The sequence below is a fragment of the Solanum dulcamara genome, chromosome 1 (assembly GCF_947179165.1).
Source record: "Solanum dulcamara chromosome 1, daSolDulc1.2, whole genome shotgun sequence".
NCBI classification, from domain to species: Eukaryota; Viridiplantae; Streptophyta; class Magnoliopsida; order Solanales; family Solanaceae; genus Solanum; species Solanum dulcamara.
In genome coordinates, this window is record NC_077237.1 from 23,109,146 (window position 1) to 23,236,057 (window position 126,912).

The 126,912-nt window shown below is 35.6% G+C and overlaps 1 protein-coding gene and 1 pseudogene across 2 annotated transcripts; both read left to right on the plus strand.

Annotated features, from left to right (window-relative positions):
• Window positions 1-19,060: 19,060 nt before the first annotated feature.
• LOC129903125 (sterol 3-beta-glucosyltransferase UGT80A2-like) lies at window positions 19,061-46,896 on the plus strand. 2 transcript variants are annotated; one of them, XM_055978625.1, is made up of 14 exons: window positions 19,061-19,507; window positions 20,592-20,770; window positions 21,659-21,901; window positions 22,239-22,350; window positions 32,485-32,655; window positions 35,908-35,971; window positions 36,096-36,153; window positions 36,290-36,467; window positions 44,525-44,655; window positions 44,939-45,041; window positions 45,151-45,227; window positions 46,004-46,051; window positions 46,130-46,279; window positions 46,407-46,896. In XM_055978625.1, exons 1-14 carry the CDS (start codon window positions 19,372-19,374, stop codon window positions 46,587-46,589), a joined length of 1,833 nt encoding a protein of 610 aa, XP_055834600.1. In that variant the 5' UTR covers window positions 19,061-19,371; the 3' UTR covers window positions 46,590-46,896. The 2 variants fall into 2 exon arrangements, with proteins under 2 accessions (XP_055834600.1, XP_055834608.1); XM_055978633.1 differs by lacking the exons at window positions 35,908-35,971; window positions 36,096-36,153; window positions 36,290-36,467.
• Window positions 46,897-49,421: 2,525 nt separating this feature from the next.
• On the plus strand, window positions 49,422-51,597 carry LOC129892230 (sterol 3-beta-glucosyltransferase UGT80A2-like; annotated as a pseudogene).
• The last annotated feature ends 75,315 nt before the right edge of the window (window positions 51,598-126,912 follow it).

Consider the following 126,912-nt stretch of genomic DNA (forward strand, 5'->3'; position numbering starts at 1 on the left):
AATTTACGATTCCTTCACATATTCTAAAATAAATCACCATTTATTTCTACCATTTCAACCAAACCCTAGAAACCCAAAACGAGTAGCTTGGCAGGAATTTCTCATGCAATACGCCCTCAATTTCTATCAAGTATCAACCTTTGGTCCATTAGCAATTTTATTATCGGTGTTCTTCGTACACTAACACAGTTTTTCATCCCCACAAAAGTAATAAACCATGGTCAACTTGTCATTTGCAAAAACATGGGTAGTAGCAAAGTAATGCTCTAAGTCCTACAAAACAAATTGAGTTCTTTGGCACCACAAACACCATCAAATGACTTTGGTTCAGGAATTTTGATCTTGGCATATTCTTTGCCTCCCCTAGGCATGCTTGCAATAGCCAGACAAAGTACAGTGACCTCCACTTTGAGATCTTTATTTTCCTATTTCATACCCTCAAATTGTGTACTCACAGATTCACGAGAAGTCAGTAGTTTAGCCAACTGGCCATCAACAGTACTACAATATGCTTGCATCACTACATTAATGCCTTGAATTTGGGTCAGATTATCAATCATGTCTTCCTCGTAATTTGGCATACCCATAATGGCCTTTAACCGCGCAATCCTCTCACGTAGTTCATTAAATATTTCCACCAGACATTTTCAAGTATTGAAACCCTGTGTTTGGATACTAGTTATTATGGGGTCAACCAGTTAGGCCCTATATATGACACGATGATTAGAATCCTAAAAGAATCCAACCAAACTCTTAGCACACATCGCATACAAAGATAAGTAAAGACATCAATCAAATCACAATGTGAAAGATAAGTCTCAAAGTGAAATCTCAAAACAAGGGGAGTACATTCTCATGACCGTCTAAACATGCCTCTACTTCTATTAGATGGGCCTTAGGACAAGGTCCTTTCTCACCAAAATATAAAAAATAAAAGACATGGAAACTTAGAGAAAATCAGAAGGGTTATGTCCTCGAAATATGAGACTCACCAATAAGGAAATAGTAATTCAATAGCAACCCACGAACGGGAGGATGAGCATGAAGATTATCGAGCCCTAAATTGATACCATATAGGTAAAAAGCATATGTTAGTACATGAAATATACTAAGTATGAGATAAATATGCATAATGTAGGCATGGTAGCATGATGAGCATAAAACATGTGATACAAGACCAATAATTATTAAAAAGCATGCGATTTAAAATCATAAGTCATAACATGTGGTTAATGCATCATCTAAAATCTTGATACGGGCTCATAAGAAAATTACATAGTTCATTTATGGGGTATAACCTTTAACCGACATTTAAGACCATAAGAGCTAGAATATGGAATCTGGTGTTACTGCCACACTGAAAAAAGAAATGCTACTTGCCAAGGTAGACTCCGGAAGAACATTATTTGACCTTGATCTAGTTGTAGATCCACTAGCTAGGCTAATTAAGGAAACCTACGGGGAAAAGTGGTGTGGGACTAAAGGTTGCTACTAAAGTTCCTATAGGTTGCTACTTCAGCTGCCTGACTAAATCCCGCCTCAAAGTACTCTCAGCGCTTAGTCAATATCCTAGTGGAATTCATAAATCATAGTCATTAAAAAAATTAGGAAAGGACTTAATCAATACCAATACGCATCATAAAATAGTCATAAGAGTATTTCATTAACATTATGATTCATACAAGTATTAGAAAACCTTTCATCTTTATGAATCTGTGAGCCGGTGAGAAAACATTTCACCTTTACATGAATGTGTGAGAAATCCTTCCACAACCACTTATACTTACTTGAAACATCCTTGACAACATCATTCATTATTTTCATAAATCATTCATGAGTAATTCATCAATTGCATGGTCTAAATTCCATAATTCATACTTGAAAATAGCATAATGCATGGGTCCATCAAAAATCACATGAAAACATGCAATATAACTTGAAACACGCATAATTAAATAATTGTATTTAAATAAATCATAATCAAATTGATCCAATAAAAATTGATCAAAACCCTAGATCATTGAATTAAGATTGATTGAAAAGGAAGAAAACCTTTGGGACTCCATGGATGAAAAGGATCCATGGATGAAAACATACCTTCATAGAAATCCAAATTTAAATCAAAAAGAGGAGACTTGAACATTGGATCCCTAGCCTTGCCTTGAAGATTGATCCTTGCGAAAGTATTTTTAGAGAGAGAATTATTGCATATAGGGTGATTGGAGAGGGAATGAGGGGAATTTGAAGGGTTTGGGTAGTTATAGGTTTATAAATTTGTCAAAATTGGGATTAAACGAGTCAAAAAGAATGAAATTACCCTTATTAAATGACTGGCAGAGACCCCTTTATGAGATTGGTCGAGCTCGCCATTCTAATCGGCCGAACTCATCAATTTGATCAATTACTTATCGATCTTTTGGCTTAACATAATAAACTTTCTAGAGGTATGAGGAAAAAATCTCTGAAATATTTGGGGAGCTTGACTTAGCTCATTGATCCCTTCGATGAGTCACTAACACTGTCATTCTCCTCGCCCAATCCCTTTTTCTCCTACCAACTTTTTTTATTCCATTAGCGAGGATACTCAGCTTGCCAATGACATTTTAGGAGTCCCCCAACTAATTCCTCCTCGCTAATATTCCTACTTTCTGAGCAAAATTTTTAGTAACTTTAGGCAAAGTCTCTCAAATCGCACCCAATTTGGCGAGTCGCCGACCTTGTCTCTTCCTCGCTGAATCTTCTCCATTTTGAGACAACATTTTCTAATACATTAAGTGAACTTCCATACACTTTGGCGATTCGCCAAAGGATTTAGGCAAGTCGTCAAGTAACTCGATGAGCCTTAGTTGGCAGATTTCCTTGAATTTTATCCAAACATAGAAAAATTTCCTCGAGCCTTACATATCTCCTCCTTGGGAATATTCATCCTTGAATGGGACTTAACTAGCATGAAAGGAGTATGAAAAGAGACATAGCAATCCAACATGAATGCAATAACATAGAAAAATGCACAAAACATTGAATATTTAATCTCAAGCTACAACACGACTTAAACCTCATTTTCATGAACATGCATGTATATGAATAACATGGAAGAGATGAAACTTAGGAATTTATGAGACTGAATCATGAATGAACTTAATAGCTCAACTAGGAATGGAAAAAAAAGATAAGGATATCATGATATCATATCGGCTTCAGCTCCCATGTAGCACCCCCCAACCTCTTGGTTCCTCTACAATACCTTAACAAAAGCTACTTCCCTATTCCTCAACCCTCAAACTTGCTGATCTAGCATTTCAACCGAAACCTCCTTATAGGATAAACTCTCCTTCACATCAACGTTGTTCAAAGGAACAATTGAGGTAAGATCACCAACATACTTTTTAATAAACACACTTGGAACACTGGATGCACCAATACCAACTACAAAGTCCAACTCATATGCCACCTTGCCAAACTACCTCAAAATTTGATATGGTCCCTATAAATTGGGGACTAAGCTTCCCCTTCATGCCAAAATGCATCACACCCTTCATGAGTGAAATTTTCAAGTAGACCCTCATTGACCTCAAACTCAAGTTCCCTTCTTCTTACATCCAAATAGGACTTTTATCATCTTTAAACGGTCTTCAATCTTTCTATGGTAAGCCTAACCTTCTCCGTAGCCAAAATAACTTTACCAACATCAAACCAACCAATAGGAGACCTATATATCTTATCATATAAAGCCTCAAACAAAGCCATTTGAATACTTGAATGGTAGTTATTGTTATAGGCTAACTCAATCAATGGAAAATGATCATCTCAATTACCCTTGAAGTCAATGACACCGGCTCTCAACATTTCTTCCAAGGTTTGAATAGTTCGCTTGGCTTGACCATCAGTTTGTGGGTGAAACTTTATGCTTAATTTAACTTGAGTACCAAGAACCATTTGGAACGACCTCTAAAACTGAGATGTGAATTGAGTACCTCAGTCTGAAATGATAGATAACAGAATGCCATGAAGCTTAACTAGCTCATGAACATAAAGTCTAACATAATCCTAGGCTAAATAGAAAGTCTTAATGGGAAGAAAATACGCTGACTTAGTCATTCGGTCAAAAAAAACTCAAATCAAATCATGTTGCATATGAGTACCAAAAAAACTGTAATGAAGTCCATATTCAAGTCTTCCCACTTCCAAGTAGGGATTTCAATGTCTTAAATAAACCTCCCAGTTTTTGATGCTCAACCTTCACTTGTTGACAATTAGGACATTTAGCTACAAACTTTGCAATATCCTTCTTCATGTCATTCCACCAATACACTTCCCTCAAATCTCGATACATCTTTGTGGAACTCGAATGAATAAAATACCGCAAACTATAAGCTTCGTACAATATCACTTCCCTGAAGCCATCAACTTTAGGAACATATAATTGGCCTTGATATCTAAGCACACCAACTCCCCCTTGGGAGAAAGCCTCAATGACATTTTCGGCAACCGCTTTCTTCAACTCAACCAAAATAGGATCATTATCTTTCTTTGCTTTCACATTCGCCACAAGAGACGATTCAGACCATTTTGTACAACAACAACACCATCCTCTGAATCAACCAAGCTAACACCAAAATGAGTTAATCTATGAACATCATGAACCAATTCCTTTTTCTCATCCACAACATGAGCAATACTACTCATAGACAACCTACTAAGAGCATCGACAACCACATTCTCCTTACTTAAATGGTACAACACACTCATATCATAATCCTTTAACAAGTAAAGTCATCTACTTTGTCGAAGGTGTAAATTCTTTTGGTTGAACACGTATTGTAAACTTTTTTGATTGGTGAATACATCAACATGGATATCATAAAGATAGTGTCTCCAAATCATCAAAGCAAACATAATAGCCGCTAACTCCAAATCATGAGTCGGATAATTCTTTTTATGCACCTTAAATTATCTAGAAGCAAAGGTTGTTACCTCACTATTTTGCATCAAAACACAACCAAGACCAACCATTGAAGCATCATAATAAACAACAAACTCATCGGACCCTTCTGGTAAAGTCAATACCAAAGCGAAAGTAAATGTATCCTTCAATTCTTGGAAGCTTTTCTCACATGCCTCAGACCATTGAAATTTCACCTTTTTCTTAGTCAAAGTAGTCAAGGGTGATACAATGAAAGAGAATCCTTCCACAAATTGTCTATAATAATAATCTAAACCCAAGAAATTTTGAATATCGAAAGGAGACAAAGGTATAGACAAATTCTTACCGCTTCAATTTTTCTTAAGATCAACCATAATACCTTCACCGAAAATAATATGACCAAGGAAAGTAAATGAGCTCAACCAAAACTCAAACTTGTTAAAGTTAGCAAACAATTGAAGATCCTTTATAATTTGCAAGATAATCCTCAAATGATCGGTGTGTTCATTCTCACTCTAAGAATAGATCAATATATCATCAATGAACAAAAGAACGAACATGTCTAAACATTGCTTGAACATTTTTTTCATTAAATCCATAAAAGCTGCAAGAGCATTTGTCAGTCCAAAAGACATAAATAAGAATTCATAGTGACCATACCGAGATCTAAAGGTCATTTTTTGAATGTCACATTCTCTTACTCAGAGTTGATGATAACCCGACCGAAGATCAATCTTTGAAAAGTAGCTTGCACCTTGAAGTTGATCAAATAAGTCATCGATCCTTAGAATATGATACTTATTCTCAATTGTGACCTTGTTGAATTGCCAATAGTAACTAACATATGGAGAAAACCATCCTTCTTCCTAACAAAGAGAACTAGAGCACTCCATAGAGAGATACTCGGTCTAATAAAACCCTTATCTAACCAATCTTTCCACTGATCCTTTAACTCCTTACGTTTATCAGAGACATTCAATAAGAAGAAATAGAGATAGGTTGGGTATCGAGAAGAAGATCAATATCGAAATATATCTCCCATTCGGGAGGGATACTTGGGAGATCATTAGGAAATACTTTTGAAAACTCATTAACAACCGAAACTAACTCAAGAGTAGGAGCTTCGAAATTCATATTAGATAGTAAATGTAAACTTTGGAAATTATTTTCCGAGCTTTAAGGCACGAGTTGAATTAAAATTTAAACACGGAATTCTACCCTTCCATTCTAGGACAGACTTATTTGGAAATAGAAATTTAACCATACAGGTTCTACAACATATGGAAGCATAGCATATATGAAGTCAATCCAAACCAAGGATAACATCAAAATTAGTCATATCAAGCTCTACAAGATCACATAAAGTAACATTGTGAAAAACTGAGATCGGACAATTTCTATAGACCCTCTTACAAAAATTGACTCACCAATAGGAGTATAGACCAAGAAAGGCTCTATCAAGATCTCGGAACTAACAATAAATTTCATAGCAAGATAAGGCGTAATAAATGATAAAGTAACATTCGAATCTAACAATTCATAAGCATCAAACTCAAAGATTTTAACATACCCATCAACATATCAAGAGACTCCTCCAAATCCTACCTAGGTCTGAAGGGCATAGATTCGGTTTTGGCATTGACTGCCACTGGAACATGTAGTAGCACCCTACTGAACTGGTTGGCTGATAGCTTGAGTCTGGTACTAGGGTCAACTACCACCTCTATAACCTCTAGAATGGTGAGTATCTTGCCACACCTATAACATACACCTGATCACGCCAAGTATTCCCCTCGATAGTTCTTTCCATACTTCTTCCATGTGGGGATGGCTTGACCACTCAGAGCTCCCTCTTGAACCTTAGGATTAGACACCCTACCCTTGTCAAAATTTTGAGATGGGGTGTTTGAAGAATATTAACTGGAGTAATTTTGGTAAAATTGAGGACGATTTCTATTTTCGTAGCTAGAGTGTGAAAAGTCACCACCATCGGTCCTTGTCCTCTTAGACTCCCTTGCCTTCTCCCTAAGTTTTTTCTCCTCAATGTCCTCGGTATGAGTCATGATCCTTAAGATATCTATTTTCTTAATTATCATGGAGAATTTTCACTCTTTGGACACCAAGTCTGAAACACCCGACACGAACTTGGTCATGTGAGCTCTAGAGTCAGATATCATAAATAGGGGTACTTTGATAATTGTGTAAACTTCAGGGCATACTCCCTCACACTCACATTACCTTGCCTCAAGTTGATGAAATCATGAATTTTAGCCTTTCTTAACTCAAGAGGAAAGAAACGATCAAGAAACACATCTTTGAACTCCCCCCCCCCAAACAATGGGGCTGCTTCTCCAACTCACACACCTTTTCATTGATCAAACCAAATTCTAGCAACTCATTTAAATTGGTAAGAGGCCAACTCTGCCTTCTCCACCGAGCTAAATCTCATAATCTCCATAATCTTGTGAATGCTTTCTATAAATTACTGTGGATCCTAATCCACTTTTGACCCATAAAACTCCGATGGACTCATCCTTATGAAATCAAAAACCCTTGTTACACCGTACCCATATTTGTGTTCATAGGAGCAACTACCTCTTTATTGGCTTGAGCCACTACAGCTTGAGCAAACACTTGGAAAGCGGCTCAAAACTCCATATGTGAAACTTGTTTATTCAAAGGGTCATTTCGAGTTTGTTTGTCCTCCTCGACATTCCTTCTTATGGGAACTCCTTTTAAAAGCATGATTCTATAATCGCAAAGAGAAAGCGTTAGAGGCAAAAGCCATAAAGTTAAATTTTATCGCACGATATAAGAGTGATGAAAAAAGTGAAGTTTCTTAAATGTCTCATAGCCTCTTCTTCATAGATGTGGCGCATTCCACACCCATGAGCAAGACTCTACTCGTGCGACATGTTAGAATCCCTAGGACAGCTTAAACCATATGCTCTGATACCAAATTTTTCATGACCTAAGCTAGTCCTTAGGCATGACATGATGATTAGAATCCTCAAGGACTCCAACTAAGCCTCTTAGCATATATCGCACACATAAGGTAAGTAGAGACATCAATCAAATAACAATGCGGAAGATAAGTCTCAAAGTGGAATCTCAAAACAAGGGGAGTACATTCTCATGACCGTTTAAACATGCCTCTACTTTTATTAGATGGGACTTAGGGTAAGTTCCTATATCACCAAAACATAAAGAATAAAATTCATGGAAACTTAGAGAAAAGAATAAGTGGTGTGTCCTCGAAACATGAGGACTCACCAGCAAAGAAATAGTAACTCAATAGCTAGCCATGAGCAGGAGGATGAGCGTGATGATCGTCGAGCCCTACATTATGATACAATGTAGGTAAAAAGTATGTGTTAGTACATAGAATGTAGTAAGTATGTGAGAAATATGTGTAATGTAGACATCATGCATAAAACATGTGATGTGAGGCCAAAAATATATTTTTTTAGTCATTATTGCCTCATATTTGTTTATTTTATTTATACTTTTTGAGCATAAATTTTATGGATTGTTCTAAATAGTGTATTTTATTTGTTGAATTAAAATTAACACCAATGATTATTGATCATTAATTTTATGTTTAAAGTTGGTTATCATGTAAATTAATCTTGTATTCTTGAATTACTATTGTAATGATTAGCTACCATTGTAATACATCTATTTTCCTTTCTTGAACTCGAAAAAGGAATAGAAGGATAGAATGAGGAATGCAAGGATCGTGTTCATTCCAGGTTAAAACATAGAGTGTTTCGCATCTAGGATAGGGATATACCTACTATACCGCGTTTGGTTACGAAACAAGAAAAACAGCTTAATGCTCCATAATTGATTCATGTCTATCCCCTCTCAATGGTGTAGCTAGACTGTTAATTGTGGTAGGTGATTAAATGTTGGGAGACTATGATCGTATAATTAACCCTATAAATCCGTAATTTGATAGCCTTTTGAAATCTATGAAAGAGATATGAAGCATGAATTCTTAGTATGCGGTAGCCCTAGAATTATCCCAATCATATTATAAGTTAATAGTTTTATTTAATTCTTGTAATTTTTAGGATACAAATATTAATAATATTCTTTTAGCTCGCTTAAGTAAATAATTAAACTTAGAATAATTTAGTAGAATAGATAATTGGCAAGTCTTTGTGGGTTTGACATGTAACTCCTAAAAAGATTCACTTTATTACTTGCACAACACATACATTTATATGTGCTTTTGGGCGCAACAAATTTTTGGCGCCATTGCTGGGGATTTAGAAATTAACTATCTTCTATAATATATTTTCTTTTTATTTATTTAAGTTTTATTTATTTATTCTTTATAATCCAATTAATTTTCTCTTATTGTTTGAATATTTTGGTACTTTTATTGATATAGACGATTGGGATAGGTATTGGTTGGATGATGGATATCCTTGTCTGTAATGTGGAGGACCTCACTTAGATGTTCATTGTCATACTATTCAAAGGAGCGGATTGTGTGCATCTACCCAATCTTTTGAATGGAATATATGTCATATATGTGGAGGTCAGGATGGTCATTGGAATTGTTGTCCTAGCTCTTATCTCCCTCCCCTGAGCCCCTATTATGATTCTTCTGTTATTTTTGATATTGACAAGAGTAATAAAGTGGAGGATGCGGAACAAGAGGCTCGCACTATTGAGTTATTAAAGCAAATAAAGGAGCAACAAGGAAAAACAAGAGAAGCCATGGAAATAACTCATTCCAATCTTACACACATGACAAGCCATCTAACAGAAGGAAGAGTTGAGCTCAGACGAGACATAGATCAATTTAGCTCAGATATTCATAACTTGGAGGCTTACTTGAACGAAAAAGTTGAGGCGTCTGATGCCCAATCACCAATTATCATGGATGATGAACAACTAGTAAAGCAAAAAGAGGAATTTCAACCATTCAACTATACTTTATTCCTTAATGTCGATATTGAGAAATAGTATAGAAGTGAGAATGTTGTAAATAATGTTGCTTTCGAGTTGAGGTACATTGGACCTCATTCGAAACATTTTTCCATTATTCTTGGATGACAACATGAAATTCGAGTCATCTGAACTAGAGGAAGAGTGTCTAGATGAGGAATAAGGCCCCTACATCCTAAAGTTTTTCAGTTTACATAGATAAAATGATATTCCTCACATAACGACCAAAAAGTGCAAGATGCGACACTTTATCTTTGTAACACCGCTCCTGGAGCGAAGCAAAAAAATAAATGCAAAGTTAGGGATACAATTCATACCTTCAAAGTGGAAAGAAAAATGGTGAACATGACTTGAGTCGTGCCGCGACGTTAAATCAGACGCTTGTTGGGAGGCAACCCAAATTGTAGTATAACTTTATTTTATTTTTTAAATTTAATTTTTAGTGTCATTTTTTGTGTTGTTTTTGTGTTTACAGGTTTTGGGAAAGTCTAAGTACCTGAAATTTGGAGCTAAGGAGCATGACAAAGAATAAGTATGGGGTCACACACCCGTCGTGATGAACATTGAATATTCCATACTGCTAGCTACGCCTAAAGGCCTCAAGAAGTTTTCTTAACTCTTATTTTAAATTTTAATTAATGATTTAGGGACATAGCATCTTTTCAAGTGTGGGGTAGGATTCTTCCAATATATTATTTAGTGTGGAGTGTGTTTTAGGTTTGTCTAATATTCGTGGGAATAATTTTTAAATTTGTTTTTATTTTTTTAGTTAAAAGAAATGTGTACCTCACTGAAATAAATTTTTTTTAAAAAAAATCTTTTTCACTTACCCTACTTTTTAAATATAAAAAAATATAAAAAGATTTTAATTCTTTGTTTAATTTTTAGTTTTGTTATTTTTTAGTAGAAGCACACTTATCCCATCGCATGATTTTTCTTTTCGATTCTTTTTTGAGAGGGGTCTCTTTGAACCGATTATCTTTTATAATTTTTAGGAGTAAATTTTCTTTTTCTTTTTCTTTTTTTATTTTTTATTTTTTGGAAAGAAAAAGAAAAAAAACTTTTGACTTGGTTGATACTTGCTATTTAGGCCTAATTTTGAGTAGAACCTTCTTGTGAATGCTTGATTGCCAAAACAAATAGTAGACTATTTGACACCTAGGCTCATTGTTGTGACTTTGTATATAGCTTATTTTGTTGTGTAGTTTGCTATGATTCTGTCTATCTTAGAAGTAGAATTGATCCATATTGATTGAGACTTATGCCGTGTGCGGTGAGAATTTATTTATTCCAGGTTTTGCATCTTAATCAAGAACTTGTCATGCATGTTATTGAAGCAAAAATAAAAGTAATGCTTTGTTTAGAAGATAATAATCGGCTTTGTTTAATTTATTTTGAAAATTTTAGCCTTTTTAGATATTATATCATTATTTAGCACGTTTAAGCATGTAGTCTTTTGTTGGTAACCATATTTTTGTCTTGACTCTTTTTGTTGAATCCTTAATTTTTGCATCTTGATTCCTTGAGCACTATAGCATAGACTTATTATAATTATTAAATTTGAAGAAAAAGGATGATTGAGTGCAAAAGGTAATCAGTGATATCTTCAAAGTGATGAAAAAATCCTCTTTGAAAAAATGTGACATAAAAAAAATAGCTTGAGAAAAAAAAAGTGAAACATTCTTGATGAGATGAAATTACTAGTAAAATAATTGTTGAACGAAGTGTTGAAAATAAAGAGAAGAAAAAATGGGTGATTATGTTTTAAAAAGTGCAAAGTGTTTAGAGAAGTGTAAATCACTATTATATAGTTTTCTTACCCATCACCTAGCTCACATTACAACCCGTTAAAGTTCTATTTGATTCTATTCGAGCATGCTTAATTAGTAGAGATATGCATAATGGGCAAGCATATGGTTCTTTCTGCATACATGTAAATTCTTTTGTGAGTATGAGAGTTGTTCTTTGATGCTAAGTCCTTAATTTATATTCAATCTTTTGAATTGAGTATGTGGACTATTTCTTCTTGTGAGGGCACTTGTTTTACAATAGATAGGTGATTAGTTTTTCATGATAGAGTAGGTGAGCAAACATAATTGGATGAGTTAGAGTCCGTCTTTGAGGTTCGTAGGTTAGAAGTTTGTTGTTTTATTGTATATTTTGCATAGTGATCAGGAAGCGTACTTGTTGTTTTGAACGTTTTATATGGCCAGATTGTTTGTATCTACCAAAGTGGTGGCTTTCCAAACTATAATTGATTGTTTGATGAGCCTTAATGCTTGCTCGAGGAGGAGCAAAAGTCTAAGTGAGGGGTGGTGATGTGAGGCCAAAAATACATATTTTTAGTCATTATTGCCTCATATTTAGTATTTTTATTTGTTCTTTTTGAGCATATATTTTATGGATTGTGCTAAATTGCGTATTTTATTTATAGAACTAAATTGGAGTGAAGATGAAGAAATTTGAAGTTAAAATAAATTAAATATAGAAGATTACATAAGGAAATCAAGCAGAGTTTAATGGAAAAAAAATTAATAAAATATTAATATAATATATATTCAAATTGAAGAATGGAAAAGAATAACGTACCTACTACAAGTCTGCCACGTGACAGTAGTTGAAGCCATCTCCAAAAATTGAAAGTGATGAACAGTGTCAACTTGGGAACCCAATTCATTTGGGAATTGGATTTCCCAATTTAATTTGGATTCAGTTATTTATTATTATTTTTTTTGGGGGGGGGTTCATACACTATAAATATCCATAAAATCAGTTTTTACAATTAATTTTTGAGCTAGGGTTCTTTTCTTCTTGTTTTCATAGACATTAGTAGCTAAAGACCCGTGTTCTAGGGCTGCGACTACGAATGATTGTTGAACATTAATTTTATGGATGAAGTTGATTATCGTGTAAATTACTCTTGTATTCTTGAATTACTATTTTAATGCTTAGCTACCATTAGAATATAATTATTGTCCATTCTTGAACTCAAAAGAGGAATATAAGGATAGAATGAGGAATGCAAGGAAAGTGATTTTTTTGTCAAAAACATAGATTGATTTGAATCTAGGATATGGATATACCTAGAACAGTGCTTGGTTCAAATACAGAGTGATAGAGTAATGCTTTGCAGTTGATTCGTGTCTATCCTTGCTCTAAGATATAGTTAAACTGTCAATTATCGTAAACGGTTAGAGATCGGGAGATCATGACCATATTATAAACCCCGTGAATCAACAGATAATTAAATAAGTTGATGAAAGTGATACTAAACAAGATTATTAGTTAAACCATAATCCTAAATTGATTCATTCATTGATTGTGTAAAAATCTACACTTTCCTTGATTAAATTATTCACTAGTTTTATTTTTATTTTTTTGTTTAATTAATTAAATTCATCTTTAAAAACAATTGCTTGAATAAATAAATAGAATTAATATAATTTGGTAAAATAGTTAAGTGACAAGCCCATGTGGCTTCGATATCCGACTCGTAAGAGTCACTATATTACTTGGTTGACCACGTACACTTGTGTGTGCTATTAGTAGCAATAGGTTTTGGTGCCATTGCTGGAGAGTGTTCATTCTAGGTTAAAACTTAGATTGTTTTGTACCTAGGATAGGGATATACCTAGTATACCACATTTGGTTATGAAATAAGAAGGCTCCATAGTTGGTTCATGTCTATCCCCGCTCATCAATGTAGTTATACTATCAATTGTGGTTGGAGATTAGAGGTTGGGAGACCATGATCATATAATTAACTCTGTAAATCAGTAAACTTATAGCCTTCTAAAATCCATGAATGAGATGTGAAGCATGAATTCTTAGTACGCGGCAGCCCTGGATTTGTCCCAATCATATTGTAAGTTAATATTTTTATTCAATTCTTGCAATTTTTAGTATACAAATATTAATAGTATTCTTTTAGCTCGCTTAAATAAATAATTTGATTTAGTATAATTTAGTACGATAGTTAATCGATAAGTTCCTGTGGGTTAGACATCCGACTCCTAAAAAGAGACACTTTATTACTTGCATGACCGCGTGTACTTGCATGTGTGTTTGGACTCAACATGATGCAATACCAATAATCATTTAAAAGCATGAGATTTAAAATCATAAGTCATATCATGTGGTTAATGCATCATTTAAAATCATCATAATGGCTAAAAACATAGTTCATATATGGGACATAACCTTTAACTGACATTTAAGACCATGCTAGCTATAACTCAAATCCGGTGTTACTCCCACACTAAAAAGAGAGAAGGCTACTTTTCAAAGTAGAATCTGTGAGAACATCATTTAACCTTGAGTTATTTGTGAATTCACTAGTTAGGACAATTAAATCAACCTACAGGGACACGTAGTTTAGGACTAGAGATTGCTACTAGAGTTCCCTTAGGTTGCTACTTGAGCTTCCTGACCGAACCCCACCTCAAATTCCTCTCGGTGCTTAGTCAATATCCCAACAAAATTCATAAATCATAGTCATTAATAACATTAGGAAATGCAATAATCAACAACAATCCACATCATAAAATAATGATAAGAGTAGTTCATTAACATCGTGATTCATACAAGTATGAGAAAACCTTTTATCTTTATGAATTTGTGAGTTGGTGAGAAAACCTTTCACCTTTACATGAATGTGTGAGAAATCCTTTCACAACCACTTATACTTATTTGAAACATCCTTGACAACATCATTCATTACTTTCATAAATCATTCATGAGTAATTCATCAATTCCATGGTCAAAATTTCACACATTTATGCTTGAAAATAGTATAATGCATGGGTCCATAAAAACTCATTTGAAAATATGCAATTTAACTTAAAACATGCATAATTTAATAATTGACATTTAAATAAATCATATTTAAATCGACCGAATGAAAATTGATCAAAACCCTAGGTTCATTGAATTGAGATTGATTGAAAAGGGAGAAAACCTTTGGGACTCCATGAATGGAAATGATCCATGGATGAATTCCCAACATACCTTGATAGAAATCAAGCTTTAAATCTGAAAGAGGAGACTTGAATCTTGGAGCCCTAGCCTTGCCTTGAAGATTGATCCTTGAGAGAGTATTTTTAGAGAGAGAGAATTATTGCGCATAGGGTGATTCGAGAGGGAATGAGGAGAATTTGAAGGGTTTGGGTAGTTATAGGTTTAGAAATAGGTCCAAAACGACATAACTTAGGAATTAAACGAGTCAGAAAGGACGAAACTACCCTCATTAGTTGCTCCCAGTATAATCTAATTGATACGAGTTGCTAACTGTTATGCAAATACAAACACAATATGTAGGCATGCATGAAAATTAGAAAAGTTGACCTTTCAAAAGTCTTCCTATTTTAAATTTTGACAATCATTTTCAAATAATTTTTTATTCAATGTAATTTGTAGATATCTAACAATTAGGGCTGTACAGAGCAAACCGATAAACCGCACCAAATCGACAAATCAAACCAAACCGGAAAAAAAACCCGACTAGTGGTTTGGTTTGACTTGGTTTGGTGTTTGGAAAAAAAACCCGACCATTATAGGGTTGGTTTGGTTTTAACTAAAAAAAAGTCAAACCGAATCCAAACCGACCCGATTATAGATATACTACTCTTAAATTATGTCATGTGACTAGGAGATCACGGGTTCAAGCCTTGAAAACAGCCTCTGGCAGAAATGCAAGGCAAGGCACTGTACAATAGACCCTTGTGGTCAGGCCCTTCCCCGGACCCCGCGCATAGCGGGAGCTTTAGTGCACCGGGGTGCCCTTTTTTTAAATATTTTTTTAAAATTTTTCATAATTGTTTTTTCTTTCTTACATTTAGTTTTGGACTTGAAAAACCCATCTAAATAATATACAAAAAAAGTCCATCTTATAAAGTTATATTATAAAGTTAAAACTTCAAACAGTGTTCTGCCTCCATCTTATATATTGATATTTTGTGCTAGAATTATTTTTAAGAAGCACCGCTCTTTGTTTTTTATTAGATACTATGAAAACCCGAGAAACCCGAAAAAACCCGAAAAACCCAAGAAAAATTAATATCGAAAAACCCGACTTTATTGATTTGATTTGGTTTATAGATTTAATAACCCGACACAAATGATTTGGTTTGGTTTATAAAAAATCCGAACCAAGCCGGTCCATGTACACCCCTACTAGCAATATGTGCCAGCGGTGAAATTCAAAACACGTAATAATAATTATTTTTAACTATGATTTTATTTCGACGTTGCTTTATTTTCAGTCCAAAAAATACCATTTCTTAAGTGATGTAATGTGTAAAATCAAATTCAAACTAATTAGTTCATGCCACATGATCAGTTGATGCGACATTCTAGATAAATTAAAAGCTTATTAAGTATATTAATACTATGTTTTAGTCAATTTAAACCAATTTGATAATTCAAATGAGCCAATCAAATCGAGTTCTTTCATAATAATGTAACTGTTTTTTTACATAATTATATAATACTTTATCAAGGATTGACATTAGAACATTAAATACAAAATATTTCTCAAAAAAAGCGAAAGAGGAGGAGTGAGATAAATTGTTCTTGAAAAAAGAAAAGAATTAATCGGACAAGTGAGCTTATTTGGTATGATTTCAAATTTATCAGATAACTAAATTTTGAATACCAAAATGCATAAAGGAAAAAAAGGAATCGACTACAATTGATATTCCTTGTCCTTTTATTGATAAGATAAAATTAATTTATTTTACACTATTTCTTGTTTGATTAGTGATAAATTTGATTTACATTAATCCTTGTTTGATTAGTGATAAATTTCTTTAGCGGTATTTAATTGAAAATTAATATTATCCTTTTTTGAATTGTAATCAAATCATAAGTCAAACATATATTAAATGTAGATTAAAGCAAGGTAGAATAAAAGCTTTGTGCAATCATACAATCATATAAAGTTTGACCTTAACATTAACGTAATAGTTCAGAACTTCCTCTCTACTCAACTAATCTCATTAATCATACAATTTTTATAATGAAAAAGTGTCAAAAATACTCTCAAACTATTTGAAATAACTCATATTTATCCTCCATTTGTTTTATGTAAAAAATAAACTTCTCGCCTATTTTTTGGACCACAAATGCCCTCCAAACTAACAAATATTCATATAAATTATTTATCGCTGAAATGATGATCCAACATGACAAAAAAGGAGCAAAATTGCCCTTGAACTAACTCAATTTTACTCTCAATTTGCTTTTGGTGTCAAAATACCCTTGTCTTCTAATTTCTTGTGCATTTAATGGAATCATTTTCTTTTGATGGGTTTAATAAAATTATTTCATTAAATGCATCAAAAACTAGAAGATAAGGGTATTTTTTGACCCCAAAGACAAACAAAAGGTAAAATTGAGCTATTTCTATTAGTGCCCTTGTTGAACCTATAATTTTTAAACAAAATTCTAACATAGATATAAAAAAATAATTTATTAAGCCCATTAAAAGAAAATGATTTCATTAAATGCACCAAAAATTCGAAGATAAGGATATTTTTTTTCAATATAAGGGTAAAATTGAGTTATTTATGATAGTTGAGACAATTTTGTCCCTTTTTTAATGCTGGTATCAATTAGGGGTGTAAATGGAAAGGTTCGGTCGGTTATTTTAAAAAAATTATATCGTCTCATTTTTTTGGATATTTTATAATGTAAAATCAAAATTAGATTTTTACCATTCTAAAGATTTTTATCATTCTAATCATATCGGTTTTTCTTCGGTATAGGTACAGTTTAGTTAATTTTAAATTTTTTTTCTTTTAAAGTATCACCTTAAAATATACTATTATTAAAATATTTTTTTCGCAAGTATATTCGAAGCACTTCAATTCTTCACCAAGAAGTCAAGAATGTAAAACATTATTGCCGTATTGTTTGATCTTAAACATTTAATAGGAGTGCTTGCATAGATTTTGCCGTATTGTATGATGGAATATCTATTATATTATATATCTTTTATTTTAAATCTTATAAATTAAAGAGTAAAGACCCAAAGTTGTCCAGTCGTCAAAGGCCTAGGACTTATGTTATATTTATATTTGAAAAAATGTTATAAAATATATTTATATATTAAATTTAACATATTGTTAATATATAAATATATTTACATACATGTAAGGTTATTCGTTTTGGTTCGAAATTTTTTTCAGTTTTTTTATAAATTAAAAAGACTATCTCAATTGTTCGGGACGGTTATACACTTATATAAAAGTCCATGGTTTTATTAAAAAAATGATATAAATTGATTCAGTACGGTTAGGTTCGGTCGGTTTTTCATATTCTTTTGACACCCCTAATGTCAGTAATAAATGACTTATGTGGACATCAGTTAGTTTGGAAGGCATTTGTGGTCCAAAAAATAGACAAAAAGGGTATTTTTGATATAAAAAAATAAACGCAGGGTAAATATGAGCTATTTCGAATAGTTTGAGGATATTTTTGACCTTTTTCATTCACATTCATTTATGACCGACATATATATTCGATCCGTCCTTTTGTCGCACTTAGGTGGGCAAAAGGTAGGGGTGTGCATCAGTCAGTTCGATTTCATGTATTAACGGTTAGATTTTTTTGATTTTAATTTCTGACATGCTAAATCGATAACCAATCCAATAAGATATTTATTTTTGGTTAATTGATATTTGGCTCTTGACAGTTTGATTTCAGTTTAACCAATAAACAAATGCTCATAGAATTATATATATACATGATGTTCATAAAAATGAAAATAATAACAAAAATAGAAGTCCAATACAAATTTCTACATTGATTATTTTCTTTAAGATATAATTATTTGAATTTTTTTTAAAGACTCGTGCAATATAGTGAAGAAATAACATATGTATGTCTTTGTCATCATTAAAACTAAAATTGAGAAGAGATAATATAATACTAGTTTTTGTCCAGAAAAGAGAAGGTATCACAATAAAAAGGGAGTGATGCTAGTTTGTATTGTCTATCTTCAAAAGTAATACTACAATTTAAAAAATAAAATTGATAAAATGTTAAAGTCATTATTATATACTAAGATGTAAAATAATAATTTTAATATAATCTTGTTGAATTATGAATTGGTATTAACAAAAATCATAAAATCGTCGTCCATTCGATAAATCGAGGTAGTGCGTGGGTATTACACAGTACGTGGCGTCACATTTTGAACATCTTGGAAACAACGTGTCTCCCCAAAACCTTCCTCTCTCTCTGTGTGTTGTTTTCTGCATGTACTTCCCCGCCCCTTTTTCCTCTTCCAATTCTTCCTTTCTTGCGTCTTCCCCCACCTAATAACTTTTGTGTACTATTCCCCTACCTACACTTCTCCTACTTTCTTTCCCTCGTTAAGACCCATCTGATTTATCTGCTTTTTTAGATTCTGTTTCTCTTCTTTATACCCATCATCAAGTGGAAAAAAAAACAGAAGTTGTATTTACCTTTCTTTTGGGTTGTCAATGGAGGATTTGTTGGAAAAGAATAATGGGTTGAGTGACTCGGGTGAGGTTCCGGTTGATTTTGAAGTGGAAATACAGGGTGAAAATGGGAATCAAACGCACAAGGAGACTGATGTTAATAGTATCAATGTGGAAGGTATCGTTTTCTGCGCTGCCATATATTTTTTATTATTCTTAAATTTATGCTTTGTCAATTATTAGCAAGTCTTATCTGAGATCACTATTCATGAGAAAGGTTTGATCTTTAGTTACTATACATATGTTGCGGTTTAGCGTTTTCCGCTTGTTTTTTCCCCAAAATATATTGGGGTAGGGGATGGGGAAATGGAGAAATGCGAAAAATGGGAAACAGGAAACTGGGAGGGAATTGGAGGGTGGGATATTGCTGAAAGTTCAGGTAACTAACTAAGCTACTAAGATTCCTCTTCCGCTTGATTAGTTATGTATCTCATTTTCTTTTTCTTACCAAAACATAAGTCTCTCTTTGAATAACACTGGATATGCATTAGTGCTTCCGGTGAATGTAGTCCGGGGGTAAAAGATTGTGAGAAAAATGTTTCAAGTTGCGCTTATTTTTTTGCTCTTCAATGAGGGAGGCTAGGGCTCTTAATTTCATATTTACTTGTGAACACATTAGACTTGGTACTCTGGGATGGCAGATGGAGCAGCTTGAAGAACATATCTAAGAGGGTCTAACCTTTTTTTTTTTATGTACTCTTTAAGTTCTGTTTGTTTCTCTTTTATTCATTACAAACCTAAGATATTTGCCATGAAGAAGTTGAATCTTTGTGCTTCCTAGCTAGATAATTGGGGTTCGGTATGGGGTTGAGCTTTGATTGCTTTGTGGTGTTAAAATAGATATCACACTTGTATGTATAATTCTTTGACACGCTGGGAACTTCCTTCCTTGCATCATCACCTTCTGCCCTTGCTAGCTACTTTGTGTTGAATCAACTTTCCGTTATGATACAATCTAGTATTGGTTATTGGATTTTTCCGATGGCTGATAATGTCTAATGTACAGTTTATAGTTTTAGCTTCTAATCGGCTACTGGGGGAGGGGGGGTATGCTTCTAGTTACTTACTATTTCATAGACTTACACAATTGTTAATTTGTCTCTTCCTAATTCGATTATTTAGCATCACAGTTTATTATTTGATGGCTATTCTTAAGATATTTTGTCACTCATATTGTGTCAATATTAATATTCTACGACCAGGATCTGTTAGCGGGAATTGGGCTGGGCATAGTGCTACAAATGTGGAAAAGCCAGTGGAGAAATTTGAACTCGGTACCAGTCAGCCAGTTAAAGCTGGAAGACACAAACAAAACCAGAATCGAGCTCTAGGTCTGCTAGCAGCAAAGCTTTTTGATGATAAAGTTCCTTTAAGAAAAAAGGCAGGTGTAAAATGACAAAATTGTTTACATGTTCTCTGTTGTATCTGTTTCTGATTTGTCTAGAGATTGGGTGGAGAAGCCTCACATTGTTGAGATTTTCTCAATATTTATTCGGCACATCTTGTTGTTGGATGCTGCATATTTTCCTTTCATCTATTACTAAAGCCTTCTTCATTCTTTCCGTCTGAGGAAACAGAAACCTGTGAAACCAAAAGACTGAGACGATATCAACCATTTTGAAAAAGGCATATTTAGTATCTTGTGTAAGAATATGACATTAAATTACTAGAGGTTTGTACCTTTCTGTAGCAACTAAAGAACTTGCTGCTAAACACTAATTCTTGGCACTTTGGGTTCATAGAAGATGTACAATTGGATCATTGCACCGAAACAGCAAGATCCATATCTGTATTAGCTTGTATAGATGTTTGTTTAAGTTTATGTAGTTTTACTTTTTATTTAAGGTATCTAGGCACTATTCAAGCTCCAAATCTTTTTTGCTCCTGGTTTGGGGTGGCAATTTCCAGTTTTACAGCCTTTCCCATGATACAGACCATACGTAATCATTCCTTATAGTAACCTAGAGTGAATTTGGACAAATATAAATGTAGTGAAATTTAGAGGTCTCTTTCTACCTTATCTGCTCATCTGTTCACAGGGCCTTCACCATTCTCTTTCATTTGAAGGGCAAAAAGACCATAAATGAATTTACTTGGTTTCTATTCATTTACCATCACTTCGGTGAGTTTGAGTTGATTTTATCATGTAACGATAGTAATGGGCTAACAATAGATGATCCTTGTTACCAGACAACCATCTTCTTTCAGTTTTTTTTTAATGAAACTTGTACTTGTTTTTGTAATTTGTGACAAAACCTAAAATTTGCAGCTCAAATTGTTCAATAGGCTTGCAACTGTTCAAGATGATGGTACTGTACAATTTGAAGTTCCGGGGGATATTAAACCCGGAAAACTTGATTTTGGCACCGGAGTTGTTTACAATGGAGCTTCAGATGAAGCAGAAAATGATGTAGCTGATATTCCAGAACTACCTCCATTGCAAATTGCTATGCTCATTGTTGGTACGAGGGGAGATGTGCAACCCTTTGTTGCCATTGGGAAAAAGCTTCAGGTTTACTTACCCTTCCTACTCAACAAGCACAACCATCTATAACTTACTTCTTTTAAAAATAAAAAAAATTCCATCTATAACTTACTAATTTACTACATTTATTGTTAAACGTGTAAGTAATTTTCCTATTTGTTAGAGATAGCTTATATACATCTTTACGATCCATGAATTTCTGGATGATGCATGTCATCCTTCTTTTACAATGTAAGTATGCAATACTGATGTCAATGTTTGTAGGAAAATAGCATCCGTAGCATTTGCTGGATGAATCTTTGATAATTGTTCTAGTTAAATTTGAAGTCAAGTAATAGGCATATAAGTGGAATTTTTTTTGCAGGAAAATGGTCATAGGGTGAGACTAGCAACTCATGCCAATTTTAAAGAGTTTGTTTTGGGTGCTGGATTGGAATTTTATCCTCTAGGCGGAGATCCAAAAGTTCTTGCTGCATGTGAGTAATCACTGTAAACCTTATCCATGGCCTTTTTTTTATTATGTCATATTTCTAATATTCAAGTTTTAGTCAAGCATATTGTGGAAAAAGATGGTTGACTAATTTCATTCATATCTTTTTATGTCATATACATGGCTTTATATACATAAGAGATTGTGGAATAGAATCACCTAAATCCCATGAAATCTAGGATTATATATTATACATAAGAGAGAGAATCATAGATATGATATTCTAGATTACAACAATTATTCTGAGATCTTAGAGAATCAGATTTTGATATGAAGTAAAAAGACATAGATACTTACAAAGAGCCTATGATGTCCACTAATTGGATCTCCTCTTCTATATCCTGTTCTTTAAACCAAAATCCTAGAGTTGTTGTAACTTTCCATTTGATCTTCTGTATTGTACACTACTTTCCTTAAAAAATTCTTTGATTCCTTTCTTTGTGTATAATCCACCAAATACAAGCTGGAATTGTTCTCCACCATCTTTTCTGACTCTTACTGCCTCCCCTTTTGATCCAACAGCTTAGGAGATCATCGGTGTGTTCTGGCATAGTTCAATAATCATTGGCTATGCTAGTAAACAAAGCCCACACCTGTGCAGTTACCTTATCATCGGCTATGCTAGTAAACAAAGCCCACACATGTGCAGTTACCTTACAGTCAGTGTTATCAAAGGCGAAAAGCGCACAAAGCTCTAAGGTCCATTGGGGCTTTAAGCGTAGAGTGCAAATAAAGTGTGGGCTTTAATGAAAAAAGGCACTGAGGGATAAAAAGATACAAATATATATGTTTAGTCTAAGACCAATAATTATAAACATGAATGACCAATATATAACTAAAGAAATTGAAAAAAAAAGTATGATAAAGTGAAATATCAGTTGTTTAGTGTCACTTCTTCAAAAGAGGATCATTGGAAAGGAAGAGTTTGCCTTAGAACCTTGATGACTACACTGAAGCGCACAAAAGCGAGGCGAATCGCTAAACATGTTTTGAGCCTCTCTTCAGGGCTTAAGCGCGCCTTTGACAACACTGCTTACAGTGTAGGAATAAGTGCTTGTTTGTCTCTAGAGCCTTCTTACAGAGGAGGCATCTAGATGCTATGTTGATACCCCTCTTCTGCATTGCATCATGAGTCAGACAGCTTCTCCTAGCAACCAGCTAAGTGAAGCACTTCACCTTGGTAGGGGCTATGCTTTTCCATATTGTGCTCTAAGATCCCTTTGATCTTCCTGCACCTCCTCTAAGTCCCAGTTGTATAGTCTGTTCACAGAAAATATCCCATCTATGTGATGTCTCCATGCTAATAGGTCTGAAATCCCTTAACTCATTTGCTCCTACCTTCTTTGGGACTAAGACTACAAAAGTGACATTAAAGCTCTTCTCAAACCTTTGTTGACTATGGAAATTGTGAAAGGTCTACATCAAATCATCTTGGAAGAAGGCCATTGTATAACCATCTGGCCCAGGTGCTTTATCAACTGCACACAATTTTATTCCTTCCAGAATTTCCTCTTCCTCAAAATCTCTTGTCAACCATGTTGCTCCTCTGTTGTGATTGTTTGAACCTCCAGTTTTCTCTCTCTTTGTACAGAATCTGATAGAACTCCACCACTGCATTTCTAATATCCACAGGATCTGAAGACAATTCTTCATTTATCATCAAGGATTCTATGGTTTTGTTTCTTTTGTGAGCTGTAGCCATTCTATGAAAGAACTTGGTGTTCTTGTCCCCATTCTTCAACTACTAAATTCTGGATCTTTGTCTCCAGTGCATCTCCTCATTTCTAGCCACTTCCTCATACTCCATTGCTAAATGAGCCTTCAATAACTGCTCATCATCTCTTAGTGCTCTAAGAACCTGGATATCTTCAAAACTGCCCATTTGCCCCAATATATGTTCTTTTCTGACCCTCCAGTTACCTCTATTCTCCTTACTCCACTCCTTGAGTTTCTTTTTTAAGAAATTCAGCTTTGAAGCTAAAATAAAATCAGGACTGCCTGTCACATAAAAGGATCCTCACCACTCCTTAACTCTATCTCTGAAACCCTCTACATTTAACCACCAACTCTCAAACTTGAAATAAGATTTTTTTAAAGCCTCATCCCCACAAGTTAGTACTATGGGGTTGTGATCAGAACCTAGAGTAGGCAGAGCACATTGTCTAATTTGAGTGAAAAGTTCATCCCATGGAAAGGATTATAGAGATCTATCAATCCTTGTTGCATTTCTTTGGTTAGCCCCTCTCCATGTGTAAGGGCCCCCAAATAAAGGAGGATCAACCAATTCCAATTCATTGATGTAGCTGGAGATATCAGACATGGTCCCAGACAATCTACCACAATTGGTCTTTTCTGAGGGAGCCTTGTGGTATTGAAATCCCCACACACCGAGAAGAATATCTTCTTGGAAATCCTCTATCCGCCAACACTCCCCCTCAAGCAGGAGAATGTATATCTTCCATTCCTAGCATGCTTATTAGATCTTGAAACACGTTGTTTGGCAGTCCTTTTGTTGAAACATCGGCACCTGATCTTTTGTAGATACAAATGGCGTACAAATGAGTCTACTATCTAATTTCTACTTAATGAAATATCTATCTACCTCAATATGCTTAGTGCGATCATGCTGTACAGGATTATGAGCTATACTTATTACTGATTTATTGTCACAAAATAGTCTCATAGGTCCTTCCCATCTTAGCTTCAAATCATCAAGGTTTATCTTTAACCATAACAACTCACAACCTCCCATGGTCATAGATCTAAACTCGGATTTTGCACTTGATCTGGCTACTACATTTTGTTTTTTACTCCTCCAAGTCACCAGATTTCCTCCTAAGAAAGTGCAATATCCAGAACTTGACCTTCGATCCACGAATGAACCAACATAGTTCGCATCAGTATGGCCTCTAAAACCCTGTCTCCTTCTCTTTTGAATAGTATTCCTTTTCCTGGGCTTCCTTTAAGATATTGTAGAATCCCGTTGACATTTTGAAGATGCATTTCTCTAGGATCATGCATAAACTGGCTAACAACACATAGAGCAACGGCAATGTTTGGCCTTGTATGGGACAAGTAAATCAATTTCCCTACAAGCCTTTGATACAAGCCTTTATCTACCACAGAATCTTCTGGAGCATTTCACAATCTATGATTATATTCAATTGGTGTAGCCACTGGCTTACACCCTAATTTTCCTGTTTTTCCCAAGCAAATCAAACACATATTTTTGTTGGGAATAAAGATTCTTTGTTGAGTGTGCCACTTTGATTCCCAAAAAATACTTTAATTTTCCAAGCTCTTGATGACAAATTCCTTGTGTAAACACCACTTCAAATTTTGTATCTCCTCTGAATCATCACCTACTACTCGGATGTCATCCACACAAACCAATAATGTTGTCACCTTTCCTGTTTTTGAGTGTCGTATGAACAAGGTGTGGTCTCCTTGACTTTGTCAATATCCTAGCTTGATCATACCTTTGTAAATCTTCCAAACCATGCACGAGGTGATTGCTTTAATCCATAGAGTGTCTTCTTCCGTCCACACGCCATTCCCTTCTTACTTCCAAAACCAGGTGGCACCTCCATATAGATCTCCTCATCTAAGTCTCCATGTAAAAAGCATTTTTTATATCAAATTGTTGCAGGTTCCAATTACAAACCGCAACCAATGATAATAAGATTCTCACTGTATTCATTTTTGCCCCTGGGGCAAAAGTCTCCAAATAATCAATTCCATAGGTCTGTGTATAACCCTTTTCTACCAAACGAGCTTTAAATCTTTCTATGGACCATCTGACAGTCTGACTTATATTTCACAGTAAACACCCATCTGCACGAGACCAAATTTTTCCCTTTTTGGTAATTCCACAATTTCCCAAATTTTGTTTTTCTCCAACGCTTCCATTTCTACCTTCATAGCTTTTTCCCATTCTCTGTTTCCTAATGCTTCAGACAAATTTCTGGGGATAGGAATTGTGTGGAGGTTATAGAGAAAAGCTTTATGACTTGGGAATAGATTTTGATGTCACGTAAAGGCTCAAAGGGTGTTGTGTGCAAGTTTTGGTTCCTTTTCTGAGTGCAATGGGAAGGTCAAGGTCATTAGGTTGGTTAGGTTCTTCTTCATGATCAGTTTGGTTTGGTGTTTCTGATGGTTCAACAGGTTCAGGATGGGTATTAGGAGCGGTAAGCTGAGGAGATGATTGCAGCTGAGTAGTTTGATCCATTAGTCTCTTTCTTCTGGAAATAAACCTGCAATGGTAGATTATTTTCTAGAATTCCATCATCTATATCTGGATTAGGAGACTCAGCGGATTCATTTGGATTTAGAGACTCGAGTGACCGAAGAAATGGTGACTCGGGCACTGATTTGGCATGACTAGAAATAGACAAATCGAATAGTGACAAGTCTAGAGGTCCCTCTTCCTTCAATGACCCCATGATCGTAAGAATGATTAAAAAAGGATGCACTCTCATCAAATGTGACATCAGCTAAAACAAAGAATTTCTTTGATAATGGTTGATAACACTTGCAGCGTTTTTGAGTAGGAGAATAGCCTATGAAAACACACTTAAGAGCACGTGGGTTTAATTTGCCTCTATATTGAGAATGAAGATGAACATAGGCAACACTCCTGAAGATTCTAGGAACCAATTTATTGGAAATTTCAAAATTCAAGAAGAAATTCCTAAGAGTATCAAACAGACTTTTAAAGTTCAGAATTCTTGATGCCATTCTGTTACTAAGATATGCAGCAGTTAGGACAACTTCGCCCCAAATACTATTTTGGCACCCTTTTCTGAAACAATAGTGATCTAGTAATGTCAAGTAACATACTGTTTCTTCTCTCTGCTATCCCATTTTGTTGAGGATTATTGGAAGATTCATGAATAATTACCTCTTTTTGGAAGAAAACATAAGAGGTTTGATTGAAGTAGTCCTTGGCATTATCAAATCGGGATCTTTAAATTGGCACATCATATTGGGTTTTGGATTAGTTTAAAAAAGGTAGGAAGAATTTGACTAACATCTGATTTTGCTTTAGCAGATAGATCCACGTTACTCTTTTACAATCATCAATTAATGACAAACAATCTAGTAGCAGAAATATTTGGAACGGAAGAGGGTCCCCAAATATCACTATGAATAAGAGGAAAAGGAGTTTTGACATCTTTTGTGGCTAGTTGGAAAGGAAACATATTTGTGTTTTGCAATTTCACAATCATCATAATGAAAAGACTCAACAATCAAATCTTTGAACAAAAATGGAAACATCATTTTGATTACATAAAAGGAAGGATGACCTAACCGAGGATCATAAAGCCATACTTTCTCTTTATTGGACATAATAAATTCAGACAAGAATGAACTAGATAAGGAATTCTTAGCTGTATCTTCACCATTGTCCAGACAATAAAGACCACCTTTCTCACTAGCACGCCCAATCATCTCCTTCGCGTTCTGCACCTGAAATAAGCAATATGAAGGGAAGAAAGTTACTTGGCATTTGTAATATCTGGTGAGTTTCTGGATAGAAATGAGATTTGCAGATAACTTTGTGAAATGAAGGACATCTTTTAGTATCAAGAATTTTCCCAGTGGTATGTCTCCTTGTCCAGCTACAGTAATAACTGAACCATCGGCTATAGTTATTTTTTTATAGCTAAGGACAAGGGGAATATGACATCAAGAGATGAGAGGATTGGTCATGTGATCAATTGCCTTGGAATCAACCACCCACAATGGAGAAAGTTTGTCTGAGACATTAGTAACAAAAGAACAAGAAATACTTGTGAAGGCCAATGAACACCTGCTGAAGCTGAATGTTGCAAATCTCCAGTTGAAACTTTAGAGTTATTGTCCATTGTTGCAGAAACATTTCCAAAGGCTGGAATATTTGCATCAATACTATTTCCGGACATGGTTTTTGAATGGTTTCAATCTTTCAAGACGGGATGAATAAAATTGGTCAGGAATAAGCCTAAAGCTCTGATATCACGTGGAAAAAAATAGTTGAATAATTTCATTCATATCTTTCTATGTCATATACATGGCTTTATATACACAAGAGATTGTGGAATAGAATAACCTAAATCCCATGAAACCTGGGATCATATATTCTACATAAGGAGAAAGAATCGTAGATATGATATTCTAGATTACAACAATTATTCTCAGATCTTAGAGAATCAGGCTTTGATATGAAGAATATCTTCCCATCTTAGAGGATCAGATCTTGATATGAAGAATATCTTCTTGAAAATCCTCTATCAACCAACAATGCATATCACCGCTAAAAATAGTTTGCAGCTTCTATAACTAGTGCCCTAAAAAGGTTTGTAGTTTAGTCGAGGGGTCGTGATATATACCCATAATTTTTTCTTGCACCTGTTTTTGGGGATCTTCGTCCTCAGAGCTATTTCATATTTGTCTAATTGGTAACATCTTTTCATTCTTTTATGAATATTATAAAGTAAAATGTTCTTGCAGAAAGCTAATTCAGTCCTAGAACTCTTACATTAGTCAAGTTACTTGTTCGTTTAAAAGCTGGGTGCACTGAGTTGGTGCAATGAGCTTCAGCTTTCAGATATGAAGAGTTTAGTGAAGTACTTGCGTTATGGTTTGGAAACATGTAACTTTTTCCTTGTTTTTACCCTGAAAACTGGAGACCCTACACCCCAAAGTAGAAGTCATATTGGAAAAATAAAATGTGGAGCATGAAAAAACTGTAAACTTTCAGCAATAAAAGAATGACTGGACTCAGCAAAGGCTGTTTCATTGTAGAAATAGTTTTAACCCTTCAAACAGTTTTGCCACTGGGCATCTGCAGGTCAACTTCTAATTGCTTTATAGACTTTCTTTCAGGGCTTACAACTCTGCTGTGTAATAGAACAATCTGAAGAACCATATCAACAGAATGAAAATATTCTCAAGAATTAATATTAATTTATTTTATAAGGGGTTGAAAGTAATTCAAAGGGACGTCTAAACCAGTTTTCCTTTTGTGGCTACTACTTCACTGCATATTTTGAAAGAATTGAGCATCAGTACCATGGTCTATTCTGTGCTTCCTAAGTCATCATAGCTTTTTTTGTGATAACCAGGAACACCTGAGGACCAGTGGCACACGGTTCGTAACTCTGTGGATTATGAACCTGCTCTCTACCCTTCTCTACTTAAATCCAGGATTTTGTCTATGACAAAGTTTGAACCCGTGAAGTGCGGCTAATTCACACATCACTTGTCGCTAGACCAGTGCCCTAAGTCATTATAGCTTAACATGCATAAATTTATTTTTTGAATGTAACATGCATAACCTTTTACATACTTTTTAAAATTTGTTAACCTTGTCCATTGGTATTTGGTTTTGGTGGTATGGGGTGGGGGTGGGGGTGGGGGGCACTGAACAAAAAACAGTTTAATTATTATAAAAATTAATAACCTGTATATGTTCTTTTATAATAACAATATTGTCATCAATGTTTTAAAAGGCGGGGGCGTAAGGCGAGACGTTTTATGCAGTACGGGGCGAGGCGTAAGCCCCGAGACACAGGGCGTAAGTCTCATGGATCTATAGGGCGTACCTCTTATGTATATTCAATTTTATAATTTTATTACTTAGAAAATAAGCAAAAGTAAAACTTTTAATGATTTTACAAATAAATTTTAATAAATAACCAATAATATAGAAAAAAATTCATAATTATTATTTGAGAAAGGTATTCATAATTAATAATATAGAAAAAAGTATTATAATTACTATTATGATAATAGCTAAAATAATCTTTAAGATAAAATTATCATTCATCTTCACATTTACTAGTTCTTCTCACCCTCAATTAATATTTGCATTGATTGTTGTTTATATATTTTAAAGAAGAAGAAATATAAAGTGTAAGAGTAATGACAAAAAGTGAATAAAGTGTCTAAGGAATATAGTGCTATGAAAGATCTATCCTATCAATTTCACACATGATTATCTAAAAAATTATTTATAGCAATGTCATTTTCTATACGAGTTAATTTATACATTTTAGAATAAATCACTAAAACCTGAAAAACATGATGACATAAAATATAAATATCATTACACCAATAATAAAATATATGATTTAAAGCCAAAATGGATTAAAAACCAAAAAAAAAAATTAACGCCCGGGGCTTACATTTTTACGCCCAAGACTTACATTTTTATGCCCGAGGCTTACGCCCCAAATTCTAGGACTTACGCCCTATGGATTTACACCTTCAATTTGCACCCCGGAGCGTTTTTGATACTCCCCGCCCCGAGACTCGCCCCGAAAACGTTTTTTAAAACACAAATTGTCATTAATTTTATCGTTATTGTTATTGTTGTTGTTGTTGTTGCTTCATCAACATCATAACTGTTAAGTTTATCACTGTCACTATCATTATTTTGACCCTCCAATTCATGAATATATTTAACTAGAAATGAGGTTTAAGATGTTTGACCTATAAAAGTTGTTTAAAACAATACTCGCTCCATCCCAGTTTATGTGGCGGTGTTTGACTGGGCATAGAATCAAAGGAAGAAAGAGATTTTTTTTTAAAACTTTTGGTCTAAGAGATTTTTTAAAAAAACTTGTGGTCTAAAACAAGTCACAAACATTTGTGTGACTATAATTTATCTCATGAAGGGTAAAACAAGAAGTTTAAAGTTAAAATTATTTCTAAGAAAGGAAGCATGACAATTTATTGAGGAAAAACTAAAGAAGAAGTATGACACATAAATGGGGACAGAGGGAGTATTATTAGTGAAATGGTTGTCATACATTTCAGAATGTCTCAAAATGTAAAGAGACTTTTCTTGCAATGATGACTATCTCACGGTATGCTGTAGTAAAGTCAGAATTCTAAGAAAGAGGACGTTGTTTTCTACGCTTGATTGGTAGTAAAGAAGGGGGGAGTGGGGATGTTCACTGTTCAGCCTCACGGTTGAAAATTTCAGGATGAAGATGGATGGTGCTAACATGTGTAAATGTTGGTGAAGGTAAGGCGTGTGGATCACTTACTGTTATAATGCTGGGCGGACATGCTGAATCAGTTTGGAAACAATGGGCAATCTGAATTACAGTAAAGGATGTGATGTGATGTTCAGTTGGACCTCCCACCTTGTAGAGCATGGGATGTTAGCTTGTTGGGCTGTTATGTGTGTGCTTTTGAGAGGAATAGAAGATCCTTGTCAAGGGGGGTCACATGATTTCGTAAATATAAAATTTATTTCTAGTTAATTTTTGGTGCACCCATGAGGTTCCTGCTAGCATAATTGCATAAATAACATGACTGATGTATTTGTAGAAAACTATATATTGGCGTGAGCTCTCTACTACTTTGGATAGAACTTGTATCTCTAGGCTTAAATCCCACAACAAATAATTAGCACTTTATCAAAAAAGGAGAGTCTCTGCCAGGTACTATGCTTTCTGTTTTCAGCACGAAGTAAAGCATGCTAGAGAGTTCCCTTGGAAGTTGTTTGCACTCAAGAATAACAAGATTTTCTTTGCGATGTCTTGTAGTGTGTACAGTTAGTGGCTTAAGGGGAAGAGTAAAGCTTATCCAGAGCATTTTTCGTATTGCTTTTTATGTGTGTCACGGAGAAACCAAGGAGCACACTTGTTAATAGCCTTTTCAGATGGCTGTTGATCTTTGGAATATGGTTTCCTGTTCATATGAGGAACGTTCTGGTAAATTATACAAGTGATTAGAGATGCAAAAGCTTGGAAATGGGATCCTAATTATTTGGGGCAATTGGATGCAGAAAACAAGAAACCATTTGATGCACCAAGCTTCTGTCCCAGTAGTTGTAGATATATGCCATTTGTCTCTGCTCAGTCTTAACTCGCCTTTCTTCCCGTGTCTTGTATTGAAATAGAGAAATGTTTTTCTTAGAATTACTCAATTTCACTTATTATGTTGGGTGCTGATAACAAAAGTATCATTGTTGGACTATATTGTACTTCACAACCTCGCTATATATTGATAGTCGAAAATTGTTGATGCTATCCTCTCTCTTTGTTACTTTTGGTTAAGAGTTGCTCCCAATCAAATTTACTAAATACAATCAACAAACTTGATCGCTGCATATATGTTTTTGCAGACATGGTAAAGAATAAAGGGTTTTTGCCATCTGGACCTTCTGAAATATTTATTCAACGAAATCAAATTAAAGATATTGTATTCTCCTTACTACCTGCATGTGTAGATCCCGATCCAGAGTCAAATGTTCCATTCAAAGTAAACGCCATTATTGCCAATCCTCCTGCGTATGGTAAGACTATCAGCTTGATAAATTTTAATATGAACTATTCATGCTTTGATAAGGTTGCTTGGGTTGTAAATTTTACCTTCACATTGTTGCTAATAAAAAGTGTACATCGTCATTCCCTATCTTTGTGTATGTCAAAAGGATTGGTTCTTCAACTTTTGAACAACTGATGCTGTCAAAAAATATACTCCATCCATTTATACAATGGGTTTTGTTTAAAGCAAGCACAAACACAGAACACAGTTTATGAGATTCAAAGTTTCAGATAAACTGATTCCTCTTCTTCAGGTAATGGATCCAGCAACTATTGGATTTTATCTACATTTTACTTCTCCATATAGCAAAAACTTTGAAACAAGGAAAATAGTCCTGATGGCACCGCCATTAGAGAGTTTTCACATCGTCTGTTCTTACTTTGAACTTGTCACAATCCAAGCTAGGCCCTAGACGTGATACGGCGATTAGGATCCCGAAAGACCCCAACCAAGCCTCTTAGCATATCATACATGAGCATACATAAGGGAATAAGAAGCAAGAAGCTAAAACATGAATGAAAAATGAATGCGGAAAATAAGTCTGAACATGAAAATCTCGATATAAGAGAAATCAAACTAAATAAACGGGACAACATTGATATAAAAATCTAACATACCTCTACTACTATAGATGGGGCTTAGGACAAGTTTCTACCTCACCAAGACATAAAGAAAAGAAATATAGTCTGAACATGAATGAAAGTCATGACGGGCTTGCCCTCGAAACATGAAGACTCACCAAAAGCAAGGTGGAATAACCAAAAGCAAAGTGGAATAACCGTCAACTAGCCACATGCAGGAGGATGAACGTCGGGCCCTATATTATGATACAATGTAGGCAAAAGTATGTGTTAATATATGGAATGTACTAAGTATGTGAGAACATGCGTGGGCATGAATAATGGACATAATCAATATGAACATGTGATGCATGACCAAATATCTTGAAAACATGAAATAAAGCTTGAAAACACTTGAAAACATTTAATAATGTCGATGCATCATAAAACTTCATTGAAGGACTTATAAGAAGATCATACACATATGTGGGATATTTACCTTAATCGACATTTAAGACCATGTGAGCTATAACATGGAATCCGATGTAACTCCCACACCGAGAAGAGAGGCTACTTGCCAAGATAGACTCCGTATAAACATGAACATGAGCTATATGTGGATCCACTAGCTAGGCCATTAAGGCACCTATGGTGGCACGTAGTTTGGAACTAAGGGTTGCTACTAGGGTTTCCTTGTGGATCCCCACCACAAAGTTTTCTCGGTGCTAAGTTAATCCCAACGGAATACATAAATAATAGTTATTAGGAAAGGCAAAAATCAACCAATCCACATCATAAAATACATCATAAGAATAACTCCTTGAGAACCATGATCATAACATCAACATATAGACACTTACCTTTCGAAGCATCTAAAATATGATTTCTTTCCTATTGTGAGAAAACCTTTCACAATTCATGGTTTCTTACTTGAAAACATACTTGAATCATAATTCGTTACTTTCATAAGTCATACATAATACTTCATAAAATCCATGATCATAAACTCATAGTTTAAACTTGAAATTTATAGCATAATGCACGGGTCCTTGAAAAACTCATTGAAAACATGCAATTTAGATTGAATCATGCATGAATAGATCATTAGGATTGAAATAAAGCATAATCGAATTGACCCAATGTAAATTCATCAAAGTAGGATTTATGAGAATTTCATAAAAGAGATAATTGAGAAACCTTTGGGAATCCATGGATGGAATAAGATCCATGGATGAATTCTCACATACCTTGATTAATCAAAGCCTTAGATGCAATTGGAATTGAGAGGCTTGAACTTGAAGATCCTTGGAACATTTAACTTGGAGAAGAAACTAGCCTTGGGAGAGAGTTCTAGTGAGAGGATTTTTGTGTAGAGAGTAGTTGAGGGAATGATGGATTAAGAAGGGTTTTGGGTAGTGAATAGACTAGTAATTAATCCCTAAAAAGGTCCAAATATAGAATTAAAATAATGGGGAAAAACCCAAACGTCCATAGTTAAAAACTGATGGAGGAAACTTGATGGGCCACTTATACGGTCCGTGTAAACTTATACGGACCGTATAATGGTCCTTAGAAACGAAGAGAAACAAGGTTTGGGCGAAGGGACTTTGATGGAGGGGTTGTACGGGTCGTCGTCCCTCTTCACGACCCATGAAGCGGCTCGTGACCCTGAAGGACTTACTGGGTTCTAAAGAGTGACTTCTATGGGCGTTTCTACGCCCTGTCACAAATCCTACAGGTGGTAGACCCTATCATGGACTTCAACTAGTATTTCACCTTCCATGTCCCTTTCACGGGACCCCAGTACGGGCTGTGGTTCCTTTCACGGTCCATATGATGGTCCGTATAACACTTACTCCAAGATCCCTTTACCAGACCACTTCCATGACCCCTTCCCACGGGCCTTGATGCTTCCTACGGCTCGTGAAGGGCATCGTGGAAGTCCAAAAGCTTCAACTTTTCTGAACATTTCCTTTTACCCAACTTTCTAACTTCCGGGGTCTTACAGATAAGAACTCCTGCAGTCAAGGTAGTGCCACACTAATTTTTCTGCATATTCTGCTGAAGTTTGGATTTTGGCACTATATCCTGATCTTGGTAGTATTGATTGAGACTGTGAAGACATTTCCACTCTTCGTTGTTATCTTATTCCGTGCCAGTGGTTGGTTCGTGACAAGTACTATCCTAACCTTATTACCTACGAATGTGTCTTTACATATTCTTGGAATGTCAATTTGCACTAGTCATGTAGGAAGTGATGGTTTCTTTTTGGTCAAAGTTTGGGTTTGGATAGCATTGCTCATACTTAAAGCCAGTCAGTCCATTACTGCATGGAAAAAATCAACAACTTAATATTTATACCTTCTGTCCTTGCTGATGTTTTATTTTAATGAGACATTAGTTTCACATTTGACATTCAATCTGTATACTTGGTTGTTACGCCGTTGACTCTTGTCACATGTGCTTCCTGCCAGTATTGCTGGCATCTGGAAGAAATTCTGCTTATTTAAATCATCTTGTTTTATTTAGTTGGAGAAGATTTTGATTCAAGAGTACAATAATATCTGCTGAATTTTGTCACGATTGATGATATGTTGGACCAAGTAAAATTTCCCACGTATTTGTGTGATTTAACTATTCCGTTGCTTTGACTCGTTTAGGACATATGCATGTAGCAGAGGCCCTGAAAGTACCATTGCATATATTTTTCACAATGCCATGGACGTAAGTGGTCTCTTTGAAAAATAGATTTTTTCCTCAAGTTTCTTTTCTTTCTATCTGGGTAGGATTATGGAGTTTCTTGCAACATGCAACCTTTCTAAAATTCCCTGTTGTCTTTCCTTGGCAGGCCTACTAGTGAGTTTCCACATCCTCTCTCTCGTGTCAAGCAGTCAGTTGCTAATAGAGTGAGTGTTTGATGACATTCATTTTCTTTAGCATTTCAAAGTTACCAGTTTCGGAAAAAAAAAATCTTTAGCATTTCGACTTCACTTGATGTTTCTTTTGTATCATCTGTATTTATTTTCTGAATGCCTTGTGCAGCTATCATATCAAGTCGTTGATGGACTAATCTGGCTTGGGATTCGGGATGTGATAAATGACTTCAGGAAGAAAAAGTTGAAGTTAAGGCCAATAACTTATTTGAGTAACTCCAACAGTTTCCATCCAGATGTGCCATATGGGTATATATGGAGTCCACACTTAGTTCCTAAACCCAAAGGTCTCTTTACAAATATCTTGTTATAGACTCTACCTTGTGAGTTGCATGCTCGAGATGCATAGTGAATTTGCGATGGCTCATTTACGTAGTTTAAGTCGTTGATAATAAATTGTAGATTTCTTTGCCCAACCTGTTTACCTTTTTAAGTACTTCACATTTATTTGGTCACGAGAACACCCATTGCTTCATAAGTTGATAGTTGAAATTTAATTGAATAGTAGATCTGTTCTCGTTCTCTTTAATATCCCCTCAGATGGTCAGTTTGGACCTAATAATGGGTAGGTTTGGGTTGCATTCAGAAATAGCTTTTGCATTCAATTGAAGCTGTTTCTTGGGATGACCATGTAATAACTGTTCCGGGTTTGAACAAGCTTCTTTCTCTTTCCTTCCCAGGATATTGAAATGGTGGAGGTTTGGCTAGACACAACATTAAATAAGATTTTAGACAAAAATAATAAAAAGATTTCGAAGTCAGAAGGGGATGTTACTTCCCAAAAGTAGAAACAAGGGACTCTTTAGTGGGTATAACTCCACATACTCCAGTTTTGTCCTAATTAAGTTATATTCAGTTTTACGTTCTGTGTAATTTGTTGGGACATTTAATCTTGTCTCTTATACGTTCATTGGTTAGGTTCATTTGGATGTTTGTAGGATTTCTCTCCTGTTTTTCATTGGAGGAATGTAATTTTTCTCTTTTCTGTAGAAAACCAGTAGGTCTTCATCTGGATAAATGAAATCTGTTGCTTCATTAGTTTAGTTTATCATCTTGGTAAGGTACTCCCAGTGTTGGGACCTACACAAGTATTCTCACATATAGTATACTTGTGAGGAAGTACAGGACTGTTTTGATGTGATTACAAGCCGTTGTTAATAGTCCATAGATGAATGTTGTGTCTTTCTTGGTTCATGTATAAAGAACAGAACTTGCCGCCATAATTGATTGTTGAGATAGGAGTTGAAGTTGTGTGGAAGTTCACTGGTGACTATTTGTACTGTTATATTATCTGAGAAGCATGCTTGAAGAAGTTTTGGGGGCTTCATCAAGAATTAGTTTACAAGGGAGTACAGGCAGAATACTGCACACTATGCTTTTTAACTAGAACCTGCCAAGAAACCCTTACCTCTTCTTTGAAGTTATATTTCACGCTTAGGAAGGATCTGTGAAGAAACCCTTGATAGTATTGTCCTCTTCTGTACTAGTAAGAGAGCACTCTCTCCTTCTGTTGGGACTACTGTTACTTTTCCTTTTCCCTTTCTAGCTCTACCTGCCTCTATTCTCCCCACCCCTCTGTCTCAGATTCGGACGTAAAAACTGTACAGCTGATATCGTCCTTGATTTCATTTCCCAAGATAGTCTCACAGTAGTTGTTAGTAACTATTACCAACTTTGAATTTCTTGTACCAGAGAGGAATAGCATAGTGGATAAGGACTATCGACTTCCAACTAAGGTTTAGGGTTTGAGCGACAGAGAGAAGAAGTGATACAGGACTGCTGTTGGGTTCCTGGGTAAGGAGGTTTTATCAGGCGGTGGGGCGGAGAGATTGAAGCTGAGCTCTAAGTTAAACTAAGTTATGGATTAAAGCACAACTGAACCTTGGTACACCATAATTACAACTGTGCCTTCCAAGGATGCAATCCTTCTACACCTTTCTCAGAAAAAAAGATACAAACTTTCTGCCATTCAATACAGACAAAAGAAGAGCTCAGACCACAGTAATGGATAGATTTCTATGCACATAACACTAAATCTTTATAAGGTGAAGAAAATAAATATCTTGGTTTGATCCAAATTTAGACATGGAAGAAGCAATAAAGGAGAAATTGGAATTATGAGCAAGGATTTCAAGTGGACAAACTGCCTAATAGCAAGATTGGTGTAATGATAATAATCACTCAAATTCTTTGCTGATGTAAGCGAAGACTGAGAAAGAGGATAATGTTGCTGAAATAGTTGTATCTTCTTTCTCATCTAATTGCGTCTTTTCTGTTGATGCAGTTTTTATTCACTTTCTAGTATTCTTCCAAACTAAGGTGCGCTTTTTTCAGTTGATGCACAACTGAAGGAATTTGATCAAGTGGTTTAATCTATGCAAAGTAGATCCAGCTCCTTCTCCTAGAGATGAAGATGCGGCATAATAACATGAACCGAACTTGTCTGCTTTTTCTTGATCTAGTGCTTGAGTAAGAACCCTACCAGGGCTTGACATGTCGCGAATCCTCTTGAAAGAGAGGGGTCTTTTTCAATTGAAATGGAAGTTGGAGATTTTCTCTGTTTTCCTACTCTTTAGTCTGTCTTTTATTTTGTTGTACATGTCTTTAGTAGAACTCAGAGATTTGATGTTGTAGGCTTGCAATTTTCCTGTTTTCTCTCTCCTAAATTTGAAATGCTCCCAGACATACTTCCTAGGTGTATCCTCTGAGGGTCCATCCGGGCCTTTGGACAACCATCTCCGGTGGTGTTCGACCATCGGAGACAACCTTCTTTTTCTTTCTTTTCTTCTGCTATACTTTTTCTTCACTCATGGCGAATCATATTTACTTCAGATTGGGGAAAATCTTATGAAATAATAAAGACGAAGTCCTCTGATGTAACTTGGTTTGAATGGGTGGAAAGCTCTAAGCTTTACATGAGAAGGATGACTTTAAGCAAGGTAGCTCTGTTATGGCTCAACAGAAGGCTACGTGGGACATCAGAAATAAGGGGGAAAAGTTTGAAGACTTGGAAATGCAGAAATATTTCCCTCTTTTTATACTTTTTTCTGAAGTTCAATAAATACGGTAGATTCATCTCAATAATTGCAGTAAATGGAGTGACCAGATCTGTCATCATTTTGCCTGAAAACAGCTGTAATGAGGGATGGAGGGGGCTCACAGCAAAAATTGAAGGCTTCATTTACAAGGAAGCAGTTATACAGATCACATTAAATGCTAATACACTGAAGGGGAAGGGAGCTATAAAGAAGCTTTACACAGAAACAAATGATCACGAAAGGAACATGAGACAGTGGGGGGAAACTTCCTCAGACTCCAAGGGTGGAAATGAGCTGCTCAGCAAGGGTCTGGTGGGAAGTTTCCCTGATTGCAACGAGATCCCTATTCATAACGACATTAAAAGATGTGCTCGACAAGCATGGAAACGGGTACACAATCTCCAGGTGTTCGATTTGAATGGAATTTAATTTCTTTTTGAATTTCAGTCACGAGAGATTGCTGAACACGTCATGAGAGGAGAGTGGATGAGACGGGGCAGAAGATTGAAGCTTGAATGGTGGCGACCAACTTCAGGGGCATATCCAACTCATGTTAAATTCAACTGGTTCTGGATACAAGTCTTATTGTTCGGGATTGATCAAAGGAGAAGGCTGGAACAAAATTAAAAAAGGGAGGGGAAACAGGAGAATCTCAAAGCAGTAGTCCCAAAGTAGGTAAGGGACATATCTCTTGCCATGAAATTCAAGGAAGGGGAGCCAAGAGCAAGAGGGAGAATCATATCAGTGGGTATATCATGAAGATAAAAAAATTATCATGGAATGTAAGGGGTTTAAATGGGGAGAGAAAAAGAACTTTATTGAGAAATTTGATGCTTCAGTGGGTGGGGGGCAACATTTATGTGTTGGTGGAAACAAAAATAGCAAGGAATGAGGTTAATTACTATCAACAACTCTATGAGAAATTCATATGGATGCTTTTGGAAGGGAGTGGAGGGATTGTGGTTTTTTTCCCCAATCTGGAGGAGGGAAATTGGTAGATAGTGGTGATCAAATGGTCACTTGTAGATTTTAAGAAATTAATCAAGAACTAACATGGCATCTCAGTGCAGTTTATGCTGAATGTGATAGAGTGGAGAGGAGAGAACTTTGGCGGGAACTGGCAGCCATGAGAAGCTTATTTGAAGGACCATGGGTCATATGTGGTGATTTCCAACATTATCCAGAGGAGAAAACCAATTGTCATAGAATCACAGGTGCCTTGTCTGATTTCTCAGACTGGATCAATGACATGGAACTTATAGACCCACCTACGTTTGGAGGGCATTACACTTGGACAAACAGTGACGATCATGACAGTGCTTCTAGAATAGATAGATATTTGTACTCTTCTCAATGGGAGGAACTCTTATCTACAAATCAAACAATCCGTGCTGCCAAAATTTATGATCGGATCACAATCCTGCCATGCTAACAACCCTATCATGCTAACATTTGGAGATATGGTATTCAAGAAGTCATATTTCAAGTGCAAGCATGGTGGGACTCTTTTAATTCACTGGGAGCCCTGCTCATATTTTGATTTCAAAACTGAAACTCATAAAAGGGAAGTTGAAAGAGTGGGCAAAGGAGCACATAAATAATTGGAGACAAAGGAGACGTTATTTTGAACCAAATAGCTAAAATGGAGAGCACCATGGACTGGAGAGCACTCACAGATGATGAACTTCAGAAGACTCACCTAGCCATGGAGTTTGAAGAGGTGGTCAAGAATGAGGAGATAGCTTGGAGACAGAGATCAAGAGTTCAATGGCTAAAGAGTGGAGATAAGAACACAAAATATTTTCACAGAATGGCCACAATCCACAAAAGATTTAACAAATTTGAAGAAGAGGGGGTCAACATTTCTATTCCAGATAGCATAAAAGTGTCCATACAAAACGGTTATCTGAACTTGTATAGAGAGTCAGAGAGCTGGAGACTTGGCCTCAATCTGCAAAATTTCACAAGTATTAGCATAGAGGAGAAGGAATGGCTAGCGAGGCAGTTTGAGGAGGAAGAAATATTGCAGGGCATCAAGCTCTGTGTCGTGATAAAGCACCAGGACCTGATGGGTTCCCAATTAGTTTTTACAAATATTTCTAGAGTGTTCTAAAGAAGATATTATGAGTACTATGAACTACTTCCATGAATTCCAAGTTATTGAAAAACGCATCAATGCCACTTATGTCGCCTTAATCCACCAGAAAAACGGAGTTGCATCATTGAGGGATTTTAGACCCATAAGTCTCATCAGTGGAGTTTACAAGATCATAACTAAAGTTTTAGCTGAAAGATTGAAGCTGGTGGTGAGCAAGTTGGTGAATAAGCATCAGGTGGCTTTCATTAAGTGGAGTTTACAAGATCATAACTAAAGTTTTAGCTGAAAGATTGAAGCTGGTGGTGAGCAAGTTGGTGAATAAGCATCAGGTGGCTTTCATTAAGGGGAGACAAATCATGGATGTTGCCTTAATTGCCCGTGAATGTGTGGACACCAAACTTAGAGGTGATGAAGCAGGCATAATGTGCAAACTTGATCTGGAAAAGGCGTATGATTATGTAAATTGGGGCTTTCTACATGGCGTTCTAAGACAGATGGGGTTTGGAGATTGATGGATAAAATGGATAGATTTTTGCATTAAAACTGTTAGGTTTTCCATTTGGTGAATGGAGAACCTCTGGGGTTGTTCCCTTTTGAAAGGGGTGGGTCTGAGACAGGGTGATGACCCACTTTCCCCCTAACTATTCATACTGGTCATGGAAGGATTGAACGACATGTTGAGGGTGGCTACTCAAAATAGATGGATAAGGGGTTTTTAAGTCGGTAACAGAGAAGGTGTGAGCATGGAGATTTGTCAGCTACTATATGCAGATAACACTGATATTCTGTGAAGCAAAATATGAGCAGATCGGGTATATCAGGTGATCTTTCTGATTTTGGAGGCGGTCTCAGGTCTGAAGGTCAATGTGAGAAGAGTATTTTATTTCCCATCAAAGAAGTAGCACAGATGCAAAACTTGGCTAACATTCTAGGATGCAAAATAGAGCAATTACCAACCACTTATTTGGGCATGCCTTTGGGCAGCAAACATAAGGTTTTGATGAGATGGGATGGGAATCATGGGATTATCCAGAGATCAGAGAAGAATATAGTCATATGGAAATCCCAATATTTGTCACTTGATGGAAGACACACATTGATTAGTGCAGTGTTGGACTCTCTCCCAACTTATGTCATGTCATTGTTCCCCTTACCAGCAAAGGTTCGGAAGAAATTGGATAAGCTCAGGAGAGAGTTCCTATGGTTTGGAAACAAGGATGGGCAGGGGTACTATCTAGTAAATTGGAAAACTGTCCAGCTCCCAGGTGGATTTGGAGTTAGAAATATGAAAATCCACAATGAATGCTTTTTGATGAAATGGTTTTGGAGATATGGGGAGGAAGACCAAGCTTTATGGAGAGAAGTCATACAATGCAAGTATGGCCAAGACAATCAATAGTGTACTAATGAGGTTACCACACCTTATGGAGTCTCAGCTTGGTGAACAATAAGTACCCTCTAGAACAAACTAGCAGAGAAAATTTAGAAAAGGAATGGAGCAAAAATTCATTCTGGAAAGATGCATGGAATGGACAGGAGACCTTAATGCAGTCTTTCCCTGATCTATTCTCTTTCTCCAGCAACCCTGACATCACTATTGCTGACAGCTGCTCAAATGGGTGGGACATCTCATTTAGGAGACATTTGAATGATTGGGAGATGGATAGAGTGGTACAACTATTGCAGGTGATCAGTGATTTCAAAGGGCCCTCTACTAGATCTGACACTATCATATGGAAGCACACTGAAGATGGAAGATTCACATTAACAAAATATATAAGAAGGAACTGGGATTTTATCAAGGCTTCAGAGTAGCTAGATGGAAGCAGTGTTGTCAAAGGCGCGCTTAAGCCCTGAAGCGAGGCTCAAAACATGTTTAGCGCTTCGCCTCGCTTTTGTGCGCTTCAGTGTGGTCATCAAGGTTCTAAGGCAAACTCTTCCTTTCCAATGAGCTTCTTTTGAAGAAGTGACACTAAACAATTGATATTTCACTTTATCATACTTTTTTTTTCAATTTCTTTGGTTATATATTTGTCATTCATGTTTATAATTATTGGTCTTGGACTAAACATATATATTTGTATCTTTTTATCCCTCAGTGCCTTTCTTCATTAAAGCCCACACTTTATTTGCGCTCTGCGCTTAAAGCCCCAATGGACCTTAGAGCTTTTTTGCGCTTTTCGCCTTTGATAACACTGAATGGAGGCAGATCAGTTGAAGCCAAGCACCAACCAAAGTCTATTCTTTTGTATGGCTAGTAGCTAAGAGAGCATGCTTAACACAGGAGGCACTGAAGAAGAAGGGGATACAATTAGTGTCCAGATATTTTCTGCAATGAGACAGATGAAACCAATAGCCATTTATTCTTGCACTGCAGAGTTACAACCTAGCTTTGGGCTTTGTTCCTGAGGCTCACAAACACCACTTGGACAATGCCAGAACACATTGCTGACCTAACCTTAACCTGCTAAGTTGCTGGATTAGGAGAGGGGGGAGCAAGAGCCAAAAGAAATGGTGGAGAATGATCCCAGCATGCATATGGTGGTCAATATGGAAGGAAGGGAATGGAAGATGCTTTGAGAACAAATCAAACTCCATACAGAGTAAAAGAGAAATGTATTGTATCATTGTATTTTTGGTGTAAAAATGAATGTATAGAGGAAGTAGAACAATTAGTTGATCTGTTAGGCTCCCTTTAATTAGCCTTACTCTTTTCCTTTCTGTTAGCAGTTTTTTGGAGGTCTCCAGCATATCCTTAATGCTTAATGCTGAGGAATACAACATTACCAAAAAAATAAAATGTCTAGGTAGATGTATGTGGTTGTACTTAGCTTAAATATAAGCAAAGTACTCAATTTCCAATCCTTTTTTATCACCAAAGTAACCAACGTTTTAGATTTCTAAAACTGTTATTTATTCCTTCTTTGGAAAATTAATCCGGGAGAAACCAAGTCAGTGCATCTCTGAGTGTAACATGCTGCTATTCCTTCTGATAAAGATGGAATGGATCACAAGGGTTACTGTATATTCTGCAAGTAAATATCGTTAGAAGATACAGCTTCTTGCTTTCTCCATTTGCTTCTGAACATGATTATTGAATTGTCACTAAAGACTTGTACATGTATCATGTTGTTGCCTTTCTTATTACTGAGGGAATTGGTAGCAGACACGCTGTCTAACACTTTTATTTCTACTGGGTGATTTGCAGATTGGGGCCCGAAAATTGACGTCGTGGGATTTTGCTTCCTAGACCTTGCTTCCAATTATGAACCCCCAGAATCACTCGTTAAATGGCTTGAAGATGGTGAAAAGCCTATCTATATTGGCTTTGGAAGTCTTGTAAGTTGACCGCCAATAATTTCCTTTGCTGCTATGAGTCTAAGCTACATGGGATTCAAGATCAACTGAAATATTATACTCATTTATGTTGGTTTTTACGTGTCATCCTTACCTTTTAAGTCTTGTAAGTGTTGCAATCATCGCCACTGATTTCGTTCTTTCTATTCATGAGTCTACCCACATGGGATTCAGAGTCAACTGAAATGTTATGCTAATTTATGTGGACTTTTGAAGTATTGTGCTTAACTTTTAGTGTCAAATTTCTCAAGATTGTTTTTCACAGCCTGTTCAAGAACCTGCAAAAATGACCGAGATAATTGTTGAAGCTCTAGAAATGACTGGACAAAGAGGTATCATCAACAAAGGCTGGGGTGGCCTTGGGAGCTGTAAGTACTTAAATTTTTTATTTGTCACATCATGTGTACAACCTACAGCAGTTCACAAGGGTTATGATTGATTGTATTAAGCTGATAAGACTAAATCGTCTTCTCCCAGTGAAGGAACCCAAGGATTTTGTGTACCTGCTGGATAATTGCCCTCATGATTGGCTATTCTTGCAATGTGCTGCTGTGGTACGACTTCTATTCCTCAGTATATTGGGCTGTCTTCATCAAAATTTGCATATGTGCTTCCATTCCCCTATCTTTTCATCTTAAACTGTTTAAGGACTGAATATTGGATTGATGATTAATGATGTGGTTATGAAATAAATTTTATAAGTTGATGAATTATGATTCTGTGCATCTTTTGTGGTCTTTTTATCACATCTATCACAACCATACTTTAATTAAGAAACTCCTTGGGTGATCCACTAGTTTATTGATCCAGTTTAATTCTTGGATTAGTTCCTAATTGCCGTCTACCCTATTATTTAAAGCTTATCCTTCTTTTCCCATGGCTGCAAAAGGTAATTCTCCGTATTATTTTGGGTTATGGAATCTTAATCTACCCTTGACGGGAAAATTGAATACGAGTTTGAATGTTATTGAACAACATCATAGATACTTTTTTTTTCTGATAACATTTCTTTTAAGCTGAGTCTATCGGAACCTCTTTATCCCACAAAGGTCGGGGTAAGGTTTGTAAATATCCTACCCTCCCCAAACCCCCCTTGTGGAATCACATGGGGTATGTTGCTGTTATTGTTGTTGTTGTTGTTATTGTATATAGTGCGTGATCTGTTTTGGGACAAATTCTGTATATCATGTGCAAGTCACATGTGCATCAACTTTAACTTCCTCTACACTTTATAAAGTAGTAGGTCAATAACATATTATATAAAGTTGTTCAGCCTTTTGATCATCAAACATCCGCTGATATGTGGAGATACTGTTGTTCATTCTTCCAGGTGCATCATGGAGGTGCTGGAACCACTGCTGCTGGACTGAAAACTGCAGTAATATTTGTTTTCGAACATCATGATATTCCTGTATATTGTCTTATTCTGAATGATAACATTTTGGATGTTTTTCAGTGCCCAACAACCGTGATACCTTTCTTTGGGGATCAACCTTTTTGGGGTGAACGTGTGCATGCTAGGGGAGTAGGTCCTGCTCCCATCCCTGTCGATGAGTTCTCCCTTGAAAAGCTGGTCGCTGCCATCCGGTTCATGCTAGATCCAAAGGTTGCTAGTTTCTTCCTAGTGTTTTATTTGTTGTGTTTCTGGAGGGACGTCCATTATTATGTGTCTTTCCATTGTTATGATACATGCTGTTATTTGATAGTGATATACTTTTGTGGTGTACGTGCAGGTAAAAGAACGTGCTGTAGAACTAGCAAAATCAATGGAACATGAGGATGGAGTGTCTGGAGCAGTAAAAGCATTCCACAAACACTTCCCTCGAGAATCACTTGAGCCTAAGCCTGAGGTCTCGCCTCGTCCTCACCATTTCTTTTCCCTAAGACGCTGTTTTGGACACTCCAAATTTTCTTAATTCAAAGTCTACTTCTGTATGATCAATGTTGTAGGAATAGAAAAGCTCGTTGGATTTGTAACCTTAGTATCAAAATGAATCCATAAAATTAGAATTCGGGACCATATTTTATTTCTAATTATCAGGTTTGGTTTTTGTTTTGGAATGGAGTGAGGAGTTATAGGGTGGTGGTTAAAGAAAAAAAAAGAAATTCTTGTATCAAAGGGAGTTATGGAAATGTTGGCTTTCATCTCTCTCTGGGTTTTACAGTCATGACAATGTAAAGCCTCATGAATCAGCGTACGACTTGTTTTTATCAGAGTTCTCATGCTTTATTTCTCCGGGAAATAAAAAATGATGGAGAAAATCATACAAAGAGCAACTTGAATTATTAGCAAAATATTATTATATATTAACATCAATGCAATTTTTATAAATTGAGAAAGAAAAAGAGCATGACAATCAATACGAGAATTTTCAATTTTGACAAACTTTCTGAATAGTTAGATGGTGAGGGTTTAATATCCCATCTGGCTAATCTTTGGCCGAATCTTATAGATATACAATAAAGTAGTGGAATAATTATTTGAGTGACTACTTTTTAATGAATAATTATTGACTTTAGCTATATTTTTTATTTACTATCATCTATCGCAATATTATGATAATTTGCTATTTAGCAAAAGTGAATTATGTACGCAAAATGAATGTCTTATAAGTGTTTTAAAATATTTTAAAATATGTGATATTTTTTTAATAAAAAAACATAAGTGTATTAAAGTGTGATAAATGTATTGTCCACTAATAAAATTTGTATTATATGTATTTTATAAATTGTTCTCTATAATATATATTAAAATTGTATTATAAATATATTGTAAGTGTGGTAAAAAAAATGTTATTGCTATAAATTGTAAATATTTTTTTAATATAACATATCTATATAAGTTTTTCTAAACTAATTTGTTAACAAAAAATATAGTCAAGTTTTCATTTACATAAAAAGAAAGAACAGAAATTTTCAAAAATAGCAAAGACTTGAAACACAATTATGTTTCTTAGCTACAATTTGCCTAATTACGTTTCTAGCTATAATTTTAATTATTTTGCCCAATTTTCATTTGTAGATTTTGCTACATTATACAAATTGAGTTTTTTTCCGTTTGTATAACTCACTACATTATTCAAAGGAAAAACTACAAAAAATAGACCCAATTGTAAAATTATTTACCCAAAATAGACCCAACCCAAACTATTTATCCTTAATGGACTCATAACCCAAACTATTTATCCTCTTATCCCACTTTCTCATTTCTTGTTTCGCGCATGACGTCAACATCACTGCTATGAATTAATTTTCTGTGATACTCCATCGGTATATTGATACCATATCGGTATCATATAAGACTGAGCTTAAATTTTAGTGATACTCCGTCGATATATCGATACCCTATCAGTATCATATAAGATTCGGCTCTTTTTTAAGAAATAAAAATAAAACAATTAAGAGAAAATTATTTAAGTCACAATCTTATTTATTAAACTCTAAATTAGTAGAAAATATATTCTTTGTGATATTCCATCGGTATATTGATACCATATCGGTATTATATAGGACTGAGCTTAATCCTCTGTGATACTCTGTTGGTATATTGATACTCTATCAGTATCATATAGGGTGGGCTGGCGTCAGTCCGCTAAATTTAAAATAAATTTATGTCATTTTAAAATAAAAAGGGGGTGTAGAAGTAATGGGGCGTTTAAGGTTAATATTTTCCCTTTTTTTTGGGGGGGGGGGGTATAAGTGTTCCTTTCCCTTATACAAATTGGATTTTCAAAGAGATTGTATATACAAATACAAATTTGCTTTAGAGATTTATATAACAGCCCCTTAATTCGCTTTGTATATAAATACAAATCTTTAGGGATTTGTATATGAATCCCCACAAATTTGAAAATGAGCCCCAAAATATACAAATACAAAAAAAATTTACAAATTTGCTTTAGAAATTTGTATATGAAGCCTGCAATTTACTTCCAGATTTGTATATGATCCCACAGATTTGTATAATAACAAATTTTATCAAATTGTAGCCGTGATTCATAATTATGTGAAACTATAGTTATATTAAATAATATACTAATAATGTTTGCCATTTTCATGTAATTTAACTTTCAAAAAAAGCAAAGATTTGAAATATAATTAGGTTCCGTAGCTACAGTTTGTTTAATTACGTTTCATAGCTATAATTCCAGTTACTATGCCAATTTTCGTTTGTATATATCGCTGCATTATACAAATTAAACTTTTAAAGAGATTGTATATACAAATACAACTTTGCTTTAGAGATTTGTAGATGATCCCCTAAATTCGCTTTGAATACAAATACAAACCATTAGAAATTTGTATATGAACCCCACAGATTTCTGTATGAGCCCCGAAATATACAAATACAAAAGATAATACAAATTCACTTTAGAAATTTGTATATGAGCCCAAAATTCGCTTTCAGATTTGTATAAGAGCCCCCAAATTTGTAATAGTAAATTTCATTAAACTGTAGCCACGATTCATAATTATTTGAAACTATAGATATATTAAATAATATATTAATAATATTTGCTATTATATCCTATCCTCATCAGACCTCACTTGTGGAATTACGTGGGATGTTGGGGTATGTTGTTGTTACTTCTTGTTGTTGTTATTGTATATAGTGCATGATCTGTATTGGGACAAATTCTGTATATCATGTGCATCAACTTTAACCTTCTCTACACTTGATAAAGTAGTAGGTCAATAACATATTATATAAAGTTGTCCAGCCTTTTGATCATCAAACATCCGCTGATATGTGGAGATATTGTTGTTCATTCTTCCAGGTGCATCATGGTGGTGCTAGAACCACTGCTGCTGGACTGAAAACTGCAGTAATATTTGTTTTCGGACATCATGATATTCCTGTATATTGATCTTCTTCTGAATGATAACATTTTGGATGTTTTTCAGTGCCCAACAACCGTGATACCTTTCTTTGGGATCAACCTTTTTGGTGTGAACGTGTGCATGCTAGGGGAGCAGATCCTGCTCCCATCCCTGTCGACGAATTCTCCCTTGAAAAGCTGGTCTCTGCCATCCGGTTCATGCTAGATCCAAAGGTAGCTAGTTTCTGCCTAGTGTTTTATTTGTTGTGTTTCTGGAGGGACGTCCGTTATTATGATACATGCTGTTGTTTGATACTGATATACTTTTGTTGTGGTGCAGGTAATAACGTTCAAGTATACCTCTCGAAAGAAATATAGACGATCGTTAGCAATAGAATTGTGTTCACCATGACATATAACTTAATAGAAAAATTATATTCATGATATCGTTCAATGTATTGCAAGCAGAATCTAGCGAGTTAGATAACATCTAATTCACCTCTCAGTCCTTCTTAGACGTATTTTATTCATTTCCTCCCGGTCTCAGAATGTATGCTTTACTAACCCTCACCCTAGATCTCAGAGTGCTATCTCCTCCCAGTCTCAAGTAACTTAAACGAAGTTTTGTTCCTGTGAATTTCTATCGTGATAATCTTTTTCTAATCATTACCTCCCTCCCTGATAAGCAATAAATACGGGCAGGTTCTCAATGCGTGCACTCATCAAGAAAGACTTTTAGACAAAGAAAATCACAATACATGCGAAAACAAATCCCGAAAATCAATCCTACATTTGCCTACTTTGTTATGTCATCATGGTTCCCACAACCCTAGTTGTGGGATTAGACTTGCATAACTATGAGAAATAGATCATTAAAAGATGAAGAAATCATGTGAATAAGGCTTACAAATATGAACAAATTGAATTTGCAATTTAAGAATAAAACCTTGATTCAAATCACCAAAACAAGAACCAAAAGAGACAAGATGTTGTGTTCTTGGCCCAAATCTGTTCAGATGTGTGTTTGATGAAGGAAATCTCTCAAAAATAATGTTCTAAGTCGTGCAATGTAACCTCAAAATAATAGGAAAAACGTACCCTAAAAATATAACAAAACGTGTTATTTATAGAAGTCTAAAATCAATCCTACTTGGACTAGGAAATTCCAAATCAGTAGGCTCCGAAAGACTACTGGATGGTACCCACCATGGCCAGTGGTGAGCACCACAGCTCATGGTGAGGCGTCGTGGTGGTTTCCTTGGATTTTGATGGTTGGCCATCCCACTATGGCACCCACCATGGCCAGTGGTGAGCAACACGACATATGGTGAGGCCCTTGGTGATTGCCTTGGCCATTTTGTTTCTTGCCTTGGCTCCTGGGGGCTGGACGACCCCCATAACGAGGCGTGGTTTGCACCACGGCCCTTGAAGGGGCTCGTGGTGTGTTTCCTTCTCCTGGATGAGGTCCTTCACGGACAGGGGTGTGCACCACGACCCTTGAAGGATCTCGTGGTGTGTTTCCTTCTCCTGGATGAGGTCCTTCACGGACAGTGGTGTGCACCACGGCCCTTGAAGGATCTCGTGGTGTGTTTCCTTCTCCTGGATGAGGTCCTTCACGGACAGTGGTGTGCACCACGGCCCTTGAAGGGTCTCGTGGTGTGCACCCATGGTCCAAAACTTGTTGTTACACTTCCATACGTCCAATGTAATACCTTTCATACCATGGCATGGTTCATTCCTAACTTCCTCATTCCAGCTTCACCCCAAAAACTTCGAAGAAAATCAGTCCACTAGCCATCAACTCATGCACACCTCATTTTCCTAAAATTTAATCAAAACACACATCAAACTAACAAAATGCGCTTGAGTACTAGAAACAACTCTATGTTTTGAGCATCGTAAGTGTCGTAGTTTGGCGACACATCAGCAGGTAAAAGAACATGCTGTAGAACTAGCAAAATCAATGGAACATGAGGATGGAGTGTCTGGAGCTGTGAAAGCATTCCGCAAACATTTCCCTCGAGAATCACTTGAGCCTAAGCCTGAGGTCTCGCCTCATCCTCACCATTTCTTTTCCCTAAGACGTTGTTTTGGACACTCCTAATTTTCTTAATTCAAACTCTACTTCTGTATGATCAATGTTGTTGTAGGAATAGAAAAGCTCGTTGGATTTGTAACCTTGGTATCAAAATGAATCCATAAAATTAGAATTCGGGACCATGTCCCCGAGTTTGATTGTATTTCTAATTATGAGGTTGTTATAGAGTGGTGAGAAATAAAAAGAAGATTCTTGTATCAAAGGGAGTTATATATGGAAATGTTAGTTTTCATCTCTCTGTGGGTTTTACATTCATGACAATGTAAAGCTTGATGAAGCAGCGTACAACTTATTTTATCAGAGTTCTAGTGCTTATTTTCCCGAAAATAAAAAATGATGGAGAAAGTCATATAAACAGCAACTTTCTTAGTAGCAAAATATTATTATATTAATATAAATGTAGTTTGTATAAATTGAGAAAGAAAAAGAGCATGACAATCAATAGGAGAATTTAGTAGTACAATTTTGACAAACTTTCTGAATAGTTAGATTGTGGGGGCTTAATTTTAATCTTCAGTCGAAAATATAAAATAAATGAGTGAAAAAATTGTTTGGGTGAATAAGTTTTGATAAATAATTATTAATTTTAGCAATATTTTTTATATATTATCATTTATACTACCAATATTATGATAATTTAATATGTATTAAAATTGAATTATTCATGCAATATAAATGTATTATAAGTGTTTTAAAATATATGATGCTTTGTTTGGTAAAAAAATTGACACAATGTATTATAAGTGTATTTAAGTGTGATAAATGTATTATCCACTAATAAAACTTGTATTATTTATTTTTTATAAATTGTTATCTGTAATATGTATTAAACTGTATTATAAGTGTCTAGAGAAAAAAAATGTTATTGTTACAAATATTTTCTTAATATAGCATATTTATGTAATTTTTCCTAAACTAGTTTGTTTTAAAAAAATATAGCCAAGTTTTCATTTACATAAAAAATAGCTCAAAGTTAGAGATATTATAAAGCCCTAAAAATAGCCCAATTCACTGATTCAAAATGAAAAAAATCTGATTCTCTCTCTATTGCCGAGCAAACAACAACATTCTCTCAAATTTCACCTAGAATAGCTCAATTTCATCGGAAAAACATCAATTTTGTTGGTGCTGCATTGTCAGTTCTTCAATTTCGTTAGTGATTCAGTCAATTCCTATTTTGATATCATCAATTTCTCTATTAATTCTTCGATTTTTTTGATTGTTTCACCATTTTTGATTCAACACACCGGTGAATGGAAGAATTAACAATAAACACGTTAAATATGTTGTTGATGCTGTTGTTGTCAATTCCGATTGTGATTTTGAAGATCTAATTACTGTTGTTTCTACACAAATTATCATCGATTCCGAGGTATACTTCATGGAGACAAAATATGTTCTTACTTATCAGATTTCAACTATATTGATACACAGTAACATGAGTGATAGTGTTTATATGGAATTGAAATGGAAAAGTTTAGATATATCTGCATATCTACTTTGTGTCACACTGAAAGAATTTTTATGAAGAACTTCAACAACTTGGCTGTAGTTGCTAGTCTTTCTATAGAAAATAGATGTAGAATACAAAAAAGTATACAATGCTGATACAATTAAAATACTTGAGGTTGGTACCATGAGTTGTGATGAAATAATGAAAGAAATGTTAAATCATATTATTGATAATTGCTTTTACCTAGAAGTTGAGAAATGGCTGAGCATACGACGATGATTGTAAAAGTTTTGAAGAACTACGCAAATCAGTTTCGATTTAGGGTCAAAAGATCAAGTTCAACAAGGTGATGTAACTTGTTTGTATACTTTTTTATGTATTGATTTTATATTTTTATTTGATTATTTGTATTTTTATTAGGTATGATGTTCGATATATTGCCGAAAATTGTAACTGGTCGTTCAAATTTTCAAGCTTAAATAAGTCGGATCTATTCAAAGTTCGAAGTTTCAATAAATTTCACTCATGCAATGTGCTCGATTATATATGACACAAAGTCAAGCTAATTCAATCATTATCACACTTTTGGTGATAGAGAAATTTAATGATCCTAAGACTGTCTATACACCTTATGATATCAGAATCGACATTTAAAAAGGATTATTCCATTGAGCTGACTTATATGCAAGCATGGAGGGAAAAAAGAAGACAATGAAACTAATAAGAGAAAACTCTACTGGATCATATTGTATGCTGCCGATGTACTTGTATATGATCGCGCATACAAATCCACGATCAGTAACAAAGCTGCAGAAATCAAAACATAGATGCTTTCTATATTGCTATATACCACTCTATGCATCAATCAAAGGATGAGAATATTACAGACCTATAATGATGGTAGATTGGAGCCTTCCCCAAGGCAACATATAGTGGGACCACACTTATTGCTTCAACACAGGATGCAAATGGTAGGTTCAAGTTTGAATATTAACTGTATACTTAGTGTATAAGAGTGCATATGAAATGTATAATATTTTGTAAAGTAATGTATATGTGTGTATATAGTGAATTTACAGGTTCAAGTATGAATATTAATTGTATATATGTATAAGAGTGTATGGAAACTGTATAGTTTTTGTATAGTCAAGTATATGTGCGTATATGTTGAATTTCCAAATTCTACTTGGTGTATAAGAGTGTATAGGAATTGTATAATGTATATATAGTCAATTATATGTGTGTATATTCTGAATTTTCAGTTCCAAGTTTGAATATTGACTGTCTACTTGGTGTATAAACATGTATAGAAAATGTTTATGTATATGTTGAATTTTGAGATTCTACTTGGTGTATAAGAGTGTATAGGAACTGTATGGTGTTTGTATAAAATATATATGTGTATATGCTGAAATCTCTATTTCTTGATTTCATTGCTTGCAAGTTATATTTTGCCCCTTGCCTACGCCATAGTTAATTCAGAAAATGATGGATCATGGAGTGGTTCTTTCAGCAAATCTGTCACGCCCCGAGAAGGTATCCTAGACGTAACCGTCACTCAGAAACCATTTCTGGCTCCCAAGCGAACCACATAGCCTGATCACACATCCGTTCATTCATTCAATCAGCAGAAGACAAAAAAAATAAAGAGAATATTTGGTGGGCAACTCAAAACATCAATCTAACTCAAAGAATAAAGGCCATGGGCCAACAAATCAACTCTAGTATTTGTCATTAAAAATAGTTTGACAAGAATAATGTAAGGAAAGAAATACTCAATCGACCCTTCACTATCTAGTCTATGAAGCCTCTATCACTACTATCTAATTGGTGCCAATGACATGTTCTTGGCTACCTCAATTCAAAATGAAAAAAAGCTAACTTAATGCAAGAATGATATAAGCGGTGTCCTCCGAATGTAGGGAAGGACTTACCAATACGCTGAGTGTGTATAGATCCTCAATGGTGCTTCTATTGACGATCTCTTAAATCTGTCTCTGCATCATGAAACGATGCAGGTCCAAGTGGACGTCAGTACATGGAATGTACGAGTATGTAATATGGCAGAATGTAACATACCTCAAGGAAGAATAACGTTGGTTCAAATATCTCTGAATCAGAAAGATAAGAGAGACTCAAATAAAGCGTCATAAGTTTAAAGTAAGAATACATTTTTTTGGCAAAGACCAATCACACATCATGCAATCCAATACAATCATACACAATACAGTTCAATCAAATCGTATACCATCCGATTCAATCCAATCGTATATAATCGGTTCAATCCAGTCATATACGATCCGATCCAATCCAATCATATACCTTTCAATCGTACACTATCCAATCACATATCGTATAATCCAATCCATCACACATCACCTAATCCAATCATATAAAATCAACTCAAAATCGACTCAATAATCAACTCAAAGGACTCAACTCAATAACTATGCAAATTAAATTATGCAACGTTTTACAATTCAACTCAAAGGACTCAACTAAATAAATATGTAACAACTCACTCAAGTGTCCTAAGTCTAAACAAGAATATGATTTAGACGGGATCAATCACATACCATTCAACTCACTCTGACTCAGAGAACTATCAAGACCTATTTGAGAGTTTCTCTTAACCGACAACCATCACTTATGAGCCAGTGAAATTACAACAAACCGACGTCGTTTCCGCGTTTGTTCATACTTTACCAAGGTATGAACGAATCAACAAATCATGAATCCAATCCAACCAGGTCCTATAATGTCAGGATAAAACTCTCGGGGAAGCATCCGACTTTAATGGTTCCATCCCCCCTACGTTTGGTGACACAGTTATATGGGTTCGAGTATGGACTATACTCTTGCCTAATTCGGTGCTCAATACTCCTCCCAAGACTCAATGCTCATAAAACTCCATCCAATCAACTCAATCAAATTATATCGACAAGTCTCATTACAACCTTGTCAACTCATCAACTCTATCATGATCAAATCTCTCTCAATCATACCATCCGATCAATCTCAATCACATCTTTCAAAGAAATTTAAATGCACATTTATAGCAACATATAGGCATAACCAATCATTTCATTCGTCCATTTGAGAAATCTTTGAGACTCATCACAACTTCAAGACTTTAAATCGACGCTTTATAAAAGGCAACATTTTTTAAGAAAATAACATCTTTTATCATAATCTACATAATTAAGAAGATCAACCAAACATATTTAACAACTCATCTTCATCAACTCATACTCACATAAAGGCCCATTTTAGGACTCCTTAACTCAACAACATCAACACATATAGAGTCAAACAAAATAGGGGACAAAGCTCATACAAACATAATCACATGGTTAAAGAGATCAATAAGACATATTAACAAGTAAAATGCTCAACTCATTTATAATCAAAATACTCGTGTTCAAAATAGTTAAAAGACTCCTCGACTCAACTCATGCTTAAACACTTTTTAAATCATAGATGAAAATAATCATTTCTTAAACTCAAAAATAGTGTATAAATAGTTTAGGCAAAAGTGCTCACAAATCATTCATTTAAAACTCCTTCTCAAAAGATCCTTTATTTTCAAAAATACTCATAAGACCCCAATCCGCTCCATCACATAACATCCTCATCAATATACCTCTTCATCAATCATTCTACACATATTAAATAAGCATCATTCACATCATCACTCACACCGTCATCAAAACATCATCATCAAATCTTCATCATATATTATCATTTGCATCATCGTCAAACATTATCATCACAACATTGTCAAGTATCCTCATCACATCAATCATCAAACATCTACTCCAAAATCCTTATTTTTGTCCTATGTTAATTTTATAGAAGCAAACGGGGCATTCTTAACTAACCAATTCATTCTTTTCATTCCAATCAATACATATATACACACAACTATCCATCTCAACCTCAAGACATTTATGACAAGAAATCTCATCTTGGGTTCATGTGAATGAAACATGAACCCATACTCTCTACAAAACTCAACTCAAGAATATCGTCAATACCTATAAATCTATATACAAAGATATATTTGTAGTTAATAATATGAAAAATAACTATTTAGTAACTCAATTCATTAAAATCATCAATCAACCATTTGTATCTAAAAACATTCCTTAGTTTAGGGAAAACTTTCAAGAAAACCTTTCTAGAAGGTGCAACTCTTTCACAACTCTTAACCAACACATCTATGGGCATATGGAAGAAATCAATCCATATTTTAGGTTAGCCTTACATACCTTGTTTGAAGACTTTGAAGGAACTTGATGTTAGGTCTTCAATGGAAGGCTTGAATTCTTGAAGCTCTTGAAGGCACCCTTTGTTGGAGATGGATTTGGGGAAGAAGAAGAAGAAGAAGAGAAGGAAAATTTCTAGGGATTTTTAGAGAGAGAGAGAAGCTGAAAATAATGGTACAAAATACTCAAGGATGGTGTATATATAATTTGGAAAAAGTCCAAGTTGCCCCTCTTCCAAAAATCTGGAAATTTGGGCAAAAGTCTTGCTGGCGCTATAGTGGCGCGTCGCGCCACTGCAGCACCAAGCCAAAATAGGCTTAAAACGCTGCACATCTACTAGTGGCGCGTCGCGCCAAGATCCAAACTACTGAGGCTGTTTTCTGGCGCTATAGTGGCGTGGGGCGCCACTGGAGCGCCAAGCCCAAATTTCGCCCAGGCTTGAAATTCCCGCAGTACTAGTCTGTTGTAAAATGGCCATAACTTTTGATTCCGAATTCCAAAAATTTCAATCTTGATGGAGTTGCAAAGAAGATTCGAAGACCTTTAATTTGGTAGGTCATGGGCCACCCAGTTCTTTATATCCTAGGATATATGGTCGTTTGAAGTCGACCCTTGTACTAAATCATCTGAAAACTTAATCGATTGGAGATCTTTGGACTCGACTTGGTGTTAGAGATCCCTTATGACCCCTAAACACAACTAACACACTTCAAATACTTAGGAATTAGTCTTAACTCATGTATAGAATTACAAGTCCTCCGATCCGAGTCTACCCACACGTGAAGAAATGTTTGAGTCTTTGCGAAAAAGATTTCCGGGGTGTCACAAAATCAAGGATACTTATGGGGTTCATGAAGGGATGTGCACAGTGTATGATAGGCATGAAAACATCAATAATGCAACTTCGAGTGTTTATCCAACAATTTCATATTGTATGTGCATCTACCATTTGTGGAACAATATCAAAGAGAATTTCAAGAAGAGTCACGCCAAGATTAAAGAAATATTTTTTGCTATAGCCAATAGTTATACAACTCGACAGTTTGATCATCTAATGACAGAGGTGAATAAGATTTACTCTAGAGTGTTAAGGTACTTGATAAAAAATAAATATGCCAAGTGGTCAAAAATGCAAGCGTGAGTCAAGAGAGACTTGGTTATGACTTCAAATATAGTCGAGTCTGTTAATTCTAGAAATAAGATGCTAGAATGTCAGTGCTCTGTTTATTAGAGTTCATGAAAACATTGATCCAAAAATGAAATTTCTCAAATAAGAAAATCCAACAAACATAACAAAATTTTCCAACAAATACAACATAATCCTATTGAAGAATATGCAAGCATCGATACAAATGAGGGTAAAATAATTTATCATCATAGTTTGTTCACCTACTGTATAATAAATGTATAAGTGTTGTATAGATAGGTAACTGACTATGTTTTTGAAAATATTTAGGTAATTCCTTCAAGTGAGTACTTATACACTATAATTGACAAGGTCAGGCAGTACATTGTGTGCTTGAAAGGAGGTTCGTGTACTTGTAAGAAGTATCAAATTTATGAATTACCATATCCATATGTTTGTGCAGTTTTGAAGAAGAGGTATTTGTATAGAGATAAGTGTTGCTCCTTTTACTACACCAAAGAGTATATGCTAAAAACATATGAATTTCCTCTTGATCTTCTTCCATACGAGAGGACATGGAATATTCCTAAAGAGGTCCTAGAAGAAGTAGTGCTACCACCAAAGGAAAAAAGTTTTAGGAAGGCCAAGTGTAACACTCCCTAAAACGTTGTATGTGGTCTTCCAATTTTCGATTAAAATGATACTGCTTCTGTATTTTGGGATTAACTCTTCATAGGATGGTCAAAAATAGGTGATTCAAGTTGATGAAGAACCCCGACATCACTCTCTACAATTTTGTGAAGACCATAACTTAAGATTCGGAGGCTAAATAGGTTAAATAAATTAATTTTTGCAAGACCTAGTGTTGTGACTAAATAGAGTGTTTGTAGAAGAAAAATCATATCTCACTGTAAGATGATCCAATTTTATTGATTCTTGAATGAAATGAAAGGAGACTTCTAGAGATACAATTCATATGAGACACCAAATCCTAATTAGGAAGATATTTTGTTCAAACATAGCTCTAAAAAAGTGAATTCAGTAAAACAAAAGATTCATCTCACCAACCATAAAGGATCTAGACCCATGACATCACCCATGAAATGACATGCCATCACCCATGACATCTCAATCCTCCGTTAAATTTTTAAGATCATTCTTTATAATTATTTTATTTATTAGTAGGTCCCTCCTTTACACTTTTAAATACCCACCTTATTTCCTCATTTTGTTCATCAAGCTTTCTTAAGCAACTCTTCTCTCTATACGTTTCTTTACTCATTTTCAAATAAATTAATTTAGTAATGTAGAAATACAATTCCGGTGTATCATATACTCCGGTAGTATACAAAATGCTCTGGCGAGGAGAAAAGGCTAGGGTTCAAGAGTGTTCATTGAGTTCTTTGATTCTGAGTTAAACTTCAGATTCTAGGTATCTAAGGCTATTCATAGCATTGGATTGAGTTCGTCCACACACCCAATATTTAAATTCATCGTAATTAAGTTATAGTTGAGTTTCACACTAATTATTGAATTCTAAACAAGTTAATTCTTCTTCTATTGAGTTAGATGCATTGACAAAAAAGAGTGATTTGAATTAATACTATATATGTATTTTATTGAGTTTTGAAAGAGTAAAAGAATTGAATTTAAATAAATTTGATTCTTTGGGTTAAATTAACGTTTTGAGCAAGATGAGATGTAAATGATGTTTTGAAGTGTAGTGATTGATGAAGAGGTAATGATGATGATGATGCGTTGAGATAAGTTTTATGTTTTAAATTAAAGTCCAATAAGACTAGATGATGAGGTTAATATGAGCACATGTTTTGAGAGTAGTATTAAGCACTGAGTTGGGTAAGAGTTTAATTGACTTAAATCCCAGAACTACGTAGCCATCATAGGATAAAGGCTATGTCTCTTGAGTTCCAAAAACAGGACTTTGATGATTGGATCCAAGATGGTGATGTCCTTTATCCTGGTAAGGTATTGGATGGATGTGGTAATGACATCACTTCGTTGTATCATCACTAGCTCATAAATGATGGTTGCCGATTGGAGAAACTCCCAACAGAGTAAGCATTGCTTATTATATTATTAAAAAACTTGCATTGCATATTGATGTTGAGATGATGTTGAGTTCTGAGATGAGTCTTCCGGAGAGGAGTATCTTGATATCTATCCTTACTTTTCTACCATATTACATACTCATACATTTCATATATTGACGTTATTCGACCTGCATCATTTTATGATGCAGATACAGGTGTTAGAGATCCTCAACAGGCGTATCGTTGAAGATCATTACTTTCCAGCTATTTGGTGAGTCCTTCTTGTATTCAGAGAAAATCTTTATCCTTTCATTATTGTTGAGTATTATGTTTCTTTTGAGTTAGACATGGATATGTCATTGGCATCGTCTGATAGCGTTAGAGGCTTCGTAGACAGAGTTTGATTATGTAATTGGAGTTGTTTTCCTTTTTAACTACTTCTCCTAAGGATTATTTCTTTGCTTTGATGTTGATGGTGGAGAGCCCACATAAGTATTCTTGTTTTCACTAAAGTCTTCAACTGATGAACGAAGGAGTACTGAGACCAAGTGGTTCTCTCAGAGACCATAGATGGTTTCTGAGTGCTGATCATGCCTAGGGTACTCTCTCGGGGTGTGACACCAAGAAACTAGAAGGCAAAAGGGAAAAATTTAAAAAAACGGAAAAAAACTTTATGTAGATCCTATGGGCAACAAGAGCACAATAGAAGATTGTGCAAAAATGTTCATTAAATTTGTTTTAATTTATAAATTCTTTTATTCATTAAAAATACTGATACTTTATGACTATACACACACTATATAGTTCGTCTATACTCTATGCAGTTTGATTTGATTTAAGTTTTGAAAAACTCTTGTTAATTAATGTGATTGTTGATTTAGAGTGTGTATAAATAGTTTAATTTCATCTATATTCAGTTTATATTTGATGGTACAAAATATACTCTTGAATAACAATTAATGTTATATATAAATAATGTAGACTAAATGTATAGTTGATGTATATGATATGAATAATTGTTGTATATGAATGTATAGTTCTTATATAAAGATGTATATCTACCATATATGTTGATGAAATCTCTACAACACATTTTGCTACATAAGAGAATGAAAGTCTTTATAGCATATTTATTGTTTTTACAACAGAAATGTTCAAAACAAATAAAGACATGTTAAATTGAATTGTGACTTCACTAATTACATTGAATAGTAAGAAACATTAGAAAACTCTGCATTTTCAGAGATTAACAAACAAGCAAAAATAAGATAACTAATAAAACAATCGTAACTTGACTTTGCAGCAAAGAAAATAAAAATCACCTAATGGTTAGAATTAAATATCATTAACTAATTACATGTTGTATGATTTATCAGTCATTACAATTTTTTAGAAAAACTATATTTTCAACAGCCATTTTTTTTTACTTTTTCTTTCGCTATTTGGCCTTGCCATAATTCTTTTCTTTATTACCCCTTCGATCATAAATTTTGTCATGTATCTTTGAATCATTAATTGTACCACCTTATTTTTTTTTGGCCTTTGCATATTCCCACAATTTAATTATAAATTTTCAACGAATTATTTGAATATAAAAAAAATCTGACTTTAGAAAAGATTTTCTATTACGATACTATGAATGCACCACAGTCCCTATAAATGTCAACAAAAAAAAAAGAAAATAAATCAATTACTTATAAAAAAACAGACAAAAAATAAATGTAGCAGTCCATCAACAAGCTTGATCTCCAAAGGTGCAACTAAGTTATTTCCAAAAAATGCATCACTAAGTCAATTAATTTTTGCTTTTTAAAAAAAATAAATTTTATTATTTCTAGATAAGTAAGTATAAGCTCAGCATATGCTGCTACGACTTCATGAACACATTTATCATTTAGGACTGCATACTTTAAATCATACACATGAATGCACTTGTCAACACCCAACACCCAATGCCAGTGGAACTTCATATGAATTGGTATTAACACATGATCGACTGCCTTCCAAAGAACATTTGCAACTATAACAAAGTCAAGAATGTTCTCAGCTATAATATGATCCCCGTAAGCATACTTTTATCTTTTTTATTTTGAACAAACTTTGTATGCTGATCAATCAAATCATAGTGAAATAGAAAATCAGCTTTGGTGATTTTATGTTAACATTAGGACCCTACTTTTTCTTCTTCCTCAAGTAGTGAAAGATCACATCAAAGTGCTGAAAATAACAAAATACAAATGACATAATTATATATTAGAAAGTATGCACAGGCTATATATAATTATACATTGGCTATATAGTATGATACAATCAAAATTTATATATACCTCAATTATACATGAAATATATAATGATTATATATAAAATATACATCAAAGAAAATGCACATGATTTAACTATACATAAACTGTACACTGGGTACACAATTTGATACACTCAAACCTGACTACCTCATGTCAGTTACATCACACATATAAATGAACGAAAAATAAAAAATTAACACACTAAACCAAAGTGAATTTTAAAAAATATTCAAGGAATGAGGAAAGTGAATCATACTGTGTTGCTTAAGCCTTCACCAGCATTGTACAACTTTGAGAACCATCCCTTTACATTCAAAAGATAAACCCCAAGATCAAGTGAAGTCTGCATGTAAAAACAGTAGAAAGAAATATAAGTATAATGCAGTAACTTAAAAAAAAAGTAGACAACTTTATAAAGACAACTTACTCTTGATTTTCTTTCCATGTTCTAATCCACTCTAAAATAATTTCAACAAATCAGAAGGAATATGTATATCAAAAACACTCTTAAAAGGATTATTTCTATTAAGGATGACACTTTGTGTTCCTGTTGGCAAGGTACTTGAACCTGAATCAAACTCAGTTACAAATGAAGATTACAAAGCTTCCCTGGGAGCTTTACTCTACCAATTTATTTAGGCATTATATTCTCTGCCACTCTTAAATCTTGCTCGACAATTAAATTTTGATCCATAATTTCATTAGAAAAACAACCATTAGGACAGGAAACAATATAAAACTCTAGAAGCACCTACTAAACAAGTAAAATAATACTACTAAACCTTTGAAGTTGGAAAGTTCCAGTAGCAACAACATGAGCCTTAATTTTAAGAGTGACTTGAGCAACAACTTGCTCAATTGTGACGGCTTGTGTATTAACAACTGAAAAGCACAAGACAATGTATAAGGGGTGTCAATAAAACAGAAATAGACACAATATGGTATAACAGAAATACACAAAAAAGCTTGAAATCTAAAAAAGTAACCAGCACAAGCATCTACTCCTTTCTTGGCATCACCACAATTTTCAGTTGGGACAGGAGGAAGGAAGTTCACAGTATCAATCTTATCATCTCTACGACATGCATTGCCATCAAATTCTTCATTTTTCTTCTCCTTCATAATTTTGAACTGTTCTTCAAATAAAGATACCTTAAAATTATTTAGTTCCGTGACTTTACCATTAAGTAACAATAAAAAACATATCATTAAAACTAATATCAAACTAGAGAAAGGTAAATAGATTCTTATAATTTCAGGTTCATTCCTGAGCTCTTTGATCTCAAAATTCAAATCATCATATTTCGGGGGGGGGGGGGGGGGGGAGGAGCTTGCATCATAGGAAGGTCTTCTTTGGTATTTTTTTGTATTGGCAGTCTAAGAGGTTTCGGAAGTAGGGTGCAAAAATCATCATGTACTCCATGAGATTCACGCATATCACCAAAAAAATCTGAAGATAAGACTTTCATTTTTGTTCATAAGTAGAACATATATTTCTTACCTTCCACTAAAAAAGTAAAAAAAATTAATAGAAATGATATGTGGAATAATTAATTATGTAAAAATTAAATAAAGTACCTTATCAATATTTTTTGTTGTAAGATCATTTAGAGAAGACTTGTTGATTACTTTTCAGTTCAGTATTCATGGAAACTTCTTGCCAATTCGAGTAGCGATATTTCTATCCAAATTACACTAGCACTCATAAAATCAAGTGAGAAATGTAAGTGGCGGACTCCCAATCTTGTACATATTTTTTATTTTTCTTATTTTATCCTGCATCGACTTCAAGATAGTCTCAAAACCAGTTTGCCCCAATACTATGTCTCATACATACCACTGTCAATTAGATCAAAGTCGCCTTTATGGATGACAAGTTCATTCTCGTGTGAGAATAAGATAAGGTGAATGAAATGCATCAAAATCATTTTCAATGCATTCTTGTATGATTTTCAAGGCTTTTTCATAAGGTAATGCAACAACTTAGATCTTGTTACCTTCTTACTATTTCCAAAATATATATACAACAACAAATTGGATTTTTCTATGTCCTGCACTCTTTGATTATCATAGCCGGTCATGATTACAAATTCTTTAAGACTAAAGGTCAAGATGGTACCATTGATCTTAACGCACAAATCATTAACATTATCCGAAATAACCTCCCTTAACAACAATGCATGTATTAGTTTATTCTGAATAAAATTCACGCAGTTCAAGAAAACAGCCAAAATAAGTATGTTGGAACACTTTAATCTGCCTTTTATTTAATGCGGTCTTTAATACACTCACGAAATCAGTGTTAGTATGCACACTAACTTTAAGATGTACATGTTTATCCGATTGAATATAAAAATCATCAATATTCTGCATATACAAAAAGGAATCAAATATTTGACATGTTTAGAATTTATGAACATTAAAAGAATATTGCCATAATAAAGCAAAGACGAAAGTGGTAGAAACAACAATAAAAAAAAGAAGTGAAAATATAAGAAGGCAAGCATGTAAGATCAAATGTTCACTAGAAAACTGAATGTCCACTCGATCTAAAGAACTAAAACCACCATTAACAATTATAAACAATGTAAAAATACTAAAACATTGTAAATCAGATTTCACGGAATACTTTTTAGTCACATTCTTCCGTCCTACTTGTATCCTCATACTTCTTTTTTGGGCGATCAAATGCCTCTTTGTCATCCACAGGACTTCACTGCCTTTTACCCTACCTTATTATAGCTTCAACTTCACTTTGATTACAATTTTGCATTAGGACGGTTAGACTATGATTGTGTTACTCGGGTTAAAGATACTGTAATATCTGCGCTTGAACTTATATTCACAACTTGTTCACTAGGTTTAGAGCTCTTTTTCTTTTTGAAACATAGGTTTTCAACAAAAATTATTTGGAGAAACAATAGTTGTACTCGCAGTTGATATAACATCAACTTGTTCACCGACTAGACTTACAATTTTAATCAGGGTCCCATCAGTGTCTTTCCTCTCTTTAATATCCAGAAAAATTAGGATTGCACTAGAAATTAGAATAGCATCAAACACAACCCCAAACGCCATAGACGCCATATTGACCTTTTTTTCTGTACCTAAAATTTTGTCATCAGTGTGAGGAATCATCTTGAGAAGCATAAGCTTTAACAAATAAAAAGTAAAAGATAAACATAAACTATGGGAAGACACACCTAATTCTAACAGATATTAAAGAAAAATAAAAAATGCATAACAAATCTAAAAAAAATTGAATAATAAAGAAACTTCATGAATCAAAATACATAATGAAAAACCCTTAAAATCACTTAAATAAACAAAAATAATAATATATCTATAACATATTTAAAAGAAAAAAAATAAGTGCACAATAAGAAATAGATAAAATCCACCGAAAAAGAATCTAAACATTATACTAAAAATACATAAGTGTAGCATCCTAAAAAACACAAAAAAGCCACACGAAGAACACAAGTATAATCCACCTACAACACATAGCTAGAAAAAAAATAACACAATAACCCTAGACATCACCTAAGAAGATTCAAAATAATGAAAAAATGATAATAATCTATGAACAAGGAGAAAGCTTACCTCAACCGAAGGTGAAGGCAACAAGTTAAAAATGGAAAGATAAGAAAAGGTGAAGAAATTGGAAAAATTTGGACAACCGGTCTTGTCTCTGTTAGATAAGATACATATAATAAATGTGGATTAATTACATAAAATATGGTCATTTTGTCTGAATTGGACAATTTCGAGTAACTGTATAAAGTTGGGCCAAAAAAGTGGTAAGCAAATGCTATGGTCTATCAGTTGGTGTAATTTTCCCTTAATCTTCTCCTCATTTTCCTTCCTCTCTTATATGTAGAATTCATTTTTTTAAAAAGAGAAATGAAAAAAAGTTACTCACACCTGCAGGACGATAAATGTCTATGATCCGTAAGAGAGTTGACGAGTCGTAGCCATGACTCGTAGAAAGGAATCAGAGTAAAAAATCTTAGAGTTTTCTCAGACTTGTAGGGAGACTCAAATTGAGGAGTCGTAGGAGTTTTTACGACTCGTAGAGTCCAATTCGTAGGTTCAAAAATTAGAATTTAATAAAGGGTATTCAGGTCTTTTTCCAAGTTCAGTTCAATGAACCTAGATACTTTTATGGCAACATTCAGAACCTATAACTACCCAACCCAGTAAAATATCCTCCTATTCTAAATCATTCCCTAAATTTCCCTAAGGCAAAATAAATCAATTCTCTCAAGGTTCTCTCACAAACTCAAGCTAGGGTTTCAAGAAAAACCAGGTTCTTCTTGAAATTCTAAGTAAATATACCAAGGTATGTGGGACTTCATCTATGGGCCCTTTCATCCATGAAGTCCCAAGGTTCTTCTCAAACTATCCTTTTGATTTTCAATTCAAAAGCCCTAATTTCAATGATTATGCATTGGGTTCTTTTATTCATGATATATTCCATGATTATTGACTAAATTATGCATTCAATCGATATTATTTTCATGAATTGAGTATGAGTTGATATAAAGTATATGATCATGCGTGTTTTCAATCAAATTTCCATGATTTTTAAGAAAATGGCCTATGTATTCAATTTTCTATCCAATTTCAAGTATAAGCTATGATTACAAGTTTCAATTATGATTAAGATATGAATTTCATGCAAGATATGGAAAGAGGTGACTTAGGATCCTTAATCAGTGACCTAGGAACCTAATGACATGTATTATGCAAGTATGATATTGTGATGTTCAAAGGATTTTACTCACATTGCAAGTATGATATGAAAAAGGAGCTATTCTATGAATTATGAAACTAATGAACAAGTTTATGAATATATGTTAAGTATGATTACTATATTATGTATTCCATGAGAATTGACTTAGTACCGAATGAGGCTTGAGGTGGGGTTTCGACCTACGAGGTCCTTATATAAATTTTCTTGTCTCTTAACTACGTGCCACTGTAGGATTTTCCTTTATGGCCTAGCTAGTGGTTCTACATATAACGTATGTTTATGACCCACCTAGCGGGGTAGAGTCTACCTTAAAGAGTAGATTTCTTTTTCTTCCATTATATGGGGAGACATCTGGAATCTATTGCATAGTCTTATTGTTGGTTACGGTTCCATCCTAGATATGTATTTTTTGTGTACTTTTTCTGATCTCATTCATGACTCTTAATGCTTTGATAAAATCATGTTTTCTCTTGACTATACTTGCCTTCTTTTACATCATGTTCACTATTTGATTATTGCATTTTATGTTTTATATTGCATAGCATGTCCACATACTAACACATACTTTTACCTATATTGTATCATTATTTAGGGGTCGAAGATCACATCCCTTTCACACATGGCTAGTTGAGTTCCTACCCTGCGAAGATTGGTGAGTCCTCATCTATTGAGGGTGAGTTATGAGTTTTTCCCTTTTTAAAGACTTCTATTACATTGATTGAGAGTGATCTAGGGAAATGTCTTAGCCCCCGACCATCCTAAATAGTAGAGGAATTTGTTGGACATTTTATGTAGAGTCTATGTCATCAAATTTTATACCCTTATGATTCATGTTCTTGATATCTTCTTATGATTGTTTCGCTTTAATTATGCCTTATGCATGATTACGATATGTGAAAAGTCTTGGTTGGAGACTTTCAGAGTTTCGATTGTCGTGTTATATCTAGGGACTAGTCGAGGTCATGAAAAACTTGGTATTAGAGCAAAAGGTTTAAGATGTACTAGGGAGTCCAACATACCACATCAAGTTGAGACTTATTCATGGGTGTAAAGAGCGCCACATCTATGAATGGGAGGCTATGAGGTATTTTAAGGAAATCCTCACTTTTTTTATGATCTAAGTCGTACGATAGAGTATACTCTAAGACTTTCTCTCCCTACCAATTGTTATTTGTGATTTTTAGAAAATACCTTGAAGAAGAGCACCTATGCAAAGAGGGGTCAATGTTAATGGAGACCAAGCTCCTCCGATCCCCCAAGCTAATGGTCACCTTCCCGACTAAGTGTTCTAGACCGCTATTATTATGCTTTTCCAAGTTGTTGCCAATCAAGGAGTTGTTTCTCCTCCGAATGCTCCTACTCTAGCTTCTAGGGTGAGGGGCTTTGCAAGGATGAACCCTCTCGAGTTCCATGGTTCAAAAGTTGATGAGGTTCCCCAAGAGTTCATTGATGAGGTTTATAAGATAGTGAGTACTATGGGGCTGACTTCGGAAGAGAAAACAAAGTTGAAGGCCTACCAAATCAAGGGTGTTGCCAAAGTTTGTTTAGACAATGGAAGTTTGAGAGAGTTGATGAGGGTTCTATTGGTTGGGAAGCCTTCAAGCTTACCTTTCTTGATCATTTCTTCCTAATTGAGCTAAGGGAGGCAAAGGTGTTGGAGTTCATAAATCTCAGGAAAGGCAATTGGGTATGATGGATTCTGCCCTCAAATTCACCAACTGATCCAAGTATACTTCTTCATTGGTTGCCGATCCACATGCCTGAATGAGTTAATTCATATCGAGGGTGTCCGACTTGGTTGCAAAAAAATGCTGAACCACCATGCTTGTTAAGGAAGTGGACATATCTTGTCTCATGACTTTCACCAAATAAATTGAAGGAGAAAAACTTAGGGAGATAAGGATGAGAGACTCTAAGAGGGATCAGTATAAAGGTGGGTTCTAAAATGCTAGGACGGGTGGTGGTAGTGGCCGTTTTCAACAAGGCTAAGGTTCGAGAAAGAGGTTTGATAAGGATAGGGTGCCATACCCTAAGGTTCAAAGTGGAGGTGTAAATGTTAGTAGTCCTATATTTTCCAAGTGTGCTAAGTGTGGGAAAAATCATGGATGAAGGTGTTTGATGGGGACAAGTGCTTGCTATGGGTGTGGAAAGATGGGCCACAAGTAATCCAAGTGCCCTTATGTTGCCAACAAAGGTAGAAAAGGTAGTCTTCAAGGTCAAGTTACTCATGGAGGGCAAGTGTAACAAGGTGCCCAAACTCAACAAAAGGTTTGTGAACGTAATAATCGATTCTATGTTCTTAATGATAGAAAGGTTATGGATGAGACTCCAGATATTGTTATGGGTTAGTTATGGGTCTTTGTCTTTGATATTTATGTAGTGCTTGATCCGGGTGCCAAATTGTGTTATGTTACTTCTTACCTTTCTATAAGATTTGATGTGTGCCTCAAAGTTTTGTTAGAGACTTTTTTGGTTTATACTCTCATTAGTGATTCAGTGTTAGCTAAGAGAGTTTATAGAAATTATCTCGTGTAGATTTTACATAAAGTTGTTTCTTGTGATCTTGTTGAACTTGACATGGACGATTTTGACATTATTCTTGGTATGGATTAGTTGCATCCCTCATATACATCTATTGATTGTAGAAACCACGAGGTCAAGTTTCAATTTCTGAATGAGCCGATTCTTAAATGGAAGGGTAATGAATCAGTGATTAAGGGTCGATTCATCTCATGTCTTTAGGCCAGGTAAATGATTTCCAAAGGGTGCATTTATCATATAGTGCAATTTAGGGATATTGATTCCAAAACTCCTACTCTTGAGTCGGTCCCCATCATAAATGAATTTTCTGATATATTTCCCAATGATTTGCTCAGTGTTCCTCCCAAAAGGGAAATTGACTTTAGCATAGATCTTTTTTCCGACACTCAATTTCTTTTCCTCCTTACAGTATGGCTCCAACGGTTCTTAAGGAGTTGAAAAAGCAATTGAAGGATTTGTTGGATAAGAATTTTATAAGGCCTAATATTTTATCATGGTGTGCTCCTGTATTATTTGTTTGGAAGTAGGATAGGTCGCATCAAATGTGTATAGACTACCAACAATTGAATAAGGTCGCCATAAAGAACAAGTATCCAATTCCGAGGATAGATGATTTATTTGACCAATTGCAAGGGGAAAGGTACTTCTCAATGGTTCATCTCTGGTTCGATTATCATCAATTAAGGTTAAGGGAGTGTGATATTCCCAAGGTGGCATTTCAAACAAGGTATGGCTATTTTGAATTCTTAGTCATGTCATTTGGGTTGACTAATACTCGCGATATCTTCATGGATTTGATGAATCATATTTTAAATCATACTTAGATATGTTTGTGTTGGTATTCATTGATGATATTTTTATTTAGTCTCAAAATATGGAAGATCATATGGGTCACTTAAGGATTGTGTTGCAAACATTAAGGGAAAAGCAACTATTTTCCAAGTTTAGTAAGTGTGAATTTTGGCTCGGGGAAGTTTTATTTCTTGGCCATGTGGTGTTCGGTGATGGGATTAAAGTTGATCGAAAGAAAATAGAGATGGTAAAGAGTTGCCTAGACCATTGTCTCCTACGAATATTAGAAGCTTTTTGGGTTTGGCCGGATACTACAAGAGGTTTTTTGATGGGTTTTCTTCTATTGCTTCGTCTTTGACTAGGTTGACCCAAAATAAAGTGAAATTTCAATGGTCAGATGAATGTGAGAAGAGTTTCCAAATATTGAAGGATCGTCTTATGTCGACTCCTATTTTGACTTGCTGAAAGGGTCTGATGGGTTTGTTGTCTATTGTGATGCTTTATGTATTGGATTGGGTTATGTGTTGATAAAACATGGTAAGGTGATAGACTAATACTTCTAGGCAACTCAAAGTGTATGAATGGAACTATCTAACTTATGATCTTGAAGTTGCGGTGGTTGTATTTATATTAAAAATTTGGAGTTATTATCTTTATGAGGTCCATGTTGATGTGTTTATTGGTCATAAAATTTTGCAATATGTGTTTAGACAAAGGGATTTGAACCTTAGTCAAAGGAGGTGACTTGAGCTACTAAAGGACTATGATATGAGTGTGTTGTACCATTCGAGTAAAGCTAATATCGTGTCCGATGCTCTTAGTTAATTTTTCATGGATAGTGTTGACCATGTAGAGGAAGGTAGGAAAAAGTTGGTTAAAGAGGTGCATAGTTTGGCCCATTTAGGTGTCCATTTGGTTGATTCTAAGGATGGGGGTGTTCTTGTACATATTGCTTGGAATCATCTCTTGTGGTGAATGTTAAGGCCAAACAAGACCATGATCCAATTTTGGTCTAATTAAAGAAGTTGGTTGCCAAAAATGCTATAGAGGCTTTCTCCCAAGGGGGAGATTGGATACTTTGTTATCAAGGTCATTTGTGTGTGCCTAATGTGGATGGTCTAAAGGGGTTGATAGTGGTTGAGGACCATAGTTATTGGTATTTGATTCATCCGAGATCTACCAAGATGTATCGTGATTTGAGAGATGTTTATTGGTGGAATGGCATGAAGAATGAAAAAACAGAGTTCGTGGCTAAGTGTCCAAATTGTCAACAAGTGAAAGTTGAGCATAAAAAACTAGGAGGTTTAACTCAAGAAATTAAAATTTCTACTTGAAAGTGGAAACATGTGAATATAGACTTTGTGACAAGATTGCCTCTCACTAGAAGGAAATATGATTCTATTTGGGTGGTTGTGGTCCGAATGACTTAGTTGGCACATTTTCTACTGGTTAAGACTTCTTATAGTGACAAAGATTATGCTAAGTTATATATTCATGACTTAATAAAGCTTCATGGTGTTCCTTTGTCTATTATATCAGGTCGAGGTACTCAATTCACTTCACATTTTTGGAAGTCGTTTCAAAAGGGTCTTGGCATGAAAGTCAAGTTAAGTACCACTTTTCATCCTTAAATTAATGGTCAAGACAAAAGAATGATTCAAATTTTAGAGGAAATGTTGAGGGCATATGTCATTGATTTTAAGGAAGCTGTGATGAGCATTTACCATTGATTGAGTTTTCCTACAATAATAGCTATCACTTTAGTATCCAAATGCCTTCTTTTGAAGCTTTGTGTGGAAGAAGGTGTAGATCCTCAGTGGGGTGGTTTGAAATGGGTGATATGGCATTGATTAGTACCGATTTGGTATTAGATGAGATGGACAAAGTAAGGTTCATAAGAGAAAGATTATGTAACACACTATGTTATCCTAACCTAAACTAGGCTCGATGACGATGAGAAAAAATAAGGAAAAGGACTGACCCTAAGGACTATGGGTGTCCTCCATATATCATAGAGGGTTCTACGAGTCGTAGAGATGACTCGTGGACCCTGACAACACTTAGTAAAATATTGGAATTTGAGAAGCCTTCCTACGATCGACCTTACGAATCATAATGGTTTATACGAGTCATAGAAGTGACTCGCAGAACCCCTTTGATACTTAGTCAAATTTTAGTAAAGGAAGCAATCCCTAAGAGTGTCAATGACGAGTCATCAAAGTCCCTATGAGTTGTAGAAATGACTTGTAGAGAAACTTCAGAGACTCAGAATTTTAGATTTCTAAGAAACCTGCAGGACGAGTCGTGTTTATAACTCATTGATTGGACAATAACTCATAGACCAGAGTCGTAGACCCTTACCCTTTTCCATCCAGTTCCACGATTGAATATGACAATCTATAGAAGTTTCTATGACCTATAGAAATTTCTACGAGTCATAGAAATGACTCGTAGATGCCTATTTTAGTTTTAACAAAGGGTTGATTAGTCTTTTCCCACCCTTCCTAAACAAAAAACGTTGATGTTTTAGTACTATATTAAGTCTCTTATCAGTATCTAGTACGCATAATACTCTTATTAACATTTAGATTGTTTGAGAGCAAGGATTTGAGAAGAGGAGAAAGATTAGGGTTCAAGTACTTCAAGCGAGGTCTTTGAGTTTTTGATTGTTCTTCATTTCAGGTATGTAAGGCTGAACTAAAACATGGATTTTGTTCCTCCATGTGCCCATGATTGTGATAGGTTGATTGTGAATGGATTGAGTCCCCATTGATGTGCTTCTTGAGAATTTCTTTTCAAAAATTTACACGTACTACAGATTATTATTAAGTTCATGCTTTTCTATGAATGAATTCCTTTAACATATGATTTGAACTATTTGTTCCATAAACCCTAAGAACATGTTTATTGATATTGAATTATATATGATTAAGGATTGAATCTAGAGCCTTGAACTTGTGAATGTATGTTTGTGACTGTGATATGAGTATGATGATAGTATTGATGAACTGATACCTTGGTATATTTTCACAATTGAACCCAAGTGAATAGTCTCAACTGATTATTGTCATAAATGATTGTCTAAAATATCCCTTAATCAAATGATTGAAAATGATTGGGTAATTTTTTGGGTGAGAGGATTGATTGATAAAATTGATGAATTAAAAGAGTCTGATAGAGACTTATTGATTTAGGTTGATTTGGATTTGGATTGATTGTCTTATAATCTTTGAGTATTAGGAGGAGTATCGAGCACCGAACTAGGTAAGAGTAAGTAATAACTCGAACCCAATAACTATGTCGCTAAACGTAGGAGATGATTGAGTCATTAAGTTGGATGTTTCCTAAATTATGGTCCTAACATGATAGGACCTGATTGGTTGATTTGTTCTTACCTTGGCAAGATAATGGATGGAAATGAAAACAATGTTGGCTTGTTGTACTATCACTAGCTCATAAGTGGTGGTTGTCCATTAAGAGAAACTTCCACATAGGTCTTGATAGATTGGAGTGGATTAGATTGGATTGTATATGATGGGTCTTTGTCTAAGTCTTATTCTTGGTTATACTTGGGACAATTTTTATTGAGTTATTCCCCTTCCCAATTTGAGGTCTCTAAGTTGACTTGATTATACTTTGATGCATGTTTCATTCTACTATTTTACATACTCGTTCCATGTACTGACGTCCATTTGGGCCTGCATCATTCATGATGCAGAGACAGGTAGTAGAGATCATCAATAGGCGCATCGTTGAGCATATATTCACTTTTAGCTATTTGGTGAGTCCTCCTTGTTTCTAGAGGATACCATATTTATCTTTCTAGCTTTGAGTTTAGTTTTCATCATTTGGTTGAGGTAGCCATGAACCTATTATTTGGACTACTTAGATAGTTTATAGAGTCTTTATAGACTAGATTGTGATGTTGTTGATTTGTATCATATTTGACTAGATTATTTCCTACTAGTTTATTGATTGGATTTTATGGATGGTTGACCTTTGTCCTTGTTATATGAGTAGTTTCTTAGTAAGTGAGTCTTTTGCAAATAGAATATGATTGAATAAAAGTGTGATTGGACTAAGTGATTCGCTTAAGGACCAGTAATGATCTTCGAGTGTCGGCCACGTCTAGGGTACCCTTTCGAGGCTTGAAAAACTTGGTATTAGAGCACATCAAGAGTCCTAGAGAGTCCATGAAGCAGTGTCTAGTAGAGTATTACTTATGGGGGTGTTTTGCACCACACTTATAATCAAGAGGCTATAGGACATTAGCAAATTATTTCACTTCTTTCATACTCTGAATTCATGTTAAAGAGTTTAACTCTATAAGTTCCTTCCTAATTCGTACGTTACACGCTTTTAGATAATACCTCCTAAATGAACAGCTAGCCAGAAGAATGGCACCACTATTGAAGTTCCACAATCTGAGATGCTTGTCATGAGTAAGAACTAGGGGCCGATCTATAAGGTCTACTGAGGCACCCCAAGAGACTACTACTCAGCCAGCTCCTACTTTAGAATTTGAGTTCAGAGGTGCCATCACTATGCTCACCAAACTGATAGCTGTCTATAGGGGTAACCAGAGTTCACCATCCCCCATCTCTAGCCGCTAAGAGCCGTCAGCTTCAGTGAGGATCTGAGACTTCATGAGGATGAATCCACCAGTCTTTATAGGTTCTAAGGTTCAGAAGGATCCCAAAATTTCATTGATGAGGCATGGAAGATATTAAAAGTGACACATGCTACAGAGATTGAGGGGGTTGAGTAGATGTCTTATCATTTTAAGGATGTGGCGAATGTGTGTACAACTAGTGGGAGGAAGGTAGGGGTGAGGATGCTGAGCTTGCTATTTGAGATAAGTTAGAGGAAGCATTCCTTGATCACTTATTTCCCAGAGAATTGAGGAAAGCGAAGGTGGAAGAGTTAATGAATTTAAAGCAAGAGGGCTTAATGGTGAAGAAGTACAACCTCAAATTTATCCCACTGTTTAGACATGCTTTAGAGATGGTCCAAGATATGCGAGCTAAGATAAGGAAGTTTGTCTCCGGATTGGGGAGATATGTGAAGAAGGAGTGCAAAGTATCACTACTGATTTCTGACATGGATATTTCCTAGTTAGTGATCTATGTCCAGCAGGTAGAGGATGATAAGAGAAAAGACAAGGAAGAGAACTTGATCAAGAAGGTGAAATCAACTGAGCATGAAAATGAGCCAAGTTAGAGTAAGGGAAACAAGTCCTTCTTTCAAAAAAGGCCTTCCAACTATGCTCCATTAGCTTCAAGTGCACCTGCATCGGCAAGTTCACATACACCATATAACAGGTATGATCAGTAGGTACAGATTCACCAGAATTCCAGAGCCCAAGGTTCTCAGTTCTAGGCTAGTGTGACTCAAGGTTCAAAGGGAAAACCACATTGTGGCAAGTGTGGTAGGGTTCACTTGGGAGAGTATAGAGAGGGGAAGAATGGTTGTTGTAAATATGTCTAAGTGGGCCATTTTCAGATGGATTGTCCAACATAGGGCAACAGAGCCCAGTCTTCTACCACAGCACTCCAAGTTAGAGGTAATTAGAGGGGCACTACTTCAGGTATGGGCGGAGGTACAAACCGTCTATATACCATAGGTAGTCGCCAAGATTAGGAGAACTCCTCAGATGTTGTGACAAGTATGATTTGATTCTTTACTCTTGATTGTTATGTTTTGATGGATCCGGGTGCAACGTTATCCTTTGTGTCTCCTTATGTGGCTAGTAGATTTGGTAGAATTCTTGAGTGTCTTCTTAAGACTTTCAGTGTATCTACTCCTGTTGGTGAGTTTATCTTAGCTGAGAGGGTCTATAGAGATTTTGATGTGTCTATCTAAAACAAAGATACCATGGCTGACTTAGTTGAGTTGGACATGGTTGATTTTGATGTGATTCTTGGCATGGAGTGGCTATATGCTTTTTATGCCTCTGTTAATTGTAAAACTTGGATTGTTAAGTTCAGTTTCACAAATGAGCCTATATTAGAGTGGAAAAGTAGTCTTGTTGTACCTAAGGGTAAGTTTATCTCCTACCTTAGGGCTAGAAAATTGATCTCCAAAGGGTGTATTTATCACATTGTTAGAATCAAAGACGATAGTGTTGAGTTTCCTACTCCTGAGTCTTTACCGACTATAAATGAGTTTTCTAAAGTATTTCTTAAGGATCTGCCCGCAGTACCCATGATAGAGGGATTGACTTTGGGATTGATGTTCTTTCCGATATGCAACCTATCTCTATTCTGCCATATAGAATGGATTTTGCTAAGTTGAAGGAACTTAAAGAACAACTGAAAGATCTCCTAAATAAAGGATTCATTAGGCTGAGTGTCTCACCTTGGGGCACTCTTGTTCTATTTATGTGAAAGAAAGATGGGCCGTTGAGAATGTGCATTGACTATCATCAACTGAACAAGGTCACTATAAAGAATAAGTATCCCCTTCCCAGGATAGATGACATGTTCGACCAGCTTTAGGGTGCCACTTGTTTCTCAAAGATAGACCTCAGATTAGGCTACCATCAGTTGAGGGTGAGAGAATGTGACATACCAAAAACTGCTTTTCGAACCTGGTATGGTCACTTTGAATTTCTTGTTATGGTGTTTGGTTTGACCAACACTCGTGCAACATTTATGGACTTGATGAACAGAGTTTTCAAATGGTATTTGGACATGGTCGTGATTGTATTTATAGATGATATACAGATCTATTCAAGGAGTGAGGAGGAGTATGCTGATCATCTCAAAATTGTCCTACAAACTCTTAAAAAGAAGGAGCTATATGCTAAATTTTCCAAATGTGAGTTCTGGCTTGTGCTTGTGGCGTTCTTAGGACATATCATTGCTAGAAATGGTATATCAGTTGATTCACAAAAGATTAAGGCGGTTAAGAATTGTCCAAGGCCTACATCCCCAAATGACATAAGAAGTTTCTTGGTTTGGCTAGCTACTACCATAGATTTGTTGAAGGGTTCTCATCCATATCTTCACCATTGACTAAGCTAACTCAGAAAAAAGGCTAAGTTTCAATGGTCAGATGCTTGCGAGAGGAGCATTTAAGAGTTGAAAACAAGATTAACTACTACTCCAGTGTTATATCTACCCGAGGGAACACACAGTTTTGTTATCTACTACGATGCATCTAGTGTTGGATTGGGATGCGTGTTGATGCATATGGTAATAGTGATAACTTATTCTTCCCAACAACTCAATATTCATGAGAAGAACTACCCGATTCATGACATTGAGTTCGCAGTCATGGTGTTCGCTCTCAAGATTTGGCATCACTATCTTTATGGCGTGCATGTTGATGTGTTCACATATCACAAGAGCCTACAATATGTGTTTATTCAGAAAGAGCTAAACCTAAGACAAATGAGATTCCTTGAGTTGATCAAAGACTACGATATGAGCATTCTTTACCACCGAGGTAAAGCTAATGTTCTTGATAATTCTCTTAGCAGGTTATCTATGGGGAGCACTGCCCATGTAGATGAGGGAAAGAAAGAGTTGGCTAAAGAGGTGCATAGGCTCACATGTTTTGGAGTTCAACTTATTGACTCAAGTTATGGTGGTACAATCGTTAAGAATGGGGCTGAATCATCACTAGTTGCAAAGGTGAAGGAAAAGTAAGGTCACGACCCTATTCTCCTACAACTGAAAGATGAGGTTCACAAGTAGAAGGTAATGGATTTTTCCAAAGGGGGAGATGGAGTGTTAATATATTAAGGGAGATTAAGTGTTCCAACCATTGTTACTCTCTCTCTAATGATTTCAGTGAAAGACACTCGCCCATTTGTCTTATAACATCATCGACTTACTTTTCGATCCCTTCAACGCTCCTTGGCGTGGAAGGTCACAAGATAAAAGAAAACTATTCTTCTTAGCAGCCTTTTCAAACTGCCCATAACTCTAGGTACTCCATCCATCTAGGTGCTACGAAGATGTACCATGAGTTGAGAGAGGTATATTGGTGAAGTGGAGTGAAGAGTATTATAGAGGAGTTTGTGTCTAAGTGCCTGAACTGCCAAAAAATTAAAGTTGAGCACCAAAGGCCTTGTGGAGTAGCTCAGAATATTGAAATTCTAGAATGGAAGTGGGAGATTATAAATATGGACTTCATTACAGGTCTACTGCGGTCCCATATACAACATGACTCTATTTGGATGATTGTGGACAAAATGACCAAATAAGCTAATTTCTTGCCAGTTAAAACTACGGACACAGTAGAGGATTATGCCTTACTGTATCTTTGGGAGATTGTTAGACTGCATGAAGTTTTTTGTTCTATTATTTCAGATAGGGGAGCTTAGTTGACATTCATCTTTGGAAGTTATTCTAGAAAGGTTTGGGTTCAAGAGTGAACCACAGTACTGCTTTTCACCCACATATAAACGGCCAGGCAGAACTTACGATTCAAACCTTGGAGGATATATTGAGAGCCTATGCCATCAACTTCAAAGGTAATTGGGATGATTATTTACCTCTTATCGAGTTTGTATACAATAATAGCTTCCATTCGAGTATTCAGATGGCTCCTTATGAAGCCTTGTATGGGAGAAAATATAGATCACCAATTGGTTGGTTTGAGATTGGTGAAGTTGAATTGATTGGGCTAGACTTAGTTCACCTAGCCATGTAGAAGGTGAATATCATCAAGAGAGGTTAAGAACTGCTTAAAGTCGCCACAAATCCTACACTGATGTCAGGAGGAGAGATTTAGAGTTCAAAGTACATGATTGATTATACTAGAAAGTTTCAACCAGGAAGGGGGTGATGAGATTTGGAAAGAAAGGGAAGCTTAGTCCTCTCCACATTGGTCCTTATCAGATTATGAAGAGGGTTGGTAACGTAACTTATGAATTGGAGTTGCCCTAGAGTTAACATCTATTCATCCCGTGTTTCCTATCTCTATGCTTAAGAAGTATTTGGGATATCCTTCACTCCTTATCCCAAATGAGAGAATTAGGGTGAAAGAGATTTTGATTTATGAAGAGATCCTAGTTTATATTCTTGATTGACAAGTTTGCAAATTGAGAACTAAGGAGGTAGCATCTGTCAAATTTCTATGGTGGAATCAGTTTGTTGAAGAGTATACATGGTAAGCAGAAGAGAACATGAAAGATAGATACCCACATCTATTTATGCCTCCTAATAATGATGTTAAGGGTAATATTCCTCTTCTATCTTTGATTTAAAATTTATTCTGAGTTTGAGTATTTGATATGTATTCCTTATTTTGAGTAGTTGATTGTACGAATGTTGGATTGTTGAGTTCTTGATTGTACTCATTCCTTGAGTAAAACCCTTAAATTGGTCTTCACTCGAGAATGAATGATCCCAAGGAGGAGATATTATAATACCCCATATTATCCCAACCTAAACTAGACTTGATGATAATGAGAAAAATTAAGGAAAAAGACCAAATCTAAGGATAACGTGTCTCCCCTATGTATCGTAGAGGGTTCTACGAGTCATAGGAATGACTCGTAGACCCTGACAATACTTCGTAAAATTTTGGAATTTGAGAAGACTTAGTAAAATTTTAGAATTTGAGAAGCCTTCCTACGATCGACCTTACAAATTGTAATGGTTTGTATGAGTCGTAGAAGTGACTCATAGAACCCCTTTGACACTTAGTCAAATTTTAGTAATGGAATTCATCCCTATGAGTTTCAATGATGAGTTGTTTAAGTCCCTATGAGTCATAGAAATGAACCATAGAGAAATTTTTGAGAGTCGGAATTTCAAATTTCTAAGAAACCTACAGGATGAATCGTGTCTACGACTCGTCGATGGGCCTATGATTCATAGAATTCAGTCGTAGACCTCTTTTCCAGCTCAGTTCCACAATTGAAGATGACGACCCATAGAAGCTTTTTGTAGACGACCTATTTTGGTTTTAACGAAGGGTAGATTGGTCTTTTCCCACCCTTCCTAAATAAAAAACTCTGATATTTTAGGACTAAATTAAGTCCCTTATGAGTACATAGTACGCATAATACTCTCATTAACACTTAGATTATTTGAGAGCAAGGATTTGAGATGAGAAAGATTAGGGTTCATGTTCTTCGAGTTCTTGATTGTTTTTCACTCGAGGTATGTAAGGCTGAACTAAAACATGAATTTTATTCATCCATGTGCCCATGATTGTGATAGGTTGATTATGAATGGATTGAGTCCCCATTGATGGACTTCTTGAGAATTTCTTTCTAAAATTTACACGTATTACAGATTATTATTAAGTTCATGCTTTTCTATGAATGAATTCCTTGAACATATGATTTGAACTACTTATTCCATAAACCCTAAGAGCATGTTGATTGATATTGAATTGTATATGATTAAAGATTGAGTCTGTAGTCTTGAACTTGTGAATGTATGCTTGTGATTGTGATATGAGTATGATGATAGTGTTGATGAACAGATACTCTGGTATGTTTTCATAATTGAACCCAAGTGAATGGTCTCAATTGATTGTTGTCATAAATGATTGTCTAAAATATTCCTTAATCAAATAATTAAGAATTATTGGTTAATTGTTTGGGTGACAGGATTGATCGATAGAAAAAGAGTCCGATAGAGACTTATTAATTTGGGTTGATTTCGATTGATTGTCTTATGAGATTTGAGTCTTGGGAGGAGTATCGAGCACTGAATTGGGTAAAATTAAGTAATAACTCAAACCCAATAACTACGTTGCCAAATATATGAGTAGATTGAACCATTAAGTCGGATGTTTCCTAAATTATTGTAGTGGCGTGATAGGACTTGATTGGTTGATTCATTCTTACCTTGAAAGGTAATGGATGAACGTGGCAACAACGTCGGCTTGTTGTACTATTACTAGCTCATAAGTGATGGTTATCGGTTAAGAGAAACTTCCACATAGGTCTTGATAGATTGGAGTGGATTAGATTGGATTATATATGATGGGTCCTTTTCTAAGTCTTATTCTTGGTTAGACTTGGGATAATTTTTATTGAGTTTTTCCCTTCCCAATTTGAGGTCTCTAAGTTGACTTGATTATATTTTGATGCATGTTTCATTCTACTATTTTACATACTCATTCCATGTAGGCCTGCATTATTTCATGATGTAGAGACAGGTATTAGAGATCATCAATAGGTGCATCGTTGAGCATATATTCACTTTTAGCTATTTGGTGAGTCCTCCTTATTTCTAGAGGATACCATATTTATCTTTGTAGGTTTGAGTTTAGTTTTCATCATTTTGTTGAGGTAGCCATGAACCTTTCATTTGCACCACTTAGACAGTTTATAAAGTCTTTATAGACTAGATTGTGATGTTGTTGATTCGTGTAGTAATTGACTAGATTATTTCCTACTAGTTTATTGATTGGATTTGATGGATGGTTGGCCTTTGTCCTTGTTTTATGAGTAGTTTCTTAGTAAGTGAGTCTTCCGCAGATACAATGTGATTGAATAAAAGTGTGATTGGACTAAGTGGTTCACTTGAGGATCAGTAATGGTCTTCGAGTGTCAACCATGTCTAGGGTACTCTCCCGAGGCATGACAGATTGAAGATAGCTCAAAGTCATCAAAATTCATATTCTGACATAAGAAAAAGAGACCTTGAATTTGATGTAAATGATTGGGTCTATTTAAAAGTTTTTTTCCATGAAGGGTGTAATGCATTTTGGTAAGAAAGAGAAATTAAGCCCTAGGTATGTGGGACCTTATAGAATCTTGAAGCATATTAGCAAGGTGGCATATGAGCTAAACTTACCATTTGAATTGTCTATGGTTCATCCAGTGTTCCATGTATCGATGTTGAGAAAATTTGTGGGTGATCCAAATTCTATTATGCCTTTGAAAAATGTGAATGTTGAAGAGAGTCGACTTATAAGGAGGTTCCGATGGAATTTTTAGACCGGCAAGTGAAGAGGTTAAGAAACAAAGAGGTTGCATCCGTCAAGGTGTTATGGAGAAATCAACAAGTAGAGAGTGATACATGGGAAGCGGAAGCAGACATGATGAAGCGTTATCCGTACCTCTTTCCTTTCACTCAAGACTAAGGTACTAAGTTGTTCATGCTCAGATCATCTAAAGTCCTACATATTCAGTTTCACCTATGTCTTTCATATTGCATACATGTTCATGAAGTTGATTTTAAAATCTTATTTTATGTTAAGTTTAAAAATCTCAAGGTTTATATATCTCTATGTGTCTTTGCATTCATGTTGCATTTCTAGTCCTCTCTCCATGTCCTTTCTATGCTAGCATTCGAGTATGAATATTCCCAAGGAGGAGATATTGTAAGAATCCAAAAGTCTTAAAGTTAGAACCAAAGAGAAATTCTCAAAAATTTTGACTGTCCTCAAGTTTACGAGTCACTCTACGACTCACAGGGACGAATTGTAGAGTTAGTCCTTAAGCCTGTCCAGGACCTATCTTTGAAGAGGTCCAATGACTCAATAAAACGAGTTGTAGGAATGATAATGATTCATGATACTGAGTTGTAATGAAACCTCAGAGACTCAGGAAAATATGTAGGTTTTCAGATCTCCATCACGACAAGGGTTTACAACCCATAAGAGAGCTGATGAGTTGTAGACATGACTCCTAGAAAGGAATCAAAAGAAAAAATCTCAGAGTTTTCTCCAACCTGCAAGAAGACTCAAGTTGACGAGTCATAGAAATTTTGACGACTCATAGAGTCCAATTCGTAGGTTCAAAAATTAGAATTTAAAAAAGGGTACAAGGGTCTTTTCCCAAGTTCAGTTCAATAAACCTAGACACTTTTATGGAAACATTAAGAACCTATAACTACCCAACTCTTCAAAATCCCCTCCTATTCTAAATCATTCCCTATATTTCCCCAAGATAGGATAAATCAATTCTCTCAAGGTTCTCTCACAAACTTAAGCTATGGTTTCAAGAACAACAAGGTTCTTCTTCAAATTCTGAGTAAATTCACCAAAGTATGTGGGAATTCTTTCATGGGCCCTTTCACACATGGAGTCCCAAGGTTCTTCTCAAACTATCCTTATGATTTTCAATTCAATATCCCTAACTTCAATGATTATGTATTGGGTTCTTTTATTCATGATACATTCCATGATTATTGATTAAATTATGCATTCAATTGATATTATTTTCATGAATTGAGTATGAGTTGATATAAAGTATATTATCATGCATGATTTCAATCCAATTTCCATATTTTCCAAGCAAATTGTTTATGTATTCAACTTTCTATCCTAATTTCAAGTATAAGTTATGATTACGAGTTTCAATTGTGATCAAGCTATGAATTTCATGCAATATATGGAAAAAGCTGACTTTGGATCCTTAATTAGTGACCTAGGAACCTAATGACATGTATTATCTAACTATGATATTATGATGTTGAAAGGCTTTTACTCACATTTCAATTATGAAACTTACGAACAAGTTTATGCATATATATTATGTATGATTACTATGTTATGTATTTCATAGAATTTGACTTAGCATCGAACGAGGATTGAGGTGGGGGCTTGACTTACGGGGTCTTTATATAAAGTCTCTTGTCTCTTAACTATGTGCCACTGTAGAATTTGCCTTTATGGCCTAGCTAGTGGATCCACATATAGCGTATGTTCATGACCCGCCTAGCGGGGTAGAGTATACCTTGGCTAGTAGATTCCCCTTTCTTCCTTTTTATGTGGAGCCATAGGGATTCCATATTATATCTTGTGTGGTCTTATTGTCGGTTATGGTTCTATTCCACATATGTATATTCTCTTTTATGTATTTTTTCTGATCTCATTCATGAATCTTAATGCTTTGATCAAATCATGCTTTCTCATTACTTTAGTTTCCCTCTTGTACATCATTTTCGCTATTTGATCATTGCATTATATGTTTTATATTGCATGGCATGCCCGCATACTTAGTATTCCCCCTAAAAACGTTGTATATGGTGTTCCAATCTCGATAAAATGATACTGCTTCTGTATTTTGGGCATAATTGTTTATAGGATGGTCTAAATTAGGTGATTTAAATTTTTAAATAACCCTATCATTATTACCTACAACTTTTGTGAATACCATAGCTTAAGATTTGGAGGTTAACTAGGTCAAATAAATTAATCTTTCCAAGACCTAGTGCTGTCACGAAATAGAGTATTTGTAGACAAAAAATTATCTCACTGTAGGATGCTCCAAATCAGTTGATTATTAAATGATATGAAATAAGATTTCTAGAGCTACAATCATATCAAGACATCAAATCCTAATTAGGAATTATCTTGTTCAAACATAGCTTCAAAAAAGGGTATTCCGAAAAAACAAGATTCATCTCACCAACCATAGAAGATCTAGATCCATTTAACATCATCCATGACATCAATAGTCTCCCATTTGACATCACCCATGACATCACAATCCTCCACTAAATTTTTATATTTTTTTATAATTATTTTAATTATTTTTAGGTCCCTCCTTCACACCTATAAAATACCCACCTTATTTCATCATTTTGTTCATCAAGCTTTCTCAAGCAACTTTTCTCTCTATACACTTTTTTACCTATTCTCAAAATATAGTTTTAGTTCCTACTAGTGTAGAAACACTATTTCGGTGATTCATATATTCTGAGTAGTACACAAAATGCTTCGACAAGGAGAAAATGCTAGGATTCAAGAGTGTTCATTAAGTTCTTCGATTTTGAGTAAAGAATCGGATGCCAGGTATATAAGGCTTCAATGAGAGTATTCCTTCCACTCTCATGCCTAAAGTATTTTGATTATATGATAAATTATGTTTAATTACCCGATTCTTTTCAAGCTTTACTGTAAGGTATGTGGTGTTTATCCATGGATTTTTTCCACCCATGTAGTTCATAACTCTTTCAACTAAATCTCATGATAACAAGTAAGATTTTCTTATGTGTAATTCTATTTCTACTTAATAGCATGAATCATGGTTAAACTAATGGTTATTGGTCTATGTTGATGCAAAATGATTTCATATGTATGAATTGGTGGTTTGCAAGTAATTTCTCTATTTATCTCTTTAAAGGTTCTTGAAATTTATGCTGGGTTGTTTAAAGCATGATTTTTAATTAATGGATTTCAAATTATTTATGCATAATTTCATTTACATATATGTTTGAAAGTTGAAGTAGTTTAAACCCACCTAGTTTTACTATATTTTCAATGAAGTTTTACTTGAAAGCTTTGACTCCAAATATATATTTATGACAGTAATGTCTATGATAAAAAAAGAGTCTTATAAAATAAAAGAATGATGAAATGCTATGAATGATGGATTCTTTATGCTATAAGGACATTTCTTGCATATTTGAATCACTAAAGGTTTTAATGAGCTATTCTACCAAATGTGATGTTTTGAATCTTCAAGCTATATGCTATGACTATTTTGAAATATTAAACTATTCTGTGGGATTGACTTAGCAATAAATGGGTCATTGAGATGGGATTCGGTAAGGCAATCCTAGTAGCAACCCCTTGTCTCATTAATTATGTGCCCACATAGAAGCCCTTGTAGGCTTAGACTAATGGATCCACGAAAGCCCTTAAAGTCAAAGTTAAAGAATGAATGTAAAGTTGACGGAGTTCTACCATAGACAAGTAGACTTTTCGGCCAATGTAGGGGGTTATGTTGGATTCCATATAATAGCTCACATGGTCTTAATGTTGGTTATAGTTAACTCCCCACAATGGAACATTTCAAATGCTATTTACATGATTAATCATGCATGTATATATCCACATATGTATGGTTTAAATGCTATATACTTGATTTCTTATGCATGCACTCATTTATGTACTTTACCTTATAAATGTCCTAAATGTTTTACTTTGTAATACATGCCTACATAATTAGTACATTCAAATTACTAACGCATACTCTTTTGCCTACATAATATCACCATGTAGGGACCGATGCTCTTCCTCGTTCTTCTTCACGTGGCTAGTTGAGATTTTATTTGAAAGCTACTTTTGGTGAGTTCCCATGTTCTGGGAACAATACTCCTTTAGGTTTCTAGCTTATGATATGTTTAGATCTTTAGATACTTACTATGACATTTCTTTCTATTATGATTGAGGGTGAGCTAGGGACTTGTCTTATCCCCATTAAATCTAAAAGTTAGAGGTATTGTTGGACATATGTAAGTTGAAGATTTACTATTATAATTTCCACTTGTTTATTTATTGTCATTACCTATGAAAGGCTAAAAGAATGCTAAGAGGCTTATTTGAGGTACTTTAGGATTCCTCATTTGCCATGTCACGTCTAGGCCCTAGGCTTGAGTCGTGACACAAACATGCTAACGTATACTTTTGCCAACATTATATCATTATGTAGGAGCCGAAGAGAACATCCCTTCTAGACGTGGCTAGTTGAGTTGCTATCATATAAAGATTGGTGAGTCCTTATCTATTGAGGATGAGTTATGAGTTTTGTCCTTTTTTAAAGACTTTTGTTACATTGATTGAGGGTGTTCTAGGGACATGTCGTAACCTCTACCCATCCTAAATAGTAGATGCATTTGTTGGACATGTTATGTAGAGTCTATGTCGTCAAATTTTATACCTTATGTATACTTATGATATGTTAAGAGGCTTGGTTGGAGCCCTTTGAGATTTCGATTGCTGTGTCACATCTAGGGTCTAGTCTGGGTCATGTCACCATTCTAGACAGGAAGGTTAATAGTCTTAGTACCAAGGAGATTGCTTTGGTTAATTAAGGTGCAGTTACGACATCAACCTGTTGAAGAGACAACTTTGGAGTTAGAGACTGACATACAAGCCTAGTACCCTTAGCTTTTTGAGATTCCAGGTACTTTTCTTTATCTTATGTTTGAGTAAGAATGTTATTTTTAGTGGTGGATGATGTAATGAACCTGAGGTTGATTTTTGAAAATTATTGAGAAATTACCATTTTACCTCTCTCGTTAGTTTCCTCGAGTGTTAGCTGACTAATTTATGTGGTTGGTTTTCATAAATTCTTAAAAAGGATGTGAATTGTACGATTTTTTGAGTTTTAAAGGTTTAAGTTGCTCAAAAGTGGCTCTCGGTACCTATCAGAGCTATGGGCCTTAAAACAGAATTCCATCTGTTCTATCAGCTCCGGAATGAGTAAATTGGTCTTAAATTGCCTTCGTTTTCGAATTCGGAGTTGTTTTATGAAATTGAGGTCTTAAGTTGGAAAGTTTGGTGTTAAATGAGATAAGTTTGACTTTGGTTAACAATTCTGGTTTGGAGACTCGGATTGGATTTTTGGTGATTTTGTTAGTTTTAATGGGTGATTTTAGGCCTAGAAGCGGCTTTGTTATATTTTTTGGAGATCTCGAGCTCGTTTTGGTCTTTTTAAGGCTCAAAGTTAGTATAGTTATGACTTGTTGAGTTTCGGGTCAAGGAGACCTCGAACTCAAATTTAAATAATTTCATTGAGTTCAAAATGTCAAATTTAATAGGAGTGCATACATAGTTGGTGCATACGGGATTGCAAACGAATTTCGAGGGTCCTATTGGAGACTTTGAGGTTGGGTTTCAGCTATTTTCTAGTGTAGGACACTTAATTCATCGCGAGCACCGCATTCACCGGCAAATTTTCCTCTACGGGATCAGCCTCGGAAAGAAAGTTCTCGGCTCTTATCGCGACCCTTGGTCACGCGATCACAATATTTTAGACTAGTGTTATTTGCGATAGCAAGGGTGGTTTCCTCTATTGAAATGGGTCTTTCTATCCAATACTCTTCTCGATTGTGAGGTGGCATCCACGATCGTGATGATATTCCCCTCTGTACTTCATGATCGCGAAGGTTAGTGGCTCGGGACCGCAAAAGGTTAAATTTTACCTGAATAGTAAAATATTAGGGAATCCCCATTTTTGAGCTCGGTGGAACAATTTTTGAGGAGATTTTTTAAACGTTGGGTAAGTGATTTTCTACCTAACACTTTACTTCTATTTAATGTCTTGGTGATTTTAACTTCCAATTTCTTGATTTTGAACCCCAAATTCCTTGATTTTCCCTAAATTTGAAATGGTGATCTTGAACTCAATTCTTACTCAAATTTTGTAGGGTTTTTCAGTCATGAGCTTCATTTTACATGTAGACCCTGATTCTAAAGTCAATTTCCACTTTTACCACTTTTTCAAAATTAATCAATTTTTGGACCATTTTACCCATATTTTAAATTCTTACAATATGGGTGTCATTGAACTCATTGTAATGTGTATGTTTCATTCTTGATAGTGAGTTTTCATTTGAAAATTTGAATTCGAGGGTTGTTCATCCTATAGGAGTGTTCAAGTGTGGTGTCGACAATTGAGACTGAGATATGTTAATTAGTCAATCTTATGTTATAGACTTTGGGAGGGGGTTATAGTATAGATTAGGACTGCAAAATCATTTGCGATTTTCTTTTGGGGGCTTATCTGTGTTGTGTAGCCCGTATGGGGTCCTTATTTTTTATCTTATATACTTTGAGAATGTGTAATTCATGAATTATCTGTGATAGGGGGTGAGAGAAGACTAATCAGTTTGAAATGCCCGCCTAGGGGTTTGATTGGCAGTTTTGAGCGTAATTGAGTATTGAATTATATCAGAAAGAGGAGGAAACATTTAGTTTAGTAAAATTCCTTTCCATTTCTATCTATTAAGGGTGAACATCATGTTTAGGCTGAGTTTAGAGAACTTGGTATTTACATGTTGAGTAGAATATTACCTTCATACCATATGTATTGTGATGCATTGATCCTTATTCATTCAGCATTGATCTTGAGAAGTTGTGAACCATGAAAATCTTTTTGAGAAAGAAAATGTGGCACCTTTTTTTATCCTTGAGCATGATCTAGGTGGCAAGTTGATGAGATTGTGATTCAGGATATGGACTGTGAGTTCCCCATGGGTCCTTGTCTAGAAGCCTTAGCTCGACAAGTGTATACGATAGATGGTGCGACAACCTTGATTCCACCATACCACTATATCATTGCATCATCATATTGCACTGATATATGTGATATCTGACTTATCTAATTAATTGTGATAATGAAAAGTACTTATGTGTTTACCTTACTCGCGTCGTTCTATAAAAATTTGCGGCACTGATGTCGGACTGAAACTTTTCTGTATGAAGGTTGAAGCGTTTCTTAGTTTATTTCATAAGTTTGATTAATTTCTTATATTTAGTTGGCTAACATATTGAGTATATGCAGATCATACTCATTCCTACTTGTGTATCTCTTTTGATGCAGATCCTAGTTAGGGTATCCCGCGCGGCAGCTGATCTTCTTACTGATATTTCATTATCAGATTAGTGGTGAGACCTTGGAATCCAAATCACCACTATTTCTACATTTCAATTTCTATCTTTATTACTATTCAGAGACTTATATTGTATAATCAGATTCAAATCATGTATTAGATGCTCTTTATGCTTATGACACCATATTTTGGGATAATTCCTTCGTTGTCTTTCTTTCATTTTATTTGTGTCCTAACTTCCCCTTGAAAGTCTCGTATAGTTTTTCTTTTTAGGCTTACACATCGGGTTGGGTTTGGTATGTGTGCCATCCCATCATGACCTCAGGTTTTGGATCGTGATGGGATTTTTCCAATTGAAGTGACAATTCTAAAAAGGCATTACTTTTATTTTTTTATTTCAGAATCACCACTTGGGATTGAGTTATGGTATTTTGAGTCACATATTTTAAATCCCTAATCAAAAGGAAATGAATCTTTATTTTGGTCTACGAAAATAAAAGATTGGGTAAGGAATTATGTTGATAGAGGTGAAGGTATGAGGCACCCCTCGAGTCCTGTAGTTCTAGCACGGTCGCTTTTATCAACTTATACTTATATTAAACTATTTTGGTTATATGGTTACATGCTACAATTTGCTCGTTTTTTTTTAATTATTGAGCTTTTATTGGTCCCAACCTAGATGCATAATTGCATTGTTGGGCTTGACATTTAGGCGTAACTGCCTTCTTTGAATCACACTTAATAATTTCTATTTGCACCTTTTGATTTAAATTTTTTTTAAAAAAATTAAATATTAAAATATTTGACCAACATGCGTCACCGCATCCTTGAATTCCTTTTAAGAGTATAAAAAATGTGTAACTGCATTCTTAATCAAAATAATGTTTTTAAATGTGCTGATACTCGACTAACGTTTAACGAATCCTAATATTTGCCTATAATTATGTTCTCGGGCTGAACATACTCCTTGAAAGACTAAAATAAAAAATTGTAAACTATATTAAAAACAATTTTCCTAAATCCACTAATTGAGCCACTGATCACTTTATTAACAAATAATATATTTATATATATATATATATATATATATATATATATATATATATATATATATCATCCAAGCATATATTCAATTCAACATTTCATGTTCCAATATGTTCAACTAATGAAAATCAAGATAACTTAAAAATAATTCAAACCCAATTCTTAATTGTATTAGTACAGTTAACAGCCAACGCACAAACATGTATTCGGCCTTTAAAGAATCTTTTTATATGGTAATTCTACATAACTTTGAAATAAACACATAATTTGAAAAAATAATTAAATAACTACATGATTAACAAGAGAAAACTTCAAGCATATATATAATGTAGTATTTGAAATTTAACCATAACAAGTAATTTAGTAAGCCCAACATATATATGATTAGAGTGGACTTTTTGTGAAGATTAATTCACTAGAAGAAACGACCATAACCAGGAACCACGAACTCGAAACCGTGAAAAAAAAACTCAAACTCCTTTCCTTGCTGTGTGAGTTTTGTGTGTTTGGTGTTGTGTCAATTGTATTTTTTGGTTTATTGTAAGTTTGTGTTTATGTTGCTCTTTTTCTTTTGCTTATGTGCAGATGAATGAATGTCTTTTCTTCTCCTCTTGTAGATTGTGAGTCTTTTTTTTGTATTGTGAAGGTGTGTGTCTTTATGTAGTGTAGGGGTATAATATGTGAGATGAATGGAGTGTTGTAGGATAATCGTGAGTGAAAATGTGAGGGATAGTGGGTAGATTAATGGGGTTAATGGGGCAGTACAGGTGAGTGGGGTAGTTTAGGTTAATTTTTTAAGTTAAATATAATAAGAATTATAACTAAAAATATTAGCTAACTATTTTGAATTAATAAAATACAAGAAATGTTAGATAGCTAATCTAAAAATATAATTAAGAAAACACTAGCTTATTATTAAACCGAAATTAAAAGAAAATATATTTTTTAAAAAAATCACTTCTTTTGAAAAAAAAATAATAGTAAAATTTGAAAACAAAACTTGCTCTAAAATATTACTGTAGTTTTGTAGTTTTCAAATCTTTTAAACTAAACTTACTAATATAAGATAAAAAATCAAAATGTTTAGTTTAGATTTAAACACTAAAATGATGTAAAACCTAAAGTTTGGTCAAAAATCACGTGTCTACAGTTTGCTCCTCTTTGACTGAAAACACAAAGAGTTTGCTGACAAAGAAGTAGACAACATGACAAGTTAAAATCTTATTTGAAAGGAAAATGATGAGACTTAGTCCTTGTTTTAGATTGCCTACATATCCCGAGCTATAAGGGCATTAGGTCTAGTGTAGTTCAAGGAGATAAAATAATAAGTTGGAAGTCAATGAGGTCCTATCGAGGCTTCAGTTCGCAACTCCTGTTTTTACATGAAAATGAAAGACAAAAACTTAAAAGAAAATACAAGTACAAGATCTTATCTATGTAGCATATCTTGTATCTTGACTTGGGTCTCCATGCCTTCTCAAGTGGTGAGATAATCATTTTCATCTCAAACAAACTTTGAAGGATAACTTGTTCTCCAGAAAGGCCTCTGCTACTCTAGCTTGGGAATTGGCCTTGTTCTTAAGGTGAGCTCCTGCTACTCAAATTGAAATGAACTTCAAAGTTGACAATGCTTTCCAGATAAGATCTTTAGATTAAAATGTGTATTGAACTCATTCGACAATCAGATACCTCAAATCAAGATACCTCAAATCAAAACAAACAAAAGCAATACCACAAATATTTGTTGCCACAATATATTGTAACAAGAAAATTTTGAGTATGAATAAAAGATAGTACTTAGCTTTGAATCGATATTCTGCAGGACTTGAGCTTTGTTTCAATGCCTTCTTAAGATGGCTTATGAACGTTTCAGTTAAAATCCATTCTTCATGAAGATCCACTTAAATTGAATCCCGCTAATTCCATTGTCCAAGAGGATCCTACTAGTCCCATTATGTAAGAGGGTCCTGTTAGTCTCATTATGTAGGAGGGTCCTACTAATTCCATTATGTAGGAGGGTTCTGATAAACTAAATCCCATTATTCAGAAGGGTCCTGCTAGTCCTATTATGTAGGAGGGTCCTGTTAATCCCATTATGTAAGAGGATCTTTGTAACACCCCCCAAAACTTTCCGCTAAGATTCGAACATTTCTTCACGTGTGGGTAGACCCGGACCGGAGGACTTGTAATTCTACACATGAGTTAGGATTAATTCCTAAGTATTTGAAGTGTTTTAGATGTGTTTAGGGGTCATAAGGGATCTCTAACACTAAGTCGAGTCCAAAGAACTCCAATTGATTAAGTTTTCAGACGAGTTAGTTTAAGGGTCAACTTCAAACGACCATATCTCCTTGGATATAAAGAACTGGGTGGCCCACGACCTACCAAATTAAAGGTCTTTGAGTCTTATTTCCAACTCCACCAAGATTGCAATTCTTGGAGTTTGGAGTCAAAAGTTATGGCCATTTTACTACAGACTAGTACTGCAGGAAAATTTCAGGCCTGGGCAAAATTAGGCTTGGCGCTCCAGTAGCGCCCCACGCCACTATAGCGCCAGAAAACAGCCTCAGTAGTTTGGGGCTTGGCGCGACGCTCCACTATTAGGTGTGCAGGTTTTTAAGCCTATTTTGGCTTGGCGCTGCAGTGGCGCGACGCGCCACTATAGCGCCAGCAAGACTTTTGCCCAAATTTCCAGATTTTTGAAAGAGGGGCAACTTGGACTTTTTCCAAATTATATATACATCATCCTTGAGCATTTTGGACCATTATTTTCAGCTTCTCTCTCTCTATAAAAAGCCCTAGATATTTTCCCTCTCTTCTTCTTCTTCTCCAAATCCATCTCCAACAAAGGGTGCCTTCAAGAGTTTCAAGGATTCAAGTCTTCCATTGAAGACCTAACATCAAGTTCCTTCAAAGTCTTCAAACAAGGTATGTAAGGCTAACCTAAAATATGGATTGAGTTCTTCCATATGCCCATAGATGTGTTGAATAGGAGTTGTGAAAGAGTTGAACCTTCTAAGAAGGTTTTCTTAAAAGTTTTCCTAAACTATAGAATGTTTTTAGATACTATTGGTTGATTTATGTTTTTAATGATTTGAGTTACTAAATAGTTATCTTTCATATTATTGATTATAAATGTATCCTTGTATATAGATGTTGACGATATTCTTGAGTTGAGTTTTGTTGAGAGTATGGATTCATGTTTCATTCACATGAACCCAAGATGAGATTTCTTTGGTCATAGTTGTCTTGAGTTGAGGTGGATGGTTTTGTGTATATATGTATTGATTGGATAGTTAAGAATGTCCTTTTGCTTCTATAAAATGAACATAGGACAAAAATAAGGATTTTTGGAGTAGATGTTTGATGATTGATGTGATGATGATACTTGACAATGATGTGATGATAATGTTTGATGATGATATAAATGATAATATATGATGATGATACGATGATGATGTTTTGGTGACGATGTGAGTGATGATGTGAATAGTGCTTATTTAATATATGTAGAATGGTTGACGAAGAGGTATATTGATGAGGATGTTATGTGATGAAGTGGATTGGAGTCTAATGTGATTTTGTGGTATGTGATGTGCATAATTTGAGTTGATTGGAGTCTTAGGAATGTTTTGAAAATAAATAATCTTTTGAGGAGGAGTTTTAAATAAATTATTTGTGAACCTTTTTGCATAAACTATTTATACACTATTTTGAGTCTAAAGAATTATTAGTTTTATCTTTGATTTAGAAAAGAGTTTGAGTATGAGTTGAGTATGAGGAGCCTTTAAATGAGTTGAGTATCTTTGCATTAAAGTATTTATTTTGAGTTTGAGTTGAGGAGTTGAAATTATATTTTAATGTACATAATATTTTCTGCATTCATTGAGTTGAGATTGTATAAATTTTTAAAGAGAAGAGTTTGATGATTTGAGATGAGTCGATTTGAAAGAAGGTCCAATGAGACTAGTCATTATGAGTTAATTGAGTTGAAATGAGAACAGAGTTGATGAGGTGGCAATGTTCTACATGAAACTAGCCGTGAGGGCTTGTTTGAGATGATTGGAGGAATTTTATGAGCATGGAGTCATGGGAGGAGTATCGAGCACCGAATTGGGCAAGAGTATAGTCCATACTCGAACCCAATACCTGTGTTACCAAACTTAGGGGGGATTGAACCATTAAGTTGGATGCTTCCCCGAGAGATTTGATTTGTCCTGACATTATAGGACTTGGTTGGATTGGATCCATGAGGTTCGTCGTTCATGCCCTGGAAAGGTATGAACGGGCGTGGCAACGACGTCGTTTCGTTGTACCTTCACTGGCTCATAAGTGTTGGTTGTCGGTTAAGAGAAACTCCTATTTAGGTCTTGATAGTACTTTGAGTCAGTTGAGTTGAGTGAGTTGCTATATGCTTATGAGTTAGTCCGGTCTACACTATTTCTTGTTAGACTTAGGACACTTGAGTGAGTTGTTACATATTTATTGAGTTGAGTCCTTTGAGTTGAATTGTAAAACGTTGCATAATTTAATTTGCATATTGACTGAGTTAAGTCCTTTGAGCTGTTGAGTTGAATGTTGAGTAGATTGTATACGGTCGGATTGGAGTAGATGAATTGTGATTAGAATGAATGTAATGGTATGTGACTAGATTGGATTTGATTATTGAGTTAATTGTTGAGTTGAGTGTATATAATCGGATTGCACATGATTGAAAGGGATCGAATTGTAAATGAGTTGATTGAACGGTATTGTGTATGATTGGATTGGACTGTATGGTATATGATTGATCTTTGTCTAAAAATGTATTATTACTTTAGACTTATGACGCCTTGTTAAGTCTCTCTTATCTTTTCAATTTGAGATATTTGGACCGCTGCTATTCTTCCTTGAGGTGTGTTTCATTCTGCCATTTTACATATCAGTACATTCCACGTACTGACGCCATTTGGCCTGCATCGTTTCATGATGCAGAGACAGGTTTGAGAGATCGTCAATAGGAGCATCATTGGGGATCTATTCGCACTCAGCGTGTTGGTGAGTCCTCCCCTACATTCGGAGGACACCGTCTATGTATTCTTGCATCGAGTTAGCCCTTTTCATTTTGATTTGAGGTAGCCATGAATATGTCATTGGCACCAATTAGATAGTAGTGATAGAGGCTTCATAGACTAGATAGTGATGAGTCAATCGAGTTATTCTTGTCAAACTATTTATAATGACAAATATTAGAGTCAAATTTGTTGGCCCATGGCCTTTATTCTTTGAGTTAGACTGAGGTTTGAGTTGCCCACTGAATATTCTCTTTATTCTTTTGTCTTCCGCTGATCGAATGAATGAACGGATGTGTGATCAGGCTATGTGGTTCGCTTGGGAGCCAGAAATGGTTTCTGAGTGCCGGTTACGTCTAGGGTACCCTCCCGGGGCGTGACAATCTTATTAAACTAAATCTCATTATTTAGAAGGGTCCAGCTAGTCCCATAATGTAGGAGGGTCCTGCTAATCCCATTATTTAGGAGGGTCCTGGTAGTCCCATTTTGTAGGAAGGTCCTGTTATACTAAATCCATTACGTAGGAGGGTCCTACTAAACTAAATCACATTATTCAGAAGGATCCTTCAAGTCCCACTATGTAGAAGGGTCCTGCTAATCCCATTATGTAGGAGGTTCTTGCTAAACTAAATCACATTATTCAGAAGGATCCTACTTATCTCATTATGTAGGAGAGTTCTATTAATCCCATAATGTAGGAGGGTCCTGCTAAACTAAATTTCATTATTCAGAAGGGTCCTACTAGTCCCATTAGGTAGGAGGGTCCTACTAATCCCATTATGTTGGAGGGTCCTGCTAGTCCTATTATGTAGGAGAATGTTTCTAAACTAAATCTCTTTATTCATGAGGGTCCTGGTAATCCCATTATGTAGGAGGGTCATGCTAGTCCCGTTATAAAGGAGAGTTCTGCTAATCAAATTATGCCGGAGGATCCTGTTAAACTAAATATCATTATGTAGGAGGGTCCTGCTAATTCCATTATAAAGGAGGGTCCTGCTAATTCTATTGTGTAGGAGGGTCCTGTTAATCCCATTATGAAGGAGGGTCCTGCTAAGCTAAATCTCATTATTCAGGAGGGTTCTATTAGTCACATTATGTAGGATGGTCCTGCTAGTTCCATTTTTCAAAAGGGTCCTGCTAATCCTATTATGTAGGAGGGTTCTGCTAAACTAAATTTCATATACCAACAACATGAACAAAATTTTGCCCAATTTGTACTAGAAAAATTTTGTGAGTTTATAACATGAATGACTGTTGGTTTTTTTAAAAGATGAAGAAGTAAAAAGGGTTAAAATGACTCTCTTTAGATTGAAATTTCTTTGAATAATTTTACTAAGCATAGGAGGGCTTTAAATAGCCAGCTTAAAATAAAAATCTGCATAATTTGAAATTAAAAATACCAAAATTTAAAACTCAAACTATCTAAACTTAAGAAACTTATTAAATTAAAAATTACTATAGTAACTAAAGTAAAATTTAACACTCCTCCATTACTTTAGTTACTGCAATTTAAAAAAGTTGCTCCTCCTGGATTTCTATTTCTGCTCCTTGTTCTTGAAGATTATTTTTAATCTTGCACACTTTTGTAACATGGCCTTCTTGTTTGCGATTTCCACATATTGCATCAGGTCTCCACCAAAACAATTTTCCTAATGTGTTTTTTAGCAGTATTTGCAGAGAGGATACTTGCATTTTTCTTTTCTATTTTGCGCATAAAGAACACCCTCAAATACATTGTCTTGTCTGACTACTCTTCTTTGCTCTTGTGTTGGAAGAGAACTTATTAGTTCTTGAAAAGAGATGGTAGAGAGATCTTTAGACTCTTTCATAGATGAAATTTTAGACTTGAATCTCTCTGAAATTGTCACAAGAATTTTTTCTACTATTCTGTCATCTTTGAAATCCTCTCCAAGTAACCTAATTTTATTAACAATCAAAGAAATCTTATCAGAATACTTAACAATAGTTTCATCCTCTTGCATCCTAAGAGATTCAAAATCTCTTTTCAAATTCAAAATTTGCATTTGTCTAACCCGGTCACTTCCTTAGTATTCTTTTTTTAGTTTTTCCTAATCTTCTTTTGCTGTCTCACAAGATATGATTTTAGAAAAACTTGAATCTGTAATTGAATTTTGAATTACAATTTTGCTTTTGAATTTTTTGAGTTTTTCATCCAAGTTAGATTTAATCTGAGCAAGAGTAGGATTTGAAAGGAGAGGTTGTAAAGGTATACCTTCCATCACAACTTCCCACAGATCATTACTGACCAAATTTGATAATTTTTGCCAGTGAAAATTAGGCATTCAGGGAGAGACTACTACTTGTCATTTTAAGGTTAAAAATAGCATGTGCATTGAAAAAGCACGGGTTGATAATATCTCTGATGGGTTAAAAGTGGGTAGTCCTTACAAGTTAAAAGGTAGCTCTTACAGGTTAAAAAGGTAGCCCTAATGGTTAAAAATGATATGGTAGTTCTTTGAAAGAACTCACAGATTTCGTAAGATCAATAAAGTTGTAATGACCTTCCAGGTGATTTTCCTAATATTTCTTCCATTTTATCATTTAGAGCATTCCTATAGTAACCCCAGGTCATTTATGACCTGTTGGCGTTGTAGCTCGATCGCCTTGTTGTCAGTTTGGATTTTAGACCCGTTTTTCTATTTTGAAGCTTTTATAACTTGAAAGTTAAATTCGGCCATAACTTCAGGAAAATGACCTCAAAATGTAATTCTGACGATTCCATCAGCTCTGAAATTGCAAAATTAGGCTAGTATCATAATTGAGTTGATTACCGAGGCAATCAGTATGAGTTTAGGGTTGTTTGGCGCTTTTTCCTTTGAAATTTGGCACATGGTTGACATTGGTCAATATTTCTAAAAATGTGCTTGGATGAAAGTTCTGACAGTGCGGTTAGCTCCAAAATATCAAGTTTGATCTAGAATACCCCTTCGTTCATTTATTGAGGCTTCTAGTCTAATATAGAGGCCCGTTGTGGAATTAAGCTCAAAATGATACTTGGATGTGGGACCCATTTTCAGTCGTAATGACCTTGTATGAAAATTTTGACTGCGCCATTGAGTCCAAAATGTATAATTTAGTGGGATGGAATATCTTGTTTGCACGACGGGATTCTGAATAAATTTCGAGCACTCTGTTGGAGTTTTTGAACTTAGTGAAATCAGCTTTTGCAGTAGATGCTGGTGTAGGCCACCTTGGCCTCTCCGTTCGCAAGGATCTAGTCCCTTTCCCATTGCGATCGCGAAGAGGAGTTGCCATGTTGACCATTTTTTGGTCATCACGATTGCGAGGTCAAACCTCTGCGATCGCGAGGGAATTTTTCCTTGTAGGTTGCGATCATCACTCACTCTTCCGTGATCATGATTTGACAACTCTATCTAGTCTTTATTTAAAAGGCCAAACTCGATCTGATTGGACTTAGAAGTTCAATTGCTCATATCTCTCTCAATATAAGCTCAAAATTTGTGATTTAAGGGTCTAAGTTCAAGAGAATTTCAAGGGGGATGTATTGGTGAGCTCAAAAACCTATTTAGGAGTTTTGTGTGAGGAAAATTGTTAATTTATTTTATTCATTTAGTTATTTTCGAGATGTAATTATGTTGAAATTTGGAGGATTGTATCTTGACATTTTTGCTCCATTTTTAGTGATTTTTGAGGCTAAGTTGTGGGGGTTTTCACAAGGATCTTCGTGGTGTAATTTTTTTTGAATGGGAGAGCTTCATTTTTGAGAAATCTCTGATTTTAGATGCTGCCCTATTCATTTTTTAAAACTTGAAATATGAGAATTTTGTTGCATGATCGTCTTGTGTTGTTTCCCTACCCCAGATTGTGTTGTAATTTGATCCTTGACCTTGGGTGCTGTTTTGGACTAGTTTTTAGGGTCAATTCAGGAATTTTAAATGCAGGTCCCACATTTTCCATTTTAGACTCCGAAATTAGTCTGCATCTAAAAAATATAAAATTAGTGCCTCAACGACCGTAATGACTGTGTGGAGGCACTACTTATACAGGGTCCATTGTGGGATATATACAAATCACCATATCCTTTACATTATGAGTCAAAGGGACCTTAATTCTAGATAGCGGCACTAGATTGACCTTTTAGCAGATTATGACATTTCTATTCTCTACCATCTGGGCAAGGTGAATGTAGTAGATGATGCCTTGAGCTAGAAGACGAAGAGTATGGATAGTTTAGCTTACTTGCCTGCTGTAGAGATACCTCTAGCCTTGGACATCCAGTCTTTGGCTAATAGGAAGGTTATGTTGGACATCTTAGATTCTGGACAGATTTTGGCCTTTGTGGGAGCTCTATCATCTCTATTGCATCAAATTTGTGGCTGACAGTTTGAGAATGACGTATTGGTAGAGCTACGAGAGTTTATATTGCGAGGAAATAGTGGCCAGGATTCTATAGATTCAGATAGGGTACTACAATTTGATGGTCTCCTTTGTGTTTCCAGAGTTGGAGACTTTAGTTAGTTAATCCTTCGCGACGCCCACGATTCCAGGTAATCTATTCATTTGGGCATCGCAAATATGTATCGAGATTTGAGGCAGCATTGGTGGTATGGAATAAAGAGAGATATATTCAAGTATGTGTCCCATTATTTGAGTTTCCAATAGGTTAAGGCCAAGCATCAACAAACTGGTGGGGTGTTCCAGAGATTACCCATTCCCGAGTGGAAATAGGAGCGTATAATCAGGACTTTGTGATGGGATTTCCTCGAACACCCAAAGGTAATAATGGTATTTGGGTCATCATTGATCGATTCACCAAGTCATTGTACTTTCTATCGGTACGGTCTACGTTCAGTGCAGAGCGTCTTACTCAGGTGTATATTCAGAAGGTGGTCCACTTTCACGGGGTACCGGTGTCTATTATATAACGGGTCTCAATTTACTTACATTTTTTGGAGAGTCTTTCAAAGAGAGTTGGGCACCCGTGTTGATCTGATCATGACATTTCATCCACGGACCATTGGCCAGTCAGAGTGTATTATTCAAGTTTTGGAGGATATGTTGCGGGCTTGTGTATTAGAGTTTGAGGGTTATTAGGAGCAGTACTTGCCTTTAGTGAAGTTTATGTATAACAATAACTACCACTCTAGTATTCAGATAGCCCCGTTCGAGGCCTTATATGGTAAGCGTTGTCATACTCCAGTTGGTTGGTTCCAGTCTTTAGAGCCTGAGCCGCAAAGCACCAATTTACTTTAGATGTCATATACAAGATCCTAGTTATTCAGGATAAGCTGAGGACAACTCAGAGTAGGCACCCGAATTATGTTGATCGCAGGCGCCGACCCTTATGCTTTGAGGTTTGAGATCGGGTGTTCTTGCGGGTGCCTCCCTTGAAGGGTGTGATGAGATTCCATAGGCGGGGTAAGCTTAACCCCGGGTATATTGGGCCTTTTGAGATTCTGAGGAGAGTTGGAGAGGTTGCATATGATTTGGTTTTGCCTCTAGCATTTTCAGCTATATACCCTATTTTCCAGCTCTCTATGTTGCACCGGTACATTCCAGATAAGTCCCATGTACTTCGGTATGATTTAGTTGAGTTGGATGATCGCCTGAATTTTATTGAGGAGTCGGTTGCTATTCTATCCAAAGATGTTTTCCATCTTCGTTCTAGGTCCATCCCTGTGGTTAAGGTCCAATGGCATGATCGTTCAATTAAGGAGGCTACTTGGGATACCCAGCAGGATATGCGGGAGCAGTTCCCAAACTTATTTGAGCCTCCAGGTATATCTTTGTATTTACTTTCATGAATGAAAGTTCTTTTAGTAGTGGATGTTGTAATGACCCTCCAAGTCATTTTCCTAATACTTCTTCCATTTCTTCATTTAGAGCATTCTTATAGCGACCCCAAGTCATTTGTGACCTACTGGCGATGGTAGATCGGTCGTCTGGTCGTTCATTTGGGTTTTAGATCTATTTCTCTGTTTTGGAGCTTTTATAACTTGAAAAGTTGACTTCGATCATAACTTTAGGGTAACGACCTCAAAATGGAATTTTGACGTTCCATCAGCTCTAGAATAGACAAATTAGGCTAGTAGCATGGTCAACATGAGTACTGGGGTAATCGATACGAGTTTCGTCAATATTCTTGGAAAATGCACTCAAATAAAAAAATTTGATAGTACGATTATCTCCAAAATATCGAGTTTGGTTTAAACTGACCCTTCATTTACTTTTCGAGGCTTTTGGTCTAATCTCTAGGCCTGTTGTGGAATTAGGCTCAAAATGACACTTTGGTGCGGAACTCACTTTCAGTCGTAATTACCTCATATAGAAATTTTGAATGCGCCATTGAGTCTGGAACATCGAATTTGATGGGGTAGCATATCTCATTTGCAAGCACGGAATTCATAATGAATTTTGAGCACCCCATCAGAGTTTTTGAACTTGGTAAAAATCAGTTGTTGCAGGTAATGCTAGTGCAGGCTACCTTGGCCTACACGTATGCGAAGCCTTTGGCTGTGATTATGAGGGTCTAGTCCCTTGCCCATCGCGATCGCGTGTGAGACTCTCACGATCGCGAAGATGAATGGCCACGTTGACCATGTTTTTATCATCGCGATTGCGAGGTCAAAACTCCATAATCGCGAGGGAATTTTTCCCAACAGGTCGCGATCGCCACTCACTCTTCCATGATCACGATTAGCAACTCCGTATAGTCTTTATTTAAAAGGCTAGACACGATCAGATTAGACTTAGAAGTTCAGTTGCTCATATCTCTCAATATCAGCTCAAAATTGGCGATTTAAGGGTCTAAGTTCAAGAGAATTTTGAGGGGAACATGAACATGTTGGTGAGCTTGGAAACCTGTTTAGAAGCTTTGTTTGAGGTAAATTGTTAATTTCTTTTCTTCATTTAGTCATTTTCCAGATGTAATTGTGTTGAATTTTGGAGGATTCTATTTTGACCATTTTAGCTTCGTTTTTAGTGATTTTTGAGACTAAGTTGTGGGGGGTTTTGCAAGAATCTTTATGGTGTATTTTTTTTGAACGGGAGAGCTTCGTGTTTGAGAAATCACTGATTTTAGATGCTACTCTATTCATTTTTTTAACTTGAAGTATGAGAATTTTGTTGCATGATCATCTTGTGTTGTTTTCCAACCTCGAATTGTGTTGTAATTTGATCCTTGAGCTTAGGGTGCTGTTTGAACTAGTTTTTGGGGTTAATTCCAGAATTTTAGATGTGAGTCCCATGTTTCTCATTTTATACCCCAAAATTGATCATAACGACATTGTAATTCTATTTTTGATAGTGTGGCAACGTTTTAAGGTTGTTCGGAAGAAAAAAGCTCCGACATAGTAAATTGGAGGATGCGTGTTTAGCCTACATTAGGTTGAGCTGAAATGTGTGAACTTATGTTGAGATAGATAGAATTTGGGTTGGGTAGCTTATTTTTATATTGTATGTGTTAGAAATCATGTTTTAGGCTTTCATTAGGTTTTTCGGGTAATTGAAAGCATGTGATCCTTTCTATTATTTATTGGTATTGTAAGAGGAGTTGCATGATTATGTTGTTGATATTGTGGAGCATGTTGTCCTTAACATAGGTTGTGAACTTGCTTTAGATGTCCCAACGTCGCTCCGACCGGCTTAGATCCTTGTAGAATGGTGTAGCAGGCTAGTCTCTAGTAGTTTGGCCTTAGTTAGGCAGTAACCTTGCTCATATGAATAGACTTATCCATAGCTTGACATAATTGGGACTTTTGAGATGAGTCGGCAATACTAGACCTTGTGATCATTCTGTTTTGGCTTGATTTAAAGCTTTGGCAGTTTATCAGTTAATTCATTAGGGAGGAGACTCTCGGAACTATTAGTGTCTAGTTAGAAAGAACAATATTTGTCACCATCGGATAAATTGTCTGTGAACTGTCGGGTACCTAGTCCTGGCCTCCATTCTAAAATTCCATCGGGGAGCATCCGGGTACCCATCCCCCGCCTCTATAGACTTGATGGTATGGCGAGCATCCAGGTACCCAGCCTCGGCCTCGGCCGTACAGATGTATTATGGAAAGCATCTGGATACCTAGTCCTGGCCTTGGCCACATAGAATATTTGGGCGAGCATATGGGTCCTAGTCCTGGCCTTTACCCCTAGAGCATTCCTGCTTTATCTATTCTTGGAGATTCTTGGTTTAGAAATGACTTGGTTATTCGATTCTTGGCATCACATATTCTTGGTTCTTGGCTTTGGTAGTTGTAGCTATTTTGTGTACCCGATGGGCTTATGGCAGTTCGTTTGAGTTTTTATTTAGACTTGCGCACGAGTGTCCTGCTTGGTCTCATGGGGGGCAGTCTGGTATAGTTAGTTGTAGTTCTCTTAGATGATACCTTCCCTACTTTAGATACTTATTAGGACTCTTATTTAGGCTTATTCCTCTTTTTCATATTGTTTTTACCTTTCATGTTCAGTCGGCCTATGCTGCCTATTGGGTACCTGTTATCTCGGTACTCATGCTACACTCTACATCTACTTTCGTGATGCAGGTTTAAGAACCAGCTATTGTCGCGGATATATCAAGCCTATTGCAATCAGCTTCAGAAACTAGGGTGAGCACTTGACGTTTTGGGATCATTTTTGTCTCCTTCAGTATGGATGGCTCGTCTTTTTCCATTTGAGACTAGCCAATTTTTTGTCCAATTTTGGGACTTGTACTCGTCGTGTATTTTATAGCAGCTCTGTACTTGTAACCTCTAGGTTCTGGGAGGGATCTTTAGTTTTATATATCATGTTTTGGTTTGCTTCCACTTATCTATTATGTTTATTTTAGAATTTTCTATTCTTGACTAATTTCTGCCCTCAAACCCATTACTTGCCATTTCAGGTTTACGGGTTGGCTTACCTACTAGTGGGTATAGTAGGTGTCATCATGACCTGAGAATTGGGGTTGTGACAAAGCTCTTGATAACACTGTTGGTTTTTCAAAAGATGAGGCAGCAAAAAGGGGTTAAAATGACTCTCTTTAGATTGAAATGTCTTTCAATAATTTTATTAAGAAAAAGAGGGCTTTAAATAGACAACTTAAAATAAAAATCTGCATAATTTAAAATTCAAAACTATCTAAAATATCTCAACAAACTAATCTATCTAACATGAATTTAAAATTCAAATTATCTAAACTTAAGCAAGTTATTAAACTGGAAATTACTGCAGTAATTGAAGTAAAATTCAACAGAAATACTTGTACAAAAAGAAAAATGCAAGGCATATATGCAATTAGGATGTTTGTTCCCTAAAAATTAAAAATGATTGGGTGTTTGTCCCTTAAAATGCCACTAGGGTGTTCATTACCTAATGTCAAAAATGCCACTAGGGTGTTTGTTCCCTAGAAATGGTATATGGTAGGGTATTTGTTCTCTAAGTTTAAAATGCAACTAAGGTGTTTGTTCCCTGTGAAGACATGAGAGTATATTTTTTTATATATGTAAAAATAAATAAAAATATAGGAATTTGAAAACTCTTTTTGATTTATCATTTTTTTGGTGAAATTTTCAGAAATTACCCCAGTTTTGATCTTTCAGGGACATGAAAATTTTTATTTGATAAGATCGAATCTTATTGTTGGACTGTATACATATCTTAACATACACAGAATTATATCAAATGTAGTTCATATAAATAAAAGACTATTTTCTTTTTCTTTTTCTTGTTTTTTTTTACAAAATGGTATCTTCTAAAAACAATGTTGGGTAGAAAGATTCAATTTGTGGTTGATCATGTCTTGACTTTAGTTGGTACCAGCAATTAGTATTATGCATATGAATCATCTTCAACTACTTCCAGACAAATCTGAAGTCAACTTTGAAGTAATCTATATAGATTCAAATGGTACCTCAAACATACTTAAGCTTTGACAAGATCTATTCATCTTACATTAATTAAGGGATTAGAATTATTCGTATCATCATATTTCAAGTTCCTTACCGCAACTTAAGTCCTACTTCACACACAATAAAATAATTTACATCGTACGATATTTTGAAAGTCACTTACATTCAGAAAGATGTTCAATGCATGAGATTGAGGTACCATATTCTTGGCCCTCATTTAAGTATCCACTAATGTAAGAACACCAAAAATGAGATCAATTAGGACTTTTTATGTTATGCCTTAGAAATTAACCAAAACACCCCTAGAGGATATCATGCTCGCATAACATATCATCCCTAACTTTTTTGGTCAATCTGAGGTCGGAATATTGATCAAGGAGAAAAATCATGTGGAAATGTGGTCTCGATTGAAATTTAGGTCAATCGCACCAAAAGATAATTTTTGGGGGCAAAATTGTAGTTCCAGAGAAGTGTACGACCAGTCTGCATCGCGGACCTTCCCCAACATTGTTCATTCTTATCCTTTATTCATAAACGCATTCATTGAATACGATTTACTCTTTATTTATAAAACAAATTCCTGGAATGTGATTTATGTGTATTTCTTTTCTCACAATTTCAGTTTTAGTGAGAGGCATTATGGTCTTTTTCCAACCCCTCCTATACCTAACCCATAACTTTTGGGACCAAAAATTCATTCCTTATCAGTTTCTAAAGGTTTTTTCCTCTCATTAAACACCCAAAACTTTTGAGAGCAAGGATTGGAGAGAAGAGGAAAAGCTAGGGTTCAAGAGTTTCAAACCAAGTCTTTGATTTTTTTTTCTTAGATACTCTTCATTCCAGGTATGTTAGGCTAACCAAAACGTTGGATTGAGTTCATCCACGTTCCCTATATCTAATTCTATCGATTGTTGAGAATAAGTTGAGTCTAACCTAGTTTCTTGAATTTCGAATGAGTTAATTCTTCTTCCATTGAGTTCCGCATAATTATTATTGAGATTATTGTTGTTTTCTATCTCTCACTTGATTAGAATTTTTGTTCAAGGCTACTTTCCCATGAACCCTAATTAATTTGATAATCATCATTTTTACATACATATTTTTAAGTAAAAATAATAGATTTTATGCATTGATGAAGAGAGTTATTTGAAATAATATATATATATATATATATATATATATATATATATATATATATATATTACAAATTATAAATGAGTATGAGGGTCGAACATGATAGATTAAAATCGAGAAAGAGTAGTCATGAGATGTGAATGATTGTGAGAGCACATTTTACTGAAAGAACTTGATGATTTGACCATGAGCATTGATTTTAAATGAGTTTGAGTTTTCATATGAATTGAGTTCTTGAGAATTTCCTTAAATTTAACATATCTTACATAATATTGCATAATTGATGTTTTCCATGAACTTGTTTCTTGAAAAAATGATTTAAACTACTTATTTCATAAACCCTAATAGTATTTTGACTAATATTGGATGTATATGCCTAAGAATTGAGTCTAGAGACTTGAACTTGTGAATGCATGATTGTGATTTGGATGTGAGCATGATGACTATCTTGACAAAACTTGATAGTCCTTTATATCTTCATAATTGAACGAAAGTGAATGGTCTAAAATGAATGTTGTCATAAATAATTTTCCAAACTACTCTTAAATAAATGATTAAGAATGATTAGATAATTGATTGGTTGGAAGGATTGATCGGATAGGATTTGTGAAAATTGATAAGAGTCCATAAGAGACTTATTGATTAGTTTGATTGGGATTGATTGTCTTATGAGCATTGAGTATTGGGAGGAGTATCGAGTACTGAATTTGGTAAGAGTAAGTAACAACTCAAACTCAATAACTACGTAGCCAAACGTAGGAGAGGATTGAACCGTTAATTCAGATATTTTCCTATTTTATCATCCTAACATGATAGGACTTGATTGATTTTTGGATTTGTGATTGGTTGATTTATTCTTTACCTTGGTAAAGTATTGAACGGACATGGCAACAAGGTCAGCTTGTTGTACTATCAGTGGCTCATAAGTGATGGTTGTTGGATAAGAGAAACTCTCATATAGGTCTAATATTACTCTAATGATTGGATTGAATTGTATATGATTGGTATCTGTCTAAACTGTATTCTTACTTTACACGAATGACATCCTAATTGAGCTTTTCATTTTTTTCCCGATTTGAGATATATGAACTGATATTATTCTACCTTGATGCATGTTTCATTCTACCATATTACATACTTGTATATTTCATGTACTGGCGTTCATTTGGACCTATATCATTTCATGATGCAGAGATAGGTTCTAGAGATTATCAACAGGCGCATCATTGAGAATCTTTTAACATTCAACTGATTGATGAGTCCTCCGCTGCATTCAGATGATACCACTTATGTTATTCTTGCTTTGAGTTTTAGTCTTTTTATTTTAGGTTGAGATAGCCATGAAATTGTCATTGGCACCATCTAGTTGAATAGGATAGAGGCTTCATAGACTAGACAGTGGTAGATTTGGAGTTGATGTTTCTATTCCTTGGATATGTGTCCTTTAAACTATTATCCTTTGAGTTGACTTGGACCGTTTTGCTTAAAGCTATTCTTCTGATATGGAATGGTGTAGATTGTTGAATGACATAGCCCACTAAGATGTACTTTTCTATCAAAGTAAGTCTTCCGCTTAGTAAGTGAATGTGTGATTAACTCAAGTGATTTGCTTGCGAACCAACAATGGTTTATGAGTGTCGTCCATGTCTAGGGTACCCTCTTAAGACGTGACATGTTATCAACTTATAGTGTAGTCTTGGAAGGGGTAAGATAATCATTTTGGATAAAATGACTATTTCCTCCCAACGCATTGCACTATGCTCAATTTATTTTCTTTATTTTCGCATTTGATCTTTGTTTGTTTGGTTGCTTTTTTTTTACTTTCTCCTCCTCTTTTTTTGAGTTTTCCTCCTTTTGTTGGATGTTTTTATTTTTTGACTAGAACATTTTCCATTTTTCACTTCGCCATCCAACTTAAATCTTTGTCAGTGTAGTCATGGAGAAGGGGGAAAGGAGATGTAGTGCATTTGTTCACTCAAAAGGATATAGGCTAAGATAAGGTTATCAAAATAAAAATATTTTTTTCTCAAAAAAGGAAACACTAGGGATCACGTGTCATTCGATAGGTTTATAAGGAACAATTGGATCAAAGAAAATGTACAATTATTTTTCAAATTAAATGTTGCTCAAAATTTTTCCTCAACAAACATTTGGGCCAAGTTTTAGATCAACAAGTCATGCTATTGAATTTAAAATCTAAAGCTCACTACACAATGAACATAAAATAATGAGGTCGAATTTATTTTAGCCTTAACTTTAACCGAGAGAATTTCTCAAGTATTACGTAAGTATAATCAAGATGTACCAGAAGAATCTATATGGATCCCAATAAAGATCACCGAATCAAAGGAGGGTTGCCTGCGTATCTCATTAAAGTGTGAGAATCAAGTGTGCGTAGTTCGTTCAGATTGGACAGTTAAAAAAACTCTTATACATTGAAACTTGACTTAACAAATGCAATATTTTTAAAAATATTATAAAAGCAAAATATTTTGAATTTTTATTTTATGAATCATACAAAAGAAACTAAAAGGAAAATATTTTTATGATTTTTGTTAAGAAGTGAAAAATACTTTTTTTGGAATTTACATTTTAAAGAAATGCAAAAGAACTTCTAACACAAGATTATTATTTTTTTGCGTTCGTGTTTTCTCCCTCTTTCCCCTTTTTAATGTGATAATTGAAGGAGGTCAACCTTTCTTTCATTTCACTGATCACCATAAAATTTATCCATATGTCAAGACTTTGCAAATAATATTACAAACTCCATATAGAATGTGCATGTTGGCCAGATAAAAAGAGGGGGGCCTATTGTAGACAGACCAGACTCTTGTATCTAGGCCCACTAAGTCAAATGCAAATTATGCAAATAAAAGGATCCTACTAGGGATAATCATTTTGGTGTTTTAATTTTACTAGGTTTAAAACTGAAGGAGATAGGTGTCTAGACTAGATTACTCGAGTGAACACTCGAGCCAGAGAGAGGCAACTTGTTGGTAGCAGCGCTATTCTGCCTTCATTGCTAGTCCAACTCCGCCTAACATGTGTGACTAAAAAATCCTTCACTGGGTGTCAAGACACTCCAGCTTTATTTCAACAGAAAGCGGGTTGCATAATTGCATATCTTGCTACTGTATTTTTCAGAGACTCAAATGGGATGCGCGAGAGAAGACAATTTATTACAGTTCAACAATGTCATAGAGATAAATGAAAAGCAAGTAGTACATCAAGTCATCATACACAATACATACAAAAAAATAATAAAATCAAGTACAAGTCAATATAACAAAACTCAAATTCTGGTTAATTCCCCAGCAGAGTCGCTAGAGATGTCACGCCCCTTTTACATATGTGTTTTTCCAATTGAAGTGACAGTATTGAAAAGGAAATGATTTATTATTTATTTCAGAGTCGCCACTTGGTATTGAGTAATGACGTTCCAAGAAACCTTTTTTGAATCCCTAATCCAAAGAAAATGACTTTTTATTTTGGTATGCAAAACAAAAGATTGGGTAAGGAACTCTGTTGACTGAGGGGAACATATGAGGCACTCATCAAGTCCCGTGGTTCTAGCACGGTCTCTTTTATCCACTTATACTTATCTTATACTATTTTGGATATATGGTTACATGCTACGGTTTGCTCTCATTTATTTTAATTGTTGAACTTTTATTGGTCCCAACCTACATGCGTAACTGTATTATTGGTCTTGAAATTTAGAGGCATAAGTTCCTTCTTTGAATCACACCTAATAATTTCTATTTACACCTTTTTGATTTAATTTTTTTTAAAAAAAATTAATTATTAAAATATTTGACCAAGACGAGCCACCGCATCCTTGAATTTCTTTTAAGAGTAGAAAAAGATGTACATTCTTAATCAAAATAATTTTTTTAAAATGTGCCTATACTCGTCTAACGTTTAACGAATCCTAATATTTGTCTATAATTATGTTGTCGGGCTTAACATACTCCTTGAAAGACTGACATAAAAAATTGTAAACTACATCAAAAACAATTCTCCTAAATTCATTAAATGATCACTGGTCACTTTATTAATACATAATATATATCTCATCCAAGCATAAATTCAATTCAACATTTCATGTTCCAATCTGTTCAACTAATGAAAATCAAGATAACTAAAAAAAAAATTCAAACTCAATTCTTACTTGGATTAGTACAGTTAACAGCCCACGAACAACTATGTATTCGACCTTTAAATAATCTTTTTATATGGTGATTCTAGATAACTTTGAAATAAACACATAATTTGAAAAATAATTAACTGTTATAAAATAAAGACCATGCTAAAATAACAAGAAAGCTAGATGAAAAAAACAGGAAGTGTATTATTTTTATTTTACTTGTTCTTATTTCCATCTTTATTACAAGAAGAGGGGGTATATATATACACATGTATATACTTGGGTGTAATGACCTCCAAGGTCATTTTCCTACTTTTGCATTTTGTTTACCATTTTACCCCTTTTGTATCTTCTTTATAGCTCTTATGTGGTGTTGGGATGGGTTGGCATGCTCCCTAAGGTGTTCGGTTGAGTTTTGAGGTGGTTTGACCTTTTTTGAGACTTAAGGTTTGAAAGAGTTGGCTTTAGTCAATATTCAGAGATTTGGGTGTCGTACGAGAATTCTGACGGTTCCATCGGCTCCGGAAGGTCCATTTTGGTTTAGGAGGAAGGTTGGTTTGGGTTATCGAGTCTTCGTTTTGAGTTTGTGCAATTTATCGTTTTAACTTTAAAGTTTTGGCCAAATTTGACTTTGGTCAACATTTTGAGTAAACGCACTCGGATGATAATTTCTTCAGTGCGGTTAGCTTTGAAACACCGAGTTTGATCTAGAATGCACTTTGGTTCGGTCCTCGAGGTGCTCGGAATGAGTTTTAGGCCATTTGTGCGTTTTGATATACTTTCTTTGGAAAGTGTTGACTTTCATTTACCTTCCAATGAAATGTTAGAAAATCCGTCGATTCCATTGATTCCAGAATGCCATTTCTAGTTGGGTAAGTTTGTTTACGTTCGTGGGGATCCGAATGAATTTCTGACCCACATCGGAGAAAATCTCAATTCTCCAAAGTTTAGCTCCAGTTGAACTGCTGGTGCAGGAGCTTTTGCTCTTCGCGATCGCGGACCCCTAAGACCCTGGGAATCATGATCACGTGATTAACCATCGCGATCGTGATGGGTTAACTGGATCATACCTCGCGATCGCGACGCCCAGCTCGCGATCGCGATGAACAAATTCACTAGATTCAATGGATCCCATTTTAGGACTTACAAATTTTGGGATTTTGAGAGCTTCTCTTGGCAATTTTTGATCATTCTTTCTCCGTTATGTTGGGAATTTTTATGGGGACGTTCTGAGACCCTCTTCCGTCCTAAACACCTTGTAAGGTTCGCTTAAATTCGTTGTTTCTTTGCGTTTTGGCTAATCTAGGAATTTAAATTGGTGGGGTTATTTTGAACTCTTTTGTTGCTCAAAATGTGCCCATTTTGGGGGCACAAGTTCCTTGAGCTATTTGGGACCTTGTGATGGAGTTAATGTTTTGATTTCGTGCCTGGATCCCAATGTAGAATTTTGACCCAATTTTAGTTCTACTTTTAATTATAGTAATATGGGTATCATTATCTTTGTTTTGATGTGTTCTTCGATAATTTGATAGAGTAGCATCATTTGGAGGTGGGTCGGAAAGGAAAGGCTCAAGTTTAGCGGTTCGGGTGCGGTTTCTGTTTGAGGTAGGTTATGGCTTACTCTTGTAAGGCTTGGCTCAGTTAGTATTTGTATATTTTGAGTAGTAATGCATGATTAGGTTAGTGATTGAAGTGTAGCCAACTCATTTAGCAATTTGGAGTCGATGATCATCCTTAGTGACTAATTTGGGGTTTTAGCCATTGGATCCTTAGTCTAAGTGATATCTTAATTTGTTTTACATTGTTTAGAATCCTTAGAACTCACTACAAGGTGATTTGGACTTAGGATGCCATGATTTGACTTGTTTGGTTCCGGTTGCCACTTGTTGTGAATTTTGGCTTATGTTTGTGTCTTGTTTGCCTTATATTGAAATGTTAGGCCCGAGTCCGTGTTTTGGTATACCAGAGTCTCAGGTTAGTGATTTGGTTCCCTTGACGGAATTTTAATTCGGGTTGAGTAATATATGATTTGACATATTACTTGTATTGATTTGCCTCGCCGGTGTCAAAAACCAATTTTAAAGAAAGAACAAAATGATGAAATTTAGACTTTTGGGTGATGAATAAGGGTAAAGATTTCCTTAACGAAATACTGATGATATTTTATTTATGGCATTTCATATTGAGAAGCTCGAGGTGTGAATTTTGGGAGGCATTTTCTCCCAAGAAAAATGACTCGTTTAAAAAAACCCTGTTGATACCTACTTGGGTTACTATTATTACTATTACTATTGAGAAGCTCGAGGAGTGAATTATGTGCGGCCTATTGACACATATTCTGGTTAGTATTATTATTATTATTAAGAAGCTCGAGGTGTGAATTTTGGGCGCCCCATGACACTTTTGAGGAAATATTGATTTATATCTACTATTTCATATGCTTTTCTCCGGTATTTTGTGGGTTGAGATTATTAATATAATTATCTGTTTGGTTGGGATTTACTTGTTTACCATATGATTCTTCCCATACCCCTTTTCCCGTAACTATAGTTTTATGCTTCTCTCTTATTATTAGTGGTATCATCGTGCACCTTATTATATATTTATTCTTTTTGAGCTCGATCGGCCTATGATGCCTACTAAGTACCTCGTATTTTGGTACTCATACTACACTTCTGCATCTTTTTGATGAAGATCCTAGTTCAAGCGACCCCCAGTGCATGCTTGATCATTCGTAGCGGTGACAGATTCAGATTGTGGGGAGCTCCCGGCATTCTGTGACTTGCTACTTTCCCTCTTTTGTACCGACTTACACTTGTACTTTTGGATAGTTAGATCTATATTGTATATTTATACATTGTCAGCTTTTGTACTTAATAGCTCCTGTATAGGTGACACCAGGTCCAGGATTGATCTAGTGTCAGTTCTTCATTTTTTGGTCACTATCGTGCCTTTTGTATATTTTATATCATATTTACATATCTATACCCTGCCTCAAATTTTCTTTTGTTATATTCTTCTTACTTTTGCCTTATATATATTATTAATTATTTATTTAAAAATTAGATTTGACTTCCGCATTTGTTGGGTTTAGCTTTCCTAATTGGGGGTTATAGTAAGCACTATCATGGCCCAGATTCGGGTCATGACAGAATGGTATCAGAGCTTAGGTTCACCAGTCTCACCATTACAGGAGCAAGTGTCTAGTAGAGTCCCGCGGATCGACACGATGACGTCCCACGGAGCAAGTGCGCTAATGATGATGAACACCTCTAAATCCTATTTATTTCACTCTTTCTTACATGGAGAGAAAGATATCTACTCGGGGTGGATGAGGACCCCCTGCCCCTATAGATAGAGCCTATTTTGAGGTAGAGATCAAGGCCAACACAGAGGTCGGGGTAGAGGTTAGGCGACAACACCAGTGCTAGAGCCAAACATTGAGGTTGAGCAATTCGAGCATTTGCCAACGGAGGAGGATCTAGCCCAGCCCCTACCTAGATTCATGGCCACACCACTATTACAGGATACTCTAGCCCGGATCCTCAGTTTCATGTAGGGTTTGTCTTGAGTAAGGACCCTGCCTAAAAAATCACTTGGACCTTATTTCCAAGAGGAGGCACAAACTTTTGGCTAGGTTGGGACACAGTATGATTAGACCCCAGTTCTATAGCCTATTACCAAAGCTCGTCCGGTGATTCATTCTATTCCTACGGTTGTTTAGCACATGGTAGCTAGGTCGGTTATAACTACAGAGGAGCAGAAGATGTTGGGAAGATTTATCAGATTGTCCCCTCTTAGGTTCTCAAATGTCGCGGGCGAGGATGCCCATAAGTTTCTAGTTAGTTTTTAGGAGAGGTTGCATAACCTCAGATTGGTGGAGCCCTACGGGGTCGATTGCACTACTTTCCAGCTTGATGGACCAGTGAATCAGTGGTGGAGCTCTTATCTTAGTTACAGACCCGTGGAATCGTCGTATATGTCATGGACTCAATTCTTTGAGGCGTTTTTAGAGAAGTATGTACCCCGTAGCTTGAGGCAAAGACTAAGAGACGAGTTCACAACACTGGTGTAGGGATCAATGATGGTCATAGAATATGAGTCTCGATTTCATAAGCTCTTCAGACATTCCTCCTGATTATATCGATAGAGGATGAGTAGGTACGCCGATTTATCTGGGATTATCTATTCTGAGGTTGGCTACAAAGAAGATGGTTGTAGTGGGCTATTCATTCTTGTAGATAGTAGACCATGCCCGTACTATTAAGGCACATCGTAGGCCTACGCAGGCCGCGATAAGAGGCCTTGCCGCTATGGCAATTCCAATGGGCGCCAGTCACATAGTAAGGGTTCTTTTGGCAGAGGCCATCCACAACCGTATCTACCTAGTGCACCGGTACAGGCATCCTTATAGCATGTTGGAGGATCAACAGGTGTTGATGGTTAGGGAGGCCAAGCATCGATTTAGTCTTATCCAGGTCAGACTTTAAGGTATTCAGGTCGTGGTAGCCATTCAGGTTCAACTAGATATCATAGGGAGGTTCATTTAGAGGTTCTTTCTATGAGTGTGGTGTGATACACCATTTTGCTAGGGAGTCCTGCCATTAGTCATTGTAGATATTAGATACAGTAGTATCAGCAAGTTCAGGCCCCAGTTCAGCTGCCTAGAGAGAGTGTGCAGGGTGGTAGAGGTGAATTTCGGGGTACTAAGGGTGGTCCCCAGGTAGGCCGGACAGGTGTTAGAGGTGGATGCAGTCACATATATGATTTTCCAGTAGGCCAGAGGCGGAGACATTAGATGCAAACATCACATGTACAATCTTTGTGTCTCATCGGCCTGCCTATGCTTTATTTGATTTAGGTTCCACTTACTCATATGTGTCTTCTCATTATGCTACTTGATAGTATGTTTTACATGAGCCATTGCATGTGCCTATGTGTGTAGCTACCCCCTTAGGTGATTCTTTAGTAGTGGATCGAGTGTTCGATCCTGTATGGTAACCATCGTGGGGTGTGCTACTAGAGCGGTCCTGATTGTGATAGATATGGTAGACTGACTTGATTCTAGCCATGGATTGGTTATCTACTAATCATGCGATTTTGGATTGCTTCTCCATGACCATTACCTTGTGTATGCCTAGTATCCTCCGGTCGTGTGGGCATGTGCAGTTAGTCATGTACCGTATTGTGTGATATCCTTCCTTAGGGTTCAGCGGTTAGTGGGAAAAGGGTGTCTAGTCTATCTTGCTTATGTCCGTGACACTAGTGCTGACACTCTTTCTATTGATTCTGTTCCGGTGGTCCGAGAGTTACTTGATGTATTTCCCACCGATCTGCTTGTCTTCCTCCTGAGTGTGATATTGATTTCGGCATTGAAGTTAGGCTGGGTACATAGCCAGTCTCTATTCCACCATATTGGAAAGCTTTGATCGAGTTGAGAGAGCTTAAGGTGAAGCTCCAAGATCTCTGGAGTAAGGGGTTTATTAGGCCCAGTGTGTCTCCATGGGATGCTCCTGTTCTGCTCGTAAAAAAGAAGGATGGTACCTTGTATATATGTATCAATTACAAGAAGCTGAATAAGGTGACTATTAGGAATAGGTACCCGATGCCACAGATTGATGATTTATTAGACCAACTCTAAGGTGCAACAGAAATGCAAGGTAAGGCTGCGTACAATAGACCCTTGTGGTCGGGCCCTTCCCCGGACCCTGCGCATAGCGGGAGCTTTAGTGTACCGGGCTGCCCTTTTTTAAGGTGCAGCAGTGTTTTCGAAGATAGACTTGAGGTCAAGGTATCACCAATTGAGGATTAGGGAGTCAAATATCCCTAAGACTACTTTCAGGACTCGATACGAGCACTATAAGTTCTTAGTCATATCTTTAAGGTTGACTAATGCCCCCACAACATTCATGGATTTGATGAAACATGTGTTCAGGCCTTACTTGTACTACTTTGTCATTATATTCATTAATGATATTCTAGTCTACTCTAGGAGCAGAGAGAAGCACAAACAACACCTGACGATAGTATTTTAGACCTTGCAGGATCAGTAGTTGTATGTCAAATTCACCAAGTGTGAATTTCCGCTTGAGTCGGTGGCATTCCTAGGGCATGTGGTGTCCAATGATGGGATTATGGTAGATCTGGTGAAGATAGCGACAGTTCATGATTGGACTACGCCCACTACTCCTTCCGAGGTTAGTAGTTTTTTTAGGTTGGCAGGGTATTACAGACGATTTGTGAAGGGTTTCTCATAGCGCCTTTGGCCAGATTGACTCAAAAGAATATCCCTTTCGAGTGGTCTGACGAGTGTAAGGCGAGCTTTCTGAAGCCCAAAGCCTTGTTGACTTCAGCTTTGAATCTTACTCTTCCTATTGAGGACCAGGGATTTACAATGTATTATGATGCTTCAGGTGTTGTCTTAGGTTGCAATCCGATGCAGCAGAGTAGACTTGCATACACTTCCAGGCAGCTAAAGGTACATACCCCACACATGATTTAGAGTTGGCAGCGGTAGTCTTTGCATTGAAGATTTGAAGGCAATATTTATATGAAGGCCATTGTGAGATCTACACTGACCACCGTAGTCTTCAATACATATTCAGCTAGAAAGACCTTAATTTTAGACAGTACAGGTGGTTGGATTTGCCAAAGGACTATGACATCACTATTCTCTATCACTTAGGCAAGGCAAATGTAGTAGCAGATGCTTTGAGTTGGACGACGATGAGTATGGGGAGTTTGGCATTCTTATCAGTTAAAGAGTTTCCTTTAGCTTCGTACATTCAGTCCTTAGCTAACCAGATGGTTTATCGTGATATTTCTGAGCCGTGCAGGGTACTTGCATGTGTAGAGGCTAGCTCTTCCTTGATGGAGCATATTTGGGCACAGCAGTTTGAGGACCCACAGCTGAGGGTAATTTGAGATAAAGTACTCAGTGGGGAGGCTAGGAAGGCGACCTTAGATCCGAAGGGCATCTTGAGGATTGAGGGTCATATACGTTCTCCTAGAATTAGAGATCTAGTCAGGCTCATCCTTGAGGAGGCCCATTGTTCTAGATATTCCATTCATCCCGGTACAACAAAGATGTATCATGACCTATGACAATATTACTGTGGTGTGGGATGAAGAGGGACATTGTACCTTTTATGGCTACGCGCTTGAACTATCAACAGGTCAAGTTTGAGCATCAGAGGCCAGGTGGTTTGACCCAGCGACTACCTATTCCAAAGTGGAAGTGGGAGTGGATAGATATGGACTTTGTAGATGGTTTAACACATACCTCCCAAGGTTTTGATTCTATTTGGGTTATCGTAGATCGATTGACCAAGTCTGCTCACTTCTTATAGGTCTAAACTACCTATACTTCACAGAAGTTGACTCAGATTTACATTCGAGAGGTGGTCTGATTGCGTGGGGTTCCAATATCTATCATTTTAGACTTTGGTACTCAGTTCACTTCATATAGGTCTAAACTACCTATACTTCACAGAAGTTGACTCAGATTTACATCCGAGAGGTGGTCTGATTGCATGGGGTTCCAGTATCTATCATTTCATACTTTGGTACTCAGTTCACTTAATATTTCTGGGGGTCTATATAAAGAGAGTTGGGTACCCGAGTTGAGCTCAACACAGCTTTCCACCCCTAGACCGATGGTCAGTCAGAGAGGACCATTCAGGTCTTGGAGGACATGTTACGGGCCTTTGTCGTTGATTTTGGGGGTTAGTAGGATCAGTGCTTGGCTTTGGCAAAGTTCGTTTATAATAATAGCTACCATTCGAGCATCGAGATGCCACCTTTTGAGGCATTGTATGGTAGAAGATGTCATTCCCTAGTGGGCTAGTTTGATGCATTTGAGGTTAGTCCTTGGGGCACCTATTTGTTGTGTGAGTCGATGGATGGAGTTCGTATGATTTAAGAGAGGCTCTGTTCTGCTTAGAGTAAAGAGAAGTGTTATGCATATCGGAGGGTGCAGACTTTAGAGTTTATGGTTGACGATTGGGTATTTCTGTGAGTGTCGCCCATGAAGGGCGTGATGAGATTCGGAAGGAGGTTCAAGATTAGCCCCAAGTTTATTGTCCCTTTTAAGATCTTGATACTGGTAGGGGAGGTTGCCTATGAGTTGTCCTTGCCTCTAACACTTTCAGGTGTTTACCCTGTGTTCCATGTTTCTATATTGTGGTGATATGTCCCAGATGAGTCTCACATGATTTATTGGGATTCGGTTCAGTTTGATGAGTCCTTAGCCTTTGAAGAGGAGCTAGTAGCTATTTTGGATAGGCAGGCTAGGAAGTTGAGGTCTAAGGAGATTCCATCAGTGAAAGTCCAGTGGAGGCATCGTCTAGTTGAGGAGGCTACTTGGTAGACCGAGCAGGATATTCTAACCCGATATCCTCATCTTTTTTAGCCACCAGGTACCTTCTTTCCCTGAATTTTGAGGACTAAAGTCATTTTAGTAATGGATGTTGTAATGACCTCCAAGATTATTTTTGTACTTTTGTGTGTTTTTACTATTTTACCCCTTTCCATAGCTTCTTTATATCTCTTATATGGTGTTGGGATGTGTGGCATGCTCCCTAAGTTGTTCGATTGAGTTTTGAGGTGGTTTGGCCATTTTTTGAGGCTTAAGGTTTGAAAGAGTTGACTTTAGTCAATATTTGGATATTTGGGTGTCATATGAGAATTTCGACGGTTCTATCAGCTCTAGAACGTCCATTTTAGTCTAGAAGGAAGGTTGGTTTTGGTTTTGGAGTCTTCATTTTGAGTTTGAGTGATTTGTTATTTTAAATTTAACGTTTTGGCCAAGTTTGACTTCAGTCAATATTTTGAGTAAATGCACTCGGTGATAATTCTGTCAGCATAGTTAGCTCCAAAAATATCGAGTTTGGTCTAAAATGACCTTTGTTTTGGTTCCTGAGGTGCTCGGAATGAGTTTTAGGCCGTTTGTGCGTTTGGATATACTTTCTTTGGTAATTGTTCACTTTGTTCTACCTTCCAAGGAAACGACCTCCATTGGAAAATTCGTCGATTTTATAGAGTCTAAAATGTCATTTCTAGTTGGATATCATAGTCCACTTGCGTTCGCAAGGTTCCAAATGAATTCTAAACCTTTATTGGAGAAAATCTCAATTCTCCAAAGTTCAGCACTAGCTGAACTGCTAGTGCGGAAGGTTTTTCTCTTTGTGTTCGCGACCCAGGGGTCCGTGATCATGAAGTTTTGAGACCCTGGGAATCATAATCGCATGATTGACCATCATGATCGTCATGGGTTAACAAGATCATACCTTGCGATCACGAGGTCTAGCTCGCGATTGCGATGAACAAATTCATTGGCTTCAGTGAATTAAAAGGCCCGGTTCTAGCAGCTAAGTCCCATTTTGGGACTTAGTAATTTTGGGATTTTGAGAGCTTCTCTTGGAAATTTTCGATCAATCTTGCTCCGGTGTGTTGGGAACTCTTACAGGGACGTTTAGAGACCCTTTTCCATCCTAGAAACCTTGTAAGTTTCACTTAAATTCCTCATTTCTTTGCATTTTTGGCTAATCTAGGAATTGAAATTGATGGGGTTGTTTTGAGCTCTTTCGGTGCTCGAAATGTGCCCATTTTTAGGGCACAAGTTTCTTGAGCTACTTGGAACCCTGTGATAGAGTTAGTTTTTTAATTTCGTTCGCGAGTCCCAATGTTGAATTGATTGTAGTTCCATTTTTAATTATAGTAATATGGGTATCATTGGCTTTGTTTTGATGTGTGATTCGATAATTTGATAGAGTAACATTGTTTGGAGGCGGCTCGGAAAGGAAAGGCTCAATTTTAGCAGTTCGGGTACTGTTCTGATTTGAGGTAGGTTATGGCTTACTCTTATCAGACTTGGCTCGGTTAGAATAGGTTAGAATTGGTATATTTTGAGTAGTAATGCATGATTAGGTTGGTGATTTAAGTGTTGTTATCTCATTGAGCAATTTGGAGTGGATGATCATTGTTAGTGACTAATTTGGGGTTTTAGCTATTGTATCCTTAGTCTAGGTGATATCTTGATTTGTTTTGCATCATTTAGAATCCTTAGAACTCACTTCTAGGTGATTTGGACTTAGGATGCCGTGATTTGACTTGTTTGGTTTTGGTTGCTATTTGTTGTGAATTTTGGCTTATGTTTGTGTCTTGTTTGCCATTGATATTGAAAAGTTATGTCCAAGGACATATTTTTGGTACACCAGAGTCTCAGGTCAGTGATTTGGTGCCCTTGACGGGATTTTTATTCAGCTTGAATAATGTATGATTTGACATACTACTTGTAATAATTTGCATCGTTGGTGTCAAAAACCCTTTTTAAAGAAAGAACAAAATGATGAAATTTAGAATTTTGGGTGATGAATAAGGGTAAAGATTTCCTTAAGAAAATACCGGTGATATTTTGTTAACCGTATATTTCTTCCCTTACCCCTTTTCCCATAACTATAGTTTTATGCTTCTCTCTTATTATTAGTGGTATCATCGTGGTGCTTATTAAATATTTATTCTTTCTGAGCTTGTCGGTCTATGATGCCTACTGAGTACCCCGTGTTTTGGTACTCATATGCACTTTTGCATCTTTTTGATGCAGTTTCCAGTTTGAGCCACCCCCAGTGCGTGCCTGGTCATCCATAGCGATGCCAGATTCCGATTGTGGTGAGCTCCCAGCGTTCATAGACTTGTTGCTTTTTCTTTTTTGTACTGGCTTACACTTGTACTTTTGGATAGTCAGATCTATATTGTATATTTATACATTGTCAGCTTTTGTACATAGTAGCTTTTGTATAGGTGACACCAGATTCGGGATTGATCTAGTGTCAGTTCATCATTTTTGGTAACTATCGGGCCTTTTGTATATTTTTGTATCATATTTACATATATATACCCTGGCCTGACTTTTCTTTTGTTATATTATTTTTTTGCCGACTTCTTATGTTATTAATTATTTAATTAAAATAAGATTTGACTTCAGCATTAGTTGGGTTTGACTTGCCTACTCAGGGGTTATAGTAGGTGTCATTATGGCCCGGATTCGGGTCGTGGCATTGGATACAAATTATATTACATAGATATCTATTTTTCATGTATATGCTTGGTCACCAAGTATATTATGTGGCTACATAATTTACAACATAAAGTATAATATATCTATATATATCTTACGCATAATGTATTTATGTGTATATATATCTTACACATAATGTATCTTGTGTACATATATATTACCACAAAATATATTTATGTGGTCATCTATTTTACAACACTCCCTTTTGGATGTCCACGTAAAATAAAAGATTTAGTGAAAGAAAAGTGTAGTAATACATTTTGTTTGCTATACTTTCATGCTGAAGACCATCATTCAGTTGTGTAATCTTTGCATTCCATCTTGTGTACGATCTTCTCAAAAGTCAAAGTTGATACGAATTTGGTGAATAAATATTTGGATTAAAGTATATTATGTGGCTACATAATTTACAACATAAAGAATAATATATCTATATATATCTTACACATAATGTATTTATGTGTATATATATCTTACACATAATGTATTTTGTGTACATATATATTACCACAAAATATATTTATGTGGTCATCTATTTTACAACACTCCCTTTTGGATGTCCACGTAAAATAAAAGATTTAGTGAAAGAAAAGTGTAGTAATACATTTTGTTTGCTATACTTTCATGCTGAAGACCATCATTCAGTTGTGTAGTCTTTGCATTCCATCTTGTGTACGATCTTCTCAAAAGTCAAAGTTGATACGAATTTGGTGAATAAATATTTGGATTATCAATTGGGAAGATTTGTTGTACATCAATGTGACCATTCTTCTGCCGATCATGTATGAAGAATAACTTTGGTAATTGCAAGCCTGAGGAATCTACTACAAGGATTTTCTGCAAGTTGCTTGTTTGAGATATTTGAAATCTCTTTGCTTGAGCTACATGCAAGTTTTCTTCTTGATTGGAGTCCATCAATAGATAATGTACCTAGTTAAAACCTTAATAAAAACAAAATTATGGAAAAAAGTTCTAATGAAGGAAAAAGAGTATACATATCTAGTAATATGCACTGGTAGTTGCCTCAATAAAAACCTTATCAAGAAAATTCAGGGGGAAAACCTCGGCTAAGGGAAAAAGAGTACAACGCGCATTATACTCTTCCTGATTAAAACATCAACTAAATTCTTGTGAAGGATTCCCCTCAATCTTGTACTTAGTTTTCCAAATATTGATATTGAATGTATCTTTGTGACCAAATCATATTCGTGAATATGTTGCATCCTTGAACATATCCTGATATATCATTTTCTTGTCTCTTATATGTGTTGAGTCTTTGAGTTCAGTCAAATACACTCTTGACAGTCACTTAGTTTATGACCTTATTGACGTAGAATAATTGCTCATTCGACTTGTTTGTAGTAATAGTCAAATGACAGAGACGTTCATGACAATAATGTACTATCTTGTAGAATAAAATGATTGACAGTATTTTCACATGAACGCAAATAGTTTTCTTGAGATCAAACTTCATATTAATCAAATAATTATCTGCAGTTTCATAACCAATAAACCTTGACACGATTGGTTAAAATAAGCAAATTTATAAATTATTATTTGATTCACTTTGATAACTCTATCGATAAGAGTGATGTTATATTTTGCATGCATATAAATAAAACTATAATATCATGAATGGTAATAGAATGATACCTAGGTGCACTAATTGCACTATGACATGGTATTTTCTTACCATTTTTAATAAGATCGAAAGTGATCTTTAATTCTGTTAAGTGATCTTACAACTATTGGGGTACTTAATAGAATCACTTTAAAATATTTTAATCCTTCATGAATTTTCATATAATATTTACTGTCTAGCTAGACATGATAATCATTTATTATACGTATTCAAGTTCTTCATATATTATCAGACTAAAAGAAGCCTCATTGCATCCACCAAAGTAGAACACATCTCCATTCAATAATGTCAAGACTTTTGCAAAAAATCTTAATGTCCAAAGGCGCAATCCATACTTTATAGTTTACGATTTTTATTTTATTTTTATCATAATCATCCATTTATACCCCACTGATATTATATCTTTTTTTTTATGGGAACAGACCCTACACGAGGCTCCCACCTCTCGTGCACAGTCAGGGGTTGAGCATCACCCCCAAGTCTTAACATAAATAAACAAAGTAAACAGAAAAATACAAGGAGGGGGACATAAACCTTACCTCCGATCCTATGGTGGTTCATAAGTCGGCTAACCTATTAAGGTCGGCTAACTCATCCCCGATACAAAAATGAGACTAACTATAACTAGAAAGCAGTAAACCTATGAGAGGACTCCTCCCGGTACAAATCGACTAAGAAAGCATAAATGAGGGAGACTCTCCCCTTCCATGAGAAAACAAGAAAGTAACCTACACTATTCCTATTCAACTATGCTACGTATCATACATAGCTAAATTGAAAGAGAAAAAGTATATGAAACTTCTATCTCGCATGGGATGGGAAAAATTCTTTTCATCTTTGCCCTTTTTAGTCTTGTCATACCAAGTAAGTCCCAATGGAGGGTTGCATCCACTTCATGATCGAGTATATATCAGCTAAGGAGGATGAAAGGAGTGGAAGTATATTGAGTTGTAGCAACCAGCAGCCTTGGAGTAGTTGTTGAGAGAGGCCTTGAAAAGACTTGTTGCCTGCTGCAACTTGAAGGTGCAGCAGCTTTGAGTGTGGAAACTGTTATGGAGTTGAACTAGTGCTGCCTTGCACATAGGAGGGATCCAGTGATGCTGTGGTTGTTCAGCCCAGCCAGTAGAGGAGCTTCTTTTGTGCCTATATTCAAACAAATAAACCAACAAGGGTCTCCAAAGAGTTTGTCTGAAATATGGCTGCTTCAGGTAGTGAGGAGTGTTGAATGGTGCTGATGAGGTCCTAGCCTGCCATGCTTTAGTTTCCTTTCGTTTGCATCTATGGACAAGCTGTTTTTGGTTGTATGCTATACTCAGGAGTAGAGCCCTCTTTGTGGTGAGAGTTGTCTCCTTGGGACACCTGCACAGACACACAAAACCAGAACAACATACAAAACAAACCTGCCAGCTACTTACCAAGTACTATTGGCTTGTAATTGCTCAGTGTGTGCTGCATATTGGTGAAGCAGAGGTTGGATGATGTTGGTTGCTAGTGGGTTGGGGATCAATACATTCTTGAAGTTGGAGTTGCAGCTGGGGTGCAGTATTGCTGCTGCAGGAGCTGCTGCAGATGTTGAGCTATTAGAGAAGGCATAGATGGAATAGTGATTAGGAAAGGAGGTCCAGCTATGCCCAGCTGTTGTCTCCCTTCGTTTGGGAATCTTTGAACCTGCATAAAGAAGTACCAAAGAAGCAAACAAATGGGGGGAATGGATAAGCTGCTATAGATTTGTGTGCAGCTCCAAGTTGCTTTCATAGTAGGAGAGATTAAGGAACTTATTGGAGTATGCTTCACAGAAAAAGAGGCCCTTTCTTGTGATCTGGTTCAGCTTCTTTGTGTGTGGCTCCCCAGTAGTTGTTGTACCTAAACAAAAACAATCAAAAGAATACAGACAACCAAACAAGCACCAAGAACATGAGGAGCCTCCAGTTCTGCACAATCCTTTTGTATCAATCTTGGAGAGTCTTGTATCAGTGGTGTCCTCTATGTATTTGTTGTTAAAGCATGTTGGTGTATATTTCCAAAAACCTGCAACTACACAGCAAATAAACAAAGACAAACAAGGACCTGTACATGCTAACATAAAAGAATGGATTTTGGAGCCTGTTAGGATTTTCAAGGTCGCTCGACTAACGTCTCCACTTATCCGTTTGAGCTGAAACTTCATGAAGTATGCACATATAGCCTTTTATTTAGACTTGTAAGATTTGAAGGCTTTTTGCCAAAGTTGGAGCTTCCAAATAGCAAATTTCTCTCTCTTTAGGCTTAAGACAACTGATTGTTTCAAGGTCGCTCGCCTAATGTCTCCAATTATCCGTTTGAGCTGAAACTTCTTGGGCCTTGTCAAAATAGTATATTCTGCAGTCCTGCAAAGTTTGGATGCCTTGGTGCATGTACTCATGGTGCAAAACACCCTGCACATCTTAGCCTGCTGAAGCTTAGATGTTGCAGGTGGTTTGGAAGTTGTATTTCTGATTTTCTCTATGTATTTGTTGTTAAGGAAAGTTGATATATCACTCCAGCAACCTGCAATAATACAAAAAACAAACCCAGGCAAAAAGGAGCTTTCAAAAACTAGCAAAAAAGAAGGGACCTCAGTAAGAGCTTTGGAGCCTGTTATCTTTTTCCAAGTCGCTCGACTAACGTCTCCAATTATCCGTTTGAGCTGAAACTTCTTGAGGTTCTTTTCTTTAGCCCAGAACATCACTTTTTAAAGTGAAATATAATATACTTGAATTGTGTATTTTGTTTGGCCAATCATTGATTTACCGATACTATTTGAAAGAATTGAATTCAAGATCCTCGTTATCA

What these genes read in the sequence shown, in the direction of transcription:
- LOC129903125 (XM_055978625.1), top strand. Translation starts at nt 19,372, where the DNA reads ATGGAGGATTTGTTGGAAAAGAATAATGGGTTGAGTGACTCGGGTGAG. An exon ending in CTTAGTTCCTAAACCCAAAG is followed by an intron (nt 36,468 to 44,524) that starts GTCTCTTTACAA and finishes GGTGATTTGCAG; the next exon opens with ATTGGGGCCCGAAAATTGAC. An exon ending in ATATTGGCTTTGGAAGTCTT is followed by an intron (nt 44,656 to 44,938) that starts GTAAGTTGACCG and finishes TGTTTTTCACAG; the next exon opens with CCTGTTCAAGAACCTGCAAA.